The sequence below is a fragment of the Drosophila obscura genome, unplaced genomic scaffold (assembly GCF_018151105.1).
Source record: "Drosophila obscura isolate BZ-5 IFL unplaced genomic scaffold, ASM1815110v1 contig_25, whole genome shotgun sequence".
NCBI lineage: Eukaryota > Metazoa > Arthropoda > Insecta > Diptera > Drosophilidae > Drosophila > Drosophila obscura.
Genome location: NW_024542812.1, coordinates 2454480 through 2576906, shown reverse-complemented (window position 1 = coordinate 2576906; position 122427 = coordinate 2454480). Strand labels below are relative to the sequence as shown.

Genomic DNA, 122427 nt, shown 5'->3' with positions numbered 1-122427 from the left:
ATTAATAAAAAAAAACATCAACTTCCTGACGAAAAAATAAGATACCCTTAGAACTTTGCTATACTCATATAGCGCGGAGTAGAGACTGTCGCTATATAGCATTTTAAAAGGAAACAATTTAATTTCGAAGGGATATACGGCGGTTTGTTTATACATATGTATGTATATCCATGATACATACATATGTACATATATTTCTCAGTCTCGGAAATTGCAGTTTTGTTTCGGTCATTATGAAATCACTCAAGACACATCTAGTTCTGAAAATGTTCTTACTTATTTTCATAATTGCTGCGTTTCTTTTCGATTTTTATCCTATGAAAAGCACTTACTACAACCCAAATTTTTTTGGGTTATTTCAATTACATTTTTTTTTCTGCAATCTCCTTTAATTGATATTTCCATTAATTTTTTTGTAAATTATGCTAAATGATAAACAGATTTTATGAAAATTTGTAATGTGTCGTATTCATGTGTCGGGGAGTGTATTTTGTACATGAATGTACATATATTATACCCAAGAAACACTGGATGTAACCACAGTGTTGGCGCTCATTAAATTCAGGGAAATCATGCCACGACTGTCTAGAAAAAATATCGCCAGCTCTGTCCTTAACTGTCTATTGTTTGGCCGAGCAAAGCGGCATGTAGCGCGAAAAACGATTTCTTTATGGTGCAAACAGCGTCATAATTCAGATCTATTTGCCAGATACTCGCAGAAACAAACTGCAGGTCGCTGCCAAGATGCACCTCAGCTCTGAGTGAAAATAAAGACATCGAATGACTTGGATGTCATTACGGCGTGGAGCGTTTTATTAAGAAATGGCGTGCTGATGCGTATTAAGCCAGCGGTTGATGGCAGTGGCAACTTTACTCTTGCCACCATCCCCATCCTACTTTCGACCCAGCTAATGATAGCCACAAGACAGTGCCTCCTGTGTGTGCATGACTGCATGACTGCCACATTGACGGGTATTTATTGAAAGTGCATCTTTTGATGGGGAATAGATAGTCATTGCCGCCCATAATTGAATCTAATAGGGACAGATCGACGAATCTATAAGGCAACGGACCTTGCTCGGGCATGAATGATTGTAATCACGTTCACACATATTTAAATTTATATTTATACATATGTATATCCACAGACTGAAATTGCATTAGATTCGAATGTCGAAATTCTCACAAATTTCCATGGAATGGATGAGATTTTTTTGCCACCCGTCAAAATAAATCAAAATGTTAAGTTCACATCAAAGCGAGCTAATTTTTGCCACTTCCGGGACATTTAAACTGCAGCCGGAAATGAGGTGTGGGTACGAGCACAAATCTTTATAGCGTTTGCCAATCAATCATCAATATCGAAACACAACCGATGGTTCTGCGTATGCGTAATATTGTTGTTCATTGCAGTGCCATTCCCAGATCTATTGGTGGTTGAGCTTACGTTTCTCACGATAATTAGTACCAGCAAGTGGCAGGCAAGGGTGAGGAGCAAAGGGCAGTGTAGCTGGATTGGGGGCGGCTCAAGCTCAGGTGACGGTAATTTGCGGTGCCTCAAGGATATTTGATGTCAAAAAGAAATTGCTTTGTGCTAATCTGTCTGCCTGCTGGCCCGTCTAGACTAAGAGTGATTTCTGCTCGTATGCCAGGCCGTGTGGCACAGTCACAGTCCGCTTAGGCCTTCTTGGCTGTCGGCACTTTACATCAAAGTAAAAGCTATTGCGATTGGCTAGACAGCGCCTTATAATCCTCTCCTCTTTAGTTGGCTTACATTCCGTTTTCCCCCCACAAATGCTTGTGTGCGCATCTTCATTCCACCAGACCACACGCACATGACACATGCCTCTAAATGTTGTGGTTTGGCTGTGGTTGAATGCAGTAGCTCCAGTAAAAATTCTATGAACGGACGGATCCGTGAAAAATATTCCGATACCTATGGTTATATTCGGAGGAGCCAAATGCGCAATCCACTGCGGTGATTCCCGCTACTACGACGGTTGTGTACGATCATTTTTTATTGTATGTACAAAGTGTGAACATAATATATGGTAATGAATATAATTTTTGATAATAGTATATAGAATGTGACTATCCTCGTGGGTTAGTAGTTGACGTCGTCTTTGCTGGTCAATAAATATATTGTTAAAAAACCGAGTAATTTCCTGACAGAGCCTTTCCCTAGCACTTGCAGAAGCGCCTGCTCCATGGACGTTTGCGAGGACAAACTGGGTGGCTCAATGAAGCAGAAGTACACGGCATCCGGTGTTTGCCGGTCAATGCCGAAGAGCTCGTCCGTGTCCAGTTCCTCCTCCTCATCTGTTGACGCTGTGCTCTGGCTTTTCTTTAAACGTTTCTGGGCATTCCTCAGGCCCGTCTGGCTAGATGTCAGCAGACCTCCGGTAACTGTTGACTAGACAAGAGAAAAGTTAGCTGAAGGTTACTCCATTCCGTTTGCAGCTTACCTTAAGACCCGCACTTATGACCAATCGCCAGACTGCACGGCACCCACCTCACGGTGCTCATACAACTTGGACACTACCTCCGCTTGGCTCCGCGAGTGGATAAGACGAATGACACGCTTTATCTCGCCGCGTAGAATGCGCACCAGAGTCAGCATTTACACTCACAGTACATAAAGGACTTTGCAGCTCTTTGGGACTTTAATGGACAAGTGGTACCTTGCTGACTTCCAAAGAACGGTAAACCATACGTACACACACCCATGGGAAAAGACCACTCGGCAGGATGGGTTTTATGGACATTTCCAAACATTTTTGTTACAGAGTTACATCCACCACTTAGTACAATGCTTCAATGTGAAGGGATTATTGATTTAGATTTGGTTGAACTATAAATGGGGTACATTTACTAAAGAAATCGAATGGTTGGCGAACGGTTGTACAATTTACTGGTAAAAAGTTTTTATCTGAAAATAAAACAATACCATACAAAAACATATTAAAAAAACTTCCAAAATTTAAGAAACATTAAACATGGTACAAAACTTCAACTTTGAGTCGCTATATCTTCAGTTGTATCTATTCTATCGCCACGAATCAAAAATCCTGTGGAAGGTAGTGCAATTTTCTTGTCAACCTTTTTGAGTATATCCGCGATACGTTTCTGAGTAAAAATTATGAAAGTGCAACAGTCACAAAATTGCGGTTTCGACCTACTAATTTTTGTCTCGAGTAAAGTACAAAATGACTGTCGCGCAGTGTAATTATTAATTGGAGTACATAGTAATGATAAGAAATATGAAAATATGATGGGGAATATGCATTTTTGTATGGAAAGAGTAAATAAGTGCTGTGTCTTTGTTTGAAAATTGAGAGCAATTTATAAAGTGTTTCTGAGCAAAGCTTGGTATCCAGCTCACAATTATTCCTGAATAAGCTGTGTTATAGTTTAAGCACGTGTCGACGCTCATCGATGATCTCAGCGCTCTCGATATAGTATATATAGTAGATAATAAGCAAATAGAATGGAACCTCCTTCAGCAGTAGGAGCCACAACACAACTTTCAACGTTTCAATAACAGTGATAAAGCTGGACGGCAATCCAGATGCGATGAGATCGAGGTCTGTCTTGGGCAAACGATTGGCGGATTTAGTGTGGCAGTGGATGGGGTGCGGAGCTCTGAACACACTATTTACAATGCAGACAGGTAAAACAAACCATTCCTCTAATTTTAAAATAATTACTCCTACATTTATCTACGCTGTTTCATTCATGACAACCTGACCTGGCTGGGTCCCACCCTGCTCTTGCGGCATAGCATAGCCCTGTCCGGGGAGTTTAAGAAGGCTGTGGCTTTTCTTTCAACTGGAGCTATGTCTGGACGCATAGAAGACGGGCCCGACCTGCTGGCGCACATCGCCTTAGTCGCAAGCTGGGTGCATACTCTGCCCCAGCAGGAGGTGGCGACCACAGGCAAGGCGTATGAAAAGAACCATTTCCCTGGCTATAACCGACGAATGTTTAGAGGTAACGAAGGATATTATAATAATTTTTCTTTTATTAATTTTAGTGAAACTTTCACAATTTGCAAAAAAACACAGCTGATTCATCAACCCTGTTTTAGTCATGTTCCACACCCTCAAGGAATAACTAGCCAAATCTGGCGGTAGTTTCTCGACTGGCCTTTAGAGATGATTTTCTACGTTTGTTGCGACGAGCTTTTGTCAGAATGACAATTCGAGTTTTCGATATCATTCCCAGTATTATTCAACTAATATTCAGCAGCGCCGATTTGCGTATAATAGGCTGTTTACATTGGGCCTGCGTCATGCTTCTTTGCGTCTTGGCGAAGACGCAGTTTTTTTTACATAGGTTAAGCATAGGGCCCTAGTGGTGGCAAAAAGTTGCGTCGGTCTCTGATTCATGTGCGTCTATTCGATATATTCGATTGCTTTTGCGCTTAACTGCACATTTTTGCACTTTTCTGCCTATCAGCGCAACTATCACCTCTAAGAACAACAAAAACTTGTAGTTAAACAATCAAATTTTGACGCTAAAATGAATGGTTGTGCAAAAAGGTGAAAATATACATAAAATCTTGAAATAAAATACTTGAAACTGATTGTATTATTATCATACGACATTTTTGTGATCCCCTGACGCCATTATGACACTGCTGGAGACGAACTTCGATGGTTTTCATAATTTTAAGAAGAACTCCCACAAGCTCTACAAAGAAATGTCTGAAAATAATAAATAAATATAAGAATCAATTCTCTTTCGTCCATTTTCTTGTCGTCTTGCATAATTCTGTTGATTTCTCAAAATTTGTTTACTTTCCTTGTCATCAAGCACCCAAAACAAAATTCAAGACGCGCGTCTGCCAATGTAAATGCCTTTTCTGCTTCATTGCGTCTATTCCGATATCGATAGCAGACGCGCCCAGTGTAAAAATCATAAGCTCAAAAATGTATATACTGACTGAGTACGGGTATAAGTAGAGTAGCGTCCCCAGAAGCGACTCACACGTTCCTTCTCGTTAGAGTATACACATACATGCTTGCTGTCAGACGGATGTCACAGTTTCGAAGTTGTACGAGCTGAATTTTACAGCAGACAATTGGTCAGTTATATTTAAAGGAACGAAATGATACAAAAATACTTCGCGACTGCCGGCAGACCACCATTACAAATAAACCGTATTGACTCAAGCAAGTTCGAAATGCTGGGCCGATTGCTAGCGACTCATATGGCCAATATAATGATGTATGCTACATCACTGCCATTTCAAATGACGGAATTAAAAAAAAACCAATTATATTACGTTACCCGTATTGTTGCCCTTATTTTGTTAATAAACACTCCAAAATTCTCAGCAATTACTCGCTAAAGCAAATATTTATGATGAAAATAAATTTAAAATTTTATGCGACCATTTTTAAAGAAATATTTTATTTATGTACAATATTGACGAGGAAGTGTGTGTGCCGACCACTCATCTATATACATATTTATGTGGTCTAGTGGGATAAGTCAAGTCGTTCTATCCAGGGTCCCTCGGTTCAAACGCTGGGCTGGATTACCTTTTTTTTTGTAAAGAAATTCTTTTTATTTGCGCCATTTTGGAATAAAAAATAAAAAATAAAAAACAGCAAAATCAAGCAAAGCGTGGTTCGGTGGGTTAAGTCGAGACTTACCGATCCGGGGGTCCTCGGCTCGAAGCATGCACGGACTTTCTTTTTTTTCTTAAACAAATCTTTTTTTTCACAGTTTTACAGTAAAAATTACATTTTAAAATTGTTTTGATTTTTTTTTAAAATTTAGCTGGCATTAATTAAATATTTAACTGGTAAAAATTTAAGAAGAGCTTTTAATTTTTGTTGTTTTTTTCCCTATCAATGTTGAAAATACCTATGAAAATTACAAAAATTTTACTTGAAAAACAGAAAAACATACTGCAAAAATAACGTACACCAAAAAAACAAAAAAAAAAAAGTTTGGCATTTTTTTTGGTTATTTTGGGTTAAAAACTTGGATAATTTTCAAATTTGACATGTATTTTACACAAATTAAATGTACAATTTTAAAATTTTTACATGTATTCTACACATGTAGAATGTAATATAATGTCAAATTAAATGTACAATTTTAGTTGTAGAAATCATGTAGAAATATAATCGAACACTTTACAGTACTGTACAAATAGTACTTTCACTCTGTCTCGCCAGATGGCGTCATGACGAAAGCATCTCTGTGTAGTTGCCATGTAGCAATTTAATTCAAATTTGTCGAATTTGGTTATTTCTTTTATTTTATCATTTATAATAAAACATGCAACAAGACTACACAATTTAAAAAAATACAATCTTATAGAAAATTGATTCATCTATCGAACAAAACCATTTTTTCATTAAAAATGCAGCCCCACAAAACTTTCTGGGGCCGCAAAATATGCCAACAACTATTCGACATTGGACAAACAGCTCGACAAAACAAATCAAGTTATTTTTCCAAATATTAAGACACATTTCAAATTGACCGCCAAACTCAATTTAGCGCACCAAAAATACTGACATTTTTCGCTCTCAATTCGTGGAGAGTTTGTGGAGAGTTTTCAAAATTTGCTCTCAATTCGTGGAGAGTGCTCTCTTTTCAGTGGAGAATAGAGTGTTTTTTTTAGACTTTCCCCTCATTTTCGTGGTGTGGCAGCATGTTGCTGAATTTTTTCACATACAAAATCAAATGTATCTTACGGGAACGCGTATGGAATAAAGATTCATTGTTGCGTCATTCCATACGCGTTCCCGTATGATACATTTGATTTGTATGGGAAAAATTTCAGCAACATGGGGAAATGAAGTAGCAGCATTGTTGTGCAACTTTGGCACGGAATGAGCAACAATCTGCATACCTTGGGAAAATGGATACTATGGGCTTGAGATATTGTTTGAATTTTCAGGCTCCAATTAATGCAAAAACTACTCAGTCTCTGTTCTAAAGATTTTAACAAAGTTTTGCAGCTCACGACTACCAATAATAGGTATCAGAACTGGGATAAATGTATTTATAACACACAAACATGTGCATTAATATGTAAAAAACATGTCAATCTAGGATAAAATCATAAATAATGTTTCAATGGAGCTTGGAACAAAACATTTAACACCAATTAAAAGAAATAAGGTATACAAAAGTGCATACGCATAGAAGATACTTGGTTGACCAGCAACATTGACGTCACATTTAGTCAACATTTACGTTTTATGCTTTGGCCGCTTTTGTTTGACCTTAACCGCCCCCGGTAGGGGCCCGCGGGGACAACGCATAGAAGATACTTGGTTGACCAGCAACATTGACGTCACATTTAGTCAACATTTACGTTTTATGCTTTGGCCGCTTTTGTTTGAACCTTAATAAGTAAACAATCCAATGAAAAAGAGTTCTAAAAACTAACCAATCCTAAACAAAATTTATGTATCTATCGGATAAAATTATTTGTTTACGGCTGAGAGAGCCAACTATCTAGTAATATTAAACTGAATATCAAAATTGACGAATTTCATATCACAAAATATCACGGTATGGCAGCCCGCAGCAACTACGAATTGCACGAGTCTGGCAACGCCACAAAACGACGACAAATTCGTTTTATGCTGTTTTTGTTTGAACCTTAATATGTGAATAATCCAATAAAAAGGACTTCTGAAAACTTGCCAATCTGTTAGAAAATTTATGTATCTATCGGATAAAATTATTTGTTTAGGGCTGAGAGTCCCAGCTAGCTGGTAATATTAAACGGAATATCAATATCGACGAATATCAACGTCGAATGTTTTGAAAAAACAATCGATACTATCGTGATAGTATCGGGCTGAAAAATTTATTATAAGACCATTGAAACCTTTTAGGAACTTGTCCATTGTAAAAATTAGATGCCACCTGTCGATTTTTTTTACAAATTTGTCTTCGTATTTTATAGCAGCCAATCCAAACATATCAAAAGCGCAACGACTTTAGCTCGATACTATCATGATAGTCTCAAAACCGTCGATAGTAGAGGCCATCAGTAAAATATCGATACTATCGATAGTGCCCTCGATGGTTTGACACCTCTAGGACTCACAGATTTTTGTCTTTTGTGTGGGCGGAAGTGGGCGGGCCAAAATTTTTAAATACACTTGTAGCAGTGTGATATCACATGAGTCTGGAAACAAAATTTGGTTTCTCTAGCTCTTATAGGCTCTGAGATCCAGGCGCTCATCAAGACGGACGGACGGACAGACGGACGGACAGACGGATATGGCTATATCGACTCGGCTATTGATGCAGATCAAGAATATATATACTTTATGGGGTCGGAAACGTTTCCTTCTCTGCGTTGCACACATCCACTTTTACCACAAATGCAATATACCCCTTAACTCTTCCAGTACGGGTATCAATACCGCGCACATCCTATTGTTCTGTTTGTGATGATTGTGTAGATGAAATCAAACCGGAAAGCGTTCTATGCATTTTTATTGCATTCTAATGGAAGCGAGGACTTCAGGTAAAAAAATCTTCTGCTAACGAAAGATCGGGAAGTAAAACACCAAATTCATACTGGCTGATGATGGACCGGACTCACCTGCCGTAACAAACAAATTCCGTGTTCGCTGCTTCCGTCGAGATTTCTTCTGTTGACCGTTTGAAAAATCTGAGAAAAATTTTTAGATCAATACAAGTATCAATTACATACAATATGGGACAAGTTGGCGAAGCGATTCAACTCTTTAAGGGTGTTGCCCACATCTCGTATTACACTCGATGTGTGTAATATGGCAGTTCGGAGCGGGGCGCCGGCGCACTCTATGACTGATTTTTTCGCATGAAAGGTATCATTATGTGGGCGGAGTCGTCTGTCTTTGTTGCGTGCCAGTGCCGGCTACTCTTTCACTCTCGGTTTCCACTAGGTCACTAGATCAATTACGGACACCCATTTTTTATGAGCCGAACCTAACGCTGGCGCTTCATTTGAAAGGGTTGATTGGGTGTCGTTTAGTTTTATTGTCCGTTCGAAAGACCTTCGCAGAACACACTGCAATTATTACTTCCCATCCTCGATTTTTAGGGGCTTTTTTGGCTGCCTTTGGTGCGTTCAACTAAACGATCCGTCACCCGGCAACCGTAAGCCCTGTACTTTTATGACGTCAGCGAGCACACCTGCACACTTGTACACTTCCTTTTAATATTTCTAGCTGCCCAGCTGCACCCCAAGCTCACGTCGGCCGAGCTTCTACTTATGTACATATCTACATATGTATTGTATGTGTGCACATAAATATGTATACTTGCATCGACTACACTGTAGGGCAATCGCATCGTACTTGTAAGTAAAACTGATAAATACAGAGCAGCTTACAATGCAATCGGAACAAGCTGGAGTTGTGTGGAAGAGCCTTAAACATCCGCCAAGTGTGGCGACAGATAATTATTGACTCAGATCCTATACTCGCACCCTATTCCGAAGCTAAAACTCACTGCAACAATTCAATTTGCGCCTTGTGCAGCGTGCGACTGCTCCCGTTTCCAGCAGTACTGAAATAGCTCCTCTGGCTCTCGAAGACGACTCGTGCTAGGGGGCGTCTGACGTCGACCATTGGGGGTCATGAACTTCAATTATGCGCTACATCATGGCTTCCGCACTCCGCGCAGCAGCAGGTGCCGCTGTTGTTTCAGTTGTTTCTGTTTCACTGCTCCTCTGCCCTCGCGTTGCGTTGTTGGCAGGCACATAATTGCTGTAAAATCGGCTGGCGGCCGCATAATTACAAATGCGTTCCAATAACTGCGACGCCGAAGGGCGGTGGAGCGTGACCAAAAGCACTTACCACTCTAATGTTGCCCTCTTGGGAACATCAGATATTTCCCTTTTCACTTGATCACTCAGGATTTAGAGCTTTTTTTTGTAGGTTGCATATGTGGAACAAACAAAAGTGTGAAACTATTGAATGTTTACAACTTCTAACTAGAACTTTATTTATGAATTAGGCAGGCACCAATCTTCAAGTCTTCGGGGAACGGGGAAATCTGTTGTGTAGCGCGTGGTCTTATCAGCAGACTCGAACAGACGCTGTGGCCTGGAACGCACTTTCTCCCTATTGGCCTTTATTGTTTTACAATTGCCTTGATAAACTGCATACAAATTCAATTACTGAGACCCACTCGCTTGAGCTCCATGCAGCCAAGAACTAAATGCGGTTGTCCAGCTTATCAGGTCCGGCCACTCGGAATAGTGTATTTGCTGTACCGTATGCTCGTGTGATCGCTCTAATTGATCCACTGAACCCTCGTACAATTTCATGCCACCCGAATCATAAATAAACCTACCCCAATACTGGGCTGGTGGGCTGGATACACACGAACGGATACATATGTATGTACATATGCATGTATTTCTGTACATACATATATACGTTTTTATGTACGTACATATTCGAGCCTAGGTTCCAGCTGATAAGCAGTTTCATTATTGTATATAGTGGGCCCCAAGTTCAATGACAGCGACAGGGCAGCCCCATAAGCCGTACATTCGGGTGTGTACCCACATCAGAATCGTGATCGGCATCCTTTATGGCCGCCACATGCTTTTCATTTTCATTGGCACGCCGACTGTCGCGCTTGCGATGGGCGATGGCATGGGTGGGGGTGGGGTTGCAGAATGATCGGTGCGGGCCTGCATCATACTCACTGTAAATATTAATTATAACGTAATATGTGTGTTCTTGTATGGAGTTCATAAGAGTATAACTTGCAATAAGTGAAACCCTCGCCGCCCAATACGAATAATAGTTCCCTCTCCATGGCGACTGAAAAAGTCGTCTGACTTTGTTCATATTGGACAGACACAGTTTACATAGCAAGAATATCCACCGTACGAAATGGTCGAAAACAATCAAGAACAACTACTTCTAAGTACAACGAAGTGTTCCGGCTAACAGCAAAAAATACGAATGTAGAGAAATGGTTTCCGAAGTGCAAAAAGTTATATGTGTGTTATATGTAGATGCCACAAACAAAGCATGGACTAAAGTTAAAAATACATATGTGAATGTTTACATAAATGCTCGTTTTCAATGCTATTGCTTCTGACAAATATGTAGGGTGGACGGATACAGTCAAGCACCAGACCAGAGCCAGCGGCGGCAGCACAAGCACAGTTCATTCGTTTCAGAGTCGTCGTCGGTTGCACGCATGATCTCTCGTCTTAGTCTGTGTTTAGTGTTTAGTGTTGCGGCAGTGATTACGGAAATAAAACATACTTGTGCAGATAATATGAACCAGTAATTATTAAAGCTTACAGCTTGGCACGACCTGAGCGACAGATATCAACTCAACCTACATAGTTTCTCTCGTTTAAATCTCTCAAGCATTGCAGATACATCTGTATCTATCTGAGAGCGGAGCGAAAGAAAGCGCGAGACTTCGCCGGGCTTTATTTAATAAATATAAATTTGCGGTAGCGCGAATATAAGCGAACGTGAATGCGAGTATTAAGTGTTCGAGTGTGTGCGTAGAGAGCGTCAATTAAATTCAATAAATCATAAATAAGTGTTTTAGCGAATCCTGCTTTTCGAGTAGTTTGCCTTTGACTGTGTGACTCTGTTCCAAACTGTGATTTATTGGCTGGTCGGAGCTCGCAGATAGCGAAATACATTAAGCAGAAATTACGAATGTGCAAAATTTAATTTTTAATGAATTTTGATGAAAATTTAATCACCGACTTCAACTAAAACAACTAAAATGAATATCTGTCGTCTTTGGATGCTCGTGTCGCTGGCCCTGACGTTGCATCTGCTGCCAAGCCTTCTGGTTGATGCCTTTAACTTTTCGCCACGTGCAAACCTAGTGATAAGCGCTCCCCAGCATTTGCGATTTCAGTTGAACCAAACGCGCAGCTCCTACTTCGGATACACCCTGGTTATACGTCCAACCAGGTGAGTTGCATAGTACCAGGGAGGTGCGATGTGTGTATGTAAATAATTCGACAAACCCCCGGACCAGTATGTGAATAATGTGAATATTTGTACTATAAACACATTTCGATAACTGGCATACCTTCTGTGCGGTCGATTTTGTGAAAGACAACCAATGCTTTTCAATTCCGTACTTTGAGTCATCACCTTTGTCAATATTTTGAGACTTCTGGCACAACAAAAGTGAGACACGTATGTACATATTTATGTACATATGTATGTATGTATAGTCGTTCATAGATAGTATAGATATGTTAGAGATGGGATTGATGAAATTGGTAGTGTTCTGGTAGGGCCACACTTTGCCACTTTTATTTATTTTCGCTTTGACGAGTAGTGAGCTAAAACCACAATGTCAAATGGCTCCAAGGCGGCAAGCAGATATCTTTCCCCCATCAATCTCGACTGGCAGCTGCATAAACATGCCGCAACAAGTAGTCTCAGCCCGAAAACCACTCAAAAACAATATCACTTCAGACAGCAATATCTAAAAATAATAACAAAAAACCGACTTCAATTGTCTCAGATCCGAGATCTCGTCTCGGCTTCACTCCAGCGTCAGTACATTCCGCACAATTGACAAACTCCAACACTTTTCTTTGTGTGTTTTGGGCGACCTACATAGACAAACTCTGGTAGGTACTTCGTATCAAATGATATGTAGACCCGTTGGCGGCGACTTTTGCTCAGAAATGACATCACACACCTCAGAGAACGGCTCGCATCCGAAAGTCTTAAACTTAAAACAAAAACGGATACGAGAGGAGGGGTACCACTATGGGCTAGTTCATTATGGAAGTTTTCCAGCCACATTCACAAGTATGCAATTAGAGAAAAATTAGAGACAAGAATTGAATTTTCATTTGTTTTCGAATCTTCAATCTCGTTAGCAGTGGTACGTCATATCATTTTGAGGGGAATTTTTAGTTTTTATATTACAATCGACCACGGAAAACATGTGGGGGGACTTGAAACTTCCTCACCCGTTTCCTCTTCCTCTATTTTTTTATTGCTGGTACTTTGGAACCTAAAAGTGCCAGATACAAATTACTGGCCTAATTATGAACGGAAATTGCGCGTAAAATCACGACAAGCTGCAATTTATTTCACATGAATTGAAGTTGACCAAAATAAACAACTAATGTTTGTTTCTATTGCTTCCTGAAGAGCAGCAGAGTAACGAGTAATTTAAACATGTTAAACATTTCTACGGACTGTGGTCACTCGAATCGAAACTGTCAAAAACTAAACTTGGAAATGAGTGAGTGAGTTCAGGCTGAGGCATGAGTCACGCAAGAATCCGAGTAAGGGGGGCATGGCGTCGGCGAACGCAACAGCTGCAGTCTGTAATGCAGCGGCGCCTCATCCATGCCATGCCATCCCATCCCATCCTCCACCCCTCCCACACCGACTTGACACCACACAAATATTTTTAGCCGCTTTTCTCGTGGTCATTAAACCCGATTCCGAAAAATCCAACAAAAATCGTTGCAGCGTGGTAGCTTTTGTTCTTAAACATTTGCTGGCCGCTGCTCCTGAACTTGTGTCGCTGCTGACGGAGTGGCAGCGGCCATCGGAGCGAAGATTTGTGTGGTCTCAACATGGCTTATAAACAATATAAACAAAGCGAGCATCTTCGCTGCACTTACATGCATGGGCCAGGGCTTGGCATGGGATCGGGGTAGGGTATGCGTGTGAGACACTTTACATGGGTATGACTCACTCTTGGGGAAAAACGGAACAAGAAAATCCGCTCAGCTATATCGAATCATATGTAAGTATGTACAATGCACATATCGTAAATCCGGACAAAAACAAAAACAAATCTGTTTTTCTTTTCTTTCCACTGAACTGAGCACTTTTGGAGCCGGTAGCCCGCAATGTGCCTGTGACTTGCACACAGTGCTGGCAAGCATACTCATACGAGCATTTAGTATAAACCCTCAAGACAATTCCCATCGTTATTGGCGCTGACTAATCCAAGGAGTTTTTGCAGTCTACAAAACTACGAAAAATGCAGCCATGGGATATAGATATGACGTCTCCGGAATTAATCAGGCGTGGGGCTGTACCAAAACTCGCCACCCACTTGTTTGTTTCACTAACATCACTTACATACATATATGCTGGATAAACCTTGACGAAGATACTCCGCGAAGCAGTAGCACATGAGCGACAACGGTAAAGTGAGTAGTGAGTAATCAGTGAGAGGAGAGAGGGAGAGCAAGAGTTGGCTGGCTTGGTTTTCTCTCTTTGGGCAGCACAAACTGGCCCACACTGACTCTCTATCTCGCGCTTTCGCGTTTGCGCTCGCGCTCTCATTGAGGTAGTCGTCTGTCTGGTCGTGGTGGTCGGGTCGGGTACGTGATTATTCGACTTTCATCTTTCATTCGAAGCGGACGCGTTTCTCCACGTCATTCAGTGCTAGAGCGGAGTCATACATTGTGATAGTACGGATAAACACCTAGAGTCGAAGTTGTCTAGTTTTAACCCGTTTATCAATATTTCGAAAAGGCTTGCAAAAGCTGCCTACAAAGTGGGGATATGGCGCGGCAAGGTCACTTGTCGATCCTGATTCGGGATGTAATTCTGCTGTTCTGCTGTCTCGCGGCCAGCGTAGGGGCCTTTAACTTATCCCCTCGTCCGAACACGCAGATAAACGATCCACAGTTTGCCACCACACTGCCCAAAGTTCGTGCGTCATATTTTGGTTATACCATGAGCCTGCGACCGAAAGGGTAAGTGGGCGGGGAAGACTCTGAAGCTCTGAAACTCTGAAACTCTGCGGCTTTGGAGCTGCTGGGTGCGGGCAACGGGAGCGGTGTCCGTTAGAGTAAACAGGTTGTGCATTGGTTGGGATGATTCACGCTGGCGGCAATCGAACTCCGAAATAGTAGCAGTAGTAAAAGTGAATGAAAATGTTGAGAGGAGAGGCTACCACAGCGACAAAGAAGCACAGTATATACAGTGAAAACATTGAACACTCGTACCGTGTACAAACGATGAAGTCATACTCTCAATATCAATTATCCACACATAACGAGGAGCTGACTGCACAAACATATTTTTTTAGATACTAGCCCTGCCTGCCCCCACCGGGTGCGGTGGCATCGGGTAGAGCTGGAATCAATGCAAATATTTGCTCGGCCTCACGTTCGTACCTTTGTTGGATGTACTATGTTCAATTTGTGGCATCAAAACTCGTTATTTTCAAGCTAAAATAGTCAATGCCAATTTGTTATCAGCCAACGTTGCCAGCTTCGGTTTCTGCGCTTTAAGATAAGATTGCCTGCTGCCACAGTCCAACATCGCTAAGGTAAAAGCGCTGGTGATAAACCAACCCAACTCTAGTTGACCTGTTGCACTTCACACACTCTCGTACGCTACCGCTCTACCGAGTCAGAAGCCCCACCCGGTGGGCCGTCTCATACATACATACATACATATGTATGTTATCTCGTTTTTCACTTGACAGAAAGTTAGATGGAAAAATCGACTAACGAATGATACATAGACAATAGATGATTGCCTTCATAGTCTGACTAATTCGCTGTACATACATGCGAATTTATATTTGTACATACATACATGCGAGTGCTTACCTTTCTTCCCCTTGTCTCGTTTCAGTGTCATTGTAGGAGCACCGCGCGCGCAGTCTTCCCTGGAGTCACAGCGCCAGATAAATGAGACCGGCGCGATTTACAGATGCTCTCTGACTACCGGCTCCTGCAACCCATATGTCCTCGATCCCAATGGAAACCGAGACGCTCCGTACAGTGAGTACACCTTCGACTCGGAGCGAAAGGACTTCCAATGGCTGGGTGGCTCGATGGACGGCGGCACTAGCGACTCGGACAAGCTGCTGGTGTGTGCCCCACGATTTTATGCACCCAGTGCTAAGGATTACCATATGCATGGAGTATGCTATTGGCTGCAAAACACCCTGGCTAGCAGTCCGGAGCACGTGAATCGGATCTCCCCGTTGCGGCTAAAATCGGAACAAGTTGTGCAGGAAGATAGTGGCAACGAAATTAACTTTTACTACATTCTTGGAGAGCTGGGGCTGAGTGCTCATGTCTCGGACGACAACAGTAAGTTTCTGATTGGTGCCCCGGGCATATATACGTGGAAAGGATCGGTTATACTCTATGGGCGAGTCGACCCATCAGAAAACCCAAGCGTCAGCCGGCGTGACACGAGCAGCGCTCTGCGCCGAAAAACCAGGGAGAGCGACTCAAGTGACTACACACCCGATAACTTCGTCCCGGAAATCCCCAAGCCCCAGAACTGGGGTCAACAGGATGACTCATACTTTGGTTATGCTGTGGCATCTGGTTATTTTGACAGTACAAACCTAACCACTCTGTTGTACGTGGCCACCGCTCCGCAGGCCAACAGACAATCCGGCGAGGCATACATATTCGATGTGCTGGGCAAGACCATCAAGAAATACCATGTGTTCCGTGGAGAACAGTTTGGGGAGTACTTTGGCTATTCAGTCCTCGCCGAGGATCTCAACGGTGACGGACGGACAGATGTGGTGATTTCAGCCCCCCAACACTCTCAGGAAGACTCGCACGACAACGGTGCAATCTATGTTTTCATCAACAAGGGCTTTGTGAGTATGAATGAGTACGGTTTGGCCCGTCTCGTCGGGGCACCTAACAGCTGTGACTTACCTAAACCCACATTATCAATTGCAGTTCAACTTTGAGTCGAAACTGCTGCGATCGCCCATTGCCAGTAAGGCACGTTTCGGGACTACTCTGACCCGCCTGGGAGACATTAATCACGATGGCTACAATGGTTAGTCGCAGTCCTTTCGTCTGTTTTGCACTTGCTACATTACTTCGTTTCCACCATTGAACAGATATCGCTGTGGGTGCGCCGTTTGCGGGAAATGGATCGGTTTTCATCTACCTTGGCAGCGAGCATGGTCTGCGGAACCAGCCCAGCCAGCGGCTAGATGCGCCTTCGGGTCAGCCCTCCAAGTATGGCGCACATATGTTTGGGCATGGCCTCTCCCGTGGGTCCGACATCGATGGCAATGGATTTAATGACTTTGCAATCGGAGCTCCGAACGCCGAGGCCGTCTATTTGTATCGTGCTTATCCAGTTGTCAGGCTGAAGGCCACTGTGAAGTCACAGTCGCGTGAAATCAAGCCGGAGCAGGACAAGGTGGCAATCACAGCCTGCTATGGTATAACCACCACGGCCACAGCGCAGGCAGTCCAGAAGCAGGAGATGTCCATACGCATCGTTATCGATTCACAGTTGAAACGCGCCAAGTTTACTCAGACTCAAAGCCATGAAATGAGTTTCACAGTCGACGCAGGTCTGACGGAGCAGTGCAGAGTATTTGAGTGCGTTGTGCGCTACAGCGAGAAGGACATATTCACACCCATCGAGCTGGAGATGCACTACGAACTAACAAAAAAAGTACCTGATTCTAAGGGTGAGATCAAAGCGCTTGCAATTACAAATGTTAAAACTTTATTTTTAATGAAATTTTTCCAAAATGTTGAAGATTTCTGCGAAACTTGTGTCGCTGTTGATCCCTCAGAGCCGAAGGTCTACACCGAGAAGATCATATTTAGTACGGGTTGTGCAACTGATATTTGTATTGCTGACTTGCAAGTGAAAAGCAAGGATGTGAGGTAACCCCGAACAGTTGCCATTTGGCTCGGTTATATTCTAAAAGAGTCTTGTTTTATAGCCCTAGCTACACTTTGGGAAATGGCAGTACTCTCCGCCTGAACTACGAGATCACCAACAACGGAGAGACCGCCTATCTGCCACAATTCAATGTGACCAGCCTGCCCCACTTGAGCTTTGCTCAGATACCGGGCAATTGCAGGGTTAGCGATACTGGAATGGTTTGCGATCTGAACCGGGGACGACCGCTGGCCAAGGGGGATAGGGATAGCGTCTCCATTAGCTTCGACGTAAGCACTTTGAGTGGTGTAGCACTCATAATAAACGCCGAGGTGTTCAGCACAGGCTATGAAAAGAATCCCATTGACAACAGGCAGACCAATGTAATAAGTCTGAGAGAGTACACCGAAATTGACGCAACTGGGTAAGCAAAGTGAGCTCTGTACTAGCGAGAGAACAACTTAATTTTCACTTGTCTTTTAACAGGGGCCAAATAAACACCCAAATTGACTTGGAACACTACAAAAACTCCGCGGAAATAATCAACAATTATGAGATTAAGAGCAATGGTCCCAGTATTATCGACGATCTGACATTGTCCTTTCATATACCTATAGCGTATAAGGTTGCTGGATCGACCGCCGTCATACCCATCATCAACATAACCACATTAAAGATGCAGGCCACGTACGACGCTCAGCTGTTGGGCATAGAGCTGTTCGATCAGAACAACACCATGCTGATCCTAGATCCAATAGAAATTTCCACTACGCGCGGCATACAGAGCACGGAGCGAACAGTGATTAGACAGAATGGACAGGGATATGATATCACCACCAGTGGGCATGTTCATCAGTCTTGGCAAGAGGTCGACTCTGATATGGTGGCTACCGCTTCCATGACGCGCAAGCGACGTGATCTTAAAGCACTGACTGCCAACCGCGAGCAGTACGCTCGCATCTCTAACGCCAAGGCGCATGACTTGCTCAGCGAGGACTTTAAGGGCAAGCTGCCGGTGAATCGGACAATTGTGTTTAACTGCAGGGATCCCGACATGACCATCTGCATTAGAGCCGAGATGCGTGTGTATAACTTTAGGGCGGATAAGCCTGTCAACCTGAATGTGCGCTACTCCGTTGACCTCAACGAAGTCAATGCCATTTTATTGGATCCATGGGAGTATTTTGTCATTCTGACCGATCTAGACTTGTTGAAGAAGGGAGACCTGTCCGGCAGCTCGTTCTCCATCAATCGGAAGATTGAGCCAAATGTGATATCCAAACATCTGCAGTCCCGCACGCCCATCTGGATCATAATTGTTTCCATTATCGGTGGTTTGCTTCTGCTCTCAGCGATTAGCTATGCCCTCTACAAGGTGCGTATCCCATTATAAATATTATTTCTACTAAGGCACTAACCCACAGTTTCTTTTCCTGATTTAGTTCGGGTTCTTTAATCGAGCCAAAAAGGAAGAGCTGAATAGACTGGTGAAACAGAGTCCCGACGAACCCGAGGCTGAGAACCTAAATAGCGATGGAAATAACTAGCTTTGACCGAAAACAAGCTGCAAGTTTCAGCAGATACCAAAACCTAATATTATAACTTGAAGACGCCATTACAAATTATTTATCTACTAAGTATGTGTGTTCTACATGTATTTAAAAACAAAACGAAATTGGTAAGGTCGATAAACGAAAACCTCACAGTTTATATGAAAGCGTGCAACTTTTAAACCGCGAAAGCATTGAATGTTCTTGTTGGTTTGACTTCCTAGTGGTCTACGATAAGTGCCTTTTAATTTGTAGTTTAACGACAATTATTTTATGTAAAAAAGTGCCTCGTGTGCAACACAGACTTTATTGCCATTTTTTGTAAATATTTATTAAACATTTGTAATAATAAATTGTTTTAATAGTTTTACTAGCTCTAAGTAATTTAAAAGACTTTATTAATGTGTAAACAACTGTAAAACCGAAACTAGATTATTTTGAGCACAATAAAGCTTTTGTAGAAACTATTATAGTATTATATTAGAGGAAGTATTAAATAAAAACACATTTTATATTACATGACAAAAAAAGAGTGTGCTCGTAACAGACGGAACTCGTAAGAACGGCGCAGTCGACTTTTCTAATATATTTTAAGGACCCGATACTCTGATTTTATTTTTTGTTTGTTTATTTATACAGTAGACAATTGGCTCGCAGAGTATGTGGGAATTCAGGGATTTTTGGTTTCTTGGTTTTCATATTAAAGGTAACGCATAGGACAGTTTCTGTGGTTCAAAACGTTAAACAATGCTTAGTGCTGCAAATGTATTTTAAATTTAAATATAATAATTAGAATCAGTAAACATCCGATAAAATGCAGTTATACTAATTAATGCTACATCTCTTAAGACTAATTATAGTGTTAGCACAATGTGGCCCAACATTAAAAGTTTTAGCGATCATTTAAAACACCATTTATTTAATATACACAGAGACATCGAAAGCAGCCGAAAAAGGCAATTTCATATACACATACACAGAATACACACATGTAGTTATTTCTTATGAACAAGTAAAATGGACTAACTACTAGTAGAGAATTCCGGCTGAAATACTATCGAGTGCATTATGTTGAATTAAGTTTCCAATTTAGTTGAGGTAAGTGTACCCACCATACATACATATGTATGTACATATGTAGATTTGCTTGGTTAGGATAAGTTCGTGGCTGGGTAAAGTAGTGTAGTTGCTCAAGATATGTATGTGTGGTTGCGTGAAAACTGCATATGTACGAGTAAGACTGACTAAGCCTAAGCTTTTGTAAAAGTATTGAATATGTATTATCCCTAATTTTAGCAATCCAATCAATATGTACATACATTCAATTGGTGGTTTTTTCAAAAGTATCTACATAGGGTATGCTGATAGGGTGAAATATATATTTTCACACGGAAATGCTACCTTTTAAGATTTGATTGATATTATGTATGTATATGTGTATGTATATATTATATATCAGCAATGAACTCTTCTAAATAAATACTTGTATAAAAATACAGACAATTTGTGAACTTTGTTTGTATTGTCAAAATTATTAACTCGCATGTAATTTTCTGCTCCGTCGAATATCTCAACCTTCCATCCATTCTAAGCCTCCATCAGTGCTAGTTTTTCAGCGGCTATAGCTTATCACCGAGTTCCGATGCTAGTCTGCCGGCCAGCTTAAACAACAACTAACAGTATGACGACCTTAGATACATATTCGACCTTCCAACCTCAGTTGGATTACTCAGAAATGGTCTTTCTAGCACATTGTTTCGTTATACGGCGGGTCCTTTTCAGATTCAGTGCTGCTTTTTATGTTAGATGACAGCTTGGCGATTTCATCTTGCACCAGATGCGTGCTAATCTGAGGTATGGAAAGCGCCGGGTTGCTGTTTTTGGCGGAGGACGTAGTGGACAGGCCTTCGCCATCGCGGGACCCCTCTGTGCTGGAGCTGCTTTCCTTGAGTACGTTCATTCCCAGCTTGCTCGTATGAGACTGTGGCTTTAGCGTGGAAATCAGTTTGGCCCTGGCCTGGGCAACAGATGCTGCATCTAAGCCAGATTCTGGTGTAGCTATAGCCTCATCAGTAATTTGCGCTTGCATTGGCTTGCCCCTGTCGGCGCTAAACTGTTTCTTCAGCAGCATCGGGCGAGTTGGTACAGCTGGCGGTGCCTGCATCGTCACTGGCGCCGAGCATTGGACTCCGAGCTCTGGGCTCTGACGCGAACTGGAGCTCTCGTCCCGCAGCTGTTTTCCATCGGCCGCGCCAATGGAAGTCGTGCGAATGGGCTGGTAACGCGCCGCGGTAGTTCCGCCAGCAGCACCAACGCTTATGGAAATTCCCGTCGCCGATTGCGAGTCGCAGGCATCCAAAGAGGGCTCCGCGGTGAGTGAGGGCGTGTCCACGTTGTAGGAGCCGGTAAGCGAGGTGTTCGTCTCGTTAGAACTCTGCTTGATAAAGCGATACGGATGGGCAGAATAGTCTGTTTCAGTACTAGAGTTCTTCTGCAGACTTTCGCTGGATTTCTTGAAGAGGCGTCCGCTGCTTTCGAAGGGTGGATTGAGGAAGTCGCTTGTGGCTCTCGAGGGAACCAGAGGCGACGGATATGTCTGCTGCTCCATGGATGAGTTGCGCTGCCAGGGGCGCTCGTTTTTGAGCTGAAACCCACTTGAGACTGCACCCATGGCACTGCAGCTACCTGCTCCACTTGTATCGCTGCTGTCTCCGCCACCTCCGCCGCCCCCCATGAGATCAATCTCAGCTGAAGGCTTCGAAGGCGACAGCTCAACGGCAGTCTCGCGACGCAGCGGATAGCGTTGGCTGTAGTCCACGGATATGACGCTCTGTTTGCGAATATTGAGAATATTACAAGATTGCCAGCATGCCCATGGTTAATAGTTAAGTTAAATGAATGAGTGATACCTCAAAAGCCTCGGCGCTGGCATCAATCGATCCACGGGCCTCGAACAGTCCCTCTAGTATTCTGTAATCGTTCTCCTCGCACTCCTTCAAATGCTTCTTTTCTTGTAATGCCGCGGCTTCTGCGCGCGACATTTCCGTCTTGGGGCGATCCAATGAAACTGTCAGACGAAAATAGAAAATTTTATAGCAAAAGTTGTTGGAATGGCAGACCTGCTCGACGGACAGGACAGGTGCTGCTTTGAAGGCGGCTAAAGCAAGGCAATGAAACGGGTAGTGCGCAATCACCCGGTTAGTTGTTCACACATTTCTCACGGATTTATTGGTTTCTCTTGGCCATTGGTTACGTTACGGCTAAGTGGTAATGGGAAATCGAATTGTGACCCTGCGCGGCCCAGGCTCTACACGGAGCTTACCTTTGTTACTCTGCAGGGAGACCGTTGGCGAGGCAATCATGTGGCAGACGCTCTCCAGCTCATCAGTGATCGACGTGTACTCGCTGTGCAGTTTCAGCAATATATTTCTTGAGGGTTTCGCATGCAATACTGATTTACCTAAAGTTCGGAGTTCGTGGTTAGGTTGAGAATGCGTAAGAGATAAATTGGGTGCAAGAGAACAATTAAATTGCTAATTTACGGGGCCAAATCGTTTTGCTGGATTGGTTGGATCTTGGTTGGGCTTGGGTTATGATGGGCTTAGTGGACTTGAGGGCATGAGTGTTAGTAGCCAGAATTTAGAGCGCAAGTCTGTGGCTGGATGTGTAGGTGTATCGCACCTCGCCTCGATACATACCCGGATGTGCGCTGCCTGCAGCCGCTGGCGCCTCCTTGTCACTGTCCGGCTCGGACTGAGTCAGGCTCATCTGGCGACGGGACAGCATTGTCAGCTGGTTAAGGCTAATGTGCGACCTGTTTATGTCCGCGCCGGCCAGCGAATACGTCTCCGAGTTGCGGCGGCAGAGCGAGACTGTGCGCTGGCGCAGCGCTCGATGCCTGGCAGCTGTATGCGATTAGAAGTATAGTTTTATAGAGGGTCGCTACTGCGAGAACATATCGTAACAGAACAGAAGATTACAGTACAGAGCAACGCAATAGATAACACAACACAAAGAGTCAACGATAGCAAATGCAATCGGGGAAGCAGTTGATTAGTGGCCGGCAAGCAAATTACCCTCAAAGTTGATGTCCGGTGCCGCATCATCGGAGTTGTCGCCCCCGACGAGCGTCTGGTCGTCCTCGTTGGTGCCTAGCGGTGTCAAGGTATCCTTACTCTCCGTGCTGGCACCCGTGTCCTGGCGCACAGTGACATAGGGCGTGCGCTTCACCGTCTCACAGGTGGAGGGGCGCTGCGACAACGGCAAGTAGATATCGGAGTCTGCCTCCGACTGCATCGATGCCTTCCGCACGACCTGCTCGTTGAGGGCTTCGCGAGACTTGACCGCTTCGTCCGGCTCCTCCGGCAAGGGCACCACCTCAAAGTGGGTGCCTTCGTCGAGAATGTAGGCGTCTGGACGCACCTCCGTTAGAGAGCGATTAAAGCGGCGTCTATTGTTCACCTAATTTGATATATGTACGTGAAGCGGGTTGAGACTGGGACTGAGAAAAAGCAAATAATTCAAACGAACCTGCAGCGAATTTACATTCAGGCCGGCGCCTAGAGCAAGTGGTATAGCAGCGGCTCCCCCAACAACACCACCACCGCCCCCTCCATTTCCAGAACTTCCACCGCCTCCATCGGTATCCGACATTGAAATGGTGCGAATGCGATGGATTTCACCTGGAATGTTTATCGTGGAGCCGCGCATGTCATCCGGACCTACCGTGTGTGTAGACATGAAGCGATGTATGACAGCCAGGTGCGACAGTATCTGTTCGGACGACTCCTCCATCTTTCGCAGACGAAATTCAATGTTCTGTTAAGTGAAAGAGAACAAACGGAGTGAGGAAAGCTTTCATCAAAGCCTTGCACATGAGCAAGAGAAACAGCAGGAATGGACATTCCGAATGGACATGTAATATTCAGTATTCAATTCCGTTGGTGCCAATACACATGTCAATGCGAGGAACAGAATTCTGCGTTATTTGAATATTTGAATACAGATTCAAGTCTGAGATTAGGACGTCCTGAACTAGGGTGGGAAGGTTAAGGGAGACGGAGAAGGAGACAGAGATGGATACGCACCTGCACAGAAGCTGTTTGGATGTTCTCCTTTTGATTGATGTCCTCGATTTTCTGGGACATGGTCTCGACTCGGTCCGTTGTGTTCTTCACCCGCTCATCGGTGGACTGATTCAATATTATTTCCTGTTCGTGGAAAAAACCCTCCACGCATTCCTCCTCAAAGTCGTACAGTCGCTCCAAGTCATCCTTCTCCAGAAACAGCTTGAGACCATTGTCCCGCTGCACCTCCAATCCTGTGGGGAGGACAGTCGATAGGGAGGACAGCAGCACGTGAGTCACAGAAAACAAATTGAAATTCAGGCAAGCGATACAATTACAATGGACAATTGCAACAACAGTAACAGCAGCACCGGGGCAAATGCACAATAGAATATTAATTCACAAAATATGTGTGCGCATTGTGCATCATAACCCAATTATACGTTGTTATTGTTGTTTTGTACGAGTATAGAAAGTTCCACAATTGATTTTATACAATGGAGGTGCGTATAAGTAATATGTTCAGACACAGAATTAGAGACACAGCGACGTTGAGTGTTAGAGCGGGCACGCCGGGGAGAAAAGTTAGATATTGTACAATCGAATGAAGCATTCAGATATGATAGACTCACAGGGAACAAAGCTAAACTTGCTCATGCCGGGCTCACCTTTCGCTTTGCGCACGCAGTACTTGAGCAGGGAATAGAAATGGCAAAAGGCAATGAAAGGCGGCGGCAGGACGGGCTTCTGCTGGTACTCCATCACCACTGTGAATCGCTGGAACATCCAAACCTGCAACCATCAAAAGATTAAGATTTTTGGTCAGGTCCTGGTTCTTGACGCTGCCCGGTCCTTTATTCGATCGTACCTGGTGTGACACAGAGTTGACCTCGTTGAAGATGTTGTTGAACACGGCGATGAGCAGATTTATCAACAAAATATTGGCAATCAACAGATACATGGACATCGTTATCGGTGTAACCCAATGGCCTGTAATCAAATTAAAACAGTCATGCCATTCCCGTGTGTGTGCACGTCGGAGGGCCAGGCCAGGCCAGAACCCGAGCCAGAGCCAACGTCGCCAAACTTACCCGTCACGCAGGCCGGCTGACGCGGATCCTCGCCGCAGGGAGGGTCAATGTCGTCGGCAAACACCTCGCCGTACAGCATGAAGTAGGGTTGGTAGGTGACCTGGACAACGATACGATGATAGATTAAAATCACCATTAAATTGGCAACTGCTGCGCGGCGTCCACGTCCACACCGGTAAGCAAGAAACGGCCAGCCCCGGTAGGGCCACGGTAATTCAATTTTCGCCTTTAGCTCAACATTAATAAAAGTTTACACATCGAAACAGAGTTTTGGTTATTTTAGCCATCTCTGGCACACCTATGTGTGTGTGTGTGTGTGCGTGTATGTGTGTGTACACCCAGCTACGTACATGTGTCTATCTGTGTCTTTTTGCGTTTGTGTGCGGGTTGCAATTTAGTTTGATTAGTAATTTTCCTGGCTGTTTTTCTCTTCATTTTGGAAGCAGCATGCTACGTGCTATTTACATGTATTTTATGGGACATGGCGTTAAGTCGATTTGCCGCCTCATTTGCATATCGCAGCAGGACGGGGAACCAGGTTAAAATAAACATAAAACAGTCACAAATGATTGTTGTCCCTTCTTGATTAATTGTATAACTGCTGGACTCAATATTGAATATTTTAGATTTTTCACTGCTTCAAGTCAGATCGGAAAATAATGTCCCATGCACAATGTTGGACTGATATTTTGCATGCAAAATGAAAATACTAGGAACATACATACATACTTGTAGTAGTAGTGGTAGCAGGCAGTATACAATTTAAATAAATAGTTCAAAAGTGAAGAGGAGAGCATAACGCTGACAATCGATGGGTGCATAAATCAAAAGAAGGTCTCATGTACATGAATATTCATAAGCGCAATGAGTACACACATTTACCTAAAGGATGCAAGAACAAAGAGTTTAGCGAACACGTCATGCAGAAGATTACATTTGAATAATATTCGCTGTACCACATACATAAATTCCAGCCCCCGTTCATGCAAAATTCAGCCATGTCGCATGCAATTCTAGCTGAAGGAACGGCGGGGAATTCGCTTCTTTAAATTCATAATTCATGGAAATTCATAATTACGTATATTTGATTGGCTTAGGGCTAAGAGTGGAAATCATAAAATAAATGCTTGCTTTTGGGCAGAAGAGAGGGGGAGAGAGAGGGAGAGATAGAGACAGAGACAGAGACAGAATAAGAGAGAGGGAGAGAGATCAGAGCAAAAGGGGGATATATGTATATTGAAAAGTATCAAAGAAGGGACCAACGAAGAACGTAAGAGGGGAATCCAAATAACTGAAATTTGCACACAGATCTTTATTAGGACACAACAACGACTATCTATAGAGAGCGTCCACAAACACACTTATAGTATCACGAATGGGGGGCGCGGCTAGAGCATGCTACAATCGGCTCTCTAAATAGCAAACCAATTTCTTGTTAATCTCATCTTTGTTAATTTGTTAGTTTGTACATTTGTTAAATTTCCACCCGACAAATGCTCATGCTCAGCCGGATTGAAAGTTGGGCCTGATGGTGCGGGCGCTGGCGATGGCGCTGGTGTTGCAGCTGAGCCTGTTGCCGTTGCTGACGATAGAGGTGGCACTGTAGACGTGGTGGTGGTAGCGGTTGCCATAGGCGACGAGGCCGTTGCATGGCCGCGATGATAGCCTGCAGCAAAGGAACTGGAGCTGAAAGTGGATCCGTAACCCCCTCCGCGGGTATTGTGTGAGCGACTACTGTGGCCGAGGGCACCCGGAAATCCGGGGGCTACAATGGAGCCGGCAATAACCTAGCATTTGGTATTTGTTAAAAGTTGAAGGGCGAAACGAATCGAGTGCAAACGCAAATTCAAGAAATATGGTGGAGTAAGTGAAATGTAAATTGAACAAAGGATGAAGGATTTGATGCGCCGGAAACAAATGGAAGATGGAAAGAAAGAAGAAATACAATACGAGACACAATCAATTGAAATCAGTGTTAGATTGATCAAATCTCATAGGATCGCTTGATCGTCGTAGATACATAAATACATATGTTGCTAATTATTTATTATAAGCTAAGAATGTTAAAAAAGTGAGTTGAATTGCGCGGCAATTCACAAAACTACGTATAAACGTAAACGTTCTGCTTGCACCACTACTGAGGAACTCAAGCCAAAAACTTGCTTCTCTTGCTATTAAGTAAATGTATGTACTCCGGGGCGTGACTCATGGCTTAAAGCTGCAATAGAAATCAATGTCAAGTCAATGTGCACAGGTCATTCGGACACAGAGTACGAGTACGAGTACGAGTATATGTGGGTATGGGTGGGGGTGTGTTCTACGATAGTGGGGCTCTCGCGCGCACACACACTCAGCGGTTCGTGGGTTAGTTTTGTCCCAAAGTAGGCACACCTACATATAGTACATACATACATACATACGTATTTAAAACAAATGGATCGGATCACCCGCTCGGATGATGATGATCGGCAGATCTCGTCTGGCTTACCTCTCTGATCAGCCGCCAAGTAGGCTCGCTGTTGGGGTAGAGTATGGCCTGACGACTCACGCCGAAGCTCATCAGGACGACAGCCAACAGAACGACGAAGTATATCATGTTCTTCACCATTTTACCCATCATGGTGACCAGGGGACCTGCAATGGATCTCCGCGGATTAACGTCCCATGCTGCTGTGCTGAGACTTACCCAGATATTTATTCACGCCCAGGATGTTCAGTATGCGCAGATACCAGTAGATGCTGTCCACACAGTAGATGACACGTCCGATGTCCATTGTGTTGGGGCGGAAGCGGAATGCCAGGCCAATGAGGAAGAGTATTATGGCAGCGCCGTCGCACGGGTTCCACATGTTCCACGCCCACACGGAAAATTTATGCCTGTTCGCCGAATTCGCATCAGTGGATCCCATCGTCGTCGGAGACAGAGCGTTTATTCAAGCGTGAGGAGCACACACATACCATACCACAAACATATTGAGAAGAGGCGAAAAAGTAATGAAAATGCGTACAACTGCGTAATCCGTCCGCACTCTTTGTTCTCATCGTATTGTACATGGTGTATATGGTGAGGTGCAATTACAAACCATGTGATGCAGGGAAGGGCAGGGGAAGGACTACTTACGTAATGGCCACTGGCTCTGAGGATATGATTTCGCGAACCTTCTCGAATCCCAGCGTTGTGATGTACGCTATCGAATACCACTCCTGCCACCGCGGCACCGGTCCCATCTTGACCAGAACCGTGAACGAGAACATTATCAGAAAGAACATGTACGCGATCTGAAATGGGGGTAGTCAAGGATGGTCGGGTTAGTCACTTAGTCCGAAAAAAAACACCTCACACGGGCTTGGCTTGGCGTCGGCGATTAAACAAATTAAACTAGCTGGCGGGATAGTCATTTCCGCTACTTACCGAATCAGCCCAGAATTTCGTAATGGGGGCTGTGTAAAACTCATGGAACTTTTTCTTCAGTCGCAGGGGCTGGTGCTGCTTGATTTCGTTGTACTCGGACATGTTGAAGAACTCCCGGAACTGCGCGGGATCCGAGTCAGTGAGCGAGACCTACGGAGAGATGCCAACGAAATCAGTTAGCATGCTGAGCGCAGTGTGCGTAAAAGCGTACAATATTTGGGCTTAATTAAATCATCAATGTGCAATGAAACATTCAAAGAGAGAGTGGGGATATAGTACATTGGGGCGTTGCGAGTACGACTAGGGGATTGGCCGAGTAGAGTGTGATTTGATTGGTTTTGTTTCTAATTCAGTTATTTATGGTTTGCTATTTATATGTAAGTATGCGTGTTTAGTTTTCATTCACAACATGCAGTAACGCAGAAACGCAGCTGTACCTATGGTTTAAGCAGGATGCAGAGGAAATTGGCTTTGCGGCTTCTCGAAGAGTGCGAACTTACGAAAATAGATAAACACACTGCACTACTGCACTACTTAAGCAAGCCGAGAAGGATGATTTAAATTTTGGCTACGAAAATGTTGTCGATAAGCAACTGCCGATAACAATGCGCAATCCATGAGGAATAAGGCTTAAATGGACAAAATTCTAAAACTAATTACAGAAATGCCATCGAAAATAAAAATACTTTTGGGAGAGAAACTCAATCCGGGATCAACTAACTTTGGAGGGGGGTTCTTCCGCTCCAGCAGTGAGATTAACCTGTAAATTGATACGATACCAGGACTGAAACATATTAAAATTGGGTGTGGGGAACTTTAGATGACGTTGTTAAATGTACGAGTATATTTGTATTGTATCTTAGGTGCTATAGTATGAAACCATAGGATTTTTATAGTACATTGTCTTTATGTGGTTACCTACGGGATAGATGCGACGAAACAGTGTTTTCTAGAGGACTATAATTCTCAACAAAATATCAAATAAAATAATACAAAGACAAAATAAAACTGATTGTGTGGTTTCCGCTGTCTGCTGTCGCTTCAACTAAGTTACGGAATTTCGGGATTGGGAATTTGGAAATTGGAATCTGGAATCTCATTCCATTCTCAGATTAAGTCTTCGATGAAATTGGTGGTGTGTAAGTGTTGGTTTGCTCTTATTGCAGTTTAAGTGGTCAAATTACTCACTTTGCCATTTTCGTGTACTTTTGTATCGCGTACTGAATAAGTATCCGCCAATAGAGCCTGTAACGGTGTGGGCACATTTTTCGCATTTATCAGAAAGAATATTTAATGGTAAAATTTAAGTTCCAGTCTATTTGCAGTGGTCTCTGGACAAAACACTGGAGTTGAGATGAAGAGTTTAAATGGGTGTGGTGTGTGTAGAATCGATTAACAAGGTAAGTGTTTTTCATGATGATTCTACACACATACTTAGTTAACAAAATGTAATGCTTTAAAATAAAAAATATGGCAGTCAATAATTTGTTCCCACATAGCATTCGCATTCCACAGATATGTACATATATACCTACTCGTATACACATAAATATGTAATTATAGAAACTACCGTTAAGAATTACAGATACTTGGCAGACTTGTGGACACAGCCTTGCCATTGGCTCATTAAATTTTCTACAATAATTGGATCCCCGATTGAAGGACTAGCCCCACATATGAAGCGTGCGCATAGTGGGGACAGCGATGGAAATTGGATGATAGTACAGATTGGGTGTTTGTGCAGTGCCCGCGTAACTGAAACAAAATATTTGCACAAGTGCAGGTTTTGCGATGCAGGCTGCCAGAAGGCAGCTTGACACTAACGGACTGAAAGTGTAGCATCATATGTGGCTCTGCTCTGGGATCAGTGCGCTCCGATGACTGGGAACGTGAGGGGATGGTGAGGCGGCTGGCTTATTACTAAACTGAACCCATTGGCGGCTAATATCTTTCATTACTCTGCCAATGGTATTTCGCACTTAACTCCGAGCCAAGCAGGGAAAATGGAAAATGGACAATGGGGCAAAATGGGGAGCATTAGAAGCAAAAGCAACTGACGCAAGGACACTTACATCTGTTGAATTAGAGGCGCTTTTATAGGAGGGCGAGCTGGTTTCAGCTGGCATGAGCTTGCACTTAGAAAAATATACAAATGATAGTTACTTAGTCAGAAAGTCAAAATGTTTGGTGTACGTGTTTTAAATTTATCTGTGTAACCCAAGCCACGCCACCACAATGAATACCCCGCAACACACTACTCCTGGGACGCGTGTCTTCAGAGACACCCCTAATAATACTTTAACATCGGAACGCCATAGTCGAATTTTCGACTATAAGATACCGGATCCTCCGGGGCGGAGAAGGGCGTGGGCATATGTATGATCTATGATAAACTGGATCTGTGTGGGGATCAAGCATCAACATCTTTGCCGATATAGCCATGTCTGACCGTATGTACAGCTGAGTATAAGATAAGACAGTCCTTCCCTTTCCCGCCTGCTGGAAATAACTTTCTAACAACAAAACTCAACGAGCGAGTTGTATCAAAATCAAGTGACTATTTTCTGACCCAAATCCTATCCTGCCCTACTTGTCTATTTAATTATCTGTGCAATTATGGATATTATTTTGTATTATGGATATTACTATTCCCAAAAGTCGTATGTTTTTATAAAATATTGTAATTAAATCGCAAGAATGTTCATGTGCATGAATCGTCGAAACTGTACATGTCTCCCGCGTAAAACTTTCTGATATCCAATCGTAGTATGATGACAGTTACATTGATTTTTAGTGAAATCTTTTGCCTGCTCATTACCATAGAGCCCTTGCAGTGTTTAAATCCAAATACACTCACTATTTACTTACACATAATAAATAACGTTATTGGAAATAAATTATAATTTGAAGATTAAAAACATGTGTACATATAAAGTAGAGAGCAACTTGAGTCGGTTTGATGGCACACATATGTATGTAGTGTACAAATATGTGCAGACACCGAACCAGAGAAAGAGATAGAGAAAGACAGCGAGAAAGAGAGAAAGGAAAAGCAAGCAGCAAGTATAACATACATATATAGTATACATCAAGTGGATGCATAGACGACTTGTACAGAAAATACACAAGAATTGGCTTAGATCGAGCAATTTGTACTACCTTTTCGCGATTATAAGTGCCCGCGCCCGCGCCCATCCTATATCTCAAGGAAATGGATCTTTTGGCTTTTAAAAGGGCGCTCTACAAACAGATAGATTTGGATTTTGAAAGCGTTAGGTTAGGATTGATGAATAGCAGAGCGGTATCTTCGTTAGTGGTACATGTGGTAAGTGGTAGATTTTAGATTAGTTGAATAAATTTAAATTTATAAACTGAACGCTGACGCTGAAATGTATAAGGCACATTTAGGACTGGCACATACTCGTACAGACAACACAACAAAATGTAATTCAAATTGAAAATAAGTTAAGTATGAACAGAAGAACACCGGCGAATGAGTTGAAGTGCAAAATCTACCTCGGCATCGGGCTGTGAGCGATCCGAATCATCATTGTCCAAGTTTTGGTTCTCCAAGTGCTCCTCCTCTGTTTGCGGCATTTGCTGCAGCTCCTCCTTTGACTTGAAGTCCAGCTGCCTGATGTACAACGGCATAACCAATCCCAAGATGACCTGCACCCAAGATACTCGTACAATTTAGAATCAAAGATGAAAACTGGCTTGGCCAGTTAGCCAGCTAAGAGTCGCACCTTGAAGTTGGTATTTTTGCGGGTGCGCAGGCCGCCCATCCAGAGATCGGCCAGAATGACCTGACTACAGGGGTGGGCGAGCAGAGCCCGGTGATTAGCCGCTACGGCCAGTGACAGGCAGCTCTGGTTAGACCACGAATGCAGCTCGCAGGTGAGCAAACGTTGCGCTTTCTCCGCGTCCTGCCGGTAGCTGAAGTCCAGCAGCTTGTTGCCTGAACCCGAAAAAAAGAGACCGGAATTCGATTCGATTTGATTGGCAACTCAGCCGCAAGGGCAAAGGCAGCACTCACCTTTGCTCTCGAACTCTTTGGCATAGGAGCGCAGCTCCTCGTAGATTTCCGTGTCCAAGTCGTCCTCAGCCGCCTCGTGCGCCATGGCCTTGTAAAGCTTGCAGGAAACCAGTGACTTGGCCAGCGCCTCCTCGCCGTGCGTCCACATGAGCAGAGCCATTTGCTGTCGCTTGGTCAAAACGGCCCAAATCTGCAATAGAACTTCCGCTGAAGAAAGGCCTGGCAGGCGGGTTGGGTTGCCTCTCTTACCAGCAGCTCGTTGAACGGGAACTCAAAGAGCGCCATCTCCGAGGTGAACGGCAGCAGGCCCGTCACCAGACTCAGCGAGTTGGCTCCCGCATATCGCTGGTATTGATATGTCGAGGACTTCCGACAGGCGTTGGCATAGCTGTTCATGACCTTGGCGTAGATGGGACGGAACTTGCGGCGCGTGTAATAGGACCTGTGCAGGATACACACAAGTTTAATCTAATATAACTACTACTTGGATTGGGGCTTTTTGTTTTCCAACTGCCCCTGGGAAATGCTCTTTGGACAGCCATACAGACTGACAGCTAATGAAAACTTCTGCCATTTCACTTTCTATTATTTCTGGCTGTTTCATTGTTTGCTTGCAGGTCGAGTACTTCCTAGGCCGAAATTTAAATATAATTTGGTGTGTCTTGCCCAGGGCTACACCAAACCAGAATGGCAGGTAAACAGGTAATAAGCTGGTTGAAGCAACAAACAGATCCAATGGCCTGGCATAATCGGCGTTCGCAAGGACCAGTAGGCGTTTAACGAGCGAGCAATTAAATGCAGAGCATCAAGGCAAAGGAGCGTAAATTATTTATGTCACATGAAATGGCGAATCAATTGATTTTGCTGAACATTGCGAAAGTCCACCGCCCGTGGGCAGCACACAGCAGCCAGACGGGCAGCTCCATTTGAATTTTATGTTAATCTAATCACACAACTATAATGCTTTTAATTACGCTCAGAGTGTTGTTAAAGACCGAATTTAAATGTCTAGACCCGTTGCATGGCGCAAGAGAGGACACGAGTGCCCTAGAGCGGCTGGAAAGCCGGGAAGAAGCCACAGACCGAGTCCGAAATCCGTAATTTAATATATAAACACATCAGTTGGGATGTCGGCTCCTACATAGCTTGGATAGTATTGGCCATTTAGATAGGCATTCGTCTGATAACTTTCCACCGGCGACGAGGGCGGAGTCCGGCAGCTTTGATCAAACACACAAAAGGGCAAATGGCACGGAAAGGCGATGAAAGTAGGGCAGTGAAGAATAGTATACTTAGTGGAATAAGAAATGAATAAAGAAGAAAAAAGAAAAAAGAACACCCAAAACAGACAAAAGGCAAGTAGTGTCAAATTAGAAGATGCTAGAAGATGTTTATCCAAAAACAATAAACACGAATTAAATTGAGCTGCCGACATCAGGATTCAACCGGACTGGAGCTACAGATAGGTTCATCGAGAAGCAATAACATTTAGGGGCACCCGAGGACAATCCCCAAAGAAAGTTTAAATTTACTTCAATAGAAGGTTAAAGCTTGCACTTTAATAAGCTTGTGCTAAAAGCCTCGTCGCCATAGAACCTCAAAGCCTTTTCTGGAACTTTGTTATATTTCAAAGTTGAACACTCTGAAAAGCAAACATTATGCTACCTCGAACAAAGGGTTCAAGCAAGGGTCCACAGAGAACAGTACTCTCCCCCCGCACTTGACTCTTTACTAAATTGAGTGATCCCAGACAGCGGCCAGCTTAAGGAGCAACGAATTTTCATTGAAGCCGCAAACAATTTGCTGGGAAATCCCTGGCTGAACCAGGGCAGCCCCACTTTGTAGGTAAAATTAAAAAAACGTGTGGTGGGAGTCGCTACCACATTTTTCACCTTGCTGGCTAAAATGTTAATGCTGCATAATTAAGGGATGTGATGCTGACGCCTCGCTCCTTTGCCTTTCGTCCGTAGTCGCATTTCCCACATCAACATGACAAAGGGAGCCGCAACTGCAGGGGCAACGCAGCTCTTTTCCCTTTCGGCTTGATGTGCAGACTTATAAAATTCTCGATGAACAAATTTTCAAACTTTAAATTCAGTCCACCACACGTTAAGGGCCAAATGGTGCGGAGCGAAGAGACTCGAGTTCTCTTATTGCTCTGGCAATTGTTTGTAGTTTTCAACAAATTCTGCTCCTTCTTTTGGTCAAGAAAAGTAGGTGAGAGGGTGGTGGAATTGACATGGAAAGTCTCCAAATCGTAAGAGCTGGCATTTGTAAGTTTGAGTTGATTCGTTCAATTCAGTTGATTGAACTCTTTCAAAAAGAGTCTCTTTTGCCCAAATATTCCCTTTTTATTAATAAGGGAAATAATCAGTTTTAAATTTGTCATAGAAACGGACCGGCATCCGTTCAGACTCGTTTCTTCGTGCTATAAGAAATACGTTGTAGCTCATCCGGTACCGAAATATATATGTAGTTAGAATAAAAAGAAGTCTGACTACAGTAAAGGAAAGAGCCATCCAGACTCTTGGGTGCTCAGGTCAACCTATGTACATAAAGAAGTACCGCTGCACTCACCGATAGGCGCCGCCCATTAGTTTATTGATCACCAGGCCAATGTCGTGGAGCGTGTAAATGTAGCCCTTGGGTATGTGCGGTCGCACATCGCGCAGAATGTAACTGTGGGAGAAAAATAAAGAGCAGAGCGGACAGACAGTACAAATTTGCATAGGCCGAATGGAAAGTATTTGGGGCAGTCTGTGAGCCCGGAGGACTCACCCCAGCGTGTTGGCCGGTCCGTGCTTTGTGTTGTAGAGCTCCTCGAGGCGCGGTATTGTTAAAAATTTCTTCATTGAAACGCCGTTCTCCAAAAGTAATTTGACAAAATCGATTCTATCGTGTTCCAGTGCCTGCATCATGGCTTCATCCAGAGCGCCTGGGGACATGCACACAAAATTAAAGTAGGAGGCAAAAAATATTGAAATTTAAACAAAGCCCAGAAGGGGACGAGTACCCACCGTGGGGCCATTCCTGGCCGTAGACAAATATCTCGCTGCGTGCTATGTCCACCCGGTTCCATGTCAGTGCCAAACTCAATTGCTCTGGAGGACTGAGATGCTGCGACTTGAAGAGGGCCGTTAGAATGGTCTGATCCAGCTCCTGCGCCTCGCCCTCGGGCTTTTCCTGTATGCGAAAGACGGTAATCTGCCAGAGAAATTGAAAAAATATACATAAAAACCTTGAGTATCTCTTAATGTAGCCCACACCGCATATAATATGTTTGCCTGGACCCACACCCATCCCAATCCGCATCCAGAGGAGCACAGACCAGTCAAGGACATGGAAATGGGGCGAGGGCACCTTGCTTATTCAAAAACCAATTAAAATCTTAATAGCAGCTGCGGCGGAATTGACGAAATGCCAACATTTTGGTCTAGGAATCCCCCAAAGAGAGTGTCTGCCCTGGTTCGCGGTGATTTAAAATTCATTACACGTTCAATTGAATTCTGTTGCCTAATTATCTCAGCGGGGATACGGCTACGAGCATTAATTAAAATTTGAAATCGGCTCGCGTAAAAGTCTCGAGTGATTGAAAAGTTACTCCCTCCCACAGCCCCAGCCACACCCACACGCCAGTCAGTTTGAATCTCTTGCAGTAAGCCGCATTTAGCCAAGATTTTTCGGGTTACGCGATTTTAATTAATGCTTCCGTCTATTAATAGTCCTAGAAAACTTCACCTGCGACCTACTGAATTACCAAAAGCACCACTACCCCGTTTTAATATCCCTGCCACTATTTTACGTTCTGTACAGTTAACAGTGGAAAATTCGAGCAGCTTACCAAATTCTTATTGCGCGTGCACTGCAGTAGCTCCTGGTAGAGCTTCTCGGCCTGGTCCAGGCCCACCTCGAAGGTTTTCTGAATGGTTCCAATTAGATAGTCCCTCATAGACTCCAGCACAGGCTGCTCCTCTCCGTCCGAGGCATATCTACAAATAAACATTTTTGTAACATTGTCAGGCGCCCAATTATTCCGACTAATTAAACAACAAAATAAGATGTGGGCCACAAAAAGGTCCGCACCAGCATCAGGCGAGCAAGCCCCAGCAGCCGAAGCGATTGGGAGGGAGGTGGATAAATTTAAATAATTTTCCTAATGTCGCGTGCTTGACAATGAAAGGCAACCGGTACCAACCAACGGTACGAGTACAATGCGAGTATCAGCCGCATGCCGACATGTCCTTAATTAAATTTACACAAGCTGCGGTCGGTCCCCCATCAAGCGCCTGATGCGGGGATATGCTTTAAGTCCTGCCAAGTACTCGTACCCGAGAGACCATTCATCTTAAAGCTAAGCACTGCTTCAAATTAAAGCCCACGCGTTCGCATTGGACTCACTTGTGGACGAAGGCGAGCAAGTCGGCGGCACGCCCGGAACCATCGCACACCACCACGGGCACCGGCGGCGAGTCCGTCACGTACTCGAGCACCGCACGTATGGTGTTGGTACCGCCTTCGATCACCAGACAGACGACGGGCGTACTGGAATGTGTGACTGCAGCGAGAGGGGAAGACATAGACATAGAGAAAGAGGCGTAAGAAGCTTATGAGTGGCATGCAACAAAGTTAAGTCAAACAACAATCGCATTGACAGCACGGCATGCAGGTCCCATTCACAGACTGAATATCCTCATTCAGAGCTGAGTGAGCTGAGAAAGAAGAAACACATCAACACAAAGGCCAGTGCCAGTGGCAGTGCCTTTTGATGGCAGCTCGGAAAAAGGGTGCATCAATCAGTGAACTACGGGCCGACTATTGCCTGTTGTGCTGTCAGATACATATGGCTTTTGCACCCCTCCCCCCACTCACATGGATGCAGCTTTAGGTTCGATATGAACTTCTCCAGCTTCCGTCGCAAAATCAATTCAGCCCCGTACTTCGCCTGGGTTCCATTGTCGACTAGCAGGAAGTAGGCGTGTCGATTGTTTAGCACGGCCAATTTTGATCTGAAAAAGAGAGGTTACCAACGGAGAGGTTGGTTGCGACGATTACAATTGCTCCCTTGAATGAGCCCCATCAAAAATGCATTAAAGGGGCGACATCTGGGGCCAGGATGCGGCCCGAACTCACCTGGGCGAACTAATGCTGTGGCAGGGCACCTCCCGGTTGTGCCCCAGCAGCTCATGATTGCGCTCGACTATGCCCCAGGGGGCAATGCCGATGCTGACCACACGCCCGGTCCGCTGCTGACCCTCCAGGAGCAGTGCGTCGCCCACTTGCTTGGTGACCCCTGTGTGGCATCGGGGAAGAGACAACAATGGAAACGTTGAGCATTCAGCAACTGAGCACTGAGCCGCTTCTTTATATCTTAGCTAGGTGGGGTGGGGTGTCCAAAATTTAATAACAACTCTATCCCAAAATCCAGACAAAAAGTATCTTTCTTTGGTCCCGACTACGGAACACGCTGTGAGGGCCTAAGCCGACTCTGGTTAGAGCCTGCCCAGACACCCACCCATTCGGATTCCGGGCGTCGCAATATGTCGGCGGCAAGCAGTTGGAAGTGTGCACTCAATCACTGGCTGCGTGATTTCCGCTTGAGTTTTTATTTATTTAATTTTCTACTGGGGTAGCCGTTTTCTCTTTAAGTTTCCAGCTATCGCTCGTTGTTTACTTTTGCTCACTTTTCCCCGGACTGGACTTGTGTTTGCCTTGGCTCCGGACTGGGGCTGGCTGCAGACCCAAGTATAGTAATTGCCGGCCCTAAAAGCTCGGCAGTGTAGTTGTGTCCTGTCTCCTGTCCTTTCATAGAAGTTCAACTAATGAAACGAATGCTTACCGGTGTTGGTGCCGCCGGTGAATATCCATGCTCCTGTGGTCTTGGCCGCCTTCAGTAGTCCTTTGCGTATCTCCTGTGAATCGCAGAAAGGTAGTTGTTGTTGTTGTTGTTTTTGTCGTTGTCAGAGCCAGGCCATTCAATTAGCGTGTGACACACGAGGCACGAGTGCAAAAGTTTTCGTTGCTCACCTTTTTTAGCTTTGCCTGCAAATCAAAGTTGGCCTTGCCGCCCTGAACGGTGATCAGAAGTTTCGGCAGCTCCAGGTTCCATTCCTTAGTGAATAGCTGCACCAGCAGCTCTGGACGCGTGTCGAAGGACAAACGAACGTACTGAAGGTATGGATGTGGGATGGACAGAGCGAAAGATATTGAAGACCGCACTAAAGGAAATCGCCTCAAAATTGCGCAAAACCCACCTGAGCCTTTGTGGGATGGGCCCCGCCTTGGAACTCAATGGTGCCATAGGCGTCTGTGGGCTGTGGTCGGGTGTGTTTCGTTGGCAGCCAGAGGTCCCCCGGCGAGCCGCTCTCGATGCCCTGTATGGTCTGATGCGTGATTTGGGCCTGACCGCAGCAGCACCTGCAAAAGTGGGAGAAACCGCTTGCTATAGCTGCATACTTCTGGGCAATAAACGACGACCGATCCCTACACATTCCGCGCTCATTTCAATGATGTTTCGGATGGAACAATGGAGCAACAACAATCATTGTCACTGTGCGACCCCTCAGACATTCAATAGTTGAAATAAGAGTGAAATGAATCAGCACGTGTCTGAAGCACATGCAGGTCCAAGTGAAAATGGCTCTGGGGATTTGTGGGATCTGTTAGGCCACTGAGTAAATATTTGGCAGCGCCAGCAGTCAAAGTCATGTAGAGTCAGGGCCATAAACCCATCGCGAAGCTGTTCAGCTATCTACGAAACTGAAAACTTTCACCAGCCTGTCAGTCAGATTATGGCGTAGCTATCTCCACTGCAGGGTATGGAGTCTGGTGGTTGCCTCTGCCTCCGTCTGTCATAATAAACAATAAATGCTAGCAGGCCAAAATGAAACTAAATACACAATCCCATGAAACTGGGGCAGTAGCTGCTTTTGAGCAGAGAACGGAACGCCTTTTGATAGGCGAAACTGGGTCAACTGGTGCCGTCTTAACTTGGACTGGTACTTGGACGTGGACTTCTTTGCCCCTGCCACCGCATCCGATGCACTTTGGCTCGTCTGATTTCGCCTTTGTAAGTATGGTAGGGCGGGGAAATGAACGAAATTAGTTGCACTTACCTTGTATCGTCCTTTGGGCATGGTATGAACTTGATGCACTCGCGCTTCTGAAAATTGGTCTCGATCCAACTGCGTGGCTGATGCTAAATGGCGCGCGCGATAAAGTCGAGAAGAGAGTAAGGGTTAAGCCGGTTAATTACTACATCAGGGGGCCCATGAAACGTGTTAATTGCTTCCTTAAATTACATATTTATACACTGAATATACAGCTAGAGGAATAAATGCAAAAAACCTTAAACTGAAAGAAAGATCTGCCGTGTGAAGAGTTACCGTGCTGTGCTGGGGATATGCATTTTATAAATGTCGAGTCCTCGAATTGATGACAGTGATACGACAGTACATACACATGTACATATGTATGTATTTAAAAATTAAAAATACTACTTAACGCATTTGAATTATTATAGTGAAATAAAACTCGATCGAATTACAAATAGATTTCCAAAGTTAATCTCAAATCTCAGATTGAACACAAACAACGACAACAACAACACAAAATACACATTTATAATTATAATTAAACGTTAAAAGTCTAAACGCAAAGGTTAAAAAACAAAAAGAAAAAAAAAACAATTGGTTAATTTACCAAAAACGAATGTGGGAAACAAGGAAAGAAATGCGTTAATACTTTTTGCAATAAAATATATTTACAATGTTTGTGGGTAGAATAATGTATGTACAATATTGCAATCATCTTAAGGTTTTCACTTTCTATTAATTTAGACCATTCTGTACTTGAATGCAATCTCCATCCAATTTTGATTGAGCTGCGTTCAAGCATGAATCGATTGACGCTTCCCCGGCAACTAGCCCGTCAGGTTGCAAGCGGCCACTGACTGGATTGAATATTTAATCTACACAATTTATTCGAATATCGAATTCCTCCTTTTCCAGCCGCAAATTTGACTGGGAAAGTTTCGAGCAACAGTAAGTCGCACCAAGGGTACTTCTGTGCATCGGTTTGATCGGAGCTCCAAGCGTCTATTCCTACCTCTTTGGAATGTTCGCTGGCGGCGTGGACCCTCAACAGATCACGCACGTTGAGAATCAGAACTTTGGATAGCGTCGATGAGACTGAGGAGCGCTTTCGCATCCGCTTGCGCTTGCGGATTCCACGGGGCGTAGCTACGGCTGTGTCCAGGGGCGTGTTCGTTGGCAAATGGGCCCCAGCCTCGGCGGCAATAAAATCGGACGTGGAGACCGCCACGGCAGTGGCCGTGGAACCGGACCCGGGCGTGTTACTATACCGCCGAACGGTGGAGAAGTCTTTGGAGACGCGACGCAGATACTTGTGCGGCGCCAGTGGGGAGTCGACAACAACCATCTTGCCTCTCGCAATGTTGACTATTTTCCGCTAATATAATTTTTCTTTTAATAGTATTATCCACACGCGACATGCTCCACTGCACTGTTCATCCGTATGGCATTTGCAACCGAATCAGAATTCGGCGTGCTATCGGCGCGACAGGCCAATCCCAACTGGCACGCAGATGCTGCTGGTGAGCTGTTCTCTCTGTTGGGGCTTGCAGTGTGCGGCTGCGGCTATTTACTGGGCAGGGACACAGAAACGCAATCTCTGCACTATCCGTGTGCATACACTCGTACCGGGTGTGGCTGTGTAGGTGGGACCCAACTGCTATCCAATTAGATATGACAAGCTCCGGCAGACAAAAGATTTGTCGCTTTGGCGACACTTTCTGCCCTACTCTGATATCCATCCCCCCGACGATGAAAGCTTCGCATCGATTTTCCGGATGCCTCCCAAAAGTATGAAATGCTTTTCGAGAGGAGCATTCGATTTGGTTAATATGCATTTTCCGACAAGGTGCCATCGTATGGTGCACTTTGGTGTAGATTCATCTGCGTCGGGGTTCAATTTAGATGAATCGAATTAGACAGATTAATTGACTCGATGACTCCCATGCCGAAAGGTATGCAAATGTCTGTTGGGATAGTGGCCAAGAATCTGTGGAAAACTGTTTTCGTAGGAACTTTCTCATGCCAACTTGTCATTTGGCCAAATTCGATTGGTCTTATTATTAGCTGCAGTCTGGAGTGCATCCAAGACCATATCCCCATCCCCCTCTGTTATGCAAGTGCAAATTTGAATTCTTTATATAATTAATTGGATTGGATCTTGGATGTTTTGTTGGATTCGTAGATTGCAGCGTGCCAAAATAATTGATGGCTCGGTCAGAGCCCCATCGGGATGTATTAGTTTTGTGAAATCGCTGGGATGGTTAGTCGGCTGCATCGAGAACAGCGATATGTCCCGAACGAGTTCATTTGAAGTTCATGTTGATCAAACGAGGTAAATAAATTAGTTCCAGAGCCCGCGGCTCTGTGCTCGGCTCATTATTGGAAAGATTTCGCGTACAATAAAGGTTAGGTGCACTTTAATTAATAGGCAGGAACATATGCAAACAAACTAAACGTGGAATACATATGTAGGCAACGACAACGATTGTGGGAGAACGAACAGCGAAAACAAATGATATACAAACTATTATTATTCAATGTTGATTGCTTACCCTGGGCACAGTTATATTTATGAGACCCCAACAGATTTTTTTCAGTCCCCATGGTATCTTTGGGTGTGTTTAAATTATGGTGTTGGTTATCAGTTTACATTGTACAATGGTCAGGTTGTTTTGACGTGTTGCAACACGTTGCAGATGGTTTTTGTTGGGGTTGCAATGATTGTTGTCGATTGTCAGGTGGTCGTTGTAGTCGTTGTAGTCGTTGCATTTACATTGATGTTTTAATATTCGCACATATCATTATTTGTGCAGTTTCGAATTCGAGTTCGAGCACAATTACGAACACCCACGCACCCGCACACACACAGACGAATACACAGGTACGGTGCATTGCAGTGTTGTTCAACGACAAATCGTGTTTGACAAATCGGGTGTTGTTTGAGTGTGTGTGTGTGTGGTAGGGTGGGAGAGGAGTGTGAAAACACAAAAGAGATTAATTAACAGATCGCAGCACAATAATTCAAATTTGCAATGAAGATGTTTAAAATGGAAAACCGAACGGAAGGTGAAATAAATTTTGGTAGTTCAAGGACCAAAACAGAGCACACATTTTGTATTGGCGTTTGTGTGGGGTGTTGTGTGGGGAAACGGTGTGCGAGTGTGAGTGAGCATAGTTGAAAGTAGAAGAGAAATATTATTGTAAAATTAGTCTGAGGATATGAAAAGACTCTTCTGTCTTCTTATTGGGTTACGGGGGGTTTTCTAATGACCTGCTACCAGACCGCTTTGATATTTGGGCTAAGAACACAGCTCGATACACATAAATAGATACATATATAATTGTAATTAAAAAAATAATAATTTAAAACTGCGTATCTACAAAACTTAATGCAGAAATTCTGTCAGCGTTGACGACTCATGGAGCCGAAGGAGAAAAATATTAAAATAACTACGTTTGGGAAATGAATTAAGTTTTATTATTAAAGAGTGAAGAAAAATAGATAACTTTGGACCTCGGTACTGAAAATACCCACAGAAACGCCCACACATTTTCGTAGAATGTGAGCCTGCACCCCGCTTAAACTTTTTGTCCGCCCAAGAGCCAAGGGACGAAGGCTACAAAAAGTGACCAATACACTGGGGCTATTTTGTTTTGTTCTGTCGCAAAGCTCCATGGGGCACCCTAAGAGCCGTACAATACATTCCCATGCATATGCGAGTGCATCTGTTCGCATCGTATCTCTTCAAAAACGGTTTTATGCAGCGACTATTAAACTAAAAGCTTTTTCTTCCTGAGCACCCAGGAGCCAAACAACTTTTTTGTGGGTATAAAAGTCAGCACAGTGGATATGGCAGGAAAATGTGAGACATGTCAATTGAATTAAGCAGCCAGGCCCCATATTATACGGAACAATGCTAACAGGCATTGGCGAGAGTCAGTGATGGAAATATTTTCGTGGGAATAAAGATGAAATAAATATTTTCCTGGATGAAGTTGTCAATTAATTAACTTTTGCTTTATACGTCAGTGGAAGGGGAATTTTAGTGGCTTTGAGGCTACAAGAAATAACTATTATCTGGGCCACAAAGACTCAGCATCATACCGTCTGTTTCAGCAACACGATAACCAGCCTGACTAGATGTGCCTTTGTGGTTTCCCATCCTAACATCCATAGCAGTCTCGTCTTCCATACCCATACCATACCCCTTGCCGCAATAAAAACAGCACGACCAGAGCAGTTCCGGAGCTGTGCAAACTTCTGCTGACTCCCTTATGACTTTCCAAAGTGGAAAATTGGCAGTGAAATTAGTAGTGCCTCCCATGACAGCATTGGGGATGCGATGCGGCAGTCTCGGAGCCCGTTTGCATGGTTGGCTTCCAATAAGAGTGCGGAATTGACTTTTCAGGGAGTTCTCACAATATTTGCGTGAAACCCATACATAAAGGCAACTTGAACTGAAAGCGCCGCCGTTTGCCAGTGAAGAGAACGAGGGCAGAGAGTGGGAGCAAGTCGCTCACGCTTCACATCACAACGACAGCTGGGCTAGCGATTAACACAAGGCGACAGTCGTCATAGCACCTCCGATATATAGCCCATACGACATACATATGTATGTACATGTGTACAATACAAACACGAATACCCGTCTGTTAGATAATGAGCAGTAAATTACTCATTGAGTGATCCACTCCACATCTACTCGTACTTACAAACACCCAGTTGGTCTGGAAGAACATGGCTAGCCTCTCGGCTCAAGTGAATCTGCACAGTTGTGGCCACAAGCTCGGAAGGTGCAGATGCAACACTTACGCGTATCCCACTATGCGCCCAGCGAACCACGATCACGTTTACGATTACGGGCTGTGCGATGCGCTTTCGGAGCTAACGATTCCCGCATGATTCAGTGTCGCGTCGAGAACTGCTGACGGAGTTTTCGCTCCCCCGCCCAGTCGGGTTGAGCGGCGTCAATTAGAGGCTCAAATACAATCGAATGTGAGCGAGCGCATAGAGAAATGAACCAAAACAAGTAACAGCGCTGAGATCGAGATTGACGACTATCAGATACCCCCTCTATTCAGATGCATTTCGCTGTGATTTTTTTTTTTGTACTCGTATTTGGTTGTTTGTTCCACTTGTTGCGGAAACGGCAAACATTTCAAACGAACTTGATCTGCATGCGCATCACGGAGATACAAATACGCAAACAGTTCATACCCCTTCTCCCATGCGAGTACTGGGTACTCTCACAACAAGAGCGGTAGCACAGCACAGCAAGAGCGATAAGAATGTATACGTAGAAGTGAGGAGAGAGCGTAGAGCTGCTCGGTTCTCTCTGTTTGCCGCTCTTCTATATTAATGTTTAATAACATTCGGCTATGTGTGTATGTACGTATGTTTCATTGGTAGTAAATTGAGGTAAACAAAATATGGTAAAGTTTACTCGATACTTAGCGGCCTACTTCTTTCTGTGCTCAGTTCAAAAAAGCTTTTGCCGCAAACTAAATTCAAAATATGTTCAAAGAACCGATTGCTCGGAGTGGAACTGAGAGTTCTTTGAGAGTTAATTGTGCTTCATTTACCACTTTTATGTAGAGATTTAGGTATTTTAAGCAAATAAAACACAACAACTGGAGTTACATAAATATTCAACTCAATATCATCATAATCACCAAAGAACCTTTCTCATTATCACCTATGCAAATAATGTACATTATGTGTAGTTCATAAATGAAAATTTGGTATTTTATCTGTATGCCTTGCTATTATTCTGTATACGGAGAGACGATGCACAACTTTTATTATTAAACTAAAGACTGTACTTGTGACGATTCAAAAATGCTCTTTGCATATGCCCCCCCACATGTACGCAACTTCACCTTTTCAAATAATATTTTGTAATGAAATAATGCGTTCTGTTCTTTTGTTTAAATTGATGCGGCAGGGCGGGAAATGTCAAGGAGTTTCAGGAACAACGCTAACAAAAACTGTGTTAAAAATTGTATATAAAAATATGTATGTATCTCTATTGTGTGGGCTTTCACAAAGGGCAGATGAAGGCAACGAATACGAGTGTTCTATGTGACCGAATAATATTCAAGTAGCACTAAAAAACTAGAACTCGCAACAGTAGTTTTTCTACAACTAAACTAAACAGTTTTCAGTGTTATGGCAAGTGGGGAGAACCAAAGAGGAGAGTAGATGATAGACAATCACAGATCAGAGAGTGTTCAGTTTTTCCACAACAAAGCAGTTTGGCAGTCAGTCAAAGATATCAGAGATTAGGGCAAGGAGCAGAGAACGATTTTCAGAGAGGAAATTAAGCTGTGAGAAAATTAGGGAAAATTATAGAGTTGTAGAATGAGCATTTAGAGAGGACAGAAGTCAGAGTTAAAGTCTACTCGTATTCGGCTTTGGATGGTTGGCCATTGGTTCGATTTGCTTACCGGTTTCGCTTTGGGCTTCTGTTTGGCCAAACGTTTCTGTTTCAACATCGTCCACAGCGGACGCACAGACACGCACACATACACGGAACAGACAGGGAGACGGGGCGGGGCAGAGGCCCAGCTTGGTGTGGAGAGCGGAGAGCGAGAACGAAAGCTGCCAGTGGACGCACAGGATCCGCTTCAATCGATTCAAGTCTTGTTCGCTACTGACGGCAAGTGCAACACGCGGGCTGCTGGGAGTAAGAAAAATGATTATGAAATATAAATTATTTATTATCTTCTTGGCTTGGCTTTGTCGTGCAGGCATGCTGAAGGAAATTTGTGCTGTATAGAAAGAAGGTGATCCGGTGTCTGGTGTCAAGTCTCATGCAGTGGTAGGTCGTAGGTCGGTTTATATGTATACGTACATACGCATGTATTTGCAGGTACATAGCATTTTAAGCAATTGTAAGTATTATAGCTCGCTTTTGTGCGCCGAAAAGTGCAAACAACAAAGACATACAAATAAATGGAAACGAAACACACACACACATACAATTCAACACAAAATAAATACGACACACGAATTCCCTTCACCTTGCACCCAATTATGGGGCATGGATGGATGTCACCAAAAGAAATAAAGGGTTCTTTTAATGCATGCTAATTGTGTTTACTTAGGAGAGCAGGGCGCAAACAAAGATGCCCAGACTCTGGCCGAGGATACATGCCACATGCTACAGGGCACAGGCCACAGGCCACCGGGCACAAGTACTCACCTTGACGGGCTTCTTCACGGACACTGTGCGGGAATATTGATGGTAGACCTGCACATGGTTCGAGGTGAATTTACCCAACATCTGTATCAACTGGCCGAGATGCCAGGGACGGACGGCTGGGACGAATGTACAGGAGGCGTTTAGGTGGCGGTCGCTCTGGAAAAGAGTTAAATGAGTTGTTATTATTATAGTTATGCAGGTAGTGCGAAATTCTTGCGCTGCAACGCCTGGGACTGAGACCCTGGGTGACCTTTGCTTTATGGTGGCCGCAGATAGCGTGGAGTGTGTGACATATGAGGAGTCTCTTAGTCGTCTCAAGTGAAAAGCTCAGCCCGAACTGGTCCCGAGTGCCAAGCTTCTTCATTACAGCAATGCGAGCTGCTGGCCCAAAGCAGGAGCCCAGGTCCTGGCCGGGCCGTGGATGGGCCGTGGATGGGCGGGCGGCCGAAAGTGAAAGAAAATAAGCGCAGCAAAGAGGGAAAGTTATGCCAAGCATTCCAGCTAAGCATGAATCAAGTGCCAGACGGGGCACGAGCCATGAAACAGAACGAGGGTGAAACAACAGGCAACGAAAGTCAAAGACGACGACGACGACGCCGACTTGCGCTGCGCCGTTTTAATTTGCGGAATTCAAGACATTCGCTTTCATTCGAGATTATGCTCGAGCATTATAATCCGCCAGCCGAGATGGGGGAGATACTTCTATGTGCATGGCACATACATACAAACGTACATATGAATTTACTAAATAGAATTATTAAATACGAATAACTGTCATCAGACGAAGCAATTGAATTAGAACAAATACGAACATTTACATACATATAAATAATATAATTACGGAATGAATCCTTTCACGCCTCTGTTGCCCTTGACCCATTTTACTAATTTAACATTTTAACTGACTTATACACAGTTGCGACCAATCCAATCCACGTTGCGTGGGTAATCAGAGCTCCAATCTAAATCCACGTGGCCCACAGTGTGCGGGTAGGAGACGCAAAAAGTACAAAGCAAAATCGATACCTTAACACGATTTTCACCCACATGTGATTAAGCTTTGTGCAGTCATAAAGGCAAAAAATTGAGATAATGTGCCATTAAACGAGTGCACAGTAGTCCCTCCCATTGGCCATTCGTGTGGGGGGGGGATCTGGGGAGTACGATCAGACTTTTAATTGAACTTTAATGAGCAATTGCCTTCCAGGTTGTGTGGTCTCTCCTTGGGGGCTGGAGAAAAAAGGTCAGTGTGCAAGTGATTAATCGAACTTCCAGATACTGAATGGCTCCCAACGCTATCAATCGCGAATTAAATACCGCAAACTTCTCCGTAAGTGGAACCACTTACTGCAAGCATCGAAAACTTGCCAGCTTCCAGCGCTTTTCAACCGTAATTTGCAATGTGCCACCCCAAACCACACCAGACCAGCGCCAAAGCTCGACGCTAAGAGGCCCTTCCCGCTGCTTGACGACTGCTCTTGAGTGCGACAATCAGTCTGGCAAGTCCAACGCTAACAACCCCGGATCCTGGAGGAGACGGACCAGAGTGTGAAATTTATACGCCAGCCCGCATTTGCGTCACATTTTAAAGAGTTTCTTTTCTCCTCTCCCACACATCTCACAGGCGACCCGGAGGATGGGCGCAGTGAGGATGGGCAAGCAAGCTGCCTCCTTTGAGCCGTCTGTTGACACGTGCACAGCAAGGCACCTTGCCTCTACCTTGACTACACTTTAGAAACACCTTCTTTTGTTATATGCTCCATACGTACGAGGCACGAGTACGTAAGCAGATCCATAGTCTCCAAGGAAGGTCTTACATAAATGATATTTCCTGATTAGGTCTTCATTTGAGGCTTATTTTTTTTAGAGACTTTTCCAGTTATTTTCCAGCAGTGTGGCCCGTAATTATTAGAGCATTTATCTTGGCTCAGGCGGTGCTGGGAGTGTCGTCAAGTGTCAAGTGTGCTCGGCTGCCCGGATGAATGAGTTCCTAATTGAGATAAGAGCGACGCAGGCTGTGTCCAGGCTGCTGCCTCCGATGAGGAATGATCCGACTCAGCCGAGCACGGGGCATGCAGCTTGCAGTCTCTCCACAAATACGGCGTTTGTCAACGAATAAGGGGGACAGTGAGATAGTGGGACACTGGTTCTGCCAAAACCTTGATTATTGGCAAAGCGAGCAGCGAACAGGGAAGTTGGGAAAGGATAATGGCAAGGACAAACTGCAGATAAACTACAAAGACTGCTAGGCACTAAGGCGGACAAGGACACGTTGCTCATGCTATTCCCTGATGTTGTCGTTGCTGTCTCTGCAATCATGCAAGCGCCAGACAAATGCCCTGGTGCTTGTTTATGCCAACATTGTGTCCTCTGACTCTGACTCTGTCTCTGACCCACACGATTTTCAGCGTGCTCGACAAAGCATTTCCCATTTGGCTGCGTCCTCGACCAGAGCTCCCATAATGGCATTCATCTGCCGCAAACTCAACCCACAGCAAACCACACAACCAACGAGAGACGAGAGGCAAGAGGCGATTGGGGGTGGACCCAATAGATTGAATGGTTCGCCTAAACTGTTGATTTGTTCGCCCTTTGCAGATGATGCTTCTGACGTGCTCCCGAGTGCTTGTTGGGGCGACCAGGAATACCAATTCCGGTATTATCTCTATAAAACATGCATCTTAATTACGTTCATTCAGGCAAAACGCTGAGGGAACCAATGCAGAGGCGATAAACGCTTGTGAAGCTTCATGTCTGTGTGGAGTGTCCTTTCTCTACCTTTCTAGGACTACTCCTGCACAAACATGTATCATATGATACAAAAGAGCCATGGAAACGTAAGTCAGTCCTTGGAAACTTAGTCCGAGGCACAATTTAAATTTCGAGGAATACAGAACTGATAAATATAGGGTGGACGAAAGCCGGTGAGTCATGTACATCAATTCTTAATGTACTTGAGAATGCGATCCTCGATTTGATGTCTGAAATTGTCGACCAGACTGCTGGCAACATTTGCCTGTCCCTGGGCTAAGCCGCAGATCGGATTGCTGTCCTGAATCTTCTGCCCTATAGCCAGGGCCCAGTCGATCTCGTGAGGATGTGCCTCGCCCTTGACAAAGCGGTCGAACAGCTCCGGCAGCCAGATGGCTCCGTCACGGCAATAGGTGCACTGCTTGCACGTGTGCTTCTCGTAGAACTGGATGGAGCGTAGCATGACTTTAATGGGGTCGCTCTGCTTATTTACGACGATAAGAGCGCCAGAGCCGAGACTGCTCCCGGCCGCCTCCAGGCACTCGAAGTCCAAAAGCACCTCCCCAGCAGCCTGCTTGTTGATCAGAGGGGTGGAGAGGCCGCCTGGAAAGACGGCCAACAGATTGTCCCAGCCGCCGCGCACTCCTCCCGCGTGCTTTTCGATGAGATCGCGCATAGGCATCGACATCTCCTCCTCGACGGTGCAGGGACAGTTCACGTGTCCGCTTATGTTGAAGAGCTTGGTGCCCGAGTTGTATGAGCGCCCCAGGTCGGCCCACCACCTGGGTCCCCGGCGCAGGATTGTGGGCAGCACTGCAATTGACTCCGCGTTGATCACCAGGCAGGGGTGCGAGAAGTATCCCTTCTCGGTGAGAAAGGGCGGACGCCGGCGCGGCCGTCCGATCTCGCCCATCAGGCATTTGACCAGCGCCGTCTCCTCGCCGCACAGATAGCGGTCCCCTCGCTGCACCAGGATGTCGAACTTGATGCCAGTGTCGCAGGCGTTGGAGCCGAGCAGTCCGTAGCGGTAGGCCTCGGCCAAGGCGAACTGCAGATTGCAGGCCTCATTGTAGAAGCGATTCCTCACGTAGATGATGGCCCGGTTACAGCCCATCGCAAAGCCGGCCAGCAGGCAGCCCTCAATCAGCTTGTGCGGCTCATGGCGAATGATCTCGCGGTCCTTGCACGTGCCCGGCTCGCCCTCGGCGCAGTTCATGACGAGGATCTTGTCCGCCTTTGACTGGGCAGAGCGAAGGAAGTTCCACTTGTTCCCTGAATAGTAGCCACCGCCCCCACGTCCGCGCAGTCCGCTCTGGCACACCTGCTCCACTATCCAGTCGGCGCCCTTGTCCAGCAGGTCTGCGGTGCGATACCAGTCGCCGCGTTTGCAGGCGCCTGTGATGCGCCAATCGTGGCGTCCGTATAGGTTCTGAAAGACGCGGTCGCAGTCGCGAAGGGGCCCAAAGGTTGTCTTCTTATTCGTCAGGCAAGCCTTTGGTGGATTATTCTTGGCGACTACCCCCTCGGAAGTCGCGCCAGGTTTCTTCGGATCGCTTGCCTTGGCTTTGCCGGCTTGGGGGGCATTCTTCGGCTTGTCCGGCTGCTTAACTGTACTCCCTGACCTCTTCCATTGCGCCGCCAAGTGCCGTCGATAGAGTTGTGTAAGCTGCTGAAACATATTTTATATAAAACGAAAACTCCTGCCTGGGTGACAGACAAGTAAAACGAACTGGGGATAAGACAACTAATACACGTAAATATATATTTGTGTGATGAAACAGTTGAGTCTATTCAAATTAAAGCGAAATTGAAAGCCTGGCCATAAGCCATAAATTCCCCCGAAATCCTTTTGAGAACGAGTTCCCCACAAACACAGACGAACAGATTGTCTGTAAGAGGCTCCAGTAGCGAAGAAAATGCTGCCATAACAACAGCAGAAGCAACAGTATCCTTAAATTTCCCTGTACCAAGCACACAGCCACCAGGACCCACGCTGTAGGTTCTCGACAAATAATGCGAGGATGGGGGACAGGCCTCTTTTCAATTTATGCAACCAAACGACACAAATTTGCCTTTAATAGACGGCACCGAAAGGTGGATGAGGCCGATGAAGTATCTAGATGTGGACTGGCACCCGCAGACACACACATATGTGTGCAAGTGCTGCCATCGTCCTCAGAGGGGATCAATTAGCACAGGATGTCGCCCACACCAAGTGCGACTAACAACTTTGGGAGCGGTTTGATCCAGCTTTCTTCAACTTCGAAATTGTTGGCTATCTGTTCATTGTTGTCATCGTATCAGATAGGTTAATATTTTACGGCTGCCTTTTGCGCCTTGCAGTCACTTTGCTTTCACACATTTAAGTGCTCGTAGTCCGGACAAAAATATCACTGCATACTTTCACGCGCGACCAATGCAAACATCCATCAAGCCACAGAGATAACTCTAATGGAGCGCAGCCCGTTTCCAGTCGCGGTCCACAAACAACAGAACATATCGTATTTGCTTTGTTTACCAAATGATATTATTGTGTATATTTTAATGTATGCAGGGGACGTGTTCTCTATCCCTGCCAAGAATCTGCTAATGTCCGTATACGTACGTCCAAACGAGTAACAATATATTTCTAATGGATCAGATAATAGTCAAAAATACTCAACCTTTCCCAGCGCAGGTTCTGTCCCCTTTAAATAGTTGTTCTCTACATCGAAAGTGCAGTGTCTGTCTGATACAGAAGCTTCGATCCCTGAATCGCTTCTTAAACGGATTCAATCATTATAACAAGGGAACTTGGGGTTTATTCAAAGGTATCTGATGTTGTTGTGCACTCGCTCAAGGAGGAGTGCTCTTCGTCTCACTGTAATCCTTATTGTTGGCGCACAGATGTCGGCAATCCATTTTCGCAGCAAACGCTAAGAGCGTGTCAACGTTGTCACCGTGCTGTGAGATGCGTTCGTGGGGATGCACTTGCCCCTACCACACCTTTGAGGCTGCCGCATGCGTCTAAGGAGTCAATATATGCACACTAAATAGCCATCAATAGACGCCCCAAGGACGATGCCATCGCTGCCTTTAAATAAGCTAATTTACATCGACACATGGAGCTCCTGGTGGCAATTTGTAACTGTCGGAAACAACTTTACCGCCGCGAGTGGCAAACAAGCTGTCGCCATTGCCACCATCTAGCCGTTGCAAGTTAACAGCTCCACATTAATAGCCTGCAGCGCGAACAGAGGCGAAGAAGTGTCTTGGGGACCCCCATCCGACCGCAGACTATGGTGGTTCGCCCTCAATCATTCCTGCAGCTGACACTGATTATCTGCTGCCCTTTCCCTCTAGGCCCCCTGCCTATTTTCTAATGTTAATTCATTAGCCGAGGAGAACATTGGATCTGAATGCTCAGATTACAGATGCCGTCTGCAGGCGTTAGAGCGCCGCGTTATGGCCTGTGGCAACAACAGCCCACAATGCAGGGTAATACTCGCATTGAAAACGAAACGTGGTGCAATCTGTATGAATGCCATAAACAAAGCTGAAAGTATTTTCAACTGCAAACACGCGGTGTGCACTCGGCCGAGCCTGGCAGGCAGGCCCCTACCGGACTGTATCAGACCGGACCATGGTCATTTGCATGACACAGGGCCGGCAGAGAGGTGTAGCAGCAGAGAACGGTCGGCTTTAAGGTAAGTTAATCACGTGCCAGGACAAGTCACGCAGCTGGGGCTGAATGACCTGTGGACCTGCCCCTGGCACACACATACATACATAGTATACTGAATCAGGGCAGTAAATGCAGTAATAATGCACACAAGAAATACCAATAGGTACGACCCACATCCACGTGCACGGCAACAACTAAAAACAAACTCAAAAACTAAAGTTGCACAAGTTTTGGGGGTCGGTAAAAATAACTTTGAGAACAACAAGGGAAACAGAAATAAAACCAAGGGACTATGTAAAGACACACGAAGGTTTTTTTGTCCGCCCCAATGTTTCAACACCTTTTAAGGTCCACCATTAATGCACTTTTTATACGAGTGTAGTACATGATAGACGATACAATACCTTTTCCACTAGGAAACACTCAAAGCTTTGTTTTTCTCTTTTCCAATCCAGCGATGGGTGGATTTTTGTTCTCGCTGGAAATGATTTTCACCAATTCCGTGAATGCCGTGATGCTTTGCCCGAGGTACGGTGCCCTAGACGTAATTTAATGCGAAAAGCTCGTTTAAAGTGCAAACGGATTTTCATATTTGCAGAAAGGCTCATAATAGGCAAAGGGAATCGACCCGAATCGACAAAAGCTGAATCCCAAAACCCAAGTCGCCAATATGCTTTGAATAACCAGGGCGGGCGGAGGGTGTATGGGAATGACATTCAAAGGATTTGCATTTAACAGGGGCCGAGCGAAGGCCCCTCGTACATATGGATGTATGGATGTATTTATGCAAGTATTCGCCCACTCGACTGCCAGGCACTCGACTTCAAAACGTTTTCCGTTCCGTTCACAATGACTGGCCGGAGAAGGAACGAACACAGGAACAGGACAGGGAGAGAGGGGACTAGAGAGTATAAAACCTATTGAAAAATATGTTTGTGTTTCATTAAAAATTAAAGACCCCTCCTGCAAGGAAAAAACGAACGTACAAGCACCAGGCTTATGACATGCGACAACATTATTTTTCCCCGAACATCTGTATTAAATATGATTTGCTGATAAAGTTATAAAAACAACCAAAACAAAACTGGTTCGCGCTTTAAGAGTCTGACTCCGACCATCGAGTATTATAAAGTATTATAAAGTATTATTTTCTAATAGCTAATGTCGGTAGATATGTAAGTATCATCAGGTGGCTACAGCCAGTTCCCAATTCAGTGTTCGAATCTGTCTCAGCATTAGGGATTCATTACGAATTCAGTAATACAGGAATAAATCAAATCCCCTGTCCCCGTAACATACATGTATATATGTATATGGGAGAAAGTGCACTTTGCCTGTTACCTGATACCCCTTGGTATTTGAATCTGCACCTTACGTATATATACCTACTTAGTGATGGCATTCTCGCGCCAACTCTTACATTAATTTCCTTGACAGCTTGTGCTAAAATATATCCAGTATTATGTATGCGGGGGTGGTGTGGGGATCAGTCAGAGTCATTGACATCCGATAATTTCATTCATCAGTGTTAATGTGGCCTGCATTTACGATGTCATCAATATTTGTGTGGTGCTCAGCCGGCCAGCCATTCAGGATATCAAAAAAGAAGCAATCTGTGGTTTATATGCTCTGCAGTGGCATTTTCATTATACGGTCTACGGAATATAATAAGCATAAGGGGCACGTGCTCCAGCCTTATCTGTTAGATAGTCTTTTATCAAGACAGAGTATTTTCTGCTCTTTTTCTTTATTTGTCTTTGGGCTAAACTCTTTGCTAAGGTTCAAAGCGGTTCAAAGCGATGAGGGCAGACCGCCTTTCGCCTTATATTGTATAAACACATTTAACTTTGCAACATCGCGCATGGCATGGCATTTCATGTACTTATTGTGAGAATATTCCACCGTTTGCAGCGTCTCGAGCGCAAATTGCACACTTACTTTCCTTCAATTTGCTGAATCTTTTGAAGCGAGAATATGTTGCCAAAAAACGTTGAACCTAAGCTCCAGCGAACGCAGATTCGGTCTTCGAGAGAACTCTGATGTGAGTTAAATCAGCCGAATATAATATTCAAGTGGCATAGATCTTTTGCCCCGTGACGCAGTTTAGCTAGTGTGCTAGGTGCTTATTTTTCACTGGTTTTATCTTAGTAAGAAAACTTTTCTTAAGTCCGAACGAGCACCTTGAATTCTTTGTTTGCCCTGTCGCCGTCACTGACGTACCGCTTCATGTATCCCATCACAAGTCTGTATATCTGTATCCACCGTATCTAAAGCTGTGTCTGCACCTGTGTCTGTATCTGTATACAGATATATGTATCTGTAGGTGATGCTGTCTCTGTCTGTGTTTTATGGCTACTTGTTGACTTTGGTATTGCCATTGCTGTTGCTGTTGCTGTTGTTGTTGTTGTCGGATTTTCAAGTTTATCAACTTGCCTGCATGGCAATGTAGCGATATGAATATGCGAAAGTGAGCACTGGCACTTGGCAGTCCCGTCCCTGCATTTCCACAGATTTCCGTGGACAAACCTGCAGCTTTCCATTGTTTTCATTATTACTCGTATATCGGCTGGCGATATGTTCACCTACCTATGTACATACATATCTGGATTTTATGGCGGCGGCTCATAAGCCGCAAATGTTTGCTCTGCAAGTACGTGTCATTCTGGCAGCGTGGGCGAGTGGCTAAGGTTTTACTGGCACTCGCTTTCGCTGGCACTCCCCCTTTTATCCTCTTCTCTTCTTCTAGTCTAATGCATTAAGTCGATTTCTCGCTCCAGTGGACTTGGTTGCTGCCACAAGCAGCCCTAAGGACTCGAGTCCTTGCACGGGCCTCCCGCCTGTCGCTTTGGCTCAGATTTGGCTTGGCTTTTGCACGCTCAATGGAATACTTTCACTTTTCGAGACACTTTCGCTACATTCGCTCTGAAACTCAATCGAACGTTAGCAAAAACGGCCGGATCTATTCTCGTAAGGATGTGGATAGCAAGGAGAGTCCCGTCCTCTGTCCCTGTCACTGTCACTGTCCCAGGAATGGGTTAGTGGTTCGCTGGTGCGTGGGACGAACTTAAAAATCTGTAATCAGTATTTAATTAACCGTTTTAAAGAAATTCAATCAAGCTACTCCGCTGCCTCGCTTCGTTCCCCGGGGGTTAATTAACTTTTGCAGCAGTGAAAACAATGCTGCAAAGCCAGATCCCAGCAAAAGCTTTATTATTTCATATTATTTTATCCGTCTTTTGTCTTTGTGCCACTGTTGTGCCGCCGAGCCCATCATGAAGCAATTAAGAGGATACAACAGGACACTTCTTGGGGTTAAGGTTGTTGCTCGGAAAGAGTTCTTCGTGTTTGTTTCGTGGGGGAACAAAAAGCCAGTCGGGCTTGTTCACAAGTTGCACGCACATTATTTATAATTTATATACAAACAAACATATGTATGCATGTAAGAGTAAGATATTCAAATAAGCGAGACCTTGAAGGCAGTTGTCTGGAAAGTTGGGGCACCTTAAAGTAGGCAGGACTAAATCACATTCATAGGGCCATTACATATGTATGTATGTACACGCATACGCCTGGCAAATGAAGAATGTCGTGCCGTCAATCAGACGTCCGTCCCCTCCGTCCTCTCTTCAAGCACTATTCTGCCCCTTATTACTGTTAATTACTGCTGTTTTCGTACGTAAAGCTTTTAATCCCGTGAAGCCACAACACATTTGCAAGCTTGCTAACAAACTTCATGCCTAATTTTTGTTAATTTTTTTCCCTGCGCATCCCCCCCGACACAAGGCCATGAGCGTGGCCTGTAGGGCGCCTGGCAATTTATGCCAAAAGTTCTGGCAAATTGCTCATTTCAAGCACCGTTTGGTATGCAACACCTTAGTGATATTAGAAATTCCACCAGGGAGAGACAGATTTATGCCAATTACACACAGACACACCGACGCAAACACACCCACAGCCGAAGCCTTTTCCGCGCCTTTCTATGAAATCCTTACCTTGGGTTAATAGATCCAAGCAAAACCAGCTGCAGATACACTTGTTTTCCCATATACTATCGCGTATAGGGGATTTTGACTGGACGAATCTGCTGATGCGGCTGTTCTTGTAGGCACTAATCGTGTATTAAGGCCTGTACTGTATGTCTGTATGCTTATTTATTGGATCAGTTCAGGCACAGTTAAATGTGTGTTTTCAAGTCCAAACATTTTGTATTGCTCATTGCGTTATTGTTGTTTATAATTGTTGTAATTGCTTTAATTGCTATTCGCCGATCACTGGATTCTCGAATCCGACTATGGGCTGCGGCGGGATGGGTAAACAATCTAAAGGAATTCCGGAAAATATAGCTTGTTGAGCAATTCTGCGTTTCAATTCATTTAATATCTGAGTGTGTACGTATATTTATTTATTTGTCTTCGTTTTATTGCAATTTATTTTATATGCACATTTAGTGTTTGTTTCCAGCACAGAGAAAAATTCGAATTCAAGTGTACTCTATAGTCTAGAGCAACAGTGGGGTGGGGGATATTGAGCGACTGGGCGGACGGGTGGAGGAGGTGGAGGCGGAGAAGGATGGCCATAGCCATAGCCCCTGCCAGTGCCAGTGCGAGTGCCGACTGGCAATGACCCGGAAGTTTTCGGCATTTCATTTATCTCGTTTTTCGTTTTGGTCTTCGGCGCGGGTGGGATGGGATGTGAGATGTAGGATGGGTATCTTGTACCGTTTTTTGGGCTTATTTTATAACAATAAACAAACTGAAATTTTCGCCATGGCTCTTCACGAGATCTGGCTCATTTGTTTGGTTTACGATTTTAAAGATTTACGATATTTGTTTCACCAAAGTGTACTCTATTCCTGGCCCTCTGTTTACGAGTCAAAACTAAAGGTAGGAGTAAATTTGTTTCCGATGAGCAACAAAATACCTCTGATCCGGGTCCCAGATAACACTCGCGTCCATACATTCAGTTAATAAAAATATTATTCAAGATGCTTGCAATTCTGCTCTTCTGATTAATTGATTCGGACTGACAGTTCTCACAGAGAGAGAGAGAATGCACTGAAAGCACAACAAAAGATAATGGAAGGGGGGCCGCGGCACCAAACAGAGGGAGGCTGCATGAGTACACGAGTATATGGCGATCGAGCGAGATAAACAAATAGAGAGAGGGAGAGAGGAAATATATACACACGTCCAATGCAAACCAAACAAATCACAGAAATAAACCATAAAGGGAAAATATATGTAAATTGATTTTCTCGATTCCGCCGTCCCGTCCCCGCGAGTCCTACGGGCATTTTCAATTCCTATCGAGATGGAAGTCCTATGCACCCGCTGCCGATCACATGGAAGCATGGAGCTTTGCTAAAATAAGTTTCGATGCTCGCAATTTGCGTAATTTCCGACGCCCCCGACTTTGCATTGGCTGGGACACACACACGCGCCGCACTTCACTGAACGGGCACCACAGGTCACCGTGGAGTTATCAATTGCTGGCAAGACCGTCGGCACTTTTATTCGTTTATTGGGAATACTTTTTGGCCCCTAGGCGTTTACGAACCGAACACGTTGGAGCCCCAACAACAATACAATTATGTGAGCGCTGGAGACGCACTAGTACACAGGCACGCAACACACAACACACACACACTGAACAGCTGTTCGCGTTGATCGCAGCAGCGCTGCCAGACCAGCGCAGTATTTCATACTTTTTGCTAATGAGCGCCAAAACCATAAAGCCAGCTATGATGCCATGACATGAAGTTCGCTCCTGGGTGTTTCAGGAACGGGCAGTGTTAATTATTTATCTGCAGTTCGCCTAACTGGAACGCACTGCTGACCTTCGTACGGCCCACACTTCCCGCCGCTCTCGGGTAATTAGGGTATGTACAACTTTAAAACACGCACACTTAGTGAATTATTTTTATGGCGCTTGGTTTGCGACCGTAGATGGCAGGATAGCGAAAGCAAAGGACTTGACAGACTACACCGTGCTGCTGGCCGACTACAACTCAGGGAGCGGATTTGGAGAAGTTCCTTATATACCAGCCATGACCAGGACAAGAGGCAAGACGCAGAGCGCAGGCGCAAAGCGGAAACGGTGTCACCTCGCTGCTGGCCTACTGTGTGGTGTGTCCTAGTCAAAGGACGAAGAGAGAGCACACATGCAACAGCATATCCGTGGAGATGATTCAGTTGAAAAGAGCGAAAAGAGACTAAATGTGAAAGTGTTCTCCCTGCTGTCAACCATCAGCTGTTGCTAGCACAACACTTACTTTGATTTTAGGTAACGATATACTATTAAAATGGCATTACATTTAAAAGACTTTAAACTATTGTATTTCAGAATCCAGAATGGTATTTCAACTTAATTTAATTCATTGCGAAGGCGTCGATTACGCTTCCAGTCTCGCACTTTTTCACGCTGCATATCTTGACGAGTACGTCGCTGCTGAAGCACTGGATCCCTTCGCATTGTTGCTTTCGTATCAAATGCCTTGAAATGTGTTACCTTTGCGGGTGGCTGCTCAATCCCGAGGCCGGTTCTTTGCTTTCGTAGCACAGTCTTCACCGGATACAATCGTCCACTTTGGGTAGGTCCCAGACCGTGCTCGCGGTCCCAGCCCTGTTTGACCATAAGCTGGAGCCCACGATTTTTCGCAGATATATTAAACTTTGCTAGCTTGTGGGGCGGAAACGCTTTCATATTGAACTGGTGCACAGTGGATGTTTGGTGAATATTCCACGGTGTTTCCTGGAAGTTTCGTTTACAGACACGACAATGAAAGGGCGTTGTCAAGTCTTCCATTTCTTCCTGTATATCAGCTTCCTTTGCGCCCGATGAGGTTTCAAGAATTTGTACTACTTCTGTATGTCCTTTCAGCTTGGCCAGTGCGAGAGCCGTGTTCCCAGACTTGTCTCGGACATCTGCCTGCGCCCCATTATATAGAAGCCATGCCACTGCATCCTTTGCACCCTCACATGCAGCCATCATAAGTGCCGTCCAGCCATAGCCGTCGCAGGCGTTCAGCTCCAAGTCTGTGATGAGCATTTGAGACATCTCCTCCACCTTATTGCTGACGGCAAGACGAAAGAACTTGCTCTTGTCGAACGGCAGCTGAGGTTTCCTCCCGGATTCATTGGACTTCTTAAGTGTACGTCTGACGGCTTGACGAGTGGCTGGTGTCTCCAACACTTCTTTGTAGAAATTCTGAGCTTCAGCTCCGTCCAGACCATTTATTTTGTGTCTGGTCTCGCTTATCTGTTGCGGAGCAGATTCTACGTGGCCGGCGCGGACGAAACGTTTTAGTTGAAGCGGTAATGTGGTTAGTGCCAACCAGTTTGGATGCAGTTCGTCTCCAGCCGAATTCATTTGCAAAAAAAAAAACTTGGTAAACAATAATTTTATATGCAAGTGCTGTAAAACAAACAAAAATTAGTGCTGCACCTTTTGTATCGGATCGGACATCGTATATCCCGATTGTTGTTTTTGATTTCATTTTCATCATAAAAATACGGCCGATTGAAACTGTTATTCCCCGCGTTATTTTATGTGAACGGAAAATACGAAATTGGATGGATAGAAACGCAACTTGCGAATATAACTAACCACAAATTAGTTGTTCAGGATTTCAATAGAAATAATATCTAATATCTCGGAACATTTAACTCGATATTTATTGTCACTATCCTACGCTTGGAGTTTACCAACACTCGTTCTCCCCTCTGCTTTTTGGCCTGTTTTTCTTACCAACCGCGTAAAAGTAAATTTCACAACTTGTTTAAATTGTCACTGATATGAAAAATGAACGAAAGCAAGCGTAGTTTACTATGAATTAACTGCCTAAAAACCAATAGAATATAAACGAACATAGAAACAACGGTTTGGCGCTTAGAAATCCCGACTTCAGGTTGTACTAGAACTGCGCAGTTAAAATCAATAACCATAACTGTAAGGACTCCTAAATGTGAAACGCCCAGGACAAACAGGAACAGTGCGAACAATGTCCGACGAAGAAGAAGACTCGGTGTCCGAGGGCTTCTCTGCCAGCGAGGACGAGTGGAAGCCCAACAAAAATGCTCGCGGAGGCGAATCATCGGACGACGACGATAGCGACTTCGATGAGATGCAAGCCGCGGGGGCGGCTGGTGCTGCGGGTCCTAGCGGCCGATCGTCTGCGGGCGCATCAAAAAAGAGGTAAGCAGGCAATCAATGGACATTCATCCCGTTTTGGTTAACACTCCGCTTCTGTAGGGATCAGAAACCGCCGAGCGGCATAAAGGGAGCTTCAGTAAAGAAGCGCAAGCCAAGTGGCCAATCTCTGCGCTCAAAGCTGTACAACAAGTACCGACCGCCGCCAAAAACTTTTCCCACATCGCCCTCCCAGCAGAACTCGCCATCAGCGTCGGGTTCAAAAAACGCAAGAACGCCCAATGAAAGTGGTGCACAGGATCGGCACTATGCCGATTCCAGCAGTGAATCCAGTGTAGAGGACTATTTGGTGAATCCCGCTGACCTCGATCTACGCTCGAGCTTCTTTTCGGCTCAGCCATCGTCAAAGGACAAGTCGCCAGCGCCTCAATTCGATTGCAATGCGGGTATTAAAATTCTCTCAGACTCTGGCTCCGAGGATAACAATGACAGCAGCGTCGAGGACAAAGCGACCAATGCGTTTGACTTCCGCGGGCTCCTAGAGAATGCCAACAGTCTGGAGCGCACCAGGGATGCGCTGGCCAGACGCGCCGTCACAGCCGCATCGCCCAAAAATCGCGCTGCCACAATGGATGTCAATGCACTGCTTGCATTGGGCGAAAATCCAAATCAGAACTACGCCAAGGCGATTGAATCTGATAAGGACGAGGTCAAGGAGGAGCGAGCAAGGCGACGAGCTTCTGCTGCTGCGGAAGCCCCGCTGCCTCCAATGGACGGACCGCCTCGTCTAAGCAAGACCAAGTCGACGCGCATAAAACGACACACAAAGACGCGGCCCGTGTCCACTGTGGTAGCTGCTGCTCAAGACACAGACGACTCCGATTTTGAGGAAGTGGCAGGTAGGAGGAAATACAAGTAGTTTGTCAACGCTCCAGAAGGCGAGAGTAGCGTGTGGAGCATGCTTATGAAAGTTGGTTGTGGCGCTCGATGGTATGGTATTAATGGGATCCTGGTATCTGAAAAACAAAAGCTTCCAAATTGCTCCGTATGAGACTGTAGTTTTGTTTTCTACTTTATTTGTCGAGTGAACATAGAAATTACTTACATTCGTAAGACAAGGAACGGAATGAAGTTGTGTAGTCGTATGTATCTCTTCGATATATGTACCTATTTACTGTAACATATTGTTAGTCGATCAGACTGAAAAACTAGCGTAACACATTCCCCAAACACACATTCACCCCAGTAGATGATGGCTTTTGTTGAGAATGCTTGCTTTAACCCGAAACGTAACGAAACGAAACTAACAATAACTCATGATAACCTGTGAATAATTAGCCAGCCAGTCGCACCGACAAGAAGCCGACAAAGTTCGTGATTTATGTATAAACCTAAACCTGTGTATTCGGCGGAATCTGTACACCTTCGTGCGTACTACTTACTTATGAACGTATTTTGAAAACGAAATCAAAAGTTCAACTATTATAGAGGCTTCTGGCAACAACAAATTAAAACAATCTCTTTTTCAATATCCACGATTATCCATCGGCATACAAAGATGGGGGGGTTAAATGGGGTGACCTCTGAAAGATAATTCAAATAATGTTGATTTTTTGTATCTAAATGTGGTTTAAATGTCTGCACCCACGAGTATACGGAAAACAACCAATGCAACCATTAATTATGAATACTTTATATAAAATGCATTTACATACTACATATTATACATATACGTATGTATGCTTGTTGTGTGGGGAGTTTAAAATTTTCGTTGAGAGGAAAGGAAACCAAACCAAACCAAAGTCCAAACTATAAGCACATTTGAAATGCAATGTGAAAATAATAATTAATATGCAACCATTTGTGTAATTACTTTATGGCGATTTCAAGTGTTTCAAACAAATGAACAACAAATAGCTAACCTAACCAATTAGAACTGATGTTTAACGAATTTACTTTAGCAAAATTATATTCATTCCACAGAGTATTTAGTATTTAGCATTAGCATCGCATCTGCTGCAGAGTAAATGCAGAGTATGAAAAACAAAACAAAAAAAACTAAAATCGATGAAAAAAAAAAAACAGGACAGAATCCGTAATTTTAGCGCAATTTAGTGAATGTTGATTGTAATAATTAATTAATTCAGTAATTAAAACTTAAAACGCACTTTAAATGAAATAAATAAATGCAAAATGTTAAAAGGAGTTAATGGCTCTGGTCTGCTCTATGCTCTCTCGGGGGTGGTTGGCTATGCTATCCAGGCCCCTAGTCTCAAGTCCAGTCTCCTACAATAGCATTAGTGTTAGCCCCACTTCGCCAGTGTCGCCACTTCCTCATTGTACCCCACTCCACTTCCCATTACAGACGCGGAACTTGGCAGCGACGAGGATGGTGCCGCCACTCCGAACATCTCTGGCGATCTGGAAATCCACGTCGGCCAGCAGGCCGGCCGCCTTACCAAGGAGCAGAAGACCCAGCACGAACTGGAATTGGCGTTCAAGCGTCGCCTCAACCGCGACATTAAGGATCGATATCAGCTGCAGCACAAGGTCAGTCTGATGGCCCAAATGACTCGCAGCATGATATACAATCGTCTGCTGGGCGACTCCGAGCTAATGGCAGGGGCGCTGAAGCTGCTGCCCAGCAAGAATGCCTACCCCACGGAGCGGGGCACAGAGTTGAAGTATCTGCAATCCTTTGTCACATGGTTCAAAACTGCCGTCAAACTTCTTCACCCCCACTTGTATCCTGAGCAAACGGCGGATACAAAGCAGGGCATTATCAAGGAGCTACTGACTCAAATCAAGCGCAAGGAAGCTCGCTGCAAGCAGGATATGATCTTCATATTTATAGTACTTGCACGAGGAATGGGCATGCACTGCCGGCTGATCGTGAATCTGCAACCAATGCCGCTGCGGCCCGCAGCCAGTGACCTAATTCCGATCAAGCTAAAATTGGATGAAAAGAATAAGAGTCAGAGTCAAAATCAGACGGTAGATTCCGATGATAACAGCGACAACTCCGCTGACGAAACGGTGGAGCGCAAACCTGCAACCAGGGCCAAGCCTGCGACGGTGATAAATAGTGGCAAGCAAAAGCTGCGCCCCTTTACAGAACCCAAAGGGCCCAATCCCAGCTCACGCAGTGTGAAAAGTGTCCAGAAGGAGGGCGATGCAGCTAAGCCGCCCAAAAAAGAGGCTGAAGACATCAAGCCAAGCAGTAGTTCCAGCGCAAAGTCAAGGAAAGTCAAGGAGGAATGTGACCGTGAGCGAGTACAGAAGTCCAAGTTGGTCAAAAGCGAAAGCCCGTCTAAAAGTGGTCTTTGGGCGAGCCCAAAGTCCGAAGAATGTGGCACCGAGGAAAAGCCAAGTACTTCGAAAGCAGCCAGGCCGCAGTTGTCGGCGCTAAAGCGTGGCGGCACGGTTACAGGAATTTCAGGAGCGGACGAGAGCAAGAAAGTCAGGTTGGCTCCTCTAAATGTTTTCTCCCCAGTAGCAGGACGTACACGTAACTCAGCTGAAAAGCCAAACCCTGCAGCTCTGCAAAAGAACAGAGCGGGGTCCCCGCAGAAGATCGGATCCCCAGTCATTCCCAAGCTGGTCTTCTCGAAAGCCAAACTGCAGAATGCCAAGCACAGTGATGCGGAGAACGCAAATCCCACAGGGAAGCATCAGCCGCAGCATCAGCAGCAGCTAAGTGCGCGTGAGACGCGCTCGCGTAGCAAGTCGCCAAAGGTCCACATCTCACCCACTTTTTTAACGGGTAAGTCTGGCGCTGAAAGAGCAGAGAGCACAACGAGCCAAGCGCTTAGCAAGGGCCAAGAGGCTGAGGCCACAACATCTGCTGGACGGCAGCTCCGGACTCGCCAGCAAAAGATCGGAAAACGGGCCATACCTCAGTTAGATGGCACCGACGACCTGCCAGTGTCCAAGAAGCGACTGAAGCTGGAAAAGCTGCATAGGTCGCATGATTCCGAGGAAGTATTTGAGCCAGCCAAGCCAGTGAAGAAGGCGCCGATCCTGCCCAAGGCAGTGGAAAAGTTGCGCAAGGACAGGCGAGTCTTGTCGACTGATGATGAGAGCGGCTCCAAAGGCAAGCACAGGCTTGACGCATCGGACATGTGGGTGGAGGTCTGGTCCGAGGTGGAGGAGCAGTGGATCTGCATTGACTTGTTCAAGGGAAAGCTGCACTGTGTAGACACAATAAGGGTAAGATACATGTAATATTCCAGAGGCAACAGCTATTTTAATATCGTGCCCTTGCAGAAAAATGCATCTCCAGGCCTGGCCTACGTATTTGCCTTCCAGGATGATCAGAGTCTGAAGGACGTAACCGCTCGCTACTGCGCCAATTGGAGCTCCGTAGTTCGTAAAGCACGCGTTGAAAAGGCCTGGATCGATGAAACCATCGCTCCGTATCTGGGTCGTCGCACTAAAAGGGATATTTGTGAGGACGAGCAGCTGCGGCGCATACATTCGGATAAGCCCCTTCCCAAGTCTATAGCCGAATTTAAAGATCATCCGCTGTATGTTCTCGAACGGCACCTTCTCAAGTTCCAGGGCCTCTATCCTGCAGATGCACCGACTCTTGGTTTTATCCGTGGGGAAGCTGTCTACTCAAGAGATTGTGTGCATCTTCTGCACTCCCGAGATATTTGGCTGAAGAGCGCCCGCGTCGTGAAGCTGGGTGAGCAGCCCTACAAGACTGTCAAGGCACGTCCTAAGTGGGATAAGGTAGGTACTTATCGAGATCGACCAACGTCAGGGACTGATCTAATATATTTGCTCTGGCCAGCTCACGCGCTCTGTTATTAAAGACCAGCCCCTTGAGATATTTGGCTACTGGCAAACACAGGACTACGAACCTCCCACCGCTGAGAACGGCATTGTGCCACGCAATGCCTACGGCAATGTGGAGCTATTCAAAGCTTGCATGCTTCCCAAGAAGACAGTGCACCTGAGGCGTAAGTTAATCGACCCACCCACAATATGTTTCCATTTCTAAACTCATGTGTATTTTACGTATATTGGCAGTGCCGGGACTGCTGCGCGTTTGCAAGAAGCTGAGCATTGATTGTGCAAATGCAGTGGTCGGCTTTGATTTCCACCAGGGCGCTTGCCACCCCATGTACGATGGCTTCATTGTCTGCGAAGAGTTCCGCGAAGTGGTCTGTGCGGCTTGGGAAGAAGATCAGCAGGAGCAGGCGCGCAAAGAGCAGGAGAAGTACGAGACCCGAGTGTATGGAAATTGGAAGAAGCTCATCAAGGGTCTGATCATTCGCGAGCGTCTCAAAAGGAAATACAATTTTTAAATGTTTAATTTTCTACGTGTTTTTGTGTCGATTGAAATTGAATTCCTCCTTTGTCTCAGTTTTGCGATTAAAATTATGTTTGATTTAAATAAATTGTGCTATTTATTAGATTACTTCTAATTCCCTTCGAATTCTTTTATTTTTTTAGTTCCGAATTTGGTGTTTTGGTAACTTTACATATGCATAATCAATCGTATAATATTATTATTTGGTATCAGTTAATATACAAAAAGACTTTCATTAGCTGAGTAGTATGAAGACAGCGATAGCGAACGTTTAAATATAAAAAGGAAAGGACAAACTGTAATTGGGTTCCAACTCCTCCAAGCGTCATCAATTGTGTAAATATCTCATAGTAGCGTAGTAGTAGTCGAGTCTCTACCAGAGCATGGAATGCATCAGAAGCCTCGTGAACTAAAGCAAATTATAAATAAATTAATCGAAAACTAATATGCAGTAAGAGTGGCTTTTTTACTCCAGTACTCCCAACATAATCTGCCATTAATCTTGTTCAATTCTAGCCAGAATCCAGGGGAATTTTGGCTTAGTTTCACTGTTGCTGCTCAATCTTACGTAGGCAAAGTCGTGGTCGCAGGCAAATGCCTGCCCGTCGACACGGAGTTGCCCGGAGAGGGTGTCCTGCTGTTCGTCTGCTGATGCTGCAAACAGCTCTGGGCCTTCAAGTACTCGACATACATTCGCCTGGCTTGGTTGAGAACGCGTGTAACGTCGTGCTTGCGCACCATCTTGTCAAAGTGCATCGCAATCTCGTTGTAGTCCATTCCCGCTTTCATGATGGTGTTGCGGTGCTGCAGGAGCAGGGTAAGGCAAAGAAACATGAGGAAGGCATTGCCACCACCGAATTCTGAGGGCGGAGGCAGTGCCGCCGCCGTAGTGCCCAGGGTTCCGGCGATTCCATTCAGATTGCACGTTCTCTGTGGCGAACGTGTGTACGCGCTCTCGTCGTCGGCATTGGTTGCAATCTCCACAAGCGGGGATACTTCCACCAAATTCGGTTCCGTTGAGATGGGTAGGATCACCTCTGGCAGGCTGCTGCTGTTGCGCATGCCCAGCGGGCTGTGCCCGTCCAGCAGCAGGTGGCTCTCGTCAATGAACGGATTGAAGGCGCGCGACTCATTCAGCTGGACGCTGTTGCTCTTGCTGGCCGCTAACCGCTGCCGACGTCGCATGTGCAGTTCGCTGACGTCGGGACACGTTATGATCTCGTTCTCCTTGAGATCATCTACCATATCCAGCGCGTCTTTGTCCAGCTCTTCGTACTCTATGGTATCAGCAGGCATCGACCGTTTTGTGCTCTCCGTGAAGGGCAGCCCAAACACTTGGCGATCCAAGTTTTCCGCCTCCAGACGCAGCTCACGTGTTATAGCGTTTGTCATTGGATAATACTCTTGATCCTGGTCCGGCTCCTGATCGGGTGTGCAGCCGCTGGTGTTGCCCACCTCTAGCACACGCTCTCCCGGCTCACTGTGCTGCAAGTCCGGAGTGCGCTGTCCCTGCGAGAAGTTCTCCAACTCCAGCTGCAGATTGTAGCTGCTCGAATCTTGCGCCTGTTGTATCGCCGTGGCCGCTGTTGAGGCGCTCCAACTAGTATCAGGCAGCGAGGAAGAATCGGATTCATCTAGGGACCCTCCCAATCCGGTTTTGGCCAACTGAACCAGCGGCTTGGTGGCCGCAGTCGAGGCTGGGGGAGACCGCTTTTCACCCAAAAACTGCTGATTGGCAAATCGATCTGAGATGCGGTTCTTATTGATTGTTGCAAAATTGAGAAATTCGTTGAAGTTCTTGACGAGCTTGGGTGGCATCTGGCTCTCGCCGTTACCGGAGACGACAGTCTCGCCATCTTCACTGAACGGAATCGGAATACCAATGCGGCTTGTTGAGGCAAGCTTCTCTTTGAGATCCTTGAAGTGGCTGCCGCTACTGACGCGCTTTACACTCTCGCTGACATGACTGGCATTCGATGCCAATTGCTTAGCAATGATATTGCTTACAGATAGAATGTTATTTTGCTGTGGCTTTTGTCCCACGGTGCCCTGCGGTGTCTTCCTTTCAATTGTTTCCTCGTCCAAATTGCATGACGAGGATGAACTGCATAGGAAGGCCCGTCCTGGGGATGCAGCTTTTGGACTTTCCACTCCTGGGGCATTTTGGGCATCATCTTTAAAGGGATTTGTTTCAAGAAAGCGGGGTGAGTCCTTCCTATCAAATACATCATCATCCTGATCGGAATCCTCGCCGGCAGTTAATTTTTGCACTGACTGAACAGTTGTGTTTTCCGAGGCCCCCTCAATCAGTGCCAGCATTTTGGACTCGTCCAGGCTCTGGTGAACTTTGGCAGAAGTCCGTCGCTGACGACGAGAGGCTGCTCCCGCATGCCGAGACATATTATCGTCCAGGCTGTGATTTAACCGCTTCGTATTGTCCAGAGCATGGGCACTAGCCCCGATGGAAGAGCTTAGTGAGCTGAGAGATGCGGACGAGCTCTGACGACGCAGTGCACAGACCTTTGTGTAGGGATTTTCCCGCGGCTTGGTTAATAGATAAGAGGGACTAGTCGGCGTCGCGCTATAGGAGCTGGAGAATGTGCTTGCACTGCTGGGCACTGAGGCATCCGTAAAGGCAAAGAATTCCTGAAAGATGACCATTTCGAATTTAAATAAATCAGAAGTGCTATGAATGGATGGACAAGTTCTATGGATAGGCAAATGGAAGCTTGACGATATAGGAATCAGCTTTATATTTCATGCTCACAAACCTTCTCAAACAACTGAAGTTCCATTTCGCTGCTGGGGTTGCTGCCATAACGGAGCGAGCTCCATTGCACCTCCAGCATGCGCAGCGCATCCTCGAATGGGAACTCCCGCTTCAGCTCGAGGAGCAGCCAACGGTAACAGAAGAGTAGATCGTCCGCCTGCTGGGACTTGAGGTACTCCCAGAACTCGGGATCGTAGAAGCTTAGAGCCTCTGTGAGGTGTGCGAACTTCTGGGTCATCGCGATGCCGTCTAGCATGAAGTTACCACGGACGCGAGCCATGATGGCACAGAAGCATATGTAGGCTTGTGCTTCATCGTTCATGGTGACCAGTAGGGGCGAGGCTATATCCGACATTCCCTGACAATAGCTGACCGAGGGATGGTTCAGGGCGTAGGTGGTGAGAATGTTGAAGAGCGATGCAATGTTCTGATTGTCGTCGCTGCCTGCGTAGAACGGATGCAGTCGGTCTGTGCGGAGGACATCCTTTTTCACCATGCTAGTCACGTAGGCGAGCTCTCCGGCCACACTGCCCCGTTTAATGGCCGCCTTCCACGTGTCCCTTAAGCCGGCAGTACTGCTCCGACTTGCGCCGCATGAACTCCATCCGCTGATGCCCATCCAAGGCCAGTCCGTGCGTCCCGCCTGGATAGACATTGAGCAGGTGCTTCCACACAACGCGACGAAGGCTAGGATCGATCCCGCCCAGGAAGATAACCTTGTGCAGCTCATCCTTGCGCTGGATCTGGCCCAGAGCATCTAGGAAAAGGCGAAATTCGCTGTCGCACATGGGGGGCCGTGGCGGGAGGTTGGCCATGTGTTCCTCGGACAGATTGAATGCCTTCTGTACGATCGAAAAAGTCTTTTCCATGTGATTCATGATGAGGCCCGGCAGCTTCGTCTGCATGTGTTGAACATACTTCTGCGAGACACCCAGCGACTGCAGCGGCGACACAAGCTCCCGGGCAGATGCATGCCCGCCACCACTACTCCCCCCACTGGGGGTGGCCGAGAGTGTCGATGAGGTTATGCTGCTTGATCGGCTGGTGGTCGCGGGCGACTCCGTCTCGCACTCCCTTACCACTGTGAACGGTTTCACATCGATCTGCAGTATCAGACAGGGCTCCGAGGCCGTCTGTATGGAAATGTTGTGAATTCGCAAAAAAGCCGCGTCGAGGTCCCAATCCGAGCGGACGGCCAAGTAAATTTCATTGCCAGCCGGATCAAAGGCTTTGTACTTAATGGAGAAGTCCGACTTAACGTCAAAAGCCTTGGCGAGCAAAGAATACAGAACCTCCAGAGTTGTTATCTGGGGGTCCACCGAAAACTTTCGCCACTCTGGCGAAACTTTCGTCGACTCGCATTTCTGCAAATCAATGTGAAATGTGATAAACGCGATGTAATGGCCCAGTTGTCTCGCTGTTACTCACCTTTACTTTAACCCTCACAGCCTCCCTGGGGCAAATGCCTGCCATGTTCTTTTGTTTATGCACTTTGCGACTAACTTATTTCCATAATTTTACTGTGCTATTTGTTAGGGTTTGGGGTGTTTTTTTGTGTTACCAGACCAGACATTGGCATGCTACATATGTATGTAGCTATTTCTGTTTTTCCAGTTAGCAGCTCTTTCTTTAGAAAACCGTATTCCTCGATTTTGATATTCGGCTTAATATTACTAGCTATATAAGATCCTCAGCACACAACATACATTTTTTTCCGATTAATGAAAACATTTTCTACAGGTTTATCTAATTTTAAGGACTCTCTTTTATTGGACTGCTAATAAAATAGGGTTTAAGCTGAAAAGTCATCCAACATTAAACAGAATTACATTCTTGTTTATGGTAACTACTAACGCGTCCTTAAAAATACTGGAAAATTATTGATAGTTTCTGACCCTCAGAAAAAAACTGAAATATACTTTATCCCTTATCATTTTCAAAATAAACCGAGAAAAAACTAGCTATGCAGCTAGTTAGCAAAGTCATATCCAGTCGTATTCCACTACGCTACACTTCAATATAATAGTATGAAAACCAAAAATTAACTGTGTTCAGAGTTAATTCATATACAGAAAATTATAATTTTAGGGTGTGAATTTATCGTTTCTCTGCTGCAGTGCTGCTACGAACGCGATCAAAATACCCTAATAGATCACATAATGTTTTTATTTATATGTCGCACTCTTCTATTTTAGTCTAGTGGCATACGACTATTAGAAATCGATCTGCGAATCAACCATTGCGAGAGTACCGTGTACGGATTTATATAGTATTTTCCAGTTGGCAGTTGGTATTTTTTATCTCGTATTTTTGACATCGTTTTTCGTGTATGTGTATTTGTATTTTATATACAAGAAGATTTAGTGCAAAATTGTTGTTGTTAGCTTAGTTTTTTAGCAGTTGTGTTTTTGCAAATGCATTTTGTGTCCAGCTACTACACGTTGGCACTTTATGCTTAACTATATTAGGCGCGTGTCGATCGTATTGGTGCGTAATCACAATCGTCAAGACATTGGGTGTGTATATGTGTTGGTGTATTTCGGGCGTGTATGTGACGTGTTAGGCAAGAAGCGAAGCACGGAAATTCCTCAAAATGCCTCTCCTATGATATTGACCCAAGCCCGAACCTGAACCCAAACCCAAGCCCATGCCGGCTTCAGCTGTACCTTTGGTTTTCTGGTCTCCATTAAATGCATCCACGCCAGGCCAGGGCACACGCCTTGAGTTCTGCAATCGAGATAACTTTTGTTTAATTTATGGGCACTTTATCTGTTCTGCTCTGCTCGGCTGTTTGAGCGCCCAAACGCCCAATTGAATGAAGCTCTTCGCTGAACTGAACTGATAAATTCCCCCCTCTTTCTCTCTCTCTCGCTCTCTGTCTGAGTTCGAGTTTAACGCTGTGGTGTTGTCGCTGGCAGTTAAGCACACAACACAATGTAAGTTAAATTATTATGCAAAATAATGCTCCTACTTCCGTTGACGCATTGTGGTACATACTCGTATCATGTGTACATGTATGGATTGCGCCTTCTCGTGGCAACGTGCTTGTATCATTATATGTATTTGATACGTTAACTCCCGTCCGACCAGTACTTACCCTGTACTGTATTCCAATTGACAATTTACATTTACTGAATTTACAGATTGGCTAGGGTTTGATGGATGACACATCACCATGGGAAAGCTACTATCAAAAATTTTCGGCAACAAAGAGATGCGAATTCTCATGCTCGGGCTGGACGCGGCGGGCAAAACAAGTAAGGAGGCTAACAACATTGCAAAGTGCAAAAATTTACTCTAATTTACTCTCACCTCTCGCAGCGATCCTGTACAGACTCAAACTAGGGCAATCAGTTACAACGATACCCACTGTGGGCTTCAATGTCGAAACTGTGACGTATCGGAATGTCAAGTTCAATGTGTGGGACGTCGGTGGACAGGATAAAATTCGACCGCTCTGGCGGCACTACTACACAGGTGATCATTTATTTCGGGCCAAAAAAGCAGACTAAGTTCTAACAAATTAACGGTTGGCTTGCAGGTACACAGGGTCTAATTTTCGTAGTGGACTGTGCGGATCGAGATCGAATAGACGAAGCCCGCACGGAACTGCATAGAATAATTAACGATAGAGAGATGCGGGACGCCATCATACTGATATTTGCTAACAAACAGGATCTTCCTGATGGTAATTATTATCGGCCAAGTCCACACGAATTCAACATTCCTTCTCTTTTACTTTCACGATAATGTCTTGTGTCTTGCAGCAATGAAACCCCATGAAATCCAGGAAAAACTAGGCTTAACTAGAATAAGAGATCGCAATTGGTATGTCCAACCATCATGTGCCACAACCGGCGATGGCCTATCGGAGGGCCTCACGTGGTTAACGTCGAACCATAAGTTATGAGAATCATAATCCATATTTTGTATATGTATATGGCATGTATTATTCGAAGCGAAGCAAAAGCAAAAATATTCTATTTTATTTATACAACAAAAACATAACGCAAGCGCATAGTTAAAAGCCGAATAACGAACGTACATAAATTAAAAATTAAAAACATGTTGAAGCTGGTACACAGAAGTCAGATAGATATATATATATATAGTGATTATATATACTCTCAATTAACCACCCAATATTCTCACTAGTAAAATACACATACGAATTAACGAAGCATCAGAAAATAAAAAGGCAAACAAACAGTAAATATGCGTAAATTAAATGCGTGAAGCACAGAGACAAAAGCAGAACAACAGAAATTAGAGTTAAGTAAGTTTTTCTTGTAAATTATATTGAGACATGTAAGCAATAAGTTGAAAGCTGTTTATTGCAACTGTTACTATATATGACTTGAACGAGGGGAACGAGTCTTAAATAAAAACTGTAAATAAAATAAATATTCAAATTAAAGCCCATACACAACGTCAAACAACAAATAAAACAAAACACCGATAAATTGAGCAAACCCATAGATTTCTATATAAATTAATGTATAACAAAATATTTACGGTGCCTTCCTGAATCGTCTATGTGTATCAGTCTTCCTCTTCAATCCTTACAGATTCCGTTCCTCTCTTACAGAAGTGGAAGCATTTTCCCTATAAGCCCACTCGGCTTTAGCAGGACAGCCGTAAACAGCGATTTGGTCGGAAATGTCCGAAATGAATCCTATTTTCTCCGCTGACTTCCACGAGTCAACGCTTCAGTGTCAGATGCAGTGGGTTTGTATTGTTTATCCATTTCGAAATGCAAACATGCCATGTCCATGTCCAGGGCCACAAATGCGAGCAAGGGGAGGAAACGTCTGAGTCTGAAAGATCAAACAAGGCGTTCAATAATTGCTCTTTGTTTCCCATGACTACCTCTCAAAGTTGATTATGTATTTATTGACATTTACCTAATATTATATGTGTGTATATGTACCTGTGTATGTAGTATACATAAGTCTTTCTTTAATCCCAGCCCTTTGGCTGCTTTGGGTATTTTTAATTGATAGGAGTGAATTGGGAATTGGGAAGCAGCAATCATATACTTTTATTTATTAAATGGTGATAGGAAGTATCAAACCAAGCATAGATAGTCGTGTATTCATACTAAAGGTGGATGATACCAGCTCCTCAAACTCAAATTTCATACTACACGAAGAAGTGTATGAAATTTTTTGGTGCATTTCCGGGACAAAAAGATAGAGATCTTTTTTTAGTGGCTCGATATGAAACGTCGTATAGGTCAGTGAAATAATTGTTGGGAGAGTTAAATGAGAATAAAATCTGTAGACATTTACAAACTTAAGTTTTTTTAGTCTTCGAAGCACCGAACGGAAACCAGCAATGTTACTATTTTATAAGAAGATTCTTTAATCTAAAAAAATAAAACGATTAGTTTTTAATTCATGGATTAAAGTAACAAATATTAGGGTCCAGATTAAAAGTACTCAGCTAAAGATCTGGCTGCAATGTAAATGGTTTAATTTAAAATATTTAATATTATATTTAATTTTAATTGCCAAATATTCATTGCGTCGTTTCAATTAAATTTTCAATGGTATAGCAATTACGAAAAGACTTTTACATTTTAGAAAGCAGTTTCGATCATCAAGGTATGTATCTGCATATGTATTTATTTATATTCTTAATAGTCAGTCAATATTGACGTCTAGATCTTCCACCCAAAGTATTGCGATAAATAAATAAGACAATGAATAGAAACATCTGATCCCAACGCTTTGGGACTGCCGTTGCAATGGCAAAGTATGGCTGAACCAAAGACAATATAATAGCCTTTTTCTAATATTATATTGTCCTTGGCTGAACGAATGGGCTTCATTAATGACAAAATAGACAAGCACATATTTTGAATGATATTTGCATCCAAGTGCTATCAAATTTGGGTAAACTTCCATCAAAAAAATTACCACACAATTCGGTTTATTAACCACTGCTAGCAGCTGAAAATTCAACCCCAGTTGCTTGAATTAAGTCCCCCTTGAGTACAGTTTGGGGAGTTTCTAAAAAGGATACGGAAACACATAATTTCATCCAATCGCTAAAACGGTAAAAATTAGTCCATACGACACGAATAACTTGCAAATTTTCCTTTTAAAAACGTTTTTGTATTTTTTGTTTGTTTGTCAAATCAATGTTGAAAAATTCCCAAGAAATAGATAGTTTGAAAAATCAAATAAAAAGAACTTTTTTTTAAGAATTTTTGAAATCTGTTTTTTTTTTTAAATCGTTTTTCAGAGGTAGCGTTTCTTTTTTCACGTAACTCTAGTATTTTACGTATGGTTGTAAAGAAATTTGAAATTTTGAAAAGATAATTAAAACAGCTAGAAGTTAAGCCCAAACACTTTGTGATTTGAGCTTACCTGGGAAATATAAAGCATTGAAATGCAAAAATTATGATTTTTGTGCGGTATTTTTTACGATTTGACTTTCTCAGGAAAAGTCTGTTTTAGACTGTTGCGTATAGGTGCATTAATTTGGCGTCGTTTAAGGTATCGCTCATTAAAATCTATGGAGAGACTTTAGAGCTAAAATTCGTTAACCAAACCTAAAAAATGGAAAACCTTTTGGAAGGTTGCGGGCCCAACTGCCAATTGGGAACAAAGCAAACGAAAAATGGTTGTACATTTGGTACCTGATCGCGATTCCAATTCCCGAGCTTTTAAAGTCAAATTTTCGCTTCCTCTGAAAAGAGCTTTACAAAAAAATACCAGAATTCAAAAATTCTTCAAAAAAAAGTTCTGCCATAGAAAAAACACCATAATTCTGTAAAATTCTTTTTAAAGTTCCATATCTCTCAGAAAAAGTCTTTTTGGATCCTTGAGGAAAAAAAAAGGTTGATTTTGTCGAGTAGTGTTATAGATGCATAATCTACATTTCAGATGTAGAATAAAAATGTTAGATGTAGATAAAATATGTAGCAACAAAATTTAAAATGTAAAATATTTAACAAATTTCATATATGTACATACACACATACATATATGTATCATAAGCTAGCTTATGTGAGCTCACATATTTATATACTGATTGTGTACGGGTATAAAATTAGAGTCGCGTCAACAGAAGCGACTCACACGTTCCTTCTCGTTTAAATTGAAAAATGATTAAATACAATAAATACACCAAAGTCGAAACAATAATCAAACTTATATGTATGTTAGTTTGTGTGACATAGTTACTTTTTATTCGACCTGAAATATGCAGTAGGGATATTTTGCTTTAGTTAATTTTTAATAGAGTACCAAAGTTAAACTTTAATTTAACTAAACCGTACAAGTTATAGAGGATACAATTTTCATGATGAGGGCTTACTGTACATATGTACATATATGTATATGCATATGTATGTATGTATTTTAATAGGACCGGTGTGCCTGGGACATGTGTATGTAGAACATGGTTTTACTTTTATTTAAATTTTCAGTTGAATATAGTTTGTTATTAATGTATGTACTACATATGTACAGCTGTGGTCATGGAAATAGTAGTGTCGCACATCACCACTTTCAGGTTTGTTTTTTCGACACTTTTAGTAATATAAATTGAACATGTGATCCCTTTTTGGAAAGCCTTAGAAGCCTTTTAAGCTTTAGCCTTAAGCCTTAGAACCTTAAAGAACCCCCATTGCATTTGCATTCCATCTTCATGTTGTACACGAATTAAGACAAATACCCATATAAACTGCTGGTCATAGAAATAGTAGTGCGGGGTGTATTTAACAAAAATTAAAAAAACCGAACAAATTAATATAAAAAGTTACCATCAATAAGTTTATTTTAGTTATTGAATATTTTGTTGAAAGAAAGTTTGGAACATAGCGGTACATTTGACTTTGGAGCGTAAAAGAAATCATTCAACTTATCTTTTAGAGGATGGTTGGCGATGGTTGAAGGCAAGACCATACCTTCGATATCGTCAAAACTGTGAAAACAATTTTGTATCGATTTGTCAGTGATGTGACAGTTCGTCATATTGCATATTAATTAAATGAAAGAAGTCCCAGAAAGCTAAGCGTTTGGTACTATTTCCATGACCGTAGCTGTAACTGAATATGTTACTGAAAAACAAATTTGAAGTGTAATTTTCAGTCCGTCTTGTTTGTCACCTGCCATCACACTGCGGATTGACGTATCCATCATACATAAAAAAAAAACATACATATGTACAATATGCATGCATTTACATGTATATATGTATGTATGTATGTAGAAGCTGATTACTGAAAGGTTGCTGACCAATAAGTTTCAAATATCTCCGTCTATAAATTCTCATAAGATTTGTCAAGTACTCAACAACTATCTTTTGTATACATATAATTACATACATACATAAATATGTATGCAAAAGTAATTATCGCTGTCCATGCGCTTGGCATCCCAATGGCTGTGTTTTGTAATGGAAGAATTCAAGGAACTGCTCTCCGTGTGCTGAAAGCTGAAGCATGGTCCATTCTGCTGCTGGTGAATACTTCTTTAAGTAACCCATCCATGGTGCGACCCTCCTTTGTTTGTGTGCCGAGTGTTGGGATGCAGAGATCGGACACGAATCTGAGAAAGTATTGCGTCCGAAGGGGAGAGGCTCAGAGCAGGAAGAACTCATGATGCAGTATCAGGTCCGAGCACCCACAAGCTCACTTCCCACTTTTGATGAATGTAAATATTTCCGGTGAATAATAGAATGGCGAGTTTTGATTGATTAAATAAAGTGCACAGCACTACCATACCATTGACTTGATGAGACATCCATGGCACGAATATGTACATAAATATGTACATATGTATGTGCATACTCGCATGTGACGGTCTGGCATGTATATGTATGTCTGTATATAAATTTGTGTATGTATCAAATGTCAAGAACCAACCCTCTCGACTATGTATGTCGTCTCTCTCTCTCTCGCTCTGTCGGTCGGTCTCGCTCTCTCGCTCGCAGTGTGGTGGGCGTGGCCATCGTGGCAAAGCGCTTTGACTTTTCAGAGTATACCAGCTGAATGTTGTATTCCGACATCTCATTTGTTACAAAGTTAATGTCGGCGCATTAAGCTCCTCAGCGAAGTCGGGAGTTAAAATCTCTGCCTTCCAGATTGTCCCCCGCGCTCAGCAAACGGGCCCAGAAGCAGCAACCTTTATTGATTATTGGATCTGTGGACTTTGGGACTTTTTTTAGACATTCCGCTTAGAACCTTTAAGGTACGGCAAATATTCCATTCAGTTTTCGTCTGAAATGACAGTATCCGTGAGAGCTTTCACTGTGTACTCACATATCTTTAAGTACATATGTATGTACATGCATGTTTATATGTATGTACTGTTATTTTTTTTGGCCGTGAGCTAAATGCATATCGACATATTAATACACTTTAGCCTTAGATATAACGGATCAGCCGTATCCAACCTTTCACTATTGTTTTTAGCACAAATGGAAAAATCGCAATATTTATTCCTTTTATGTATCAGATTCATATGTACACTCTGAAGCTCGTAGTTAGGCATACATCCCGATCACACCCATACCCATAAGAATGAGCAATTTTCCCTCAAATTCAATTACAGTTAACTGGGAAGACCCTCGTCAGTGGAGGCAACAGCAGCGGGAGGAAAAGTTCGGCGGGAAGCGTCACTCTGTCGCTGGCCCCGTTGGAAGAGGGCAGAAGGCATGGAAAATCCAAAGGCACCAACATCACACAGGTATTATAAAACAAAAACAAAATGTCAAAGCCCAAGACGATTATACGAGCGCAAGCCGCGCAGCTGCGTCAACGTGAACTCTCACCAACAGTGCTGTCTTTCTAGTGGTTTTCCCACTGAATTTCGTGGTTAAAACAAAATGTTTTACTAAAGAAATAAATAAAAATAAGTAGAACTTCTTACTTAAAATATCTTTGACAATGGATCAGAAAGGATCCCATGGTTTTTCTGTCTATGTTTAAGACTATGATGGATAACAAATTGTTGCACTAACTAATGAATTACTAAATTTGGCTACCACATGGATTATCGGATTGTATTTGAACACACCGTTATATTTACTCTGGTCTCTATGTCGTTAGTTTTTAGTAATTTTTTTAAAAATATAATCTAGTGGGTTTTTATGACAGCACTGACTCTTGCTGTAGGAGTAATTCTGTGAGTGCGAGGGTGACTGTGAGTGGGATGGGGCCTGCCTCGGCATGGAGCTCGAGCTCCATTGCTCTCCTTCCTCTTATCGCTTAGTCATGATGGCGGCGTTCTCTGCCCCTGCGAGAGTGTGGTGTGTGTGTGTGTGCGCAGAGAGCGCAGAGCTGGGTGTTTATTGGAGATTGCGATTGTGGCTTGGCTTACATACAACAACAGCGTCGGATGCCACAGTATCAAGAAGGAACGAATCAAAGCAAGCCAGCAAGCAAATGCGCCACCAGAGTTGCCACTAAAAGTCTTCCTCCTCGGCCCAGAGTGGGCGACAGTTGGGGGTGGGTTGCGGGTGCGGTTATCCTTGGCATTCTTGTTGCTGTTGCTACTACGCTCGCTGCTCGATGCTCTCTGCTCTTAGCAGGGGTATGGATGGTCCTTGCTTTGCTGGTGGTGTGCTTTTTGTTCTCACTGCACTCACATACATACATATGTATGCATACATATGCACATACATACATACATATATACAGAGAGACATTCATGTGAACGTTCGCCATGTGCCCACTCACCGACCACGGATTATATCTACAGATTTTTTCCTATTTCGGGGTTGGCTGGATGGCTGGTTGGCTGCTTGACTGCTGGAGTGGACACATCACTGTTTAGCTCCTGTCATGGTTTTATGATAAATCTGAAATCGTACATCGAGACGTTAACATCATCGTCGCAGCAGTCGCTCTCGTTGCCCTATCCGTATCCGTTGTCAGTGCCGTCGGATCAGTTCGGTACGGTTTCATCAGCCTCAGAATCAGGAACCAAATTTCAGTTTCGTTGCTGGAATGCGGTTGCCGTCGTAACCTCTTCTTGGAGAAAATTTACAAGTGTAGCATGGAGCCTAAAACGCCAAAAGACAAAAAAAAGTGCACTTCTTTAACATTGACTGATTGACGGGTTAACAAATTAAATAGGTTATATGCTCAATTGAACTGCCTTATAAACACAAATAACACCTTCCGTAACACCTCGATATGAATAAGGACGAAAGTCTATCGGAAACGCGCCCTGAATCGCAAGGTAATTTCAGTTTTCCTGTGTTCAGTGCTATATTTAAAATACTCGTGCCCAGAGCAAGCAAACAAGGAAAAGATCAAACAAATAGCACCTGGATTACTGGATACTTTTTAATATCCGGGCAGATATTTTTGATATATCTGATACGGCCCTTCAACCACGAAAAACTAAAATTGTTTTCATTTAAATTTTGATGATTAAAAGTTCCGTAACACAGGCGAATTCGGAACAAAAAGTTTTAAAAATCATATTTTTGTGGAAAACAGCTATTGTGTTCGATATGTACTGTGATACTGGAGATACCAAACGTATACAAAATCGTGATTTAAAGTTAACGGGTCGTAATATGAAGATCAAAAATACTTTACGACCTATGCGCAGACCTACTTAATATACGACAAAAATTTCATGAAAATCGGTCCAGCCGTTTGGGAGGAGTTCAGTCACTAACACCGTCACACGAGATTTTTATATATACATATGTACATATGTATGTATAGAAAGAAGATTATATTAGAAGATTATGACTGTCATTGAGCATATAAAATTAGGTATTGTTGGAGTACCTGGGTATGTCCGGGTATTCTTGCCGGAAAGACCCGGAAAGCAAGTGAGGGGGACTAATATTAGTTCTCGTAGATCCTGGCCAGACAAACCGTGGCAACCGTAGAGTAGGTGGTGGAGGATATTTCCTTGGCCCTCTCGTACTCTTGTAATCATCCAGGTCGGAGAATACCTCCAAGAGCCGCGAATCTGCAAATGAGCATCGGTCTCCAACAGGGCCGAGCAGTGAATATTTCTGGGGAGGAGCTCATTACCGTACCTTACCAGGTTCTTTGCTTTGATCAGTTCCCATCTCTTGAGTTTCTAAACTACATGTTTGTGATTATTGAATATTCGCAACATATTTCTTCCGCCTTCCGTTCCATTCGCTTTGAACGGTGCGTAGACCTGATTAACGTTTGTATATCGTTAAAGATCAGGTGCTCGAAAAATCGATCAGCTCAAGCTAATTTTTTGTGCAAAAATAATAGTTCAATCATTCTTAATGCAAATTATCCTATCTATATATGTATAAATCAATTGGTGACAGTTGGCTTGGATTAAACTTTTGTCTGGGAAGGCTTAAAAGGAAAAATCGATCAGTATTTCATTAAATTGATATTTTAAAATTATTTAAATGCTTAAATAGTGGCAGCCTTAGCTCAGTGTTTACCTATCATGGCCAGTCAATGAATGCCAGGTACCCAACTCTGGAGATAATTTTTTGTGCCAAAAGTGGTCAGTTTGCTGGCCCACGACTATTAAGTCCTGTCTTCTGAAGACGCCGGCATTTAGTTGTAAAGCTAATATCGACACCTACCGAGTAAAAAAAGTCCCTCCTAATATCTAATGCCATTTTGAACTGAACTGACGATTTTCGACGCTCAAGTGTTTAAGAATACGATCCTACTTTGACATTTTTTTCGACACTTTTTACATTTTTTGTGGAAATTGTTTGCTTTTCAATTGAAAAAAAGTCATTAATTAAGAGCTAATGAATGTATCTATGCAATAAAAATCATTCCCGACTTACTTAGACGTTTTTGAATTCGCGCCATTGGTTTAAAGTTAGCTAACATAAGTGTCCACATTTCATTGTCCGCTATGTGTATACATATACTATTCGATACAACCTACTATAGAAAATACAGAACGCACTTTCTATACTAAAATATATGACTTACACTTCGAAATTTTCTTAGCTGAAAGAGAACGTGGAAAATTGTCATGAACTTTACAGCTAAAGCTGGCGCACCATATGTTATTGTAAGTTCGAGCACCGATAACTCTTTGAATATTCAAAATAAAAATAAAACGAGAAGGAACGTGTGAGTCGCTTCTGGGGACGCGGCTCTACTTATACCCGTACTCAGTTTTTTCGGTTTTTTACATTTTTGAGCTTATAATTTTTCAGAATTTTAGAATTAAGATAAAAAATTGTACTTTTTACGTTTTCTTTCCGCTAGCGCTCGTTAGTGTGAGAGCTAGAATGTATATTATACATCTAACAGGTGTGGAAGAAACTAAGATGTATTCTTCATTCTCCTATATGTAGGATCCGATCTGATAGATTCGGCAATCTGGTCGCTATGCACTCGCGTACGATTGCTCAGTAGCGTAAAATGTGACTGCCACAGATTGTCGGGTCCTCTGGCTGAAGTAGGCGTGGGAAGAAACTGACGATTAATTTCTTCATTCTCGCTATATTTAGGATCCGATCTGATTCAGATTCGGCAATCTAGACGGACAGACGGTCAGTCTCTACAGACATGGCTATATCGAGTCGGCTATTTATGCTGTCGGGTCTTGCCACAGATTGGTCATTTCACTGTGCAACGAATGGAACGGGTGACGATAAGAGGCATGCGATTGAGCCCGACAACAAAGACATACATTCCACCAAGTCTCCTGGGCTCAGCCTGCAACCAGCTATGGGCCACGCGAAAATTTGCTGGGTAGCCATTTCCGCCTGCACCAAAAAGAATATAATTTTACAAAGATAACAAAACTAACATATTTGGTAAGCTGCTAAGTTGTAGTACGCTTATACAAATGGATGAGCCTAGCGGGGCAACCGGATTTTGTGAAGTTTGTTTTAAATGTTAATCGCACACACCCTACAATTCCACAAAATATGCGTGATTCGTAATGCATAATTGCTGCGATCGTGAAAAATATTACAGACAGAATAAAGAATGTAGCTTCCCAACCAGGATTTTTATTGTCGGTAAAGTATTTTCATCATTCTTACTCAAATGATAAGATAATATGATAGATAATGATATAAATAATATCTTTTAGTTTTTTTTAAGTCTGATACCCGTACTTTTAAAATAGGTGGGATTTATTGATCGGCTGGAAAGACACGATCACAGCAGCATTTCGGGCAATCTTAGTTCTTAGACAGCCAATAAATCGGTATTTTAGCTACAGGCTGTTTGGTTGACAACACGTTACAAACCCAGCCATAAATATTTTACCAAATACATATAAATATGATTAAGTGGTTCGATTTTGTCACAATCTTCCTGCTTGATGTGAAAATGTGTAGTTACACAAATACGTAAGATTGGGTTGGTGATCTTGACCACAAATATAATCTTTATTATCCTAACAAATTTAAAATAAATCCTATAAATTATATGGATTATATAAAATAAGAGAGCTTTAAAACTGAGAGACTAGCCAGCATAGAAAAAGGCACACGTACGGACTCCTTCAAGATGACGAAGTTTTTTTTTTAAATGTACTTACATACATATGTATATATGTATATGTATGTATGAATGTACGTGATGTGCTAAGGCATTATACATTTTTTTAGGCTGTTGGACTGGAATGGCCTTCTGAATGCCTCTCAGGAACCTTTTTTAATATAATTTCATTATAATGTGGGAGAACACAAAAAGTAAACGGTATAATTATGTTTTCATAAGCCATTTACTAAAGAACGTGATAATGGCCTTTATGTATTTTTTTTTGCACTGTATTCTGTTTTTTTTTTAACTTGCAAAAAATTATAACTTTTATACTTTGTACTTAGGTACTTATTGATAGAAAGAAATAGGAACTATTTTTGACAAAGCAAATGACTATTTCTCTTGACCAGCATCAATGACAATCGACTCGAAATAGTCGCCTTCGCAGATCAATTAAATTTTTAATTAAGTTAAAATCCAGTTCTGATCGGATTCCAACAAAAAATAAAAAGAAAAGATGTAATTTTTCTATCTTAGGCCAGGCTTGTCACCACTTCTACATATGCCCCCATAAGATTTCGATGAGATTAAGATCCAGTTGGACAGTTGGACATGGTAAAACGTCAATCTTTTCGGATGAAACCAAATTCCTAGCGAACATTTTTGACTGTTTCCGGCCATTATCGTTTATCCTTTAGAAAGGCATTTTTCAACTGGAATAGAATTTCATAGCATTTTCAAATATAACTACATACATATACATTTTTGCTCCACACTCCAACACCAGACTTTTACTTTGTTTGAGCTGGCCTATGGGGCTATGAACCCATAGGGTTCATTATTTTGTTCATTATTTTTTTCTCATCAGTCAAAAGTATTTTTTTCACTCTGACACAGTCCACAATCCTTTTTCGCAAACTTGAGTCGTGAACCTACATATGTGCTCTATGACCAAACGCGTAGCTCCCTGGGACTTCTTTAATTTAAATAATACATATGTAATTACATATTATTATCAACCGTCTACGAACTGTCACATAACTGACAGAGCGATACAAAATTTTTTCATTTTATATTTGGCTTCAAGAGACAACGAGACAGACTAGATCGACTCTCTATTCAGCCTGATCAACAATATTTGTGTGCAACATGAACATATACCTCGTATAAGACTCGCATAAAAATAGCAGACAAATATACAAATGAAATCAAATCGACTCCACAACCATTCGATGGAGTGCACGAATGGTCTAACAAATTCAATTTATGATAATCACGAAATTGAATTAGACTCAAGTCAGGGCGGTAAAATTTCCAAATTCATATCACAGCCTGGGAGCGCTCTTAACACTTTTGTCAGGAGCACGCCAAAGTGAATTTCAACGAGCTCATAAAATTAACAAAGATGGAACGTCGGAAAATGCAAGCATATGACGCTAATCCCCTGGCATTAGACCGCAGCAGTGGCGTAGCAGTTGGCGGATGCCGGTCCATGTCCATGGCCAGGTCCAGCATAAACTCAGGGCAGACTCGAAACCAAGAAACCCAAACGGTCGGGCGCACAGCCAAGTGGCGAGAGTAACAAATGTGGCCTCGTCGAGGGTTAAGTGCATCAAAAAATCAGTAAGGAAACTACAATCAAATTAGGGTGTGATGGCAAAACAATCGTCCCCCGAGGCAAATTTTGCGCACAGATTGCTTGGCACGAGTCGAGTCGATCCGAGACGAGTCCGAGGCCGAGTCGAGAGCCGTTTGGCTTAATGGCACCCTAATTGAATGTGTAAATATATTTGCGGATTACAGGGCGTCAATGTCGCCACGCAGGGATAAGATCAGCAGGTCCCGGGCACCCATTTACCCCTACCCCTACCACAACCCCAACCACATCCCAGAAAAGTTGACAAATTGAAATTTAATTTAAATAAACTACATAAGTGATTTTTTATTACACGACCTTTGCAGAGCTGCACAGTCCACAGCGCAATTGCTACACACCGCCGCCAGCACCGATGCACGGACAACCAACCCCACCGACAGCGGCATCCTCCTCTGGAGCCCCACCAGCTCCTCCTGTTTCTGCGGGTCGTCTACTCAGCTGGAATCACAGTGCCGCTGCAGCAGCAGCAGCAGCAGCTGCGGCGGCAGCGGCGGCCACCTCCAACCAGTCATTGTCTTCGGCCGAACAGTCAACGATGTCCCGGATCAAAGGCCAGAACCTGGGCCTCATCTGCGTGGTCTGCGGCGACACCAGCTCGGGGAAGCACTACGGAATCCTGGCCTGCAATGGCTGCTCCGGTTTTTTTAAGCGCAGTGTGAGGAGGAAGCTCATTTACCGGTAGGTAGCCAGCACCAAAGTCCAAAATCCGCCCATTCGCATAAAAAGTTGCAACATTTGTTAAAACCAGGAGAGGGACATGAGGGTGGACTCTGTGCCATGAGGACCGTCTGGGGGATTACAAAACGCTTCCAAATTCATTACAATTATTCAAATCTTTAGGATTTGAGAGTCAACTTTTGAATGCGCATATTTGCCCGCGTAGACATCGTGGGCACCCACGTCCTGGGCATCATGTGCGAAACGGCTGGGTATTTTTTCCACAACACCACCGAAGCTTAAAATGTAATTGAATTTAAAGTGCTGATTTCGTTAAAAGATTTTTTCGTTTTTCTGTTTGCTGTTTTAAGAATTTGGAGAAACTGTTTTCCCGATTGCCATTAAATCAAGAAGCCCGACAGCATATAGCTTGAAATGAGACCATCAATGCTAGCCTATCCTATCAAAAATTATGATACAGTAATGTATATTTGCTTTGCGGCTTCCAGAATGCTCGGTAAATCACAAACGTCAAAATCTCTATATCCTGGCGGTCCCCTGAGATTGATATGGGGGGCTTAAGCGCAAAACACTTGGCCAAATGTGACCCGCCCGACCAGAGCCCACACAGATTCCAAAATCTTTACCCGCAGTCTGCCATCAGCAACAGCCTAAGCCGAATCGTAACAAAGTCAAAAAGGGGGCGGGTTTGGTTCTGCTCGGCTTTAAGCAAAATAGAGCAATGTTCTCCCCTGTGCGACCAAAGGGATGACTCGATACACTGACTACAGGAACAGACCAAAGGGGCTAGTGTATATTTTCTCCGACGTGACATGTTTTTCGATATATTTGGCATAGTCAATCGGAGCGGAGCCAAGGAAAGTGGGGTCGCTTTTATATCGTCGTCTCTGGTGGTCCCATTAAGTCGTTTTCAATTATAATCAATTGTTTCCAATCAGAACTTTCGAGTTCGGCTGAAGGAATTTCTCTTAGGAGGCTTGCGACAAAAATTTTTTGATGAGATTGTAATTTGCAACGTTTTGATTAAATCCTCAGAAACATAATGGTTTTTCGACCGATAGTTGATCTGATTCTCAAAATATATTCACAAATCGTACATTAAATCTCGAGCTCCTACATCCAGATTAGCATTACTAAGGGAACTAAGGGACATGACGTGTTTCCTCACTCTTACTGAATTTGTTGCTAGTTGGATTGGGTATTTTTAGACGCTAAGTTATGTTGGCTATAAAATATTATTGGATTTTTTTTATAGACCACACAAATTGATTCAATCTTCATAATTTGTTTACGAAGACGTGCTAATTTGCATAAAAATGTACTAACATCGTATGCATACGAATGAATAGTATTTCGAGGACACATTTACTTAAGTGCTTTGTGAGTGTTGGTCGAAATTAGCAGAGGCGCCAAAAACAAATAAAACGGGAGGACAGTAGGAGTTCGGTGGGACATTTTTCCATCTTTGAGTTTTGGCACGGGCTTGAGTGTGGAAGGCAGTGATGGTGATGACTAGACACTAAGCTAAAGTGGTTCGAATGGCTAGTTGGGTGGTGTGCTGCGGCACAGAGTCATAGATGCTTGCTAACACGCACACACACGCCCCTCGGCCGGGCTCGGGCTTGATTTGATTAAGTTCCACAAGTGCAAAGGGCAGGCAGAGGACCGGACCAGTAGGAGAGTAGCAGAGTGGGCGAACAAAGACCGAAAGGTCGATGAAAGAGAAGGTTGTTCGCAACGGATCCTTTTGCTGCCCGCTGGTGAACTAAAGCACAGACTCTGAAGTGCTTTTGTCCTCCGTCTATTGGCGGCTGGCATTCCGGTCCGTTGACGTTAGTCTGCTCCTTTGTGTTCTGGTCGGATTTGACAAATGTTGCAATTTTTGACACGACAAATCTCGTTATTTGCGGGAGGATGCGAGGATGGGATAACTTAATTATGCCTGGCAACTGGTGCTTTCCTCTGTATTCTACTGTCTAATCGATGCGATGAATGCCTCGCACACTCACATACACTTATTCTGATTGCAGCTGCCAGGCGGGCACGGGACGCTGCATCGTCGACAAGGCGCATCGGAATCAATGCCAGGCCTGCAGGCTCAAGAAGTGCCTTCAAATGGGAATGAACAAGGATGGTAGGTTGGCCGTCACTTTTTCACTATTTTATTAACATCTATCAGCAGCTCTCATCAACCGCCGCTCTAATGAAGTGAAGCACGTTTAATTGGTCTTTATCAGAGCCGAACCTCAAAAGCCTGTGCACACGTGCCCGGTTCCGTTCCACTCTAAGTAAATATACACATTTCTGGACTTGAGGTCTTCCACTTCCACATCCACTTCCACATCCATACCCCTTTTACACGCTGTGCCAGCGGGAAGAGCAACTACCTAGCACGCTTCCTCGGGGTGGGTTCCCCGTCCCGTCCCCGTCCCCAGTCCACCCAAGCACCGTTCCCTCCAGTGCGGGTGGGCCTTATTTACATATTGCTCACCCAATTGATTTGTTACCTGCTGCTTGTTGTCTTTGACAGATTTTGCGCAGCTTTAGAGCTGCCACTTGAGTGAACCCTCATTGATTATGTCGAATGAAAGTTTTGTTTCGTTTCGTTGTTGCGACGGATGCCAGGGTCCACGTCTGCTCTACTGTCTTTTGCATAACGCTCCTCGTAACGACCCAACCCGAAGGTTCCCCAGAAAATCAATAAAATTGGTCTCGATGGGTCAATATGTGAGTGTGGGCATCCACGACTTGGAATTACATACAATACATCAATCACTCATTGCTCACAGCTCGATATATATATGAATGCTCCATTTTCCATTCTCCATAATCATACTCCTACTTTATTCCTATCCGCTAGAATGTATAGCTCTGGAGAGTGTCGTCTGTGAGCCGAGCAAATCGATTTCATATTGGGAAAATTGTGAAAGCCAACGGTTCTCTAATAAAGCAGAGTCTGACTCTATTTATTATTTGAAACATCTTATTTGGCGCCCATTTTAAGCTGCTATTGACCCACTATTCACACTCCATTGTTGCTCCTTTATGGTGGCCATAAATTATGCGAGGGATATGCAAAATACGCGCAGCGCAGCCCCTGCTTGCCGATCCGCCATTATTAGCGAAGTAGCTCTGTGGCTGTGGCTGCCTCGTTGTGCGGTAAAGTTGCATCAACAAATGGGAAAACAATTTGTAGGCGTGAGCGGCACGTGACCACAAAACCAATTTCTGTGAATGGCTGAGGCTTGATGGGGCGCTGCTCTGTTGAAGCTATGCACAAATCTATATACATGTGTATATGTATGCTGATGAGAAGCGGCGAGAAGGCACGGTACCTGTGAGGCATGAAGCAATTTTGTCAGTGTGACATTTCCTCATTATGGACACGTCTTGTCGTCCGAGGCGTCCGCACACCTCGATTGGGCGTGTTTTGCCTTCCTGCTGCGTGGTGAACTGCGAGATATTCGAGGACGATTTAGATCTGGAGTACTCATGTTAGTTGCATTTGTTTTCCAATTACAGCGGTGCAAAATGAGCGACAGCCACGAAACACGGCCACTATACGGCCGGAGACGCTGAGGGAGATGGAACACGGCCGGGCGTTGCGCGAGGCGGCCGTTGCCGTCGGTGTGTTTGGGTAAGTCTGCGTGTGTCGAGTGTGCGACTGTGCGTGTGTGCGTTTGTGCGTTTGTGGCTGGGCTGTCATTTGCATAACTCACTGTCTAACCGCCCAAATCTCTGTCTGGGTAACTCTAATTTGCAGACCACCCGTGCTACTATCGCCTCCCTGCTACGGTTCCGGACTCCTGCCACCGCCCTGTGAGTAGTCGCCTCTCCATTTGGCTCTTAGTTTCAGTTTCAGTTTCCATAAAAACTCATTTGGTTCTTTCACAACTTAAACAGCGCTAGGCAGCCTGCCCCCGGGACGTTTACTGCACCACAACCACCTCACCTCGTCCATGCAGCTGGCAGCGAATCACATGAGCAGCGCCAGCTTTCCCATGTTTAACACCGCTGGAGTCCACCACTCGCCCAAGGAGAAGGCTGTGTATGGCTGTGGAATGGCCATGGAGCTGACCAGCAGCGGCAATGTCTCGCACTCGACCAACTCGAGCAGTAATCATTCGATAGATCCCAGTTCGCCAGCGCCGGAAGCAACCAACGAAAAGAACAACGCTGGTGGCAGCGTCTCTTCCGTCAGCTCTTCCAGTCCCACTCTAGAGAACGACAATGATGGTGAGTACAAAGCATCCACGAGTACCAGCCTATGTACATATACATATGAACCATAAATTCTGGTCTGACAGACGATTCCATTGATGTGACCAACGATGAGGAACCGCATACAGGCAGCAGATCCGACTCCAATTTCATCATGCCACAGTTCATGTCGCCTAACCTATATGCTCACCAGCATGAAACGGTTTACGAAACGAGCGCCAGACTTCTTTTCATGGCCGTGAAGTGGGCCAAGAACCTTCCTAGCTTTGCCCGTCTCTCCTTCCGGGATCAGGTAGCATAGCCCATAGCAATGTCGACTCTGTGCAACGTAAACGTAAACTTGTATTGCTCTTTCAGGTCATCCTGCTGGAGGAGTCTTGGTCGGAGCTGTTCCTCTTGAACGCCATTCAGTGGTGCATCCCCTTGGACCCCACGGGCTGCGCCCTTTTCTCTGTGGCCGAGCACTGCAATAACCTGGAGAACAACGCGAACGGTGATACTTGCATAACAAAGGAGGAGGTTAGTTTGAGCACAATTCGCGTATTGGTGGTTCGTAACGATTTTCTTGGTCAGCTGGCAGCCGATGTTCGAACTCTGCACGAAATCTTCTGCAAATACAAAGCTGTACTGGTGGATCCAGCTGAATTCGCATGCCTGAAGGCAATTGTGCTCTTCCGACCCGAGACCCGTGGCCTTAAGGACCCAGCACAAATAGAGAACCTTCAGGATCAGGCCCATGTAAGAGTCCAGATTCATTTGGTGTGGGCTATCTAAATGTCTTTATTTCCAATAGGTTATGTTGTCGCAGCATACCAAGACGCAGTTCACAGCTCAGATCGCAAGGTTCGGAAGACTCCTCCTGATGCTGCCCCTTCTGCGCATGATCAGCTCCCACAAGATTGAATCCATCTACTTTCAGCGCACAATCGGCAATACGCCAATGGAAAAGGTGCTCTGTGACATGTACAAGAACTAGTTAATTTGTGCTTTACGTTATACCCAATTTAAATAAATATGTTTTTGTGTCTTGAATGTTAAGTGGCATTAACTCTTTACTTTGTGCGCACATTTATGTTAAAAATACTAAAGTAGAGCCAACAAAACGCGGATTCCCAAAATACTATTTTATAAGACGACTTGCCAATGGGATAGTTCCTTAGGATTTAGGTTCTTCAGACTTGAATCTACCATGACCTTTTTCCCGACTGATTTCCATCATGTAGACGTTGACTCGAATGAAACAGTGAAATTTGGATGAACTTAAATATTCGTATCCTTATCAGCTCTTGGATAATTTTAACGCCAATCCATCAATCGTCTCTCCAACTCCTCCTCTTCAAGTCTGAATTGAAGCAGACTAGACTGCTGATCGGCTTGGTCCTTTCCAACTGGTGTCCAAAGAGTACGATCCACAACCGAAGCTGGAGTGCGCGAAGGCAGCGTTACCGGACCAATGCTCAACGTCTTGTACACGGCGGATAGCACTACAAATACCCAGGCTAAAATCTCGACCTTTGCTGATGACACCGTGATTCTAAGCAATCACACAGAAGCCAAGTAAAGAAAGTAACCTCCACTGGTTAGCTTGGGCTTGGCTTAGCTTGGACTGTAAAGTCCTCCTGTACAACTCCGTGCTGAAAGCTGTCTGTCTCCGAGTTATGGGAAAGAAGCAACATCGACATTATCCAGCGAGCACAGCCCAGAGTCCCGAGAAACATTACTCGAGCACCATGGTACCTCCGGAATGAGAATATCCACAGGAATTGAACATCAAAAGAATTAACAGGACAAACTTTCCTCCCAAAAATCGTATTAAATAGACTGATTACACTACTCGACAAAATTTAACATTTTTTTCCGCTTCGAACCAAACCGAATTTTTGTGATAGATTCTACGACAGAAATTTGTTTGAGGAATTAAAAAATTTGTTGTAATTTTTAATTTTTTACATAACTTACATCTGGTTTTAATGAACTTTGCCATTCTGAAAAGCTAATAAAAGCAGCTTTAGAAGCACTTTGTTGTTTCAGCTTACCGTCTGGTAAATATTAAGTTTTCAAATGCAAAATAGATACATTTTGGTGCGGTATTTGTTTCAAAATGAATACCTGACTTTTAAAACTCAGGAAAAGTCCAAAAAAATAAAGCCCGTTTCCTCTTATTCCTTGTGTATAGGGCATTAAATATAAATATGTATACGTCGTTCAAAGATAGCTTTCCCCTATTTTGAATATGTCGCCATTCCGCGGCGGAATATAGAATTATTATATATTTTGCTCGTACCATACCATATACGGTCCGAGCTCGACAGCAACCAGCAGTGCAATTTTATGTGTTAGTGCATCACACAAAAATATACATATGTATGTATATGATTGTATGCTTTTTCGTTATTAGCGCTTGAGGCGTTTTGAATTTATACGTTTTCAATTTTTGTCTTCTCAGCTCACATACCCATTATTTTAGATTTTTATACCTGTACTCAAAAAGAGTTAAGGGGTATATTGGATTTGTGGTAAAAGTTGATATGTGCAAGGCAGAGAAGGAAACGTTTTCGACCCCATAAAGTATATATATATATTCTTGATCAGCATCAATAGCCGAGTCGATATAGCCATGTCCGTCTGTTCGTCTGTCCGTCTTGATAAGCGCCTAGATCTCAGAGACTATAAGAGCTAGAGCAATTTTGTTTCCAGACTCATGTGACATAACACTGCTACAAGTGTATTTCAAAATTTCGCCCCGCCCTCTTCCGCCTCCACAAAGGACGAAAATCTGTGGCAGGCACAATTTTAAAGATAAAACTGAAAACGCAGTATCGTAGAGGATGACCATATCAACCAGATTGCCGAATCTGAATCAGATCGGATCATAATTATAGCCAGAAAAAGCAATTTTTCCGTTGCTTCCCCTGCCTCCTTTATATACTGACTTAGGACGGCTATTAAAGTAGAGTCGCGCCCAGAAGAGACTCACACGTTCATTCTCGTTGTGTGTATACTTATAAAGAAATGTCAACATTTTCATAATACAATGGTTGCATAGCATATCTCAGTTGTTTTCATGAAGAAATTGGCCTGAATTGTTATATTTAATTATTTCACATGCAAAACATATATTATCTTTGCAATTAAGAATTATTAAGAAGAGAAAAATGGCATGAGACCGAAAAAAAAGTTTAAAGTAGCATTCGTTCGCGACCGTAGGTACAATTTTATTTTTTTATAACGTTTACTTTTGCAGTAAATTAAATTTGCAGATGGCTAAAACCTGTGAAAAACGTAACCGATATATCAATAAAATTAAAAGCGATCCACCCAAGTTAAAAGAATAGCGCGAGAAAGCAACTGAGAGAATGAAAATAAATGTTATTACACACATAAATATGAAGTGATTGATAGGGAAACATGGGTTGAAAAAATTAAAAAAAAAACATTTTATATGATTTGGCCTTGTATGACTGTATGACACATTTTTCACCTGTTTATATCTGTATCTTCATGGTGGTCCCCGTCGGTTGCACCATCTGCTGCAGTTGATAGCCCGACGCATTCCATTGCCAATAAAATAATAGGTGGCTCAGAATATGCCAGCGGAAGACCGAACCCAGGCGGAGAAGTGAAATTCATTAACTTTGCTTACGTTAATAAAATTTGTAAGCAAAAACATCTGACTGAGCGTGTAAGTGCTGAGCACACTTGGTCACACTCGGCACATTTTGAGAGCGAACTAACAAAGATGAGTAATTAGCAATGCAAATGTGAAATTGCTATTGCAATTATCTTAGAAATGGACGGCGAAGCAGCTCCGAATGAATCATCTCCGCCACTGAACATTCTGTGTGGCATCTGCAACGAGTTCTATCGGGCAAACGACATTATATTTTCCACTGCAAGCTGCGGCCATGTATTTCACAAGGATTGCCTGACGCGCTGGCTTGGCCGTTCCCCGACGTGTCCACAGTGTCGGGCCAATTGCCATAGGAACCGCATTCACCGCATTTATCTGAATTTCGGTGAGCGCACGGAGCTCGACGACCAGGAGGCACCAAAGCAGCCTGTTCAATGGGTGCCTATGGATCTCGACCCCCTTAGTCCCCAGGACGCACACAACGTACCGGAAGGTGCTCTTCAGTGTGGCACCGATGAGGATGGCCTGCCCACATATGTAGCCCGCGGCTACTTCAACGACGATCTGCTGCCAGCGAGCTATGTGCCCCAGAAGAAGGCAGCGTTTGGCTCTTGGAGCTGCCGCTCCCATAGGCTCGTCGACGGGGTGGAAGTCCTCGTGTTGACCGACTGCGATTACCAGTGGGTATCTGGCTCCAATGGAAGTTTCCCTGAAAACGCACTGAAGACAGGATACTCAGAGATTGGCGAGGTGACGTACACCGGACACGGAGTATACGAAGGCGTCACGAGACTGGGAAAAGTGCATCCCTCTCACAAGGTCATGTACATGCCGCACCATGGACAGGAGGTGAACACAGCAAACTATTACGTTTTGGTGGTTACACCTCGCGTAGAACCAGCATCTTCATCGTAAGATCTCTCGCACCGAGTTTTATATTTAATGTTGAATGTGCAGGGATAGATAGATGTCCCCCCATATAATAAAATACAGCTGATACCTATCCCGATTCTTGCTGCATCTTTATGTAATAGTTTATTTTATTCAAATCTGATAGACGCCATATACATATTTACTGTAATGTTTGTATATTACGCATGCTGAGAACTGTGTTATCCCCGAACATGGCTTTAACTATGCATATGACTACGCTGTAAATCTACAATCATATTGGTATTCCTCGCTATTCTATACTTTTTATCTGACATTGTTGTATCAACAAAGAGCTTTAAAAATAAGTTTAGTTATAGCTATTTGTTATGCATGATGTGTATACTTTGTTTAATAAATTTTCTGAATCTGCACAGTAACATGACATTTAGGATATATGTATATGTATGTATATATTTAGCTAAAATACGATTTTATATGCTCAACGTGTGTGTAACATTTATCCAACAGGCTTGACTTTCAATAGAAATAGGATTTATCTTGATTCCTTGACTTTTTGTACTTAGTTTCTAAACAAATTGTATATTTATAAATATAAAAAATGAGTGTGACTGCTTGTGTGTTTTTGGGTGTGGGTTTGGGTGTGTATGGTGTGTGACTGACTACATGAGACATTCACTGACATATTTACAAGTTGATTGAATCCGATGTGTAATGAATGCATGCATGCGTGGTGGTGTGTTATTTTGTGTTCCTTGAGCCTATGTTTGGATTTAAGGATTATTTGTGATCGGATCGGAGATTGGAGACGAAAATGGGGCGGCTAGAGATTAGGGATATGGGTATAGTATGGTATGGTTTGACATTTGAGCTCAGGATCAGACAGGAAACAAAACAGTTACACTAGTTCAATTGGAAAACATAACAGCAAATTCAATGGACAATTGAAAATATTCTACACAGGATTAATAGCTTTCGAAGTAGTTTTGGAAGTGGTGGACAAAAACCTACTTTAGATTTAATAAACTAAATTAATTAGTTTAAAAAATGTATTTTACTTATGATAATCCCTCAAGGCTCGCCAGCTTTTCCTTCAGCTTTTGACGCCGACGCCGACGACGGGTTGATCGCCATCCCGGAGGCCTGTCTCATTTCTGCGAGGACAAATAATTCATGTACTTGGTGGTTTGTTGTGCATTGCGCACCAGCTCGCTTTCCTCCTTGCCAGAGGGCGCCGGTGGCGGCTGTTCCTGCCCACGGCGGTCCCAGTTTTCCTCCTTCTGCGGTTGATGGATGTCCGGCTGTGAGCGGCGCGTGAAGTTGCGATGGCGTTGATGCTGGTGCTGCGGATTATGCGGCGAATTCTGTTGGCGGCGATCGAATGTACTGGACGCCTCGCTAGCCAAACTACTCTGACTGCTGTAGCGGGGGAAGCCACGTGGTCCCCCAGCGCCTCCTCCGCGAGTAGGACTCTGGTTGTAACGATACGTATTGGGTTTGTCCATTTGTGACTTGGCTGGTCGGGGCAGGGTGCGGGCCCTCGACGAGCTGCGACTGTTTGATTCCGGCCCGTTGGAGTTGTACGCACAGTTCTCATCCTGATAGGAGCTGTTAATGGCCGTGTTCGAGCGGCGCCAAGTATCGCTGTGTATCTTCTGTGGACCGCCTTGATTCTGCTGGAGCTGTTGTTGCTGCTTCTGGAAACGCGGCGGTTTGTCGTAAGTGTTGCGGTTATTGAAGCGCCCCGCCCCGCCCCGCTTGTAGCTGTTACCACGCTCATAGTTGCTCATGTAGGAGCGCTCACTACGATCGTCCCGGTCCCGTTGGTCCCAATTCGAGTTCACAATGCTGTTGTAGTTGGCGCCGCCGCTCATGTTGCGCTCGTGCCTCTCCTGCGAGTGCTTCCTGCGGTCTTGAATAGTATAGAGGCGTAAGTTTCCTCCGCTCTCGCTGCGTACACTGTGCTGGTCGTCGTCGCAGCTCACGCTGTAGCGCCTCTGTTGGTCGCGCGAGCGACCGTTGCTCTGGTCGCCCTCGTGGTTGCGATTGAAGCGTGTCTTTCGCCAGCTGGGCAGGGGCTTGCTCTCGTCGCGGTCTTCACTGCTGGCCATGGAGAGATATTGGTCGGATTGGGGGCTGTCGGAGGAATCGAAAGAGATGATTGCATTACAGTGGAAGCGATAGAGATGCCAGTGCGATATACGTACTCTACGTTAGCTGAAGGTTGCTGATGCTGTTGCGTCTTCAGTGGTCTCGGTGCTTGGCGCGGCTGATAGCTTCGGCGAACATGGCGTGGGCCAAGCTCAGTGGCGGTGTTGGCAGGATAGGAATTTGTTACATTTTCTTGATACTTCTGTTCGCCCGGATCTGCCTCGCCATAGCCAATGTCGCAGAAGGAGTCCTCGCAGACCTGCTCGCTCCATTTCTTCGTCGAGGCAATACCCTCGTATGATTCCTGGTCCTGGACGGAGGTATTAGCACTGGAGCCGTTCTCTTCAGCGGAATTCTGTACACTGGCGCCATTGTTGTTGGCGCCATCTTCTTCACCCTCGTCCACCACCAAATAATTGGTGTACATGGCCTCCAGGTCGTGTCCCACGTTCTTGAAGTGACTGTAGAACAGGTCCAGAACCATGAGGAGCATGGCCTTAACCTTGGCCGTCAGCGCCGGCTGCATGATCAGGTGCCGTCTAATGTGGAACAGTAGCTGGTCGATGTCCGCCTTGTGGCGCTTGCGCATTATCTCCCCGTTGAGCGTGATCTGTGAGAGAACGAGACGGGCCAGGCGCGTATTGATCACCACTGAAGTGTCGTTCAGCTCGCGCGTCAGCAGATTCAGCAGCGATTCGCCCAGTATGGTAATGGGAGCGTTGTCCGCCAGCCGCACGCGATGGTAGTACTCGCCAAGCAGCGTGATCGAGTTGTAGAGACGATTCTTGTCGCGCAACCGATACGCATCCGCATTAATAAAGTTCGTCTCTAGGATCTTAAGCATGGAGCTGCGCACCTTGGTCGAATTCATGGCCAGGGCATCAAAGTTACGCGACGAGAAGAGCAGGGCAAACTTGAGCGCCGTATCGCTGTCCGCGAGGGCCTTGCTGTTCATATACTCCATGGATTCGCTGTAGATGAGTAGTACAAATGTTAAATAATGAACATGCTTGTATAAATAGAGTAACATAAAGTTATTATTTGAGCAGCAAATGGCAGGGAAAATGTTCAATTTGAACTAATTCAATGGCAAAACGCTTCTCCTCTCACACTTCGATTATTTTATTTATGTAAGTACATACATACATATGTACATATATACATATATTAAAAGTTGTAAATTTTTAAGACACGCTGCAAACAAACAACAACTGACTATATACAGTGCATCTCAAAAATGTATGCTATCCTCTATTGATCCTCTTTTCGATCATTATTACCACAGAAATCAAAATAAGTGGATTTTATACAGGGGTATGTACATGCAAATCTTTTAGCATACAGAATTTGAAGCCTACGTGAAGACCGCATCTACTTGGCAATTGCAGATCGTATTATACCTGTCTTACACTAGCCGTATTCTTTCGCGACGCACTGTACATACATGTGAGTGTGTTTGTACATACAAGCATACATATGTAGGTATGTATGTACATTTACGTATATGCGGGAAAAAAGCAACAACTAAAACCATACATACTACTTATAATATTATTAATCATCAATGGGCCACCAACTCACACACACAAACAGACTAGGCAAATAAGACACATACCACAGCATCGATTCGTCGTGCACAATGTTGCAGAAGTCCGTTTCAATGGTCTTTATTTTTGCATTAAGCAGGATCCCGTCGTCCTGCAGGTCAAGTCCTCGCATCAGCGCTATGATGTGATCGTACGAGCACCCACCTGTTGGTATCATGTAGTGGGTGTTTGGCCCCGGGTTGAGCATGTTGCAGACATCGCGAAGTCGCGCCTCGCCGCTGCTGTTTCCACTGTCCACACTCACACTGTTGTGGTTATTGTAAGTGTAGTTGGCACTATTGCTCTGGTTGCTGCTGCTGTTGTTGCTGGTGGAGTTGTGGCTGCTGTTGCTAATCATATTAGCCATTCTTGCGATCGGACGAAGGATTTCTTTTCGTTGTCGCACTGTTGTTTGTTTTCCGTTTTCTTCCTACTCGTCTGGTCTTTCCGTCTGGTTTTCTTGTGCTTCTATTTCTGCTCTCCTCCGTGCCAGTGCTTCGCTGGTGTGTGCGGTCCAACAAAAACGAATTAGCGTTGACAAAGGTGTCGAGTGCGCATGCAAAATTTCCACCTTTCCTTTGGCTTCAGCAATTTTTGGATTTGCTCACCGGACCGACCCGACGGATGCGTTTATGAATAAGTATGAAATAAAATAATATAATTACAAATATATCAAAGCATTATATATATATACGCGTTTTTAGCTGCAAAACAATCGGTAGCACTATCGATGGTACGAATGAGTTATCGAGGTGTCAACGTTTTGAATAATTTCTAGGAGTTTTCAATAACTTCATGGAAATTCACATTGAAAATATAGTCTGTACTCCTTTGAGTTAATACGAATTCCTAAATTGTCGATTTAAATTATTTCAAAATATATTTATGGATACCCCTATTATCAATATGGATGCTTCTAAAACGTTCAAAAACACCTTAAGCACGATCAGAATTCACAAAATGTGGTACTTACAGTCAATAATAATCACATTCTAGTATGTAATCCAATCAAGGCATTTATTCTAGACGAGTCAAAGATTTTTATTAATTTTTTTAAAGAATAGGCACTATCGGAACTTTGAATCACAGTCGATATATATTACTTGTGGCCCAGCTGTTTTGATACGCGCCAAACTGCAAAGCGTGTGTGAAATTTTGTGTCCGTAATAACTGTTTATGTTCATAGTGCATCGAGTTAAACCATGTTGAATTTAAATTGCGTAATTTGCGCCGAGCTATTCGCACAATCGGATGAGGTGTACGTCACCATGTGTGGCCATATGTTCCACCACAACTGCCTCAACCAATGGCTGGATCGGTAAAACCTGTCAGGACTTGTGCGCTGCAAATGCAACTAATGAGGTTTCTCTTGCAGGTCGAAGACATGCCCCCAGTGCCGCAACAAATGCACCACCCGCCACATTTGGCGCGTCTACTTCAACCTGGCTAACCTGGACGTTAGTCGGATCGATGTTGGGTCCCTGCAGGAGCAGCTGGACAACGCAAATTTGGCCGTGAAAATGAAAGAGAAGGAGTACAACAAGGTGGAGCTGCAACTGAAGGAGCTGAAGGACACGCAAAAGAAGTGCCTGTGAGTAATATTTGGCCAGCGGAGAAGCAAGCCCACAACCCTGTAGTCTTGCCCTTGTTTTACAGCAAGACCATCTCTGGTCTGGAACAGAAGGTGCAGAAGAAGGAGTTCCTGATTAGCAGTTACGTGGAACAGATTAGCCTCCTTAAGAGCGAGTCCCAATTGCTGGATGGCCTGCGCAGGGAGAACAAGTCGCTTAAACTACAAATCCAATCAATGGAAGGTATTTCAGCCATTCTGGCGGCTGGTTCTGCGGATGCCGAGCTTCTGCTCAAGAATGAGGCCAACCCCCATGTCCTGGCCAGCTGGGTATCCACACTAAAGCGGGAGCTGCGGCAGTGCGAGAACAAGAAGACGGAGCTTCGAAACATAATTAAGCTGGTGCAGAATGATTTGCGAAAGGAAATCGACTTGAAGCGGTGAGCATGCATGCCCGATCACTATGCCAATGAGGGAGTTTTTTGATCTCTAATCTGGCTTCTCTGTTTTGCAGTATGATGGAAGAGCGGATTTCGCATCTGGAGAGCGATCTATATCAGAACCAGGAGAAGGTAGGCAAGCTCTCATCTAGTTGCCTTTCATTCACCCGAATATCTTTCAGCTTCTTGCTTTGGAACGCGAGCCGATCTGTGTGGATTCGCCCAACAGCTCGACCGGTCTGAACAGTAACATCATGGCACTGAAGCGGGACGAAAAGCGTGTCACCATTTCGCCCACAATTGTAAGTACTTGGATACACAGACGTGAAAGATTACAACCACGCATCGTATGCAATTGCAGAAGGAAAACATCAAGCGCATTGAAGAGTCCAATTCGCCATACCTCAACATCAAGTCCAGCAGCGTGGGCCTGAGCCACCTTCTGAACACCAAGGGTAGCATTGGACTCAGCAAAGCGAATATATCTCCTATAATGGGTGCCTCCGGTGTGAGTATGGCCAGCGGCACCGTACGCAAAACAACCAGTGATCTTAGTTCAAAGGTAAATAACGAGCGGATGGCCCAACAAATCGAAAATAGTTATAATCATAATCGTTCCTTGCAGTATTCGATATTCAAGAAGCCGCGCCTGCTGTTGGGCTCTAGCAGTTCTGGGGTGGCGGCTACCATGAGCTCAAACTTTGTCTATAACGGAATGGGCGGTTCCGAGAAGATAGATCCCTTCGCGCAGCGCGCCGAGGAGGACAGTCAGGCACCACCTTTGGCCAGGAATGTCAACCAGCGCCTGAAGGCCGGCACTCTGCGGAATTTCAAGCTCGGAAAATAGGCTTCGCGGATGGTGTGATTATTAGAGAAATTAATTAACCAAGACTGCCTCAGTTGTGGATAGATTGCGATAGCCATTGGGGATGATATTTTAGGTTAGCAAATGCACGATTTATCAGTAGTAAGAGTGAGTTGTAGCAGTAGCTCGTGCTAGCAAGCAGAATAATCAAGTTATACCTAGGTTATAAAAATACAAAATACGAAAGCAATTGTCGCTGTTATTACTGAGTGCATGTGCTAGGCGGCAATCTTCTTCTCTGCGGTGCCAGTCCACTCTTCGCGCAGGTGGACAGTGCAGCCTAGATCCCGCAGAGCAGCCTTAATGTCCTGGGCCACGCTGGGATGCTCCGTCATTGCAGCGTTGAGCAGATCCTCGACCCCAAACGAGATCCAAGTCTCGCATTGGTTGCGCGAACGCGACACCATGTTCCGTATGGCCCAGGCCCCGTTTCGCTGGACAATCTTGTGGCTGGGATGAGCACGCATTGCCTCCACAAGTACCTCGGCGATGCCCGTATCGAAGAAGGCCGTACTGTGATCCTTGACGCGCAACGTCAGCGTGGTAATACAGGCCAAGGCAGCGGCTACAATGTTCTCGTCCGACTGGTGTTCCTCTAGGAGCTGTTTAATGATGGGCGCCACCCCCTGGTCCACAATGTGAGCCTTGACTGCGTCGTGTCCGGCGAGGGCGCGCAACAGCTTCAACGCTTCACGATTTAAACGCACCTCTTCCAGGTTGTTTCTCATGATCTCAAAGATTGTCTTCAGGCCGCCCACCTCGTCGATAGCTGTGCACAGTTCCTGGCGCACTGCCAGCGTGCCAATGGTGAGCAGTAGGTCGCCCAACACTTCCACTTCCTGGTATGCCGGCAGCAGCTCCACAAGTGGCAGCAGAACCTCGTTCGCTATTTGCCTGGCGTGTTCGTGGGCCGAGCCGAACTCCACGCGTATGTCATCGTCCAGCACAAGGAAGCGGAACACGGCAGTCAGCTCGCTCACCAGGCGTGCATTGTCCTTGACCAGTAGCGGTTTCAGTAGCTTCAGAGCAGGTGTGTTCATTATGTTCTGGCGGTTCACTTCGTGCATGATGCACGCTTTCTGCAACCACTGCAGCGTCAGAAGGGTGATCTCCAGTCGATTGTCCTGCTTGAGTGCCAGCAGCTTCAGGACCACAGCCATCGCCTCCGCATCGAACAAGTCCGGCTGCTTGTTTGTCAAACTGTTGACGGCCCGCAGGCATTTTTTCAGTACGGCATCATGTTGGTCTCCCTCTCCCTCCGTCTCCGCCACGGCCAGAGTCTGTTCCAGCAAAGTGATCAATGCATCGTGAGCTCCATTCTTTCCAGCAAGCACCCGGTGCGCCAGTGACTTCTGGCACTCCGCGTCCAAGGTGGCCAGCTGATCCAGCAGCTGGGACGTGTCCGCCTCCTTCTGGCCGATGTGCGTTTTGATATTGTCCACCATCTCGTTGATTACGGGCTTGCCGGACTGCGGGTTGATGGCCAAATCTTTGATAATGTTGGCCAGATTTATACCCTGGAAGCACTCAATTCGGGTTACGAAAATTCTCTATTTATATTCCCCCCATTCTTCGCACCTGTGCCTCGAACTGTTTGATTGTCTCCTCCTTTGCCTCGGCCGGGCTCATGGAGAACTCCAGCACATTCTCTTGGACCACATCGTCGAAAGTGTCTTGGGAAATTACCTTGGCCATGACAAAGGAATTTTGTTTGGTTGATTTTGGCTAAGTCAACAACGAACAGCTGCAAAAGCAGTAATTTAGATGTGTCAAACTAAAAAGGGCACTATCGATAGTAACGATATTTTGCTGCTAGCATCTACTATCGATTAATTTGAGACTATCATAATAGTATCGAGCTACAGTCGTTGCGCTTTTGATATGTTTGGATTGGCTGCTATAAAATACGAAGACAAATTTGTAAACAATTCACAGTTGGCATCTTATTTTTACAATGGACAAGATCCTTAAAGGTTTCAATGGTTTTTTAATAATTATTTGAGCCCGATACTATTGCGATAGTATCGATTGTTTTTTTCAAAACATTCAAAGTTTATATTCCTCGATTTTGAAATTCCGTTTAATATTACTAGCTAGTTGGCCCTCTCAGCCCTAAACAAAAAATTGTAACCAATAGATACATACACTTTCTACAAGATTGGCAAGTTTTCAGAAGTCCTTTTTATTGCATTGCTTACATAAAAAGGTTCAAACCAAAAACGGCCAAAGCATAAAACATAAATGTTGACTAAATGTGACGTCATGGTTGCTGGTCAACCAAGTTTCTTCTATGCGTATGGCTTTTGTATACCTTATTTCATTTAATTGTTGTTAAATTTGTTGTTCCAAGCTCCATTGAAACATTAATAATGATTTTATCCTAGATTGACATATGTTTTGTGTTTTATAAGTACTTTATCCCGGTTCTGATACCTATTATTGGTACCCGTGGGCTGCAAAATTTCGTTAATATCTTTCAAACAGAGACTGACTAGTTTCTGCATTAATTGGAGCCTGAAATTACAAACAATATGTCTATTCTATAATCTAATCCATAATATAACCATAAAATAACTATTCGAATTCGAAGTCGAAACGCGAAGTCAAAAATAAAAATCGTCAAACAGGAAGAAAAAGAAAAAAACTCGTCAAACAGGAAGAAGAAGAAAAAAAACTCGTTAAACAGGAAGAAGAAGAAAAACTACCAAAGTTGCACAACAATGCTGTGCAACATTCTCATGTTGCTGAAAGAGAGCAAATTTTGAAAACCCACCACGATTTGGGAGCGAAAAATGTTTGTGCGCTAAATGGAGTTTGGCGGTCATTTTGAAAAGTATGTTAATATATGGAAAAATAAATATTTCACTTGATTTGTTTTGTCGAGTGTGACTGGAACCTCAGAAACCTCAGAAAACGAGAAAAAAAAATAGCTTAACGTCTGCCAATGTGAACGGAACGCCTTTTCTGTTTCATTGCGTCTATTCCGATATCGATAGAAAACGCGTCCAGTTTGAAAAGGCTCTAAGCTGCAAGATTTCGTTGAGATAGCTCTCAACATAAATTCTAGTTGGAGGATCCATGATCGATAGTAAAATGTTAATGAGACTTTCTCATGGCATTCTACGAACCTAACCTCGTCCTGCTTGCACACCCTGCAGCTATTTTGTGGCAGCACCGATAGCACAGATTCTGATACGCCGATAAATGGTCTGTAAAAATGTTCGCTACTTGCCAATTAGAAAAGCAAAATATCCACATATTACACCTTTTTAAAAAATGCGGTATTATGCGCTTAATATGTTCAGCTCCCTAAGATAGTCCTTTGTCGGATTTGATTTTTAGATGTCAACAACTGTCGGTATTTGCTATATTCATTGGTCCAGATGTGGGAAACCCCAATTGCTTTGTTGGAAAGATATTTAGTTTATAAATTGCAGGTATGTATTTCATGTTTTTCATTCTCGTTATTCACGTTGCTGACTATATGGAGACGCATGGGCGTCAAAGCGTCAAAGAAGAAGAAATGTGGAACAGACTTAGGGATTCTAGGACATTGACACATACACACTGAGATTGAGAGCAGAGCAAAAGCAACAGAAAGGGAGAGCCGACAGCGACAGCGACACCGACATACGCGCACAGCTTTACACGGATACGTGTATGGATAAGATAACAGTAATTTGGCCTAGGTTAGACATATGTATGTATTAGTAAGCCAAGCGACTTATTTTCGCTTTGGAAGCTTGTAGTCAATTGGCGGGTGCAACTTGAGATGATCCAGGAATACCGGTTGCATGTCCGCTCGCCAGGAGATCTCCTCACGCAACCGTACAGGCCCATCCTTGCATGTCAGCCAGTAGGTGCTCATCAGCCCCTTGCCCTGGAATGGAATGAAGCCAGATTGAAACTCGAGAGTCTTCGGGGGGAGTAGGTGGAACCAACCTTCACATCGATGAGGCCGCGATGCTCTGTCTTAAACCCACCCACCCGTTGCAGCAAGTCGTGCATCTCCTCGGTGATATGTATTTTGTGGGCCTCGCCTGTTTATAAATTTTAAAGTTTATTTATTTATTAATATGTAATAAAATTGGGTAATGTATCGCCTCGCCTGTGCTCTCCATGCGCGAGGCCGTGTTCACCGTGTCCCCAAATAGGCAGTAGCGCGGCATCTTTGTGCCCACGATGCCAGCCACCACGGGTCCGGTGTGCACGCCGCACCGTATCTGAACAAACTCCTCGCCGGCCCTGGGGATGCGAAACACTGACGATGCGTCCAGCAAATCAAGCGCCATTGTTGCTATCTCGGTGATGTGCTTGTTCCCTGAAACGGTGGGTGGCGGTTGGGTTGTGGTTGCGGGATGTGTGGAGAATACAAAAAAAATTCCATGGCATAAATTATGGCGCATGGGAACAAATAAAAGTTAAATTAGCGAAAATCCTTGTCAGTATAGGGACTTGGGTCGATGCTTGTCAACGGCTGGCTGAGTGACAGCGACATTTGCATAAATTACCGTTCTTCACGGGCAGACCGGATGCCACCATGTAGGAGTCGCCGATGGTCTCCACTTTATAGACGTCGTAGCATTCGATGCGTTCGTCAAACACGCGATAGATCGAGTTGAGAAAGGTCACTACCTGCAAGCAATACGAAATCTTTAGATGGCCCTTTTAAGCTGCCCCCGTGCTCTGCAGTCACCTCCAGCGGGGTGCATTCCGCGGCGATTTCGGTGAAACCCACAATGTCACTGAAGTAAATGGTAACTGCCTCGTAGAGCTCCGCGGGAACCTGCCAAGTATTCAATTAGGTCTGCTTAAAGGGTGGGTGCCAACCTCTACTCACCTGTTGCGTCTGCTTCAGCTGCATGGCCACGCTGGGGGGCAGCATCTGGAAAAGCAGTGAGTCACTTTTGCGCTTCTCCCGCTTCAGCTCCTTTGCCTTCTGGGAGAGATTCAGGGCGTAGTGCTGCATGTGAAAATGAAAGTCAGTCAGGGGTCCTCTATGGGGGGCTAACATTCCCCTCACCTGTATTGTGGCAGCTGCATTCCGCACCAAAATGATGATTACGGGCGACACAAGCAGGACGACGACGAGAATGGCGATACCGATGGCCTCCTTTCGGTCAGCCTCCACCAGAGTCTTGTCCACATACTCCCTGAATAAGTAGAAAAACAAGCGAAGAAAACCAAAAGTCAACAAGTTGAGGACCACCCTGTTGCACCGCCCCCTTTCACAGAACTGATTCGAAAAGTGGTACTAAGAATTCTAGTTCGTTTGGAAGGGGAATCAAAATTTATGAGGTGCGTCAGAATGGGGGGAAATAGCTAATCTAATCTGATCGATAACTGTTGATCGAACCACAGAATGATGGTGGTCAAAACGTAAACTGGCATGGGAAAGAAAAAAGGAAAGGAATCTTTTGGGGTTTATCGGAATAACTAACTTGATCTGACGTCGGAGAGCCTTCTGCAGTATTCTCAGATCGTCTGTGTAGTTATTCATCAGCTCGTAGTACTCGATGGCGCTGCGTTCGTTCGAGACATTCGGATTGTTCTTCAGCAGAGTGTTGCTCCTGCAGAATAGAGCTTGGGTCAGATGGGACGGTCAGGTGCGACCTGATACGACCTGATACGAACATTTGCTTGGCGCGATGGAACTTCTTGGTTCTGGTTATGTTGGTGTACATGTTCTTCAACATGGGCGCGTAGTTCAGGGTGGAGTTGATCAATTCGCGCGCCAAGAACTCGTAGCGCACGTAGGAGACAAAGTTCTCGGCTGTCAGCGAGCCACGTCCGTAGTAGCGTATGCCGAAAGAGGTCGCAATGTTCTGGCACTCGATGCTCTTCAGCAGGTTCTTGAATCCTACGAGATATCTGCAAGGGTGTGGGAACACTTACAGTTGGTATTAGGATAGCTGCCTTTGGAAGCGGACTCACCGCCACACGCCACTGTTGTCCGTCTCCTTTATCTGCTCGTTTAGGTGGTGCAGCAGTCCGCGGTTTATGGATGTGTACCAGTTCATGACCTCCGTGATGGAGCTCTCCTCGGGCTCGAAGCGCACACGGTCGCGGAACTCATTCAACCGGCTTTGGAAGTCATTTCGGTTCAGCATCATCTCTCGGTCGTCCTCATCCTCGTCTGGCGCCGTTGGCACGCTGATCTCGCTCCAGGTGGTCATGTTGTTCAGAGCGTGGTCCGTGATGGCGAAACGCTGAGTCAGATTGGCCCTGAACCAGAATGGACCCTCAGAACAGGAACGGGATGAGGTTTAGTTGGCTGAGCACTCACCGCTGCTTGCTGCCGTTGGTGAAGATGTAGAAGGCCACCTCGGAGCGCTCCAGCTGCAGTCGCGTGACCACCTTTCCAAGGTCCGTTGCAATGGTCACCTACGGGGGTAGAGGATCGATTCATCGATTGAACATCGCGCCCCAGCACAAGCACTTTGAATGGAAAATTCCACCTTTAAGCCCCCTGTTCTCCTCTTGATTTGTTTATCGTATCGTCTGTTTTGCATTATAACTACGTGACCCCATTCAAAGTCCCCCACCATCCACTCCCAGCCACTTGTCATAAGCCCAACCTACCCCTGTGCCCCAGCCCCTACTTGGTGGCCCATCACTTGCTCGTGCAACTGTTGCTGTGGAATATTCGCATTGCGTCCTTATCAATTCACTTTGGCCCCAGTCTCTGCCTGCCCGTCCTCACATACAGCATTTTTCCATTCTCTCTTTCACATTTTCCACGGAAGACGCATTTGCATTATAGATAGACGCCAGGGCGGGGTGTAAAGGACGAACGCTGAGGCCCGGGCTCGGCTCTGTGCACGAGGCACCGTGACCCATGAGGTGGCACTTACCTGAACAAACAAATATTTGCGGAGGATTCTATGCTTACTTCTGTCCCGCATGGTCAAGTGACCATTGACCACAGAGCAGAGCCCGGAGACCAGAGACCAACCCTCTCTAACATACATATAGTAAGTACTTGGCGGATGATTGAATTTCAGCAATAAATTTTAATTACGCCTTCGAGGGGACCCGACTCGGGCAGAACCTATGCTCAGAGCCGTCTGTGTGGCTGCTTTGATTCGGTTGGTTGGGACTCACCTGCGTCTCGATGTCAGCCACGGCGGCTCGGTACTCCAGAATCTCTTGCAGTGTCACCGAAGTTTGCACAATCAATGCCAATATTGGTATAAATGGTAGAATTATCATCTGGAAGAAGATTCGCATGTCAATGAGAGCGCAGTGTTGCATGCTATAAGAGCACGAGTACGAGTATATGGGCCCCAAGGAGCCAGGATCAGGGCAATTGAACATGTTTGAAAATATTAAAAGCTGTTCGTAGATTTTTTCGTGGGCACTTAAATTTTCTGGAGACAAGAACGAATACGAAACAGTAAATCGGGCTAGGCAAAGGATTTCCTTAGATCTTTACGCGGGGGCCCACTGTGCAGTCGATACTATATACATATATTTTCATTTGGCGTCAATGCTTGCTTGTCCAGGCCAGACCTAACCATCCGCAGTCTCATCGCTGACTGGGGCAAAGTAGGTAAGGAATCGTGATTAGTGTTTATCGTGGCAAGCTAATCGCGACACTTCATTAGAGGGTCTGGTCTGTGGCGCACAGTGGCACGTGACTCTGACCAGTCCGGCTAATTAAGATGCATGCGTATTCGCTAATTAATGCTGCTCCAGATATAAACATAAATACGAGTATGTATGTCCCTCTGCCATCTGCATCTGCATCAATGTACGTGTCTATGAAGGTGTCTCACCTGCATCAGCTGCAAGCGTCGCCCCGTTTTTATGGCCGGATTACGGGCTGCGGCGTTGCAGCACCTACCGGTGCCGCCATTCGATATATCCTCGGAACTAATCGAGCGTACGGAAATTTTATCGAGCTGCAGATTGTGGTGTGTGGGCACCATAAGGAGGTGGTGGGTGCCTCCGCCTGCCGAAGGGTCGTCAGCAGTTGTCGGATTAGTCGAGGGGCAGCTACTAATGTCGATCTTAACGCGGGTAATGGTGGTGGTGGACCTGCTGCTGCCGCTGGCGCCTGCTGCGCCCGGGTCCGGGTCCGGGCTTTCCTCGTCCGGCTGCATGGCGCTGTCCGCATTCAATTTGTGCGCTTTTCCATTTAGCATATTGCTGATTGTTCGGGCGAGCATGTGTGGCACGAGTATCTATCTACATATATGAGATGCAGACGTCCTCATAAACACAAATGATGATAGCTCGAGATGGAGCTGCTGCTGCTGCTGGAGCTGGAACTGCAAATGTAACTGTAAATGTTAGCCTTACATAATTGGTGCGTGTTCAATTTGTATCTGATAGTTTGACTGCGCGACACTTGTTGAGTTTCAATGGGGCCGTAATGAGGAGGGCGCGTATAATGATTGCAAAGAATGGCAGATAAACACATATGGGTAGCCGGACCACGCCTCCGCCTCCGCTGTCGCCCTTTCCCTTTGCCTTAGTCCACCCCACCCCCGACACATGAGTCCAAGCGTCAGGACAACAAATTTGATGGATGAGCCACCAGGCAAGGAAGCTCTCGCTGTGCGGGGGGGACTGGGGCTGGTGAAAAGGGGTTGGGACTTTGAGTTTAATTGAAAGCACATTTGATTGCTCCCCCAGGCTGGCGGCAATCGTCGCCCCTTTTCGCTCAGTGTAACGACAAAGTAAACAATTTATGCGATGGTCGCACTGTCCTCTGTCCTGTGTCCGTCTCTCCTATTGTTCCACTGTCCCGTGTGTCCCTCTGTGTGCCCTCTGTGTATATCGTATCTATGTGGACACACATCCTTCATCCTTCCCTCTTTGTTGTAGCCCTGACAGGTCTGTTTACTTTTCACACTTCTCAAGAGCACATTTATTGATTAAAGTTTTAATTGTCTTGACAAATTGCCATTAAGTCATGCTATCTATGTACTACACATGTGTATATGGCTACAGTCGGATAAGCAAGAACAATTCCCATTATATCGTAGGCTGCAGCTGCAGCTAAAGCAGTCACTCGTTCCAAACTCGGCCTGTTCTTCACACGAATCGCGACTGTCTCCCAGCGCATTTCCAATCAATCGCACAACACGCACATAAAAAGTTCCTTTAATGTTTATTGCACGGCCTCCACACAGCATTAAATTTCTCACAACACAATGACAAAAAATTCAATTATCTATTAGCGGAGAGAGCCCGGAATGTACCGTACGTCGCGAAATTTTACTGTCGGTATTTGCGAGTTACTTGGATTCCTCCTTCGGTTTCGCGATTGAACTCGAGCAGCGCCCAGAGCCAACTGAGCTTAAACCTGTTGAGTTTCGCCTGTTTATAGTAGATGTCCTTTTGGGCCAAAAGCGAGCCACACAACCACCCATCGCCCCCGATACAGCGCTGCGCGAATGTCCGACTTCGCTGTCGGACTTCGCGCACACTGGAGCTGAAAAAGCTTTTAGATTGGCCGAGGCTAAATATCTGTTCTGTTTCTGGTAAACTATTTGATACGCAGCAACGGGAATTCGTTATCCTCATTTTGGGTGTAATATTGTTCCAATTTGCAGACAAAATTCCATTGCAGTAGCTCTTATGTGTAGTCTCTGAGATTAAGACGGCAAGCGAACAGATGGACAGACAGACATGGCTACATAAACTTCGGTATTAATAAACCGCTGTAATCCAGCGTACCGGGTATTGCAATGCAATACGATTAACTGAATAAGTTAATCTTGATCCACTAACACACTCAACCATTAAAAAAATATTTAAAAAAAAAGTTAACAAAAGGTTAAATCGGAGAAAATAAGATTCTTTGTAAATTTGCCCTGCAGATCCAAACATTTCCCTACAAAAGAAATTACCAGGATATCTTTCCCCTGAACTTCGTTAAAGTTTTTCAAGTTTTATAATTTTCAGGTTTTCCTACATGGCAACTACATATACATCGATGTAACTCCTATCAACAGAGACACCTGACGGTCAAGAAAAGGCTCATCATTTCATTTGGCGCCCATATTAATTTCAAATTAAAAGAAACTCTATAATTAAGGTAAATTTAATCTAATTAAGGTAGATTGATGGTTTCGGTAATGACCGTCGACCCGTGTATGGTTGCTCCAGCGATTTTTTGACAGAGGCTTCAAGTTTGTGATAAGAAAATCTGGGGCTTCCTGTGGGGAACTGTGGGCTGTTGGCTTGAATGCCCGGATGTGCTGGCGGAATCTCTCAATGAAGCAATGCGTAAAAAACTCATTGGAAAGTCGAATAGTTGTTCCAAAGTGCATATCTACAGGTGACGCTTGTTCTATTTAGTTATTGCTACGCGTAATTTCGGATGGAATGTGCATTCATTCACGCATTGTGTTCATTCAATAGGTCGTCTAGCTCGCCGGCTTTTGGCGAATTGAAATTTTGTCACTTTCAGGTTACCTGCACGGATGAGCGGAATATTACTCATCTGGCTCGTACTCGAATGCAATACAAAGGAGCGAAGTGTAAGTACATCCTCGATGTACTCGTTGGTTATTTCGGTAATTTTCTATGTACCTGTCCTTGTCTCAGTTCCAATATTTGTGTCTGATTTCGATCATCTTGTGCCTCTTGTAATTGAGAGTCGCTCAATTGCGACATGCTCACACGCACATTTTCGTTATCTTGTTGGATTCGGTCGTCTGTTTTTTCTCCTCTACTATTTCGCATCTTCCTGGCATTGCTATAGTTAAAAACATACATACGAAATCGGTAGAGCTGTTTGGGTGGAGTTCAACCACAAACACCGTGACACGAGATTTTTATTTATATAGATATGTATATCTATAGAAGATATAGATTATAGTCTATATTCACCATTGCTAATTGTTTTACACGTGAAAAACCTTCTTCTTCCTCAGCTTTGATTTTTTTTTTATTATTTACTCTTGCAGCTAGCAAGAAAATTTTGCGCAACAAAGTGCAGCAAATGGTGCGCAACTAAGTAATACTGAATAATAATTATCTCCATTACTTTAATTACTTCTATATACTTGAACATCCGTTAACAAGAAAAATTAATTTTTCATATTATCATTTATTTTATTTATAGTGTGTTCATGCACATGAACAGGAGTCAACGCTCACAAAATACAGTCCACTGGAAGGAGGCCTACAAACCCGCAGTTATCTCAACTCTAGCGGATCGCGGGCAAGATGTTCATAACCATGAACAGGAACGACCCAGGCCACCCCATAAATAGTACAGTCCACTTGAAGGAGGCCACTTGACAAAAGAACATTTGTTCTTTTCTTAGCGTTGGTCTTAGTTTAATTATGTTATGCATAAGTTTTGAGAATAAAACAGTTCTCAGCAACAACACCAATTGTGGTCCTTCGATCCGGATTACTTATTGAGAATAGTTTGGAGAATATAAGTCTTATCAACATAGTGTATTATTATTGTTCATGTTGAAATCAAACTCAATTCAGAGCGGGACTTGAACTGGAACTGTCAAAAATTTCACGAAACGAATATGTAAAATATTCATTTGGCGTAAAATTAAGATGTATTCAAATGTTGCCAGATGTTGCGAAGAAGAAAAACCAAATGCTGCCAGATATTGCGATGCGCCACTGTGAACATGTAGTTACCATGGAGATGTAGTTATTCTGAGAGTAACGTAGCAAGCAAATTGATACCGTTGTGAATGTCAACTATCACCTCAAAATGGTCGTTGAATTTCAAAATTAAAAATTTCTGACCGGCCACGACAGCGACGCGATGCGTAATGAAAGCTTTATTTCAGGCCAGATTTCTTGGATGTACACATGGCGGATATATGTATGGATATTATTAAACTAGAAATTATTTAAAAAATGGTTACTGTTGAACTTCATTCTCCTTCATCTCTGATGGACCTTTTCTCAGCTAGACTGTTAGACTCTCACCTTTTTTAGGCTTTTAAATTTATTTAATTTATTTTAGCTTGAAAACCTTGACTCTTGCTATACATTTATTTATTTTTGTACTTATATAAAGCTAATTAATAGTGTACAAACTATGAGCTAACAAAGTGTGTGTAATGAGCAATAGCTTCTTAGGCCTTCAGCTCGGTGTTTTTACATGGCTGCTTAATACTAGTTCTTAAAGTAAGTTATATTTTGCTTTCCAAGTTTGTAATTTTCAAAAGCGTACTATAAGGTTGAGGTTTTGACTTTTGTAAAGTTTGTAAGAAGAATTGGGGAAGATGGGAGCTCTGTTGTGGGAGGAATAAGGACAGCATTTAAAAATGTGTTCAATATTAATGGTTGGATTATTGCAGTAGGCCCAACAGCTGATTAGATTTTTGTCTAGGTGATGTGCATTTGTTGGTTTTGTGTGTCCTAGGCGAATTCTGTTTTTTACTTGTTGTTTTCTGGGGAGATTGTTTTTCGAAGTAGATATTTAGAAGGGATGCTGTGTATTTTTTGGTGTTTTTTCTTTGAGTTTGCTGTTCTTTATTGAGTAGGTTCCTAAGGATTGAGATATGTCTTTGGTGTGGTTATTGGGAGTGTAGATGAAGTGCAATTTATGAGTGTGTTTGGCAGCTTGATCTGCCATTTCGTTGCCTTTGATCCCCATGATGCTGTACCCAATCAGAATTATTTTATGGTAATGATCAGTAATAAGGTTTCTTGTTAGTAGGGTGTAGTAGGCATGGTTGTTATGATTGGTGAGGGATTTAAATGCTGAGAGCAAGTCGGAGCCAATGGCATATATTCCGTGTTTTTTATGCATTTATATTTTTTCGGTTGGGTAGAGAGAGAGAGAGAGAGAGAAAGACAGTTACCAAGGCGTTCCCCTCCCTGTGGGAAAGCTCTTCACCCGTGAAGATATAAACAGATCCAACATTCCGAGGAATACAAAGAAAGAGAAAAAGATAGGTGGTGCGCTACAGATATCCACAGATCCAGCATTAAATATAAATAATAATAATTCTATATTGAACGTCGGTCGCAGCTGTTCTCCAAAAGTATTTGTGGTCCCGCCTCTTCTGGGTCTGAATCCGCTGCTATGAGATCATCGCGGAATAATGCCCGCCCTTCCCCTACCTGGAGCAAGACTTTTCTACAAAAAAACTAAGCATTTGCATAACTAGCTGTAAAATTGTTAAAAATTAACAGGGCAGTCTCGGGCGATTGGCTGGATCCGAGTTCGAATCGGAATCCGCAAAGCGAATGATCAGACAGAATAGACGGACACTGTTTGGGCGAGCAGAAACCTGTTCTAGGCGGTGGAAGAGCCACAAAAAGACACAAAACAAAAAGGAACCAGCCGAGCCGCGCTGCTGTTGGTCGCATCATTGGACCACCTTGACGGCCCCAGCCCCAGTACCAGCCCCAACCCGGGCTCCAACTCCCTCTCCGGCCAAAGATCCACACGCGGTGCGTCGCTAGCTCTTGTGCAGCTCTTTCCGGCGAACACAATTGGATTGGGTAACTTTGAACTGGTCGTCGCATCGGTCGGGGCCGGGGCCGGGTGTCGTCCGCTATGGTGTCCAAATTGATGTTTCAATAAAGCCTATAAATTTATGACTAACGAACCAAGCGAACATTCTCCCATGCCGATTGCCCATTTCCATTCCGGTTGCGCCGCTGATGAAGACGCGCTGCGGTGGAGGTAGGCAGTGGTGCGGTGCGGTGCGGTGCAGATGGGCGAGGTGTAACGGTGACAACGAGTAGGTGTCGCCATCGGTGCCACTATGAATTAATTTGGACAATTTACGAGCCAATCGCGACGACCGACAACCGCCTCGGAATGTGCTTAGCGGCCACCCCTGGTGGTCTATGGCTTGTCTATTCGTAAATTGAATTATAATTTGATACCCGACTCTCTGACTTGGTTGGGGTCTCGATCTCGCTGGCATATATTACCGATTGATCGCGCCACATAAATCTGACACTAGCGACACAATTAGCACGGCCTGCGGCCACACACTCACACTCATACATGCCCCTGTCCCTGTCCCTGTACCTGTATCTGTTCCCGTCCCCTCCTCGTTCCACTCTTGGCTCCGACTGGACTATGACTGTGGAAGGAGCCACCCAAAAGTGACAGCCGCCACAGCAAAATGTACATAAATAGTTCGCATTTCCGCAGATAAGCAGAGTGTACAGGAGAGCGCGCCGCATCATAAATACTCTGAGACTGCGTTCCTTTCCATTCAAAGCCGCAAAAGGAATTCTGCTGAAATTCGGCTGACTGGCCAACTGATCCTCCTATACGTAATATTATGGAAAGTTTCAAAGTTTCAAATCAATCAGTGTTACGTCCTGAGCCTGTTCTATCGATGGTTTACTAACCCTTGGACAATATTCCTAGGTTTAAGTACTAGTACCCCCTTTTAAAACATTTGGAAAGCCATCGCTGGCTCCAGAGCTGTCCACATGCCGCAGCCTGGCCATGGAGCCTGGAAATGTCTCATTTAAATACCTTGCATGCATTTAGTCATACTTTTTGTCCCAACTTGGTACCGGTACCGATCTCCTCCCGCCCCTCCTCATCGAACCACTCCGCTTTCGACTGCCGCGATCTTGCTTCCACTTGCCAGGCATGCGCCTCTGGGCAGGCAGCGAGAATCAAGCAGCGCATCGGGAAGTCGCGCCGCGACGACGTCAACTTAAGTGGCCAACCGTGGACACCAAGAGCAACCATAGGCCATCCTCTCAGAATCTGCATCTGCTTCTGCTTCTGCCCCTGTCTTGACTCCGTGAGTGTCGAGTATGTAAATCTGCCGCTCCATTGCCATTCCAGAGTTGCCATTGCACTCGCCCCGGTGGAGGTGATCGATTTTGTTCAAGTCACTTGTTGTTTGCAGTCTGTAGTCTGCAGTCTGCAGTTTGCAGTTTGCAGTTTGGCTTACGCGAACTACCAATTGTTCTGGGATCGAATGAAGGGACTGAAAACTATCAGGAGTAGGAGTCGGTGGTGGGGGTGGATCAGATCCGTCTGCAGAGTTAGACTCATTTATTTGACAAATCTGAATGGAGCCGCTGCGGATTCGTGTCTTCGACCGAGCACATCTTGAGTTTTAATTAATTCAAATGCAATTCGAACTGCTCTCCGAGTGATGTTGTGCTGATTGAAGCTGAAGGCCAGCACGTGAGTGGAGGAGCCACCACATGCTCCCTCTCGAGTGGCAGATGCACAACGAAGCAGCAGACAAAGCCAAGACAAGACAAGCAAAGACGTTCGCTGTGAAGAAGGGTGGGGCGGTGCGGGGCGGGCAGACACCGACGGACGTTCATTCAGCAAACGTAAACGTTTGTGATTTGTAACGATTGTGCAGTACATAAATCAGTCATGGATTTATTGCGAGAAATGAAATTTGCCGGCTGCTCCGACTGCTCCGACTGCGCCAACTGCGCCAACTGCTCCCCATCCCCATCTGCCTCGAATCCGTCTGCTTCTGGCCCATCGCAGTGAACGTTTTTAGCGGTGCGGTCGTGAGTGGCGCTGCGTGTGGGTCGCATAAATTTCACGCTTTGCGCAGGCGCTGCCACAAATCGATGTTCTCTTTTGTCTTGTCCCCGCTCTCTTCCCGCTCTCTTTTCGGATCTTCTCGGATCGTCGTGGTTTTATGAGTCACGCTGCTGGCTGAGGTTCACACACACACACACACACATCCATCTATGTGCTAGTTAAGTGCGGACGGGACTGGACGGGACAAGACTGGCACTGGCACTGGACCACTGTAACCGTAACCAGGAAGTCGGATGCAGAGCCCAGGCCAGTCTGGCCCTAAATGTTACCCTGCAGCGACTGACCATTAGGCCGAGGCTTACTCACGAGTCTCGGGTTTTAGGAGTGCTCTTACCGCCCAGCAACCCCCCTGCCGGACGGCGCAGACGGGACACGCAATGCTGCTAATTGTCCACAAAATGCCAGGCCTGACTGAAGCACTCAAAGCTGAGGCACGTCCCAGGCCCCAGCCGAAACTGAAACTGAAACAGAAATAGAAACCCCAGACAGTGCCAACAAATCTAAGCGACCGGTGCCCGGTGCCCGGTACCCGTCCACTCTGCATTTGCCATCATATCTGATTGCATGACAGTTCTCAATTACTTTTCCACAAAGAAAACGCTTTCAATTGGCCAACCGACGAAATATGAAAATATTTAGTTACGAAACCAGCCACCAATTGTGTAAGAAATTATGTGAGCAAGGAGATTCGAGATCGACTTCGAGCTTCCTCCGATCAACAAATATTATCTCTTAGCCGTATTAGTGAATTAATTCTTGGGCAAATACTTTCAAGTGAAAGATTGAGGAATATTCAAAGGAGACTCGAATGGAAGGGAACCCCAAGCACATATGACCTATCCCTGTTTCGATTCGCAGTGAGCAGTTTAATATTGATTTCTTAAATTGAACAAGCGCACATTTGATCAATTGCTCGAAGCAGGCTGAACAGCTGGGCTACTGGGAATGGGAGGCGCTTCATCAGATAAGGTTCGTAGAAGTTGTGGCTTGGGTGCACTTAGAGATTGGGGTATCTTCCAGTTATCATTTGACAGGCATGAGCCGCATATCGCAAGCCATTGAATATCAACAACGTATGACAATTGGTCGCCTCACCGCTCTCGCTCACAAAGTAGGTGATAATAATACAGAGCTATTATTATTTTTATATTTTTATATTTTCCTCTAAACGGGTATTTGGGCCTCATAAAATGCATTCGGATTGAGGCATAGCTCTGTTTTGTAATGCGTCAACTTGGTCTCACAGATGACGGCACCCCAGAGAGTGCAGTTCCTGACGGTCAAGCGGTGCGGTTCCAACACTACCTCTCCCGTTTCCATGCTGAAGTTGGCGGTCAGACTGAGGCAGTCACCGCTGGCCTTCTTAGGCTGTCCCGTGGCCCAGGGAAGGTAGGTGGCCTCTTTGCCCGTGCTCTGCCAGAAGTAGTTCGTCTGAGCGTTCCCCAGACTATTGCCAGATGTCCAGAGCTCCAGCTCGGAGGACGCGAACTCCGGTAGGAAGCTGTTGATTAGGTTAAACTCCGTCAGGTTCCGAATACTAAGCATGCTGGCGTTAAGGGTGCGGCAGTAGCGGTCGCCCTCAAACCAATTCTTCCAGCTGCCTTCCACCAACAGACACTTGTCCCCCACTCGGCTGAAGCTCGTGGGGCAGCTCGTCGTGGACTCCTGGTTCGCTGCCAGGTGGACTCTGGCCAGGCATAGGCTGACCAGTGCAAAGGAAACTATCTTGGGCCACAACATTTTTTCTAACTGACCAGAGACTGGCTCCCCCCATCTCTTTTATAGGGCTGATCAGCTGGGGGCACGTATAAGTTATCAGTCTGATAAGCGGTGTGATTTATTAAGTATACGTCGAAAGCGCTTACGAACTCAACTGAGTTATCTGCTGGACTTGGGGCTTAGTAAACCATATCAGAGGGCACCCACATTGGCCACCAGTGTCAGAGTCGCTTCTTCAGACGTCTCTCACTTTCTCACTTTGTCACTTTTCCTTTGCTGAAATAAAATCATCTGAATGCTGTATGCTGTCTGCTGTGTGCTGTCTGCTGTGTGCTGTGTGCTGTCTGTATGCGTCCCCAACCAACGAATTCAAAACAAAGCAAAACAAAACTGTACTTTGCCGCTCAAGGAACACCTTCGACAGTCTGGCGAATGGAATCTTTTCAAAACTAATCCTTAAGCGGGTTCAGTGCACTTTCGATTTCCCTTTTTCTGATGTGGCGGGGTTGTCTAACAGTTAGTGAGGCACAGTCCCGTTAGCTTTTGGCCCGAGGAGAAAAACAATGTATAATTTATGGCTTGGAGACTTGGCCTAATCCCTGGCCTAATCGTCTCTGCCTTGACTTCTCCATACCAACACGAACACGAGAGAGAGAGATACAGAGAGAGAGAGAGAGAGAGAGAGAGAGAGACGAGGGTCCACATTTCGCTTTCTTGGGAGCTCGCCCCCCGTTTATCGTCCGTTTATTTTTGTTTCAGTTTTTGCCTTCATAATTTATTATCGCCTCAAAAGCATCTCAATTATGGTTCCTGACCAGACATGAAGCCCAACCAGAGAAGCCTCGCTCACAGTTCCAGCTTTCCTCCCAGTCGTATCGGTGGGGCACTATGCATAGTACGTGGATACTATACAGAGTTCAGAGCTATCTGAGCTATCTGAGTGTTCGTTTCGGAAATCTGCGGAGGTAATTACAAAGCTTTTACAAAACTTTATTCAATTAAACGCGCATGATGGTGTCGCAAGCGGCCAATGAATGCTAAGCGGGTCTCTGGCCAGCTCCCAACTCCCAGATTTTGGGACAGTGGATCTGCGGGAAGATAGACAGAGACAGAGATAAAGACATGGAGAGGCGGCTTCGATTTCATCCTCGTAGTCGTGACGTGGTTTTGATTGCCCCGAGCCCCAACGCAGACAGACAAATCCGCACCCGTCGCTGCCCACCAATTGCTGCTATTGTTGTAAGTTTTTTCATTCTCGCGCCTCAATAGGCAATCCGAGACACGGCCAGACGGCGACCAGACCGCCATTTGCACACTTTTACTTTCGAGATCTCTCCCATTCGCCGGGAGATTCTCCGCTGCCACCCCGACCTCAGCCGGAACTATAAATTCGAGTGCCGCACCATTAGTGTCTCCCGGCCCGGATTATCGCAGACAAATTGTCGTCATGTCTGGACGCCGCGGTCTGCATTTCAATTCAATTGATTTTGGTTATTTAGGGGAACCATGACCCAAAGACATGTGACTTGTGGCCTGTGGCCTGCGGCAGGTGCCGCACTTGCAGCTCTGCATATTTAGAATTGCCTCTGGCTATTTGCGTTGCTTTGATTTATGCCTTTTTCTTTTCATGTATCAAAACTCAAGAATTCATTGACTGACTGAGCAATACGTGGGAATGTTGCAGTGTTTGAATACATTTAAGTCGACTTTTGGATACCTCGTGTCGAATGCGTACAAGGGATTAATCTGTATGCCAATAATAAAGGAGAAGGGAATTTTAATGAACAAGTACTTTCCCAAATGAGCAACGATCAGAGACCAGCGATATTCCACACGAAGGCTGAGACCACTGCGAGAGTTGGCGGCTTATGCTATCCGTATCTTTCCCTACTATGTGTTCCTGTAGGCCCTTTGACCGCCCAGTGCTACAGGGTAGCATCAACGAGAGTCAACCCATGCCCGGGCGGCATTAGAAATTCCAAGCAGAGACCCTGGCCTAGGCATAGTCGCTGTCGCAATCGGTGATATTTATTGTTGTTTTCCTGTCAAGGGAAGTGCCCCCAGCCCCCATTCCCCCCGATCCGCCCCCCCAGCTCACGCATAACTCTGTCCGAGAAACGGACTGTCGATGAGAAACGGCTTCCATTTCCTCTTTTTCGATTGATATCTCTCGATGTACTCGCATTCTGTGCGTGGATGGGTCTGGGGTCTGGGGTCTGTGGAACAGTGGGTATGCCAAAACTGCAAAATTCGTGTAGTTCGTTTCATTTTCGGTAAACGTCGCAGAAGGAGAGCGGCAGGAAGGTACACGCATAAATATAAGGACAGAAATGTGCTAATTACACGCACTCGGCAATCGTTAATTGAAGTTGTCAAGCGGGGCATGCCACAAGTTATGCGCGGCATTGCCATGCGATGAGATCGGTTCAATGCGGTTCGCCTCAGATGAGATGGGATTCAAGGGAAATCAAAAGCGCAAGGGAAATGGCGACATGGAGACATGGACACATGGACACATGGACACATGGAGGCAGAGACAGAGACACGTTTACGCTGCTCGTACAGGGACAGGGCGACAATGTTGCCGCCCCAATTATCTGTGAATTGAGCTAAAACCAACGAAAATGTTCTTCTCTGCGAATGGCGCCATTAATTACCGCAGAAGGGATGCATTTCTTTATAATTAAGCGGGTGAATGACACAGCGCAGGCAGCTGCTCCTGCTCCTGCTCCTGCTGCTACCGCATGTCTGTGTCCACCGTCACCGCCTCGGTGGCCACTGGTTGTGTCGTGGTCCTTCCTCCCATCGTACAGCATGGCTCCTCCATTAGCCGGAGTGGTGCAGCGACTAATAGAGAAACATTACTCATGCACAGCAGGACACCGCTGTGGCCGCAGAGCCGCAGAGCGTCTAGCTGGCACGGGCACAGGGCACGGGATGCAGTCAGGCTAAACATGCAATTGAGAAATTTATTAAAAATCATTTTCATTAATTTGGTTATTTATGCACAGGATCAAACATTCAATTAGGCAGATGTTATAAATCTCGTATTCATTTTTCACATTCCCCGAGACACGCATGGTCCCTATAAATCACCCATGTGTGTGTGTGTGTGTGTGTATATATCTATGCTCGAATGGATGCTGCCCACGGCACACTCACAGATGCATCTACAGAATGTGGCTGTGGCAAATGAAGTTGCAGTTGTAAATACGAATTCTGATCAATGGTATGATGAAACAAATTAGCAACAATTTTCAGTACTTAGATACTCGCAAACTCCGCTTCATTCCCCCGTCCAATTCTCCTCGGGAGGGGGGAGCCTTTGCCTTTGTCTTCTCTAAGTTTGCGGAAAAG

The 122427-nt window shown here is 44.6% G+C and overlaps 14 protein-coding genes and 1 long non-coding RNA gene across 33 annotated transcripts; 6 read left to right on the top strand and 9 right to left on the bottom strand.

Moving 5' to 3' along the window:
- Window positions 1–11722: 11722 nt before the first annotated feature.
- Window positions 11723–19698, top strand: LOC111071403 (integrin alpha-PS3). 2 transcript variants are annotated; one of them, XM_022362728.2, is made up of 8 exons: window positions 11723–11936; window positions 15603–16593; window positions 16679–16781; window positions 16846–17430; window positions 17503–17632; window positions 17692–18054; window positions 18117–19005; window positions 19073–19698. In XM_022362728.2, the coding sequence occupies exons 1-8, from the start codon at window positions 11743–11745 to the stop codon at window positions 19175–19177; spliced, it is 3360 nt and encodes a 1119-aa protein (XP_022218420.1). In that variant the 5' UTR covers window positions 11723–11742; the 3' UTR covers window positions 19178–19698. The 2 variants fall into 2 exon arrangements, with proteins under 2 accessions (XP_022218420.1, XP_022218419.1); XM_022362727.2 differs by lacking the exon at window positions 11723–11936 and adding an exon at window positions 14345–14713 and having other exon boundaries at window positions 19073–19696.
- LOC111071399 (transient receptor potential cation channel trpm) lies at window positions 19521–57815 on the bottom strand. Of its 16 annotated transcripts, none has more exons than XM_041594309.1 (35): window positions 47082–47171; window positions 46324–46556; window positions 42429–42485; window positions 39898–39980; window positions 39037–39199; window positions 38810–38950; window positions 38622–38694; window positions 37916–38075; window positions 37655–37791; window positions 37184–37340; window positions 36627–36774; window positions 35803–35989; window positions 35564–35720; window positions 35363–35464; window positions 33035–33227; window positions 32786–32975; window positions 32496–32707; window positions 32266–32418; window positions 31909–31989; window positions 30822–30884; window positions 29938–29994; window positions 29471–29509; window positions 28750–28899; window positions 28459–28616; window positions 28024–28214; window positions 27826–27971; window positions 25338–25437; window positions 25115–25236; window positions 24915–25038; window positions 24268–24500; window positions 23711–23998; window positions 23257–23641; window positions 22879–23085; window positions 22503–22640; window positions 22051–22247 (listed from the first exon to the last, which is right to left on the bottom strand). In XM_041594309.1, exons 2-35 carry the CDS (start codon window positions 46369–46371, stop codon window positions 22066–22068), a joined length of 5025 nt encoding a protein of 1674 aa, XP_041450243.1. In that variant the 5' UTR covers window positions 46372–46556; window positions 47082–47171; the 3' UTR covers window positions 22051–22065. The 16 variants fall into 16 exon arrangements, with proteins under 16 accessions (XP_041450253.1, XP_022218415.2, XP_022218411.2 ...); XM_041594308.1 differs by having other exon boundaries at window positions 46324–46553; window positions 47082–47170; XM_041594310.1 differs by lacking the exons at window positions 42429–42485; window positions 46324–46556 and adding an exon at window positions 57489–57815 and having other exon boundaries at window positions 47082–47237.
- On the bottom strand, window positions 49920–51566 carry LOC111071406 (NADH dehydrogenase [ubiquinone] flavoprotein 1, mitochondrial). The gene has a single exon (XM_022362733.2). It carries the CDS (start codon window positions 51508–51510, stop codon window positions 50020–50022), a length of 1491 nt encoding a protein of 496 aa, XP_022218425.2. The 5' UTR covers window positions 51511–51566; the 3' UTR covers window positions 49920–50019.
- A 1990-nt stretch (window positions 57816–59805) lies between the features above and the next one.
- Window positions 59806–60909, bottom strand: LOC111071409 (G patch domain and ankyrin repeat-containing protein 1 homolog). The gene has a single exon (XM_022362737.2). The coding sequence runs from the start codon at window positions 60862–60864 to the stop codon at window positions 59860–59862; it is 1005 nt and encodes a 334-aa protein (XP_022218429.2). The 5' UTR covers window positions 60865–60909; the 3' UTR covers window positions 59806–59859.
- A 295-nt stretch (window positions 60910–61204) lies between these two features.
- LOC111071401 (DNA repair protein complementing XP-C cells homolog) lies at window positions 61205–67076 on the top strand. Its single transcript, XM_022362725.2, has 6 exons — window positions 61205–61689; window positions 61747–62543; window positions 64010–65853; window positions 65911–66378; window positions 66440–66608; window positions 66679–67076. Exons 1-6 carry the CDS (start codon window positions 61496–61498, stop codon window positions 66954–66956), a joined length of 3750 nt encoding a protein of 1249 aa, XP_022218417.2. The 5' UTR covers window positions 61205–61495; the 3' UTR covers window positions 66957–67076.
- LOC111071402 lies at window positions 67058–71583 on the bottom strand. The gene is given in 4 exon segments (XM_022362726.2): window positions 67058–69607; window positions 69733–70296; window positions 70298–71095; window positions 71160–71583. Coding segments are annotated over 4 exon segments (3489 nt in total). The 5' UTR covers window positions 71205–71583; the 3' UTR covers window positions 67058–67525.
- A 478-nt stretch (window positions 71584–72061) lies between these two features.
- On the top strand, window positions 72062–73945 carry LOC111071411 (ADP-ribosylation factor 6). 2 transcript variants are annotated; one of them, XM_022362741.2, is made up of 5 exons: window positions 72062–72218; window positions 72875–72988; window positions 73053–73208; window positions 73273–73419; window positions 73499–73945. In XM_022362741.2, exons 2-5 carry the CDS (start codon window positions 72907–72909, stop codon window positions 73639–73641), a joined length of 528 nt encoding a protein of 175 aa, XP_022218433.1. In that variant the 5' UTR covers window positions 72062–72218; window positions 72875–72906; the 3' UTR covers window positions 73642–73945. The 2 variants fall into 2 exon arrangements, with proteins under 2 accessions (XP_022218433.1, XP_022218431.1); XM_022362739.2 differs by having other exon boundaries at window positions 72062–72247.
- LOC111071412 lies at window positions 73487–75887 on the bottom strand. The gene is made up of 3 exons (XR_002607482.2): window positions 75810–75887; window positions 75653–75745; window positions 73487–74548 (listed from the first exon to the last, which is right to left on the bottom strand). It is a non-coding gene; the product is annotated as an uncharacterized LOC111071412 (long non-coding RNA).
- Window positions 75888–80845: 4958 nt separating this feature from the next.
- On the top strand, window positions 80846–91756 carry LOC111071405 (photoreceptor-specific nuclear receptor). Of its 2 annotated transcripts, none has more exons than XM_022362731.2 (10): window positions 80846–80929; window positions 86131–86503; window positions 88534–88637; window positions 90026–90140; window positions 90267–90322; window positions 90407–90739; window positions 90811–91016; window positions 91082–91243; window positions 91298–91462; window positions 91518–91756. In XM_022362731.2, the coding sequence occupies exons 1-10, from the start codon at window positions 80884–80886 to the stop codon at window positions 91698–91700; spliced, it is 1743 nt and encodes a 580-aa protein (XP_022218423.2). In that variant the 5' UTR covers window positions 80846–80883; the 3' UTR covers window positions 91701–91756. The 2 variants fall into 2 exon arrangements, with proteins under 2 accessions (XP_022218423.2, XP_022218422.2); XM_022362730.2 differs by lacking the exon at window positions 80846–80929 and adding an exon at window positions 83645–83696.
- Window positions 91757–94428: 2672 nt separating this feature from the next.
- On the top strand, window positions 94429–95357 carry LOC111071410. The gene has a single exon (XM_022362738.2). It carries the CDS (start codon window positions 94515–94517, stop codon window positions 95268–95270), a length of 756 nt encoding a protein of 251 aa, XP_022218430.2. The 5' UTR covers window positions 94429–94514; the 3' UTR covers window positions 95271–95357.
- On the bottom strand, window positions 95357–99670 carry LOC111071404 (myb-like protein AA). The gene is made up of 3 exons (XM_022362729.2): window positions 99013–99670; window positions 97454–98368; window positions 95357–97382 (listed from the first exon to the last, which is right to left on the bottom strand). The coding sequence occupies exons 1-3, from the start codon at window positions 99348–99350 to the stop codon at window positions 96395–96397; spliced, it is 2241 nt and encodes a 746-aa protein (XP_022218421.2). The 5' UTR covers window positions 99351–99670; the 3' UTR covers window positions 95357–96394.
- A 143-nt stretch (window positions 99671–99813) lies between these two features.
- On the top strand, window positions 99814–102066 carry LOC111071408 (E3 ubiquitin-protein ligase TRAIP). Its single transcript, XM_022362736.2, has 8 exons — window positions 99814–99978; window positions 100043–100301; window positions 100359–100574; window positions 100640–100993; window positions 101068–101125; window positions 101176–101295; window positions 101355–101555; window positions 101619–102066. The coding sequence occupies exons 2-8, from the start codon at window positions 100186–100188 to the stop codon at window positions 101838–101840; spliced, it is 1287 nt and encodes a 428-aa protein (XP_022218428.1). The 5' UTR covers window positions 99814–99978; window positions 100043–100185; the 3' UTR covers window positions 101841–102066.
- On the bottom strand, window positions 101929–103642 carry LOC111071407 (armadillo repeat-containing protein 6 homolog). The gene is made up of 2 exons (XM_022362734.2): window positions 103437–103642; window positions 101929–103375 (listed from the first exon to the last, which is right to left on the bottom strand). The coding sequence occupies exons 1-2, from the start codon at window positions 103551–103553 to the stop codon at window positions 102077–102079; spliced, it is 1416 nt and encodes a 471-aa protein (XP_022218426.2). The 5' UTR covers window positions 103554–103642; the 3' UTR covers window positions 101929–102076.
- Window positions 103643–105296: 1654 nt separating this feature from the next.
- On the bottom strand, window positions 105297–109963 carry LOC111071341. The gene is made up of 13 exons (XM_022362626.2): window positions 109637–109963; window positions 108963–109070; window positions 108145–108242; window positions 107793–108083; window positions 107493–107729; window positions 107300–107428; window positions 106882–107011; window positions 106699–106821; window positions 106555–106644; window positions 106370–106493; window positions 105967–106179; window positions 105801–105898; window positions 105297–105738 (listed from the first exon to the last, which is right to left on the bottom strand). Exons 1-13 carry the CDS (start codon window positions 109961–109963, stop codon window positions 105583–105585), a joined length of 2124 nt encoding a protein of 707 aa, XP_022218318.1. The 3' UTR covers window positions 105297–105582.
- An 8523-nt stretch (window positions 109964–118486) lies between these two features.
- On the bottom strand, window positions 118487–119109 carry LOC111071381 (C-type lectin BfL-1-like). The gene has a single exon (XM_022362681.2). It carries the CDS (start codon window positions 119089–119091, stop codon window positions 118516–118518), a length of 576 nt encoding a protein of 191 aa, XP_022218373.2. The 5' UTR covers window positions 119092–119109; the 3' UTR covers window positions 118487–118515.
- Between the last annotated feature and the right edge of the window lie 3318 nt (window positions 119110–122427).

Coding starts and splice junctions, on each gene's coding strand:
- LOC111071403 (XM_022362728.2), top strand. CDS start 11,743: ATGAATATCTGTCGTCTTTGGATGCTCGTGTCGCTGGCCCTGACGTTG. Junction 17,431..17,502: donor AAAAGTACCTGATTCTAAGG/GTGAGATCAAAG, acceptor AAAATGTTGAAG/ATTTCTGCGAAACTTGTGTC. Junction 17,633..17,691: donor GTGAAAAGCAAGGATGTGAG/GTAACCCCGAAC, acceptor CTTGTTTTATAG/CCCTAGCTACACTTTGGGAA.
- LOC111071399 (XM_041594319.1), bottom strand. CDS start 44,616: ATGTTCTTCCAGACCAACTGGGTGTTT. Junction 35,465..35,563: donor GGACCGGCCAACACGCTGGG/GTGAGTCCTCCG, acceptor TTTCTCCCACAG/TTACATTCTGCGCGATGTGC. Junction 23,642..23,710: donor TGAATGTAAATTCGCTGCAG/GTTCGTTTGAAT, acceptor ATATCAAATTAG/GTGAACAATAGACGCCGCTT.
- LOC111071406 (XM_022362733.2), bottom strand. CDS start 51,510: ATGTTTCAGCAGCTTACACAACTCTATCGACGGCACTTGGCGGCGCAA.
- LOC111071409 (XM_022362737.2), bottom strand. CDS start 60,864: ATGAATTCGGCTGGAGACGAACTGCATCCAAACTGGTTGGCACTAACC.
- LOC111071401 (XM_022362725.2), top strand. CDS start 61,496: ATGTCCGACGAAGAAGAAGACTCGGTGTCCGAGGGCTTCTCTGCCAGC. Junction 61,690..61,746: donor GCGGGCGCATCAAAAAAGAG/GTAAGCAGGCAA, acceptor CCGCTTCTGTAG/GGATCAGAAACCGCCGAGCG. Junction 66,609..66,678: donor GAAGACAGTGCACCTGAGGC/GTAAGTTAATCG, acceptor GTATATTGGCAG/TGCCGGGACTGCTGCGCGTT.
- LOC111071411 (XM_022362741.2), top strand. CDS start 72,907: ATGGGAAAGCTACTATCAAAAATTTTCGGCAACAAAGAGATGCGAATT. Junction 72,989..73,052: donor GGACGCGGCGGGCAAAACAA/GTAAGGAGGCTA, acceptor CACCTCTCGCAG/CGATCCTGTACAGACTCAAA. Junction 73,209..73,272: donor CTGGCGGCACTACTACACAG/GTGATCATTTAT, acceptor GTTGGCTTGCAG/GTACACAGGGTCTAATTTTC.
- LOC111071405 (XM_022362731.2), top strand. CDS start 80,884: ATGAATAAGGACGAAAGTCTATCGGAAACGCGCCCTGAATCGCAAG. Junction 90,141..90,266: donor GTTGCCGTCGGTGTGTTTGG/GTAAGTCTGCGT, acceptor TCTAATTTGCAG/ACCACCCGTGCTACTATCGC. Junction 90,323..90,406: donor CGGACTCCTGCCACCGCCCT/GTGAGTAGTCGC, acceptor CAACTTAAACAG/CGCTAGGCAGCCTGCCCCCG.
- LOC111071410 (XM_022362738.2), top strand. CDS start 94,515: ATGGACGGCGAAGCAGCTCCGAATGAATCATCTCCGCCACTGAACATT.
- LOC111071404 (XM_022362729.2), bottom strand. CDS start 99,350: ATGGCTAATATGATTAGCAACAGCAGCCACAACTCCACCAGCAACAAC. Junction 98,369..99,012: donor CACGACGAATCGATGCTGTG/GTATGTGTCTTA, acceptor ACTCATCTACAG/CGAATCCATGGAGTATATGA. Junction 97,383..97,453: donor CAACCTTCAGCTAACGTAGA/GTACGTATATCG, acceptor TTCCTCCGACAG/CCCCCAATCCGACCAATATC.
- LOC111071408 (XM_022362736.2), top strand. CDS start 100,186: ATGTTGAATTTAAATTGCGTAATTTGCGCCGAGCTATTCGCACAATCG. Junction 100,575..100,639: donor GACACGCAAAAGAAGTGCCT/GTGAGTAATATT, acceptor CTTGTTTTACAG/CAAGACCATCTCTGGTCTGG. Junction 101,126..101,175: donor TATATCAGAACCAGGAGAAG/GTAGGCAAGCTC, acceptor AATATCTTTCAG/CTTCTTGCTTTGGAACGCGA.
- LOC111071407 (XM_022362734.2), bottom strand. CDS start 103,553: ATGGCCAAGGTAATTTCCCAAGACACTTTCGACGATGTGGTCCAAGAG. Junction 103,376..103,436: donor TCAAACAGTTCGAGGCACAG/GTGCGAAGAATG, acceptor GAGTGCTTCCAG/GGTATAAATCTGGCCAACAT.
- LOC111071341 (XM_022362626.2), bottom strand. CDS start 109,963: ATGCAGCCGGACGAGGAAAGCCCGGACCCGGACCCGGGCGCAGCAGGC. Junction 107,012..107,299: donor GCTCTCCGACGTCAGATCAA/GTTAGTTATTCC, acceptor CTACTTATTCAG/GGAGTATGTGGACAAGACTC. Junction 105,899..105,966: donor CTCGCGCATGGAGAGCACAG/GCGAGGCGATAC, acceptor ATTTATAAACAG/GCGAGGCCCACAAAATACAT.
- LOC111071381 (XM_022362681.2), bottom strand. CDS start 119,091: ATGTTGTGGCCCAAGATAGTTTCCTTTGCACTGGTCAGCCTATGCCTG.